This window comes from Chionomys nivalis, chromosome 3, assembly GCF_950005125.1.
Source record: "Chionomys nivalis chromosome 3, mChiNiv1.1, whole genome shotgun sequence".
In the NCBI taxonomy this organism is placed as follows: domain Eukaryota; kingdom Metazoa; phylum Chordata; class Mammalia; order Rodentia; family Cricetidae; genus Chionomys; species Chionomys nivalis.
In genome coordinates, this window is record NC_080088.1 from 3,034,941 (window position 1) to 3,179,119 (window position 144,179).

General features: G+C 47.3%; 1 protein-coding gene across 2 annotated transcripts; it reads left to right on the top strand.

Moving 5' to 3' along the window:
- The first annotated feature begins 19,273 nt into the window (after positions 1-19,273).
- On the top strand, positions 19,274-115,789 carry Erg (ETS transcription factor ERG). Of its 2 annotated transcripts, XM_057765843.1 has the most exons (10): positions 19,274-19,389; positions 67,973-68,190; positions 84,225-84,376; positions 94,035-94,238; positions 94,962-95,042; positions 97,031-97,102; positions 104,896-104,964; positions 105,579-105,635; positions 106,253-106,300; positions 113,916-115,789. In XM_057765843.1, exons 1-10 carry the CDS (start codon positions 19,372-19,374, stop codon positions 114,434-114,436), a joined length of 1,440 nt encoding a protein of 479 aa, XP_057621826.1. In that variant the 5' UTR covers positions 19,274-19,371; the 3' UTR covers positions 114,437-115,789. The 2 variants fall into 2 exon arrangements, with proteins under 2 accessions (XP_057621826.1, XP_057621828.1); XM_057765845.1 differs by lacking the exon at positions 97,031-97,102.
- The last annotated feature ends 28,390 nt before the right edge of the window (positions 115,790-144,179 follow it).

The following is a 144,179-nucleotide window of genomic DNA, read 5'->3' on the forward strand; positions in this document are numbered from 1 at the left end:
GCCAGAAAGACTCATGGTATTGGCAACTGATGAAAGCGATTCAGGCTTGATTTTTGACACCAAGATTCAGTGTGAGTGCAAGTCAAATAGTGTGCTCCATCCTCCTTCCCGGCGGGCAGGGCTTTGTGGCTGGCGCAGGCATGGTCTAGCTCGGGTCAGGTCTCAGGGCTTCCAAAGAGAGCTTTGATGGAGAAATGATGGGGTTTGAATGGCGCCTTCCAGAATACCATTTTTTAGAGGTATGAACTAGAAAAATAAATGAAAGAAAATTGGATTAATTTTTATAATTCTGCCTCTTTGATTCCAAGTTTACAAAAACAAAATGTCTCTTAAAGAAAGCCCTTGACCCCAGACGTGAGGATTCTGTGCCGCAAAGAGCAGGGGCAGCTGGACGTGTGTCTTCAAGGGGGTTAGGGTCCCAAGGAGAGAGGAGGAGGCCTTTGGGCCCTGATGGTGATTGCTGGGCTCTGCAGAACGTCCCTTGTGAATTCCTTTGAAGTTACGTCTTTGAAACCGTACCTCGACCCCTTCTGCTGCTGGCTGTTTTCATGTAGTTGGTCAGACTGAGAGTCGAAATATTTACCCTGTGGATGATGAGAGTCTGCCTGAAAATCACACTGGTAAGTAGGGGGATTATTGGGGTGCAGCTCAGGAAAGCAGAGCAAGCTGACCAGTTGGTGGCTCCCCAATTCCCACTCCCCTCTGTCTCTCATGCTCTGCCTCTGAGCTCGGACTGTGGAAGCCTCAGTTTCTCCATCTGTGCCACGGCGAGAAAGGCACCCCCCTTGGCTCTTGTCATCTGAAGACAACTAAGAACCCCCCTGGTGGAAGGAGTATCAATCGAGGGGTTTTCCTGCGGCCATATCTGTGGTAAATTGTCTTAGCTGTTGGTTGATGTAGAGGGCACAGCCCACTGTGAGCGGTGTTCCCATGGCAGGTGGCCCTGGGTTGTCAAGAATGACAGAGGGTGGGCCAGTAAGCAGCAGTCTTTGTGGTTTTTGTTCCTGATAGAGTTCCTGCTTTGACTTTATTGGTGGACTGTGCCCTGGGAGAGTGAGAGGAAATAAACCCTTTCCCTTCCATGTTGTGTTTGATCAGTGTTTATCTCAGCAACAGAAAACAGATTATGCTATCACCTTGTCATGGAAAGTGACAGGCAGGGGTGTCCATCATTTTGGTATTGCAACAGGACACTGCATGTACCAAGTTCATGCTGGAGAACCGTGCAGTAAAACTACAACAACAAAAATATCAGATGCACACATGCATCTCACTATGTTTCACCTAAGTTTACAGTTATGTGTTGAGCCATGCTCTTGGCTGTCCCGGGTCTCACATGGTTGGGAGTGTCTTGTTCACCAGGCACCTCCTTTGACTCCTGCCCCATGACAAACCTGAACAGCAAATACCAGGGTCACAGCTAGCAACATTCTCCACATGAAATAGAGAGTAGACGTTGTCACACAGCTGTTTTCCTGAGTGGTGTGTGGGGGAGAAAACAGATGTTGTCACACAGCTGTTTTCCTGAGTGGTGGTGGTGGTGGGGCTCCTGTGATGGATGTTCAGGATGTTTCATGGTTTCCATGGCGTGTCTATAGCATCACTGCCTTCTGGGTCCTAGCAACGGGTACGAGAAAAATGCAGTATGTTGCTTATGTCTTGTGGATGACCAACTGTGTGATAGTTCATTTAGGAGCCATGTGCAAGACAGGTGGGAATATAGGTGTTAGTCCACGTTGTTTTTGACATGGTTTCCCTACCACCTCAACTCTGACATTTCCGGGACTCTAGACTATAGGGCTAGGGTGGAAGGGAACCAAGGACTGTGTGATTCTGTGGCATTTATAAAGACGATGTTGGGTGGAAAACTGGCCTCTTCTGGACACAAAGTTGCCTTTAAAATTTTTGACTGTGTGTCTCTGCATGTATGTGTGTATGAGAGCAGGGGGCCCACAGGGGTCAGAGGCAGCCGATCCCACAGAGGCCATAGTTCCAGACAGCTGTGAGCATCTTGACAAGGTCCTGGGGAATGAACTCAGGCCCTCTGAGGGAGCAGTCTGTCATCTCAAGGCTGGCCCTCCAGACCAGTGATTACTTTTATAAACATTTATTTTTCAGAGCCACAAGAGAAATAATTGTCCTGATCTATAAGGAATAGCAGTTTCATGGCCCACAGAAATTGTCTAATGGAGCTTGGGTCTTGTTGTGTTTCTGTCCTCTAGTGTCTGACTAGACGGATGCAGCAGGATCGCTCAGGTTTTAAGTCCCAGAAAACGAACAGGTCAGTCATCGAGCCTGGCGTGAGACATAATGAAATAAACAAGAATGTATTTTTGCCTTTGTCTAGGGTGAAGTTGATATATGAGACAGGACCTGCACTGAACTTTGATAAATAACCAGGAATTATTTTGAGTTCAACTTTCATACTGCATCACGAAGCTATATGTAGATAATTGCTTGCTCAAAAGGAGGTATTTTCATATATCGGCCATGCTGCCAGTTGTTAATTAAAAATAGAGTGTTTTAAACCTGGCCGGTAGAGCGGATATGGCTGAACCCATCTGCAGCGTAAACCCGTTAACTGGTTTGGTTTTTGCACAGCCATTTGTCATACTGTAAATAATAGAACAGGGTGGTGCATAGATTTGAATTTATGATATGTCTGCTTGTGGTACTGATATATCCCATCTTTTCCTGTGTTAGTAAATCAAACGAAACCTCTTATTAATAAATTTATAGATATGATAGGAAAAGGGAAAATGAATATTTTGTAAAAACCATTGCTTCAGACATAAATCTTTTCTTGCATTTGAATAAAGGTACAAATCTTACATCTTTTGATTTTATTAACTGCTTTTTGCCTAAATTTATATTTGAAACAGCCTGTGATTATACCATATCTTCAAAGCAACATTTTTCCTGGCAGCACAATCATTTGCTGGGAACATACAGTGAAAAATTACTGATGCCCTCCTAGGTTCAAATTTAGAGCATCTTCCTGTAATAGAAAATCCTCTACTTGGGAGTGATTATCTGTAGATGCTACCAGTAAGAACAGCTACGACCCCGCACGGTGGGGACTTCAGCTGGCAGGAAGGGTGATTGTGAGTTTACACAGAGATACTCAAAATTTATATTTCATGTTGTTTATTATTATTCGATTATTAGTTTATCTTATGGTGTGTGTGTGTGAGAGAGAGAGAGAGAGAGAGGGAGAGGGAGAGGGAGAGAGAGAATGCAACCACATGTAAGTTATCACATGCATGTGGAGGGCAGAGGGACGGCTGGGAATCTGCTTTCTCCTGCTACCCCAAGACCCAGGAATTGAACTCGGGTAGTCAGACTTACACGGCAAGAATCTTTCCTCACCCAGCCACCTTTCCAGCCTGAGATATCTGAATTTTATGGACGTCATGATTTTATACTCCAAAGGCATGGTGCAGTGGGAAATGCATTAACTGCCCCAGCTTGTTGAACTTATTTCAGTCCCCAGAACCCACGTAAAAAATTAAAAAGCCGGATACAATGGTTCCCATCTGTAATACCAGAATTCCTGCAGTAAGGTGAGAGACAGGCAGAAGAATCATCTGTTAGCACCCAGGGAAGTTAGCCCGAGGCAGCAGGATCAGAAAGAGAGACCCTTCCTCAAAAAGATGGAAAGAAAGAATCGACTCATGAAAGTTGCCCTCTGACCTCCATGTATGTGCCGGCCCACATGCGTGCACACACATGCACATACACGCAAAACATTTTAAAAACCGAAGTTTTTTGTTCATAGATTTATTTCTATTTTTAATCCCGTGAATGTATGTATTGAAGTGGTCATCTGTACACATGGATGCCGCTGCTCTCAGAGGCCAGAGCAGGCCATTGGAGGCCCTGGAGCCGGAGTCAACAGCAACCTGAGCTGCTAGCTCAGGAGTTGGGAGCTGAACGCAGGTCCTTTGCAAGAGTAGTCCATGCTCTGAACTGCTAAGTCATCTCTATAGCGCCAAGAATTTTTTTTTATCACAAACAGTTGACTTTTATTACTTATAATTCTTTTATTTAAAACTATTTAAATTATATTTCCAATGTCTATATTCCAATTTATCATACATCGATTCAGACAACTTTTTATTCTTTGATAAACCCAACTTGGTCACAGAATAGATTTTTCTATCTATGTCTATTTTATTAATATATATTTATTATATATGTATTTATATGTATTATAAATATATTTTTATATAGTGTTGGGTTTGATTTTCTATGACTTTGGGATTTCTATGCCTACGTTCACCTGTGAGGGTGGCCTGTAATTTCTTTTTAACCAAACAGTAACAGTGTTTTGGCTCTGTCTCTATATCAAACTTACTTCCTTTTCAGTTATCTGGAAAAGTTGGATAAGTCTGGTACCAGTTATTCTTCAGCTGGATTTTGGGGTTTTTAGATGAATCAATGAACGCCTTTTCTTTCTTTTTTACTTTCCTTTTTCTGTTGCCATATTCCTTTAGCAGAGCCCAAGATCACTCAGGGTCTTTCGTAGCTACAGGAGCTTGGATTTTATAGACTGAACACTGGCTGCAAAGAAGACTAAGAATACATTGGATTGAAATTAAAATTAGGAAAGATCTGATATTTAAAAAGTGTGTGTCCGTGTGTGTCTGTGTATGTGTGTGTGCAAGAGAGAACGAGAGAGAGAAAGAGAGACTATATGTGGGGGTTAGTGTCTTTTTAATTAAAAGAAATCAATAAATTTTATTTTCTAAGAAATATAGGCCAAGTTGGGAAGGATTGTGAGTTTTCATTGTCCTTTTCCTTTCTCTGTGGGGCAGGGGTGGGTCCAGCTGCATCATGTCCTCTGAGCACACACCACTCCATCCTACCTTTTCTATATTTTTGAAGCAAGCTTGCTTGCGTCAAAGCACAGGCAACGATGACTGCCACAGAACGTTCTCTAGGTGTATTATTGCCCATCTCTTCCTTTGAATCCCTCTGGCCCAGCAGCAAACGTCTGTCTGTAGATGTCAGTGTTTCCTCATTCTGACTTATCTCTCTGGGCAGCCTGACTTTGGGCTCCCTGGGTCCTTTCATGTTGAACTGAATTCTTTACCTAAGGTTTCTGAGTCTGTTTTGTTCGTGAATTTTGTCCTTTCCCGTACAGTCCGAGCAGATCGTCTTTCTTTGATACCCAGCTCAAGTTTCACTTTCCTCATGAATCTTAGCTGCTGCTTTATAATAGTATATTTAATAAGATAGATCTCAATAAACAGTGTCTAGCTCTATTAATATATTCTGTAAAGTCTAAATGATAGCTGATTATTTTTTTTTCGAGACAGGGTTTCTCTGTAGCTTTGGAGCCTATCCTGGAACTAGCTCTTGTAGACCAGATTGACCTCAAACTCACAGAGATCCGCCTGCCTCTGCCTCCCCAGTGCTGGGATTAAAGGCGTGCGCCACCACTGCCCAGCTGTTGATTAAATTTTAATGAATATGTTAATGTACAAAATACAAGAATATACATCCTCACATTGATTAGTAATAGTTTGTATATTTATCTAATTTTCTTAGCATTTTAATATGTTTTCTTAAAATATGAATTATCCCCAGCTTTTCCCAATTTTGTTTACAAAGACTTGTCAGCCATATTCCAACTTTCCTGAAACACTTGACTTAAAAACAGCATTCATCCCATGATCCGGACCTCTGAAACACAGTGCACATTTTTAGGCTGTTTCCCTAGTACGCATGTGAGCACAGGATAAGCTTTAAATCTTCACAGGCTTGTAATGTCCGCTGTGAAGTTTGCTCAGATTGCCCCATTCCTCCCATCTGTTCGTTTCACAGCACTGACTTTGCGACAGGGTCACCAAGTGGTCTTGACTGGCCTAGAACTTGCCACTCTCCTGCCTGAAGAGCAGACAATGCACGTCCTTGCTCTTCAGCCCAGTGGATTTCACTGCTTTTAGCGTTGTGCGGTGTGCTGTTGTGATCAAATCTTGTGATAAGAGCAACATCAGGGACAACGGGTTTATTCCGGATTTAGGTGGAGCTCTTGGTGAGTGCACCAGGTACTGTTTTCTTTTTTTTTTTTTTTTTTGGTTTTTTGAGACAGGGTTTCTCTGTAGCTTTGGAGCCTTTCCTGGAGCTCCCTTTGTAGACCAGGCTGGCCTCCAACTTACAGAGATCTGCCTGCCTCTGCCTCCCAAGTGCTGGGACAGGTACTGTTTTCTATTGTGATAGAAGACCATGGCCCAGGCAGTTTATAGTAGGAAGTATTTATGTGGGCTTATGCTTCCAGACGGATAAGAGTTCATCACTATTATGACAGGTAAATGTGGCAGCAGGCAGGAGTGCTGTGTGTGTGTGTGTGCGTGCACACGCGTGTGCATGCTCACATAAAAGCAAGTATATGTGTGTAGAGAGAATCTTCTCATCCCTTCATACTCCCTCACAATACACAACCCACCCCAACTACACCCCTCCCTTTACCCCACACCCCACAATTCACTCACCTCACAACCCTCTACCTCACACCTCTCTTCCATACACACCCTCATCCATACCCTACACCTTCAGGTCTCCCATATCCCCCCGTGCCTCCCCACTCCCTCACCCCTACACACACACACACCTTGCATCCATCCCCAATATCCTCACAACTATCCCCTCTGCACCCCTACCAACTCTTCACCTCCCAACACACAATAATCATATTGTCTGACGAAATCCAATCACTCTCTGCCTGTGGGTATCAGTCAGATCAATTTTGCTTTCCCCTGCAGAGACACCTGGCAAAACTAAGGGCAGGATTGGTTGTTGTAACTGTGAATAAGGGATGTATGACTGATGTCCTGTAGGGAGAAACCAAGAAGGTACCACATCCGGCTTGCACTGTAGTCCCCACAACAGAGAATGACCCAGTGCCGATGCTGCGTGTGGCGAGATTGGGGAGCCTGTGGTGGTCTGGAGGACAGCTTGGTGTTTGCCTTGGCCACTCTTGCCTGTTTTTACATTGCTGTGCCAACTTGATAACAGGTTACCTTTCACTGTGACTGGAAAGAATTACAGCCAGTTTTGATCAGTAGAATTAGTTGTTCTGCAAGACACAGGAAACCTCAGCTTTTACCTCTCTACCGACACTTGATCAGATGAACAAGGATAACACTGCTGCTGGGTCTACCTGTTAGCTCCACACACACCCCCAGTTAGGATAACATAGTTATGTCTTACTTATCACACACACATGCACACACACATACACTCACACACACACACATGTGAGTGCACACACATGTGCACTGACACACGCACATGTACACACTCACACACCCACACACACACTCATACACCCACATGCACACACATGTGCACACACATACACAGAACACACACACATCTAGTTTCAGGGTAGGAATAGGAAGCCCCGTGTGTAGGTTGCCTGTGTAATTGCTGTGTCCATGGGCATTAAAGCCTAGTCAGGAACCTGAAAATTGCTTCAGCTGGTGAGGGTGCATTCTGTGCAAGCTTGGCAACCTGAGTTCAACCCCCTGGATTCATACCAAAGTAGAAAGAAAGAACCATGTCCACAAAGTTGTCTTCTGACCCCACACGCATGCATACAATAGTAATAAAACTTTAAAAAGAAAAAGCCCAGTGTTTATCTGTGTATCTGTCTATATTTTACATGCGTCTAAAGTAAAATATATCTGGTATGTAAAGATATTTTCCATTAGACTTTATTTTAGCATATAGAAGTGATAATGATGGGATGTTAAAAATCAGGCCCTAATTGATTTTTTCTTTAGGGCAATCTTGAGCCACTTCTAATGTATTTGTTCATCTCTTTCACTTGTGTTTATTCCAGTAAAATTCAGGGAAATGATTGCGTATTAAGTGGTTTTATTGCCAGAGAACATTCCTGGGGTCATTAAAACCTTAGGGGAGACCTCCGGTGTTTTCTTACATTCACCCACAGTCTGACGATCCAAGGAACTCCGTCTGGGGCGAGGTCATGACAGGGGCGTCTGATTTTCAGTACAACTTCTTCCAAATCGTGGTTCATTAAAGGTGATAATCAACGGTACGCCGTCATAATCAGATGCTGGGGGCATAGCTTCCTGGAAAGGGCCTTTATTGGCGCTCCTATCAGGCCGAATCTATCTCTCTGCAATGAGAGGGAAACCGAGTCCGATGTGGGCTGTCAATTCTTGTTTGCATTTGTAAGTGAGAAAAAAAATAGATGGTTTAAAGCTGACAGTTTTGAGTTATTAAGAATGGCCGGATTAGCGCTGAGCCTCCCTGAGTCGCTCCAAGGTAGCGGCTGGTGCCGCACATCTGGTTTCGGTTTGCAGTGACAACAAAGGAGTGCTGTGTATGTATGGCCTTGTTGTTAATAGTCTTTCTGTCCTTTTAAGGACAAAGGACTCCCTACTCCAAAGGTATAGAAATACTTTTAACTCCAATTTACAGATTAGGCAAAACCTTCTAGGTTAAGGGTCACTAAAGGCTGTTGAAAATTTTCTTTGTGAGCCTCCCCGATTTCTGGCTATTAAAGAAAATAGTAAAATGGCAAGAGTTCCCCTGTGCATGCATTCTATAAAAGAGAGAGGTGCGTGAGGCTCTGTAATGCACTCCAGTCCCGTGAAAGCCGTGTTGAGTCCCATGGAACCAAATACTTCAAACCCTGGCAAGGCCAGGAAGGTGAGACTCGGGTACCCTACCTGACTCTCTGGAACCCGAGCCGAGGTTAGCACTTGTTTGAGTATCACTGAGCTGGGCTCTCGAGGTAGCATGCATCCATAGACAGGGCTACGTAGGAGCCCGAGGCAGGATGATCACTTGAGTTCAAGAATTTGAGGCCAGCTGGACAAACTTGCTCAAGAGAAGCAAAGGACAATTTATCTTCTTCCAAGAAACCTCCAGATTGGGGAGAGTCTTTGTCACAATCGATGCGTGTCTTCTGTTTTCTTTGAAGAAGGAACATACAAGCTTGAGGTTTGACAAAACAGGACCCGTTGTGGGTACTTGAACACAGTCTTTGCTCACAATAAAGCTAGGTCCACCACTAGATTTCCCCAGATGCTTCTCAGTACAGTTCAGATGCGAATGGAGCCCCCACAACACCCTGCAAACCTTTGAGATCAAGTGAGGAAGAGAGTCCCATGTGTTTTAGAGCACCCAATGTCCTTTCTCCACATTGGAGTTTTCTGTATAATAACTCTAATGGATCATCACACCTTCTCAGACTGCTCTCTTAACACCCTGCCTCTGTGGGTATCACGGGAAGGGGCGTGACGGTTGGACCCTGAGAAGTCGGGCTTCGTGTGATAGAGAATTGGAAGCTCCCAGAGTCCATAAAAAATTCTTCCTTCCAAATGCTTTACTTAGAACAGTTGCTCAGAAAGACCCCCCTCAGAGTGACCCAGCATCCGGAGATCTGCAATTGAGTGGTCCAGATGAAAAAGAGGATTGTGTTGGGGGGTGATGGAGCAGAGGGCTTCTCTTTCTCTGTGTGTGTGTGGGGGTGTGTGGGGAGGGTGACGGGAAGAGCATGGATGTGTTACCACTAAATTCCAGATGTCCTCTTATTTTTCAGGGAAAGTCTTAGCATAGGGTATGCTCAGATGGAAGCCAGTCATGTGGTGAAGATGCTGGGCAAGTTCCGTACAGAAGTGAGGGAGGGGTGGCCGCAGTGTCTGAAGGGTGAACCATGTCTGCCTTGTCAAGCCTTCCTCTGACCAGGGTGCTTCACCCTGGGGCCATGCTCCCATAAAACCCTTGTTCTTGAGCAGCCTGTCCTGACTAGACAGATGCTGGCTACCACATTGCCCTTCCCTGATGCTCCTGAGATCTGGGTGCGTGTTTGACTCCATCATGCATCCATTCATGCAATACATGCTGTTTGAGCTATCGAGGTGTGGCCTTGAGACTCTGTGGGGGCTGGCAGGGATGCACAGTGGCAGACTCCTGCTGTGAAAATACCTGCAGGCATATCCATTGATATGCAGGAGAAAACTGGCATACATGAATTGAATAATACTTTGGAGTCACGGAACATATAGGGCTGAGTCCCAGCCTCTGGGATGAGGACATTGTCTACGGCTCTTGTTCTGTGGACAGACTTGAAGGTCCATCTCTGTAGCATGGCTGTACAGCCCTCGTTTGTGGAGCTGAGAGGTAGCTCTGGACTCTTTTCTCAGCCTCTGCCTCAGCTGCGGGAATCCCAAGCTGGAGGTGCTGCGTCTTGCTGACTGTGGTTCTTGATGGTACCGTGACACTCAGCGGCAGTGCCCAGGTCTCATCCGCTCTGTGATGCTGTTCACACCCACAAGCCATGTCTGCTTCCCTGGAGCAACAACAGACATGGGAAGGAACCCCTGCCTGAGCTACCCCACTCTGAGCAGTGAAAGCAGCCTTGGGGTGCTGGCTGGTGGGGTGGAGAACACATGGTAAGAGCTGCACCTGGGCCCGTTCCACAGAGTCTGTCCACAACGCTCTGCCTACAACCTAGACCCAGACAAATAGCCCTCACCCACTGACCTCACCAGCCCTCGGCATATAAGCCAGAGTAGAAACAGAAACAGGAATAATCCAGTTATTTTAAGTACAAAGACAGGGGAAGCCAAGAGGTCACTCTGTGTTTGGAGGGCACTGCCGAGGACTTCATGACACCTTTAGTATTTTCGTGACCTCAGAGTCAGTGGGATTGTGTATTACCATCATTTTCAGGGAAACTACCATATTTAGTTGTTCAGAATGCTTTTTGTTTGTTTTGAAATTTGAAACAGGGTATCGTGGAGTCCAGGCTGGCCTCAAACTCACTATATAGCTGAGACTGACCTTAAGCTCATAATTCTCCTCTCCCTCTCTTGAGTTCTGGGGTTATAGGTGTAAACCACCATGTCTGGATTGTGCTTAGTTTTAAAACTTCTTTCAGTCTCTAATCACACACACACACACACACACAATTGCACTTTTATAGAATGTGTGTTGTAAACCTGACCTATGTCACAGTGCCATTTTTCAGACTCGATGTAACAAACCGCATCTCCCTTTTACATTGAGTATATTATGATATAATTCTTATTGGTTCACATTTTCAGCTGTGCAAAGACCTGCTTGAGACCAGAGATAAGATGAGCGTCTCCTGCAGACACTCTAATACGCTGCAGGTTCAGTCCAGCTCCAACTAACCAAGGCCACATCTACCTTGTGAAGTAGACTCATCCAGGCTCAGACTTCCCTCAGGGCCCGGGGTCCAGTCCATTGCAGGCAGGTGGACATGTGTTCCTTCTGTTCATATTTATTTCCTCTTGTTCTATAAATAATGTGCAATTCAGGATTTTTCCTTCTTAAACTTTATGAATGTTGGGTTTTCTTGTTGGTGAATAAAACCAAGACATCTTTGTGGGATAATAACAACAATTCCAGGAATTTCAAGGCAAGCCTGAGGCATACTGGTTTGCTCTTTTCTGGCCTTTTAGAGGGACATGTAGTGCCCTCTAGTGTCAAAGATTCCAGCAGTTCAAAGGGACACCTACTCCAAGGCTGGAGCTGACAAAGCAGCGCCTCTCTGAGCCTCGCTGGGGCGGTAAGAGGTGGCTGTTTCCTGCAGCTTTCCAGACAGAGCTATTTTCGTAACTATACATGAAGGCTAGGATATCACCTACGGGGACATGCAATGTGGGAAAATTATGGCTTTTCTCTTAGATTCTCATTTCTGGTATATCAGAAAGGGTCTGGGAAGATGATGGCTCATGGGAACCTGAGTTCCAGTCCACAGCAGTGACATTAAAAGCCAGGAGTGTCCATACCATGGGTGGTGAGGTGGGAGGGGATTGGAGGACCCCTGGGGTTCAGGTACTCAGTCTAGGTTAATCTCCAAGCCCCAGTTTCACTGAGAGACTCTGTCACAGAAACATCGTCACCTGGGTCAGCTGGAAGAGAAATGGCCAGGTAAATTAAAAAGTGCACCTTGCAGCTTGGCCTTTGTGTGGTGGGAGACGAGATCACATGGGAGGGTACAGCACAGGGAGTTAAGGAGCAGCCTGGGATGTGGAGCAGGAACTGCCCCCCCTAACCAACCCTGACTGTTGAGTGCCCTTGACTTCAAACCTGGCCGCTGCTTCCCTTAAGTTTGTGGTCGCTTGGTGAGAAAATGTAAACAAATTCCATAGTTTTCCTGTGCCGGCTTCATTTATGATTCCATTTGTGATGGAAATACATTAGTAGACAATGAGCCATCTTGGGTGACATCAGAGTAGAGCCGGGAGAGTAAAGCCGGGACGTCTCAGTCTTTAGAAAACACTCCAGAGGAGCAACTTTTGCACACAGATGTCTCTTCAAACCTCTATATTGTGAAGGCCGTTGGCTGCCATTCTTTAAGACACCGTCTCTACTTTTTGCTATAAAAATAATTTAATTTTAAAATTGTATTTGTGGAGTGTTTCGGGGCGTGTTGTTCATGTACCTGAAGAGGTGAAGGGACACCCTTGTGAGCTGGATTCTTTCTTCCCACCTTTACTCAGGTTCCAGGGACTCAGCCTGCCCGGCTTGCTTAGCAGGTGCCTTTACCCACAGAGCCATTTCCTTGGCCCCAAAAGAAACAGTCTACAAATGTAGGTCAATAAATGATGATGTGTGGTAAGGGAGACAAATACGCCTTTAATGACCATCCAAGATTCTGAATGTGATAAAAATCAAAGTTATCTCGGTGACCCAAGATAATGTCACAGCTCAGGGTACCAACAAGGACAGTGCCGTGATGGGAGACATTCTGACAAGGACAGAGCTGCCCCATGGTCCCCACCAGTATGATGTACAATTCGCTAGCGTGTCCTTGGGGCAGACCAAGCTCCCAGGTAACTGTTAGCATGACAGTGTCTCCAAATAAGATATGTGCTCATAAGTACCCAGTCACATGTCAAAGAGCCTTGAGGTTCATTGTGTATAGAGACACGGTAATGCAATTAGGAAATTTATGCTTTCGGCTAAACCATTTGTGTCAGAATAATTACACCTCTTTCTTTTTTAAAAAAATCATGAATAGTATGTGAACAGATTTAGAGTCCACGAGGATGGCACTAACATTCCAGGCCTCCAGGGATGAGGACAAGCAAGGTTTGCACAAACTTGAGAACAGGCTGGATGCAGAGGAAGTCAAGCTTCTTGGAATTGTTGCTTCATTTGAGCCCGCAGAGCCGGACCAATGCCCGCCTCACGGTGAAGGAAATTGCAGCATGGGTGTTGAAAGTTGAGGATTTAGTGTGTGATGACAATGCTCTTGCTTTAATTGAGTTAGAATTTACCTAGAGGCTGAAGACTGTATTAACTCAGAGAAAATGTTAAGCAGTAGTTACTTACATGTTAATTTAATTGTTTCTTAATGAGGGTATGGTGACTACAAACATAGACACATTCATAGGCACTCCATCACACACACACATGTACATACCCATGCACACATATACACACAGGCATATATGTGTATACACATATGCACAGACACATACATAGATATCCACACTCATACACACATAGATGTATATGTACACATGCACACAGACAAACACTCATGTGCACACACACATACATACACACACACAGATACATACACACACATGCTCAGACATACACCTACACATTCGCACATATACTCACACAAAACTTTGCCCCAACAGGGTAAAACCTAGGCACGCTGCACACTGTAGAGAGCGACTTCGGCCAGTGGTGACTGGGACGGCACCTCGACACCCTGCCCTGTTCTCAGGCAAATCCTCTCACTGACGTAGATGGGAAAGTTCCACAGCAGAGTGGAGTTTTCCATTGTGGGGACAGCTCCAGATGGCCGATCCTTATCTCCAGTCTCAGGCATGTCCCTGGCAAAGGTTCTTGAGACATCCTTCTTGCAGGGATCTTGAGAATGATCCAAACAGTTTGCATTTTAAGATTTGTGTGTCATCAGATCAACAATATATAGCATTTGTTTTGGCCTTAAAAAGTTGGGTGAGCTTGAGGCCTTGCCCTTGCCCTTGCAGGTGTGTGTGTGTGTCTGTGTGTGTGTGTGTGTCTGTCTGTGTGTGTGTGTGTGTGATTTGACTAGCTTGACATGGGCTTCCTGAATGCTAAGCTCAGTGGTGGGTCAGAGTCCTGTCATCCTGGCTTTGTCGGTGCCCACTGAAGTTTCTGGTGTGAGACTGGTGAGTCATTGATGCCAGCAGGATGAACTCTTGATCGATGGGCACCATAACACATAAAAGTCTTCTGGACTTTTGTACAAAAATTTAATTTTTTAAAAGAATGATTTTTTGTGTGTAGACATTTAAAAAGAAACGAAAGAGAGAGAGATGCATACAGGTGTCCAAGGAGGCCAGAAGAGGGTATCAGACCCTTGGAGCTGGAGTTACAGACAGTTGTGAGCAGCCTGACATGGGGAACCAAGTGCAGGTCCTCTGTGAGAGCAGCAAGTGCTCTCAGCTACTGAGCCGTCTCCCCAGCCCCAGCAGAATTAGACATTTTGATACAGATGCACGAAGGTTCTGACACCCAGAATCTGTGTTGTGCATGTGCAGGATGTGCTTGCATTCCTCGGGGATTTGAGCAGCAGTAAGTTATGTATGACTCATTCGCCTTTAATATAAAAGTTTAGTAGTGCCGACTACAAGAATCCTGAACATATAAATGAGACAAAGAAGACGGGGAAAGGAGTCAAAGAAAGATCCTCTGCCCTGGCCTTGTAACGCAGACCTTGCCACTGCTGCTAGTTATGTCTTCCCTTTTAGAACAGAATGCATCTGTGAAAATTTCACATGCTGATTTTTGATTTACCCGGCAGCAGTTTTCCATATCACATTCATCCATATCATATTCATCCTCTACCTGGTTTTCCTAGAGTATCTGTGTGTGTGCTTATGCACATGTGTGGAGGTCCCTCTTCTCTTGTCCTGTACGTTATCCCCTGAGACAGGGTCTCTCATTGAACCTGAGATGCACAGCAGATACTCAGGCTCGACTGACAGGTGGTCGTGGCCATGCCCGGCCTCTTATGTGGGTGGGTATTGGGGATCCAAACCCAGGACCTCGTGTTTGAGCAGTGTGTGGTGTTACCCACCAAACCATCCCCCAACCCATTCCTGCCATATTTTTGATGATGGTGGGTATTCCATTTTATAGATGCCTGTAACAGGAATAATTAACACAGAGGCCATGATTCTGCTGCCATGCCCCCGTTACAAGGTAGTCCATTCTTCTTTTGCTGCAGCCGTGATTGATTTGCAGAGCCTTGCTGTCCTCCACCAAGGCACTTTAGGATGAGCGGACCCACATACCACACATATGAGGAAACAAGGGTGAGACCCTCACAGAATCACAGAATCAGAGGCTTGCCTCGGGGATAAATCAACAATGGATTTCATTTGTGGTTATGGTACCTTTGTGCAGTTTTGTTTACAACATTTCCTTTTTGCTTCTGAGTAAACTGCAGACAGACTCATCAAAGGGAACTGACTTTGTGCATGATGGGCTCATGGTCGTTCTTAAACAAACCACCCTAATCATCTATAGTTGTTGCTGTCCGTGATCACCATGGGCCAGTGGGTCCCATAGAGTGTTCCTGTGTTTTAACAAGGGAGAAAAGTGACCTAACCCTGCCAGACATACGATGGAATGACCCCCAGCAGCTGCCAGATTGCTCTTTAACTGGAACTGTCTGGTGATGGCGTCCCCCTCAAAGTAACATTTCGGGGGGGGAAAGAGCCAGTTCTGCAACTGCTAAGAGGCTGGGAGCCAAGGTCGCATGAAAACCCAGACTTAGGGTCAGGGAAATATGAAGTGAGCGTCCCCCACTTCAGGTAACTCCGGGGATAAGGTTTAGGAAGTGGCATCAGGGTGTTCTAATTCATAGGCACTGCTTGTGCCACCGGTAGTCAAGTTTATGGGCAAAGGTCTTGTGATCGATATTCTGGGATGACCCGGACTGAGGATTGTTTTGCTCCTCTTGGCATCAGGAATGACTCTCTTTGAAAGTAAAAATCTGCTAAGCATTTTGTCATTTGAAACGAGGGACATTTAACAGAGGGGGTTGCCATTTTAAAATGTGGCGATCCCCAAATTATTATGCCATCTGATCACTGTTTAGACTTTTGTTGAGGTTCCAAATTAGGCACTGTGAGAGGTATGAGCAGAATCTTCAGAAATTATGTCAAATAATAATAGTGTCTGGTTTGTCTTTATAATTTTCCAAGCAAAGAATTCAGGCTCTAATAAAGGAGTATTTTATCAAATAAAGGATCTGTGTGTTGTGCATAAATGACGGAGGGCTGGGCAAATGGAGGGGCGTATGGAAGACTGGGGTGGTGAGGGGGTCTCTCTGCACTGTAGTTTTCCTGTAAGGTTGAAATTATTTCAAAATCAAAGATAAAATTTTTCCTCTTGACAGTTGATTTGGGTCAGATAAGCACCATGGTGTCTTAGGCAGGTCGTGGGGGTCGTTAGACCTTGGGAAGGAGCTTGCTGCCCCTGCCACAGGACACAGTTGTGTGCTGTGTTAACCCTGGTGAGTGCAGGAGGCAAGACCATCTATAGTTGTTTTATCGCAAAGAAGTCAGTCCTGTAATAACCCAGCTCAGTAAATCCACACAGGGACCTTCCCTCAACATTTTGAAAAGACAGCTGCTTCATGGGAGAGAAGAAAGGCCCCCGGGCACTAGGAGCACCCGGATGTTGCTTGTTACTTTGTTTCTTTTTCTCAGTGCTCGTGGGAAGCTGCCAGGATGAAACAGCTCAGAACTTGGAGAATTTTAGGGGAAACACAGTTTTAATCAGTCTGCCATCTTATGCATTGTTCAGAGATAAAAAGAGCCGGAAATCGACATTCCCTCAAAATGTAGGTGCTGAGAACCTGTGAGCCAGGAGACTTTTACTGGAATTAGTGTTCATACACATTTTTCTTTCTTGCTTTTAACTTCCCTCCTCATGGTCGCTACGTCCTTTCCCCGTTCCTGCTCCTTCCCTCTTCTGCCCTGTTCTCTTTTCCTTCCTTCTCCCTGTCTTTTTGCACCCACTGGGGTTTGAACCCAGGGTCTCTACACCTGCTGGGCAAGTGTTGGACCACAGGGTCCCATCCCCTCTTCCATCTCCTAATCTTTTCTTTCTCCTTCTTTTTGTATCCTTTTTAAAAATATGTGTAGCCCAGGCTGGCCTCAAACTGGTGATCTTCCTGCCTCTGCCTCCTTCAGCAAATCCTACTGGCGAAACCCGCTTCTTTTTATGATTTAACACACAGGGATGGAGTCGTACAAGGAGGCAAAACAGAGAAAGGGAGTAGTGTCGAATCCCGGCAGCGCTGGCTCAAAGTCTGAATGAATTCAGTTCCCCACCTGTCTGTCCCAGTAACCAAGAATTGCTTGTGACTCAGGCTCTGGTCCTTTGTTTCCTTGGTTCCCCTTGAGACCGTACTCTTTACTGGTCAAACTATCATGTGACTCAATTCAAAGCAAACTTTTTTTTCGTCCACAGAACAAGTAATTTCCTGAAAATGAGTAATTAAAGGCCTGAAATCCTCTAAGGAATGTTCAGGCCTGTGTCAGCTCTGCTTCCTTTGGGGAAAGAGAACTGTGGCCTTGAACCTGCAGCTTGGGTTTGTGCACTTCATGAGGACCCGTGGCCTCCTCTCTGGGTAACTCAGTTCTATTGGCATCCATGGTTGGCAGCATGGATGTCCATCAGTGGGGCATATGTTCTAGAATGTAGACTCTAGATGTTTGGGGGAGGGATGTATGCATAAGCATATGTAGTGTGTATGCCTGTATGTGTATGCCTGTATAAAGAGTGTGTACGCATATATAAAGAGTGCGTACGCCCATATAAAGGGCACGTGCGCCTTTATAAAGGGCGTGTATGCCTGTATAGAGTGTGTACACCTGTATAAAGAGTGTGTACACCTGTATAGAGTGTGTACGCCTGTATAAAGAGAGTGTACACCTGTATAAAGAGAATGTACACTTATAGAAAGAGTGTGTACGCCTGTATAAAGAGTGTGTATGCCTGTATAGAGTGTGTGCACCTGTATAAAGAGTGTGTACGCCTGTGTAGAGTGTGTACGCCTGTATAGAGTGTGTGCGCCTGTATAAAGAGTGTGTACGCCTGTATAAAGAGTGTGTACGCCTGTATAGAGTGTGTGGCCTGTATAAAGAGTGTGTACGCCTGTATAAAGAGTGTGTACGCCTGTATAGAGTGTGTGCGCCTGTATAAAGAGTGTGTACGCCTGTATAAAGAGAATGTATGCCTGTATAAAGAGTGTGTACGCCTGTATAAAGAGAGTGTACGCCTGTATAAAGAGTGTATACGCCTGTATAAAGAGAGTGTACGCCTGCATAAAGAGTGTGTACGCCTGTATATAGGCACACAGTTTGCTCAGGCTAGTGTGCATGTGGAGGCCAACAGTCAACCCTGGATCTTACTCCTCAGATGCTGGTCTGGAACCAGCTGATTGGCATAGGCTGGCCGGCCAGTGCACTCCAGGGCTCCCTTGTCTCTGACTCCCCGTGAAGGTCTGTGACCCTACACCAGCTTTTTCTCTCTGGGTTCTGGGGACTGAGCTGAGGTTCTCATGTTTACACTGGGAACAGTTTACTGGCTGAGCCATTTCCCCAGCCCCTTAAATAAGTGCTTGAAAATAAGATTTTGATATTTGTATTTTTTTCTTTAGTTTTCTTGGTTACCTTGATTCCAGTGTCTGTATTTTCGATTTATTTCTTGGGGAGCAAATAATAATGGTTTCTTGTGTTTGGAAAGAGAATTTGTGAAGCAGTTCTGGAACATTCATTGGAGACACTGAATAAATGGAGGCTCTTTGCTCACTGGCCACAAATTGCTTATTAAATATGACCATGTAGTTGCATGAATAGTCCTGGTTAGCTGGCTGGTGGCGTCCTGGGGAGGAGGGGGCTTACAGTACTGGCACCCAGGCTGTGAGGTGCCTTCCACCTCCCCCTGTGCAGCCATGCAAAGCCCTGCCACATCTGCATCCTGCTTTGGTCTGGTGCAGCCTGTCACCCAGAGTCACACAGGTCACACCTGCTGTGACAGTCCCAGCCCTAGCCAATTGATGCCTTTTTTTTAATTAAAAAAAATTCTCCTGGCTGCATATCATCAAGAAAAACAACATTGTTTTCAGGGTCTCTTATCTCTCCACTCCCAAATATCCTGTTTCTTTGGGCTGGGCAGCCAGGACCAATAGAAACCTCTTCCTGCCATTGGTTGACTTCATTTCCCAGACTTAGCACAATCTCATCCGCTCTAAACAACCTCATCAAAACTACTTTCTGGTCAGAGAGAAGCAATAATTATTATTAACATTTATTAACGATCAATAAACTTGATTGCAATATGGCCAGCACGATTAAGGTAAGGAGAGGGTTCCTCTACATTTGACAAAACCTTGCTCTTCTTGCGCTTGGCTTCCTTTATCAAGGCAGATAAGTTAGGGTTGGGCAACACCCCCCCTACCACAATAGAGGACAACGAGATTTCCTTTGCGCTGCCTAGTAAATTTCCTTTTTCCTACTCCGACCATCCGCAAGGCTTAAAAACTTCAAACTCAGAAAAAAAATTGGGGTTTCTAAATTCTCTGTTGAGCGCCATGGATTACTCTGGTTGGAGGCGTTTGGAGCACTCTTGAATTTTCAGATTATTTACCTGTTCCTAACGGTGTCTGGATGTGGGTCTGATGCGAAGCAACCGTCACGGAGGCTGGAGGGCAGGGTCACAGCGATGGGCTTTGTCCATGGCGAATGTTCGGATGCACTTCTGGGACTCCTCACCAACAGGCATGCCGGCACGTCCCCACGGAAGTGGGGAGATCCTCGGTGGCTGTTGGTAGCAGGATGGACAGAGGTTGACTTGAATTGTGGGACGCCTCCATGCTGAGAGGACTGAGCCGTCTCAAATGGTGGTAATTGGGTGTGCTGGTTTACGTGTCTATCACAAATAAAACACCTGCCCCTCTATGCGCTGCAAGCTTTCTTCCTAGTCGTGTGGTGTGTGGTGACCGGGAAGCGGTGGTCTGTGGGTCTCTCCTCTGTTGTGTTTGTTTCTGTGTGTTTTCTTGTAAATGTTTTTGGGAGGAAACTGGTAGGGTTTAACACGGAGACAAATCCGCACAGGCGGTGAATTAAGTACGGGCTGGTTGACACAGAAGTCGGTGGAGGCAGTGGGAGTCTGAGATGGCGGGTTTATTAAGCAACCGACGTTCCTGGCCGCCGGGCATTGATGACATTTGTAGCAATGAGGAAAACTAGCAGCCTACATAGACAAAGAAAGTGAGCCAAAGAGTGTGTTGTTTGTTATGTCTATAGCTTGGTGTCACAGAGATGGGACAAGACTTGTCTGTTCACTACTGCTTCGCATGAAAACTCATGAAAATCGGGGTTGCCCACAGCCGAGATGAGGCGTTAGAAAACTTCTTTGGTTAATATCTATTGCGTTATGTATCAAGTAAACTGTGTTTCAGAGTTCTATCTAATTTTCAGTCTCAGGATGTATTCTATCACGTAGTAAGTAATGTACCAAAGTCTTAGAGCTTCACCTTCTCTGGCTTCAAGGATTAGGGCCAGCTGCAATATTGTGACCTAGAGGGAATTTTAACAGTGGGCTAAGTGAGTAGAAATGACTGGATTTTGATAACCCCAAATTCTGCCCTTTTGGTTTGTGCTTTAGACTCTTAATTCTATCCCTATTTCATAGCAATTAAATCAAATATTTTTTTGTAAATCTTAGATAGTTTGATCAGACACTTATGTGGGTTCCTCCCCACTTCCCAAGCCAATGCTTTAAAGCACAGACAGAGCAGGCCGTGTAGGAGGCGAAGTACATTTCGACAAACACTCCAGTGTGTTATGCTGTTTCCTTTAAGATCCCTGTTTATGAAGAAGAAGTTGCTTCTGAAGTTTGAAGGCATTTTTGACTCTTGAATACATTCGGAGACAATCGCTTGCTGCTGTGTAGGACTCTGGGCCTGGTTGAATTCTGTGCTGTATGACATTGTATATCTCTCCGTGATAGAAACGGCTTCCAGGGATTCTTTAAGGCCCCTGTTAGAGCAGTCTCCCCTGCGAGGTAACTTTGGTGAAGATCAGCTTCTTTGAGGTTCTCTGGGTATAGTGAGGTGATTCCATGGCTTTGTTTATGGAGTGGGGAAAGAGGCCTTGCATCCATTGACTGCAGCTTTAATACCGCTAGCACAAGCCTCAGATTAGCAGAGGGAAATATCCTCTCTGAAGTTGAGACAGTCCCCACAGGGGCATTTTCCCATTGCAAATTCACTTGGAGTGTTAGGTGTTTTGGTAAACAGATCAATGAGCCCTTTCATTTGCAGGCACCGTGTTTGTGGTTCCTTTCCTTCTGCCATGCTGGAGCCTGGGAGCACTATGCTGGTAGTCTTACCAGGCTCTAGAACACGGCATTTCAGTGGGGGAAAGGTGAAGGTATTTTAGATTTCTCTCTGCACATTCATGGGCTTCAGGATCAGGCCAAGGGCCCTAATAAAAACATGTTGGCAAACGAGCCACCGTCTCTGTGTGCAAGCATCTGGAAGATGGCTCTGAGGGCTTCTTACAATACTGAGGGATGACTGACCCCGGAGGCCGCTGTTCCTCATGTAACCCTGTGCACGTCAGTTAGGGGTCTAATTCAGCCCTCCAGAGATTATTCTGACCTTATTTGCAATACCCATTGTCATTTGCGTAGCTTAAAGAAGCCTATAGTGTCCTGCATTTAAAAACACTGTGTGTGTGGGGGGGGGCAGACTGAATAGGGTTCTGATAGAAAAACATTCTAATTCTGAACAATTGGAGACTGTAAGTCCCTAGGTTGAAAGCCTTAAGTCTAGAGTTGAATCTTTTAAATGTGTGTAGGTACATGTATGTCTTTGCATGTGTGTCTGTGTGTCTTTGCGTGTGTGTATGTGTCTTTGTGTGTGTCTGTGTGTATGCATGTGTGTGTTTTTGTGTGTATGTACATGCGTGCATGTGTGTATGTGTGTGCACATGGAAGGAGCATGTTCAAATGGCATCTCGAGTGGAAGTAGCTCAGGAGTCAGACAGGATGTGGAAATTTCCTAAGGAGGCCCAGGGCGCTCAGGCTCTGGGTAGTCGGAAAGTTCCTAAGGAGGCGCAGGGCGCTCAGAAACTGGGGATGACAGGGAACAGCAATCTCTGCATGGGCTTTAATGGTTGCTGCCAGGCAGCTTAGCTACAGCTGTGTTCCCGGCTGGTGTCAGGGGAATAGGCATGGCCTCCCTCCTCCCTGCTTAGTCCAGGATTTTGCGACAGTGGAAGGAACTCCAGGTGCCAGGTGTTATTGTTCTGCATAACTGCCACATCCCAGAGCGGCTCCCACACCCCACCCCACCCCGCTTCTGCTCTGGCCTAGGTGCCTTGAAAAGACAGCAGCATCTCCAAGATACTTACTGTGTGCACTCGGGAGTATTCTCAGATTCTCTGTGGTATAGCACATACGTGAAAGCTGTGTGTGTGTGTGTCTGCGTGTGTATGTCTGTCTGTGATGTCTGTGTGTGTGTGTCTGCGTGTGTATGTCTGTCTGTGATGTCTGTGTGTGTCTGTGTGTTTGTGTGTCTGTGTGTTTGTGTGTCTGTGTGTGTATGTCTGTGTCCATCCATCACCCCGAATGGTGGCCCTGTATTCTCCTCTCTCATTGAACACACAGCAGCTCTCCCTGCAGGACTCCCCCTGTCTGTGAATGTTCCAGAACAAAATGATTCTCTCATCATCTCTGTCTCCTTTAAACTCATTGTTATTATTTTTTTTTTTTTTGCTGAAAAAAAGACCGTGATTTTTAAAAACATATTCCCAAGCACACTCGTACACACTCAATGATTCTTAGAAAAGCGTACACACAAAATAAAGTAAATCTTGAAAAGCAAAAAGTGTTACTCGTGCCGAGCGGCTGAGTTCCTTCAGCTGAGAGGCACTGATTGAGCCGCCGGTGCTCGCGGGGCATACAGCCTCAAGAGAGAAAATTTGCAGAGGTGGTTTTGACACGGTGTGCTTTCACACCGCCACGGTGGGCCTTGTCCAGTTGCTCTAGAGACTTCTGCTTCCATGGCTGAAGGACGCTGCTTCCTGCCCTGCCCTGGGGACACTATCAGATCACCCCAGAGGCCAGCTCCTACGTCCTGTGGCCACAGACATACTTGCATTTGGGGGCTTGGGCGTGTGATGCCAGCTCTCACTGTCATAGTGGTGACCCTTCCTCATGCCGGCGTGAGCCGGCACTCAGGAAACGGCAGACGCCACGGGACTCAGGTTATCGTCCCCTTTCAGGACGAACTGCCATGCTTTCTGATGCGCCTTTTCCTCTGTGTTTCACACAAGCCAGCTTCAGGAGTAAAGCTCACAGCCACGGGTGCTGCCTGGGTGGTTTCACAGACACAGGGCAAGCAGCAGGGTCTCTTCCAGCTTCTATCGTAGCCCCGAGCCTGTGACAGAGCATACGGGGCTAGGGAGACGGTGGGAGCGCAGATGGCATCCAGCTGCAGCAGGAAAGGTGGAGGAAGCCGGTGGCTCAGGTGGCGGTGATCATCTTGCTGCTTTCACCTGTGCTGCATCCCAGGACTACGTGTCTGGGGATAGCGGGAGGCCTGATCGTGTCTTGTTTCTGTCTGTCAGCACAAAAAGAAGGATGCTGGGATCCTTCACTATCCAATTTTCTCCATGAGCTTTTAGGGGGAAACGTAATTTTACTTTGTACAATTTATGGTTGTAGTGTGCAAGACGTTTTCACTGTAAGGAAAGGTGCAAAGAGATTGCTTTTTGCTCTTGATAATTTATACACAGTTCACCACCATGTCACTACATGCTTCTAATAAGCATGGTTTTTATGCTTTTTAAAATATAAAATAAATATTATCATTTTACAACCAATGTCCTGCTTTGGGGAATGGCCTTCCTTCAAAGTTTCATACATGCACGGCTGGGCACGCTCTCTCTGATGTCTAGAAAAAAGCATTTTGTGAGTGTTGTTGCTTGGAAAAGAAACTTTTGGGCCAGCAGCTGTGCACATCTTTAATATCTTTGTGAAATTAAAGTACTGTGCTGATTTCACAGACATTGCCAGCTTACTCCTAAAGGGATTGATTCACGACCACTCGGATATTCTGATCTAATGTTTGTCAATTGGTCGGGGAAGAATGGAAGCTCTCTTTTTCTCATTTTGATTTGGATTTGTGATAGTTTTTAGCATATTGTTCCTTTCTGTATGAACCTGTCTCATGTCCACTGCGACCTGTGTTTTCTCCTTGTCCACACTTCTGTTTCCCGTTTGATCCAGCGTGTTTTCCCAGTGCTTCCCCATTGCGCTTGGTTGAGGCTGGTGCTGGGCTCAGCCTTCCTTCTACAGTCCCGCACTGTTTCTGTTCCTTCTGTTTCTGGCCCCTTCTCCCTACTGCTTGCCTTTGTTCATTTGTGTGTATTCTCATGAAGTCCCAGGACCTTGTTCTTGGTATTAACACACACACGTCTTCAGCCGGCATTGTCAGTAGTACTGAAACAAGTATTCAAACAATATGTGTTAACTACAATTCACTGTGATTACTAGGGGGAAGAGAGACAGTCATGTAGTAACTGTAAGATCATTTTTCTTTTTAGTGATCTCTGTCCTACTGAGATGAGATGAATTAAGTGGACTTTGTGTCTAAAGGCACATAAAATGCTTCACGTTTGTGATCGAGACTGACACCGTCCCCAGAGCTGCCTGGCAGGCCTTGTGCTAAATAAACAGGTCCATCGCCTCAGAGTGCTGGTTCACAGATAAGGGTGGAAACATTGTGAAGGATGCGGACCAGTCAGTCTCCTTTCTCGGTGTCCCCAGTGGTCTCCTTATGACAGCTGCTTCCTGCACCCCCAGCACTAGGTTTCTCTGCAGAGAAGAATGCCGTCTTGAACGATCTCAAACGCGTTAAGACACTGACTGGGTAACGAGTATTCTTGTAACTATCTACTCCGTCATCTGGTCCTTAAGTGAAAAACAAGACCCCTCAAGCAGCCGCCCTGCCACACGGGACAGCTGTACCATAAACCGCTGGAGCCCTTGAGAGTGACGCGTTGCCTCTTCTGCATCTGCGTGGTGACAGGGATGGTTCTTGGTTGCTGTTTTACTTTCTGAGTCTGAGATGGTCTCACTCTGTAGCCTAGGCTAGCTCAGACCTCATGGCAACCTTCTGCTTCAGCCTCTGCACTGTCAGGATTACAAGTGCGAACCACCATGCCTGGCTTAAAGGAATATATGCCAAATGTGATGTTTTATTTTCTGAGGTCCCGGGGATGGAACCCAGGGCTTTGTTTGTGCGAGGCCTGCACGCCACCACTCAGCTCCGCTCTGTCTTAAGAATTCTTTCCTTATTTGGCAGTATCCAAGGGGCAGAGGTTCCTGATTCCAGGTCTGCTGGTGACTGGCTTACATGTCCTCAGCCCAAGTGTCAACTTCCGTGCTGTGCCTTGGGCGTCAGTCATGAGCAGCCAGGTCAGTGTTTTCCGCTAGGCCCCGCAGCGTCTTTCGGCAGGGTGTTCGTGGAACTCAGCCCCAGGAGGGAGGAACAGGTGCCTTGCTGCCGCGTGCAGATAAGTGCCGAGGGTTTCAGAGAAGGAGTGCCAAAGCCAAGTGAAATTATTTATGTTTTAAAGTGCCACATCGGAATCCAACCATAACATCAACAGGGCTGTTACTTCAAACGCTGGGTAAAAACAATGCGTGCTTAGTTCTGGAAACTGTGATGGGAACATCCAGCAGAGATGCTCCAGGTTGTGTGTGTGTGAGTGTGTGTGTACGTGTGTGAGTCTACGTGCAGCCATGTGCGTGTATGTGTGGCAACCAGAGTCAGTGCTAGCTGTCCTCCTTAGATATACCACATCAGCTACACTGACTGGCCAGTGAACCCCCAGGGCCTGTGTTCCCCACTCCAATGCTGGGTCCAGCAGTCATACGAGTGCTGAGGATTTGAACTTGGGTCCTCATGCTTAAATAGCGGGTACTGTGTGCACTGAGCTATCTGTCACCCCGGCCCTAAACGATCTTATGTTTAAAACATCCATGTCTATGATTTACCATGACTTTTGCTGTCACGGAATTACAGATAACACACGAAGCCCTTTCCTGTTCCTTTCCCCTATCTAATTAGTACCATCATGGGTTCAGCTCTGAAGGGAGCCCTTCACACCTCCGCATAAATCCCCAAATCAGTTGATTCAAATATCCTCAGTCTTTTTGGCATCCCATTGGGCATTTCTAAACGATGTTTTTTCTTTGATAGTCTCCTATATTTATACAATGTATATTGAGCATATTCCTCCATCTCAGCCTCCCTCCACCTGCTCCCTGCAGCTCCCTCACCCATCTCCCTCCCAGCTCCGTGCCCTCTTGGTTATTTTGTCAATAACCTCAAGTCCAGGTAATACAGTCCATGTGCATGAGCTGTGGCCATACTTGATAGTGCATTCGTGTGAGCTTCCTCTCAGAAGAAGAAGAAACGACTGAAACAAAACTTCAGAATTTGTCAACATGGTGAGTTCATGTCTCAATTTGAGGCAGGTTTCTTAAGACATTGCTTTAAGCACATGTGGTCTCACGTTGCATGGCTCTCTCCTTGGGAGGCATGGCAGCCAGCAATAACATGAAGGCTGCCCAGGACACCACAGCCGGCAATTGACTGCCAGAGAGACACTAGATACTCTGTTTGCGCCAGCGTTGTGATAGAGCCTGTGGAAAAGCATTGGTTTTGTCATTCCTGCAGGAGATGGCAGGCACAGACTCAGTCCTAGAAGAGCCACACAGAGGAGACGCCCTGGAGGGGGTAGTCAGAGCTTTAGCAGGAAGCTGGCCTCCCTGGCCTTTGTTCTTTAGGGGTGGGAGGAGTGAAGACGGCTGTGGAGCTATCCTCTCTGGGGTTTGGTGGCTCTTTAGATATCAGGACTCAGAAGGTGGCTCAGAGCAGGGCCTCCTGAGACCTGGGGAGGGGGATATCTATGCGCTAGATAGAGCGCTCCCAGCAGGGATGTTAATCCTGTTGTTCCTTCTGCTCCCTGGTCTACGACAAGTCAGACATAGCCTGACCCACCTGCCGTTCTTCACCTGGTGAACCCATCATTCCCACTTGTGTTACCGTAAGGTAGACGGGGTGTAAGGCGCTTAGAACTCTGCGTAGCACGTGGGGGCTTCACCCATTGCCATCCACCCAGCCCGGTTCCCATCCGAGGTGAGCAACAACAAATGGATAAGATTGCCCACCAGTGAATTCAGCTTGCTTGACCCTTTTCTCCAAGCAGCTATTTTCTCTGTGTTATGAAATAAAAGCTGGGGACAGAAATGCCAGTTCCCAGTTCCGAGCACTGTCTGCTGGAGGAGACATGCTCCGCTGCTCGGGAGATGCCTGATGGTGCACTTTCTGCTTTCCCAGCTTCCTTCAGGGCAGGCCCCTCTTTCTCCCTCTCTCTCCCTGATCCACACCCCGACCCTCTTCCTTTCCTCCTTCTCCCTCCATCTCTTCCTCCCCCTCTGTGCCTTGTTCTTCTCTTTCTCTCCCTAGAACTTTCCAGCATGAATGGCTTTGACTTCTATGACGCCTCTTCCACTGTGTGGATGCTTAGAGCTAAAACATAGTCACAGTCCCAGAAAATTAAAAACATTGTTTAAGGTCGAATACAAGTGACTTTCAGGGTTACCTGACTCTGGGAATTATTCTTTCCACCAACGTGAATTAACAGACAGTTTTGGAGGCTTGGCCTCTTTTCAGGCAAGCAGGATGAACTGTGAAGCTTCTAAAAGAGAAGTAAAATCCACTTTGCTGCTTCATAGCCCTGAGACGATGCTGCCTGTCTGACACTAACCCTGCCTCTGCCCCTTTGACTGGCTTGCTATTGAAGTGTAAGCCTATGGCAACCCGTTTGTTGTTGTTGTTTTGTTTTTAAGATGGTGGTTATGAGAAAAGAACACATATATTTTTTAAGCCTTGTTCTCTGGTGATGGAAAACATCTTTTTTTAGACCTTGTGTTTACTGCTTTGGTAAACACTAAAATGCTGCTACAGCAATTACCTTGAGGATAAATGGTTTGTAGACAGATACTTCCTACACTGGCTTCCTGCCCCGATAGCCAGGCCAGCCAGAGGCGCAGGCGCAGGAAGGGCTCCTCATGGATGCTTCCTGCTCGCGAGCTGCTCCTTCCTCCGTGGGACGGAGGCCTCCGGGTTTCCAAGGGAGGATCCTGTGTTTTGTAGCACGTGAAGCTACCATACCTTGATGCCTTTCGTGTCTGTCTCTTTATCTTGGTGTTATCTCATGACAGACAGATTGTGCCGTGTCCTGGGTGGGGGTGGGCAGGTCTCTGCAGGGTTTCTGAGTCACAGAAAGAGATTTATGATCCTAGCCGTCCTTCCCGAGTTCGGATGAAAGACATCTTCTAGCGTTGTTCCGTCGAAAGACATTGCAGAGCTTTTTCTCTTTAGTCAGGACGAAATCACAAGATTTGGATCCAGAAATTTTCAGTTCACAGTTTGTTCTGTGCTGCGTTTACACTTGCTGTTAAATTCCAGGGGACACATTGTTTAGGTCCTTTGAAGCAAAGCAAATAAAACCACAAAGCACCAACCCTGAACAATAGAGGGCCATCCATTACCCATCTACAGGATATGTCCTTAGCCACCAGTCCTTTTGTAGGGAGAAAATATATCAAGTCAACAAACAATAAACTAAACAAAATAAATAGTGCCCGAGAGCCCTCAGCTCTAGCCCTGGCAAAGCCCCAAAGAATGGTGTGTACAGGCTCAAAACAGGGAAACCTGCTGCTCCCACCAAGCCTCCTGCAGAGGTCAGAAATAATCATGCCCTGAGCAGCCCCTTGCTGCTGCTCCTCCCAGTGTTGGGCCTTAGACCAGGCAAACATCTCCTGCAAGCTTTGCCATGCAGTGTGAAGGACACCAGTGCATAGGGTCCATAAGAGATGACTGCCCCATGGAAGCAGAGACTAGAGTTGCCTGGGAAAGCTGTTAGGTATGGGTGGACCACCAGCCCAGTGTTGCAAGTGGGCGCTTGCTAACCTGTTGGTATCCCCTAGTGATTTCTATTTACACAGCCTCTCGGTATACTTATGTATTTTGTGTTTGAAGTGAAAAAGAACTGGAATGAAATGGCCCCAAGAGTTCCCCCCCCCACCCGCTGCACAGCCCCTCTTTAAGCCTGTGTGCTAATCTTGTTGGAGACCTCGAAGTCTAGAATCTCAACATCCCGTGTGAGTGGAGACAGTCCCGTCTTCGGCACTGTGCTGCAGGAATGTGTGTACGTGGCTTTGTTGCCTGGTAGTGAAACCCCACAGGCTCTCTCCCAGCATGGTTCCCTACAGATGCCTCCTCTGCAAGTTTACAAAGCAGCCTCACTGACCTCAGGGTCTGGGAAGTTTGTAGGGGGCCATGAATTGTGGCTGTGTGATTCTGGGGTGAATGGAGAGTCTTACCTGTTGGGCTCCCTTCGGAAGACTACCCACACTACTGAAGATAGTTTGGGAGGCTCAAAAGATCTGTTGAATAATATCAGTGAAATGACAACAGCGAAAAAAAAATTCTTTTTTTCATTTCAAAACAACTATATAGAGGCTTAGAAAATTAAAATTCAGAGCAGAAAATTTAAGACACTTTATATCACTCCATCAAGAGTCTACTGGTGCTTGATTCTTTTCTAATGTTATAGGGTTTTTGTTCTCCATATTGCAGATACAACATTTGAGAAATGAAAATCATTTTTAAAAGAGTGATTTACTACTCACTTCCTTTTTCATAGACTCCTTTAGAAATATAAGCCTGTGTTTTATTTTTCTTTTGTCTTCTTTTTTTTTTCCAGGGCTAGGGATTGAACCCACAATTTAGAGCATGGGAGGCAAGTTCTCTATCTATTGAGCTCCACCCACTCCCTGAGGCTTGATTCCCTCATGTGTTTCTACAGAGCAGTGACACCTGCCTTGCCGTCCTGTGACTGCTTTCAAAGCTTGCTGTGTTTGTGAGCTCTGAACAACAGGGTGCCTAGGTGTGCAAGGGTGAGCTCTTTGGGTACTGATCCTAGTCTCTGTGTTTTACAACATTACAAATTGTGTGTGTGTGTGTGTTTGTGTGTGTGTGTATGCGTGTGTGTGTGTGCGCGCGTGTGCATCTGCAGAGGCCAAAGGATATCAATCCCCTGGAGCTGGAGCTCCAGGCAGTCACAAACCACCTGCTGTCAGAATTAGAACTGGTCGTGGGTCCTCTGTGGGAGCCGTGTGTGCCCTGCCACCCACAAACCGCCTTTTGAGGCAGGGTCTCGCTGTGTATCTCAGGCTAGCCTTGCATTTGTGATCCTTCCGTTTTTCCAGACCATTTGGACTATGCCCCGTCATACACAGCTTTGCTACTATGATGTAAGCTTACTTGCTATGTGCTTTTCTGAATACATAAATGATCTTTCCAGGTTGTAATTAATTCTCATGTTTGTGTTTGAACCCAGTGGCCGACTCTGGACGTTTAGAGTTTTGTGTAAAGGGCCAAATCATGAGAGGAGAGAGATGTAGCCATGTGACCGTCTGGTGACTCTAGCAAGGGCTCACCTTTGAGCGAGAGGTTGGACTCAGCTCCATTTTTATGATCCCAGGAAAACACAGTCAAAGGAAAATCAAGATGGGCATGGGAAAGGCATGTACCCTTCCCCAGCCTTAGTCCCTGGGTGTTCTCTGTCGGGCAGAGGAGAGGTGGTGCCGTTCTACAAGGAGAGACAGCCAGTGTCTGGAGCAGCCCTAGAGCTGAAAACGATGCTGCTTCCTCAGTTCCCAGTGTTGGGACCTTCTTGAGAGGAAGTGAGCAGGCACCTACTAAATTCTCACAGCTGGGCAGCTTCTGTGATTAAAACTATGAGAGAGGGGCCTTCTGGTTCCTGACTATAATCACGGCTTTTTAGGAGACCGAGGCAAGAGGATCGCAGGGTCGAAGACCTGCCTGGGCCACAGTGTGAGTTCAGGACAGCCCGGGCAACTCTGACCCTGTGCCGAAATAATTACAAAATAGGAGGGCTGGGGATGTGTCTTAATGGAGCACTTGCCTCACGTGTCTTAAAGTCAGTCCTCCAGTCAGTCAGGAGTCTGTCTCTTTCACACACGCGCTCACCCATGCACACACGCACGCACACACACAAATCTGTGTCACACCAGGCGTGATAAGAAGCCCTCAGGAGAGGACTCAGTGCTCTGAGCCTTCACGATTATGTCACTTCACTGTGCTGATTCCTGGGGAAGGGCGCACCCCAGGTGTCCATGAGGTGAGCGGATGGCTGCTCCAGTGGTGAGCGTGTGAGCCTGCGGGCCGGCAAGGTCGGCCAGTGGTGACAACACAACCGTAAAGAATCCATTCTTTTTCCATGTTGTGGGAAGTCAAGACGATTTTAGTTCCTTTCTAAGTGGATATGCATCTTTAATGTGTTTTTGTCCTTCCAAAAAATTCACGCTTTTCTTCAAAAATGGCTTAGGTGATGACTTGCCATTCACCTTGACTTTTGATTGTATTTAAGGTGTAGGACGTGAGTCTTCATATACATGTAGATGTTGATAAGTGAGTGTACTGAAGCGAGTTAGTGTATCTCCTATCTCCTGTGTGTATCCAGTGTGTATGACAAGGGGCCATGAGTACCCCAGATTTACTGTGAGCGACGTCCCAAAGCCAAGCACCGTATAGCGAGGGCGTCTCTGTGTAGTGTGATGCCCTCTGGACTTGGTCATCCTGCATTCTAGGCACTTTCTGCCCTTTGGCCTTCATCTCGCCATCTGCCTCCGCTCCTGTGGCCCGTGTTTTATTTTCGCTTTGATTTCTGTGTTTAACTGTTGTCGACTCTGCCATAAGCAAGATCATGCGGTAATTTTCCTTCTGTACCTAACCTGTTTTGCTTAGCGTATCGTCCTCTAGATTCCTCCACATTTGGACAAATGGTAGAAAATCACCCCCTCCTTTTGATAAGCATTTCATGTAGCTCAGGCTAGCCTGGAATTACCTATGAGGCTAGTGATGACATCGAACTTGTGAGCCTCCTCCTTTCACCTCAAGTGCTGACACAGCGTGTGTGTGTGTGTGTGTGTGTGTGTGATGCCATGTGTGGTTTACAAAACATTGAGCATTGAACCCAAGGCTTCATGGATGCCAGGCAAGCATTCTGTGGACTGCACCACATCCCCAGCCCAGAATCTAACTTTTCAAAGATGAATATTATCTATACACAGCACAGACTCTCCCATCTCTTACCCCCTGAGGTTGTTTCGATGTCACACTTGAGTGAACACTGTTGCAGTGACTGGAGGCTTGTGGGTATCCGTACTGGGTGTGGACTGAATTCTCTTGGGTGCCTATGCAGGGACTGGTGGAGCATATGGTAGTCATCTTTAATGCACCTGAGAACCCCACAACCAGCATTCCCACCCTCACTGTGTCTTGTCTTTGCTCAGAACCAGTGTGAAATGACACATCATTGTAGCTGTGGTTTTTATTCCCACAAACGTTAGTTAGACTAAAATCTTTCTCTTTACCTGTTGGCCATTTTTAGGTCCCTTTGGGGAAAGGAAAATACCTTTCCAAGGTTCTGTGTGCATGTTTTTGCTGTCATGCTAATCACAGGACCATGAAGACCCCGGTTGGGCTGAGTGTACACAGTCTCCTCTGGGCTGTGAATTGGAGATTCCTGTGAATTGGAGAAGCAGAAAGGCAGCTCTGAGCGGCTCTGGGCAGCACCTCCTTCCAGGACACTTGCCTTGTAGCCTTTGCTTCCAGTGAGTGAAGACTCCTCCCACTGTCCATCTGTCCCTCTGCCATAGCCCTTTAGCCTTGCTGGACCTGAATTAATGAGACGTTTTACCCAGTGTGCCGTGATGGAAACTGCTCACATCTTCTGTGACTGTAGTCACGCCTTCAGAATTCCAACAACTCTGTAATTTAATCTTAGTCTCGTGCTGGTCTCCGTTCACTGCAAACATCTTCCCACTGTAGTTTTTATACTATGTGATATGATCTACTAAGATGTCATCTAGTAAGTTTCTACTGTTAGTAGATATGGTTCTGTGTTCAACTACAGAATAAGCTGCTGTTTAATCCAGGTTAATTTCAATAGCAGGGAATAACTGGTTTATTAAATCTCAAGTTTAATAAACTGGATTAGTTACCGAAATGTCAAAATGTACAACTGTATTACTTAATTTGGTAAGTTTTGTGGCTTCAATTGTTATGTAGAAACGGTGGAAGCAGGGTCTTCGGGAGGTCGTTTGGCTGTTAAGAGCCATGGCTGCTTTTCCAGAGAACCCGAGTTCAATTCTCGGCACAGCATCGGGTAGCTCCAGCTCGAGGGGACATAACACTGAAACGCCTTCTTCTGGTCTTCCGTGGTCACCTGCACATGTGTTACATACATCCATACTGATCCGACACAGACACACATATGCATGTAAAAAAATGATTAAAAAAAAATGAATGAAGAAAATGGTGAAACAGTGATCGTCCATGAGACTTGAGGTAGTCTGTGATCCTGGCTGGATGGTTTTGCTTATACAACAGTACTTATTCACGTGTAATTTTCAGAGAAAAATACAGACAGGTGCCAAGGACTCTTTCCCTAGGTTTCCTGAAAGGTGAGAGTTTTAAAATTTATTTGATAATTTCATGCTTATCTGATGACTCTGACTGCATCCTCCCATTTTCTTTCCATAGTCTTTTCTAGCTCCCACCGAACCCTTCTTTCCCACAAGTCTCCCCTGCCCACTTCCTTGTTCGTCTTAGAAGCCATGCACTCGGTCAGTGTCGCCTGTATGAGCAGGGCGGGGCTCATCTACTTGTATTGGGGAATCGCTGCCCGGTGGCTGCCCCGTTGAGGCAATGGTTCTATTTAAGGTTTATTTTACTTTTATGAGCGTCCTTCGGTTGATCGTTTAGGAATTTATCTCCTCATGGTCTCCTTACACATGTAAACGTTTTCTGAAGGAACGCATGTTTGAAGAAGTGATCCAACATACATGAAGCCTCTCCTTCGAGCGAAACTAGCTAAATAAAGCAAGTTCTAGTTTGTAGGATTCAAAGGAAAGGAAATGACTTTTACTTGGGAATCAAAATGCTGGACGAAACTTGACTGGCCACCAAGAGCCCATTGTGTCCTGAGCTAATTGTGTTTTGGATCTGTACACTCATTGTTCTGGGGTAATTAAGAGAGAAGCAGGATTTTGGTGGAGGAACAGGCCTGCATGGGATAATCATGGAGTAATCTGCTTGCAATTACTGCTTGGAAAACATACTAAGGAAATTATATTTTAACTTCCTTTTGTCATTTCATTTTAACTTTTAACATAGTTTTTTTTATTAATTAATTTATTTATTTTACACCCCAACCACAGCCTCCCCTCCATCCTCTCCTCCCATTCTCTCTCTCCCCTCCCCCCACCCGCCCCTACTTCATTAGAAAGAGGCGGGCCTCCCATGGGCTTTAGCACAGCGTGGCATATCAAGTAGCCATAAGGCCAAGCACCTCCCCCTGTATTCAGCCCGGGCAAGGCAGTCCAGCATGAAGAATGGGTTCCCAAGAGCCAGTCACAGCACCAGGGACAGCCCTGCTCCCACTGCTGGGAGTTCCACAGGGGGACCAAGCTACACAACTGTCGCATATATGAGAGGATCTAGGTCAGTCTCTTGTTGTTGGTTCAGACTCTGTGAGTTCCCACGACTCAGTCTGGTGGTTTCTGTGGGTTTTCCTGAGATGTTCCTGACCCCCTCCCCCCGCCATTTCCCACAGTCCCTCCTCCCTCTCTCAGCAGGATTCCCTGAGCATGGCCAATCCCTGGCCTTGGGTCTCTGAATCTGCCTCCATCAGTCACTGGATGAAGGCCTTCCAATGACAACTGGGATAGTGACCAATCTGACCCCAGGGGACGGCCAGCTCGGGCTGTACATGCACTGTCGCCGCCGGGAGTCTTAACTGGGGTCATCCTTGTAGACTCGTGGAAGCTTCCCTTGTATCAGGCGCTACCCGACTGCGTAAAGCCCCCCTTTCCACTCATCTCTCAGCACCGTCCCCCTCAGTTAACCCCCAGTCTGATCCCTCATTTCCCATGCCCACCTGCCCCAGTCCAACCAAGAGATCTCTATTTCCCTTTCCCAGGAGATCTATGTGTCCCCCGCCCTTGGCCTCCCTTGTTCCCTAGCACTCTGTCTGTGGGTTGTACCACGGTTATCCTTTACTTTATAGATAACGTCCAAATATGAATGAGTGCATACCATGTATGTCTTCCTGTGCTACCTCACTCGGGTTGGTTTTCTTTCTAGCTCCATCCGTTTGCCTTTCCGGATGTCATTATTTTTAACAGCTGAGTTGTACTCCATTGTGTAAGTGTGCCATATTTTATTTATCCATTCTTCAGCTGAGAGGCATCTAGGGTATTTCCAGGTTCTGGTTATTACAAATAAAGCTGCTATGAACACAGTTGAGCAAGAGTCCTTGTGTTACGATTGAGAGGATCCTTTGGGTATATGCCCAAGAGTGGTTATTACCGAGTCTTGAGATAGATTGATTTCCAATTTTCTGAGAAACCGCCATATTGATTCCCAAAGCGGCTGTGCAAGTTTTTATTCCCACCAGCAATGGAGGAGTGTTCTCCCTACTCCACATCCTCTCCAGTATAAGCTGTCATTTCTGTTTTTGAGTGTAGCCATTCTGACAGGTGTAAGATGGAATCACAGAGCTGTTTTGATTTGCGTTTCCCTGATGCCTAAGGGTGATGAACATTTCTTTAATCATTTCTCTGCCATTTGAGATTCTTCTGTTGAGAATTCTCTGTTTATATTTATACCCCATTTTTAAGTTGGATTATTGAGTTTTTTGGTGTCTAGTTTCTTTAGTTTTTTTGTATATTTTAGAGACCAGCCCTCTGTCAGATGTGGGTTGATGAAGATCTTTTCCCATTCTGTAGACTGTTGTTTGCGTCCTATTGACAGTTTCCTTTGCCTTACAGAAGCTTTTCAGTTTCATGAGGTCCCATTCATTAATTGTCGATCCCAGTGGCTGTGCTGCCGGTGTTCTGGTCAGGAAGTCGTCTCCTGTACCAATGCGTTCAAGGCCGTTCCCCACTTTCTCTTCCATCAGGTTTAGTATAACTGGATTTATGTAGAGGTCTTTGATCCACTTGGACTTGAATATTGTGTAAGGTGACAGATATGGATCAATTTGTATTCTTCTACATACCAACATCCAGTTATGACAGCATCATTTGTTGAAGATGCTTTCTTTTCTTTGTTGTCAAAGATCAAGAATCCATAGGTGTATGAATTTATGTCTAGTTCTTCGATTCGATTCCATTGATCCACCTGTCTGTTTTTATGCCAATACCATGTTGTTTTTATTACTATAGCTCTGCAGTAGAGCTTGAAATCAGGGATGGTGATGCCTCTGGCAATTCTTTTTTATACATGATAGCTTTTACTATCTTGTTTTTTTGTTTTGTTTTGTTTTTCCATATGAAGTTGAATATTGTTCTTTCAAGGTCTGTAAAGAATTGTTAGAATTTTGATGGGGACTGCATCAAATCTTTTGATTGCTTTTGATAAGATGGCCATTTTTACTATGTTAATCCTACCAATCCATGAGCATGGGAGATCTTAACATAGTTTAAAAAGAAATGGAGGTTTCAGGAATCTAAAGATGCTTGTACCAGTTTCTCCCTGTGATGCCCACTGGCACATGAACTGGATGCATCTCCCACTAGTACAGGGCGAGGCTCTCCTAAGCAGAGAACTGAAGCCATAGTCAGGCCAGGAATTGACATGAAAAAGTGTACACAGAAAAATATACATTCTCCTGAGAAATCATGGCTCCCTGGTTGCTGTAACTGGGGAGGAACTCAACTCTTGGCATAAACCCAGCACTGAAGGAAGTTTGACTAAGACTATAAGGCAGATGTCAGGTCATGTGACGCCCAAAACTGGAAAAGGGCTTTGTTATTATTACAAACAGTAGCCATATTAGGATATCAGTCTTCCAGGGCAACTGTGACAAATCCCCGCCCCCACTCCCACTGACCTTCAGACATAACACTTCTGTCCTTCCAGGTAGGGAAGACAGATGTCGTGATGGCACTGGCAGGACGGGCTCCTCACAGAGGCTCTGAGGGGAACAGACCCCATGCCTCTTCTCTGGCTTCAGCTGCCTGCTTAGGATACTCATGCCCCCATCATTCTGATAACCGACTCTGTCTGTGGTACTGTTCCGCCTCTAGTAAGGATGCTCCCACGGAATCTAGAACGAAGTTTACATTAGTGTGACCTCATTGCAGCTACTCGTTACATCGACAAGACCCCACTTTGAGATCACAAGTGGGCATAGATTTGTAGGAACACCTACAGATGTAGGATTTGTTCAACACCATGAATAAGAAGGAGGTGATGGAGGTCATGGAGGCCCAGCTGCACACAGTCTGCTTTGGAAGAGGCTCAGGTCATTGAGGTCCCTGTCAGGTATAGCAAGAACGCCAGGACCTCATACCCGTCACTTCTGTGTGAGCAGCATTCTAGAAGGTAGGAATGTGATTCATTTTATTAGGAAGGAAAATGAAACTTGATAGTATGCCTGGCCACCACTGCAGCATTAAATCTTGTGTGATACTTAAAACGAAATCACTGTAGGGCGAAGCGTTTGCCCGGCAGCTGTTTCAGTTTCACAAGATACCCGGTGGGATGCTGCGGTTTCTCTTATCACTTGACTTAGCAATGACAGGAGAAGTGTAAGGCAGACCCGAGGCTCTGCAGATGCACCCGGGCTTTGCTGCTTTAGCTGTCAGTCATCCTTCTTCTCTGCCCCGCCCACCACGGGAGATGAGTCATAGGTGCTAGTCATCTCCTATGAAAATGTGATTGTTTGTGACTTTCTTCACAAAACGACTTCGTGTTTAATGTCCTCAGCCCAAACCCTGAACTCATAAAGACGGGCACACATGCAAATGACTAGGCGTTATCTCTTCATTCTTGCTTCTGCATCTTTGATATGTGCTTTGATACCACACATACGGAGATTCAAGTCTAGAAATACGAGCTGCCCGTGATATTTAGGTGCTATGTTTTTGGAAGTAGCTTAGTTTCTGGGTTCAAAACCTCACCTTGCTATGAATGATGAGGACTCTGTAAGATTAAGAAACAGGTTGTGGGCCAGGCGGTGGCCGCGCACGCCTTTAATCTCAGGAAGCAGAGACAGGTGGATCTCTGTGAGTTCAAGCCTGGTCTACAGAGCGAGTTTCAGGACAACCAAGGCTACACAGAGAAAGGTCGGGGGCTTGTGTTACATGTACCGTTTTATCTGTATGCTCTTGCTTAGTTCACATGCCTGAGAGCAGAGATGAGAACGTTCCCATCTCATGGGCTGCTGTCAATCCAGCTGTGTCACCAAGGGACACAACACAGAGCGACGGGCGGGGAGGGATCATACAATGGAATCCTTCTTACACTGTGACTTAGTGGCAGTTGAGTCTCTGGGATGTGGGATTAAGATCTTTCAAAGCTTCCGTAAGGATGGATTCTTCTTTTCAAAAGGCAGCTAGGTATGTTTAAGCACATAATTACGAGTTTGCAGAGCCAGCCTGTTTCCAGAGTGCCTTCTCCCAGTCTGCCTCAATACTTCTCTCTGTGGCACTCCCCTGTGCCATGCCACATCCTAGTTCTGGGCTGGCCTGTATCCGAAACACGGGTGAAATAACCATGGGCATGTGTTTGGCGGTGTGCAAGCATGTCCATGTCCACAAGGCCTGGGGGCCAGGGCTTGCCCACTGGGTTCGGAGTGGAGTTAAGAGCTAATGTGCTGTTTAAGAGCCATGTTAGGACAGTATGATGTCTAGATTAAAACCCTAGGGGTAGTACATTTATTACATGCTAAATGAACCCTTTCAGATTTCCTTTATTTTGAAATTAAGATATAAGTTGTGGTCCTGCTCAGACGTGGTGACAGGGATCATCACCCTCCATATGGTTTTGCATATGTATTTCTATATATCTTGTCCATTTTAATTGTCTAAATCCCGGATGCCGCAGGTACCCTATGTCCATTTGTGGCCATCATGAGCGTTATCCACGCTACCTGTTTACCTGTGTATCATCTGTGTGTATGCACAGGCGTGACCCAGAGGCTCCGTATATGCAAGTACTAAAGAAAGGCTGCTGCCTGGGTGATAAGATAAACACCCACAGCCCCTGCTCTGGGCTCCCAGAGGTTATTTTTAGCTGCCTACTTTTCCAGTAGATGCTCTAACCTTTTGGTGCTTTCCAGGGGCACCCTTGGTGAGCTCCATCCTTACAGTGTGCGCTGATAAAGATGAGCTCACAGGTTTGCTGTTTGTGACACCAGCAACTTCTCAGAGATGAAAAGGAACAGAGCTCTGTCTTCTGGGACCACTGGCTACACGGTTCATGCAAACTTCTGTGGCCACAGGCAGGAATGTAGAGCGAGGTCATTGCATAAGTGTCTAAGTGTCTACTGATCTGCAGAGGGAAGGAGAACGCCTCTGAGTGCCTTCCAGTGGTAGACACGGTCCTCAAGCAGCCGTGCCATGTTCTCCCAAAGCAGGGGCTTTTACTTTAAAACACCTCAGTGGGGTTTTATGCTCATGACCTCGGCTTACTGAACCTGAGGGCAGAGGTCATCAGGGCTCCACTGTTGTCTACCTTTTTTTTTTTTCCTGAACGTGGTCGTTGGTGCACATCTGTGAAGGGGCCGTTGACGTGAAATTCAAATCTGGTTGTTTAGTCTACACGGAGTGGGGAAGGGTTCTGTCTCTTTAATATTTATAGCGGTTGGGCAGAACTTGCCGGGTGAAGGTTAATTGCGCTCCAGTTTAAGCATCTCTCTGCCCAGATGGGTTATCAGGGCTGAACACTCGTTACAAGATTAATCTCATTTCCGACAAGACTTCCCTTTCCTTCAACTGATTTCTGCCCGGCCATTGGAGCTGTCATCAACCGTTAAAAGGAGGGTGGATCGCTCAGGGACAGAAACGCTGGTGTGCACAGAAACAATGCAGAGTGATGTCCTATCTCAGGGACATCTTTAGGAGGACACATTTCAGCCCTGCTGCGAAAGGCCAAGGCTCGTAAACAGAGGGACAATTGGAACACTTGAACCAACGTGTCGGTGACAAACTTCTGCGGGGATGGCAGCCCCTTCCCGTGCTGGGGGCTCCTGTCCTGAGACATGGGACCGCATGTTGGCTGTTGTTGGTTTGAAGGTTTTCACACAGTCATGTTGTGTCAGTTTCGTTTCTGAGGACCCCACCTGGGCAGGGAGAGGCTTACACATCATCCTGTGTGCCTGGCTGTGAATGGGAGATGGGGCTCAGAGGAAGTAGCCTTCAGGGACCATGGCTCCAGGCAACCCTCTGTGGGCTGTGCACACGGTGAATTCCTGTGAATACCCAGGTTTGTGTTTAATCTCAGAGACTTCAGTACAGGGCGATGACGTGTTGGCCTAAGAACAGGCTGAGTTCTCTTTACTTGAGAATGAATCACCTCATTTCTTTAGGTTGTTTCAAGAAGTTCTTCCAGGAACATGGCAGTCAGTTCCAGGGTACGATGTGTGGGAATCGACTCATTGACTTAGTCAACAGTGGTATTCCATATTTCCACCAGCTGAGGCCATACAGGTGGATACCAGGCCCCCAGTCCCGTGGAGATGGAGAAGGGGGTGTTGCACACAGAACCCAGATGTATCAAGAGGCAATACACCAGGTGGCCAGAGGCTTTGGGACAGAGCCGTAGGATGGGGCTTAGGTGCCCCATCTATGGTGCAGTCAAGGTGGCCAGGGTTGGTAGGCAGAGAAGCAAAGGAAACATGAGAACAAGGCTTGCCCATGGAGCACCGAGTGCCAAAGCCCTAAGGCAGGGACAACCTTGGGGTCTAAGGACAGCGTTCCTCTTCTTCACCTGGTTCACAGAGGAAACCGAAAGGCTGAGCACCCCGATAAAAGCCCCCCCCCCGCTTGGGCTGTGGTCACATACGATGTTAAACACCAGAACCCTCTCCATACTGGGGAACACACCATAGGTGTGGGGAACCATCTGACAGGAGGTGCCTTTGGCAGGAGGCTGAAGAGAAGAATGTAGAGGAAATTTAAGTCATTTGGGTTACACTCTATGTCCCGGATCTACTTGAGTCTGGTCTGGCTGGTTTTCGAGGTCTCTGGCTTCCTGTGCTGTGATGTGGCTTTGCAGCTCTCTCGGTGGTGAGTCTCTCAGTGATTCCCCTCAGTTGCTCTGGACCCAGGCAGCTGTGCTGGAATGTAGGCCTTGCTGAAGTCAGCTCCAGGCATCTAAATTTGTGGGGCCTCCGTTCCTTCGTCTTTAAAATTGGTGTTGATGTGGCTCCTACTTTAAAACATTGCCGTGTGCGTGTGCGTTCATCCCTACAGGCACTTGTCAGGGGCCTGCCATGTTGTACTCATGTTATTGCAGTGAGCTGCTAACTTTTACAAAGGCCCCATGCGATCTTCATGTTTCCTTGATAGATCTATCCATTTTTTTTCTGAACAAAATGTGTTGGATTCTTATTTGGCCAAGAGACATTTTCAGTGACATGATCAGGGAAATAATGTGTGTGTGTCTCACAAGTATTATGTGGTCTGAGGAGATGGTGTGTTTTTGTGTATGTATATGTGTGCATGCAACGTGTATATATGTACGGATATGTGTGCGTGGTGCATGTATATGTGTGTGTGTGCACACGCACGTGCACACACATACATGAAGTCCAGAAAGGTATACCAAGGGTCCTACTATATCATTCTATGCTTTATTCGCTTGAGAAAGGCTAAGTAAGCCCCAAACTGGGCTGGCAGCCGGAAAGGCCCTGTGTGAAACAGCCATGCCCAGCTCTTTGTGTGGGTGCTGGGAACCAAACTCGGGTTCCCACACTTGGCAAGCAAGTACTTTTTCCCATAGAGCCATCTCCCCAGCCCTGCTCAAGGAGATGTTTAAGTCCAGCAATGGCTTGTGATATTCAGAGGAAGAAGCAGGAGGGTGGGGAAAGGGTGGAGGACTGAATCATTGTGCTGCCCGGCGCTGGGATGACCGGTCCGTCTAGGGATGCACTGATATGCCGCTACTCAAGGGCTGTAGACTTGCGGCGCACGGAAACCTGCTGTCGCCAGTCACCGGGAAGAACGGCATCGGGGCGCTTGGATCTCCTTGCCCTCTCTTACTTCTTGGCTTCTCTGTTGGGAAAACCTCCATTTCCCTCCTGATAGTTCTTCTAGGGGATGCGCAAGCTGGAAGTGCTTTGAAGAGGGTGAGTGCAGAGAGCCCACAGGAAGTTCTCAGACGCGGTCATCTTTGTTGATGGAGTCACGTCCCAGTGCGTCTCACCCTTACAGTTACCCCGTGGGTGACTCACGAGTCAGCCAGAATTGCCACTCCCAGACTGCACTGCGATTTCTGGGAAGTAAAGGTTTCCTACGTGATAGATGTCCTTGTGAGTAAACTTTGAACCAGTCTCTCCATCACCATCCATGCAGGCTGAGAAAAAAATCAGTTGGCACATTAATTTCAACTTCCTCTCTCTCTCTCTCTCTCTCTCTCTCTCTCTCTCTCTCTCACACACACACACACACACGCACATGATACGTGCACATATGTATATATAAAACTCTATAACTATATTTATACATATATAGATATCTTATTTATAGATATATATCCATATCATATTTATAACTACATTATATATAGATACGTATGATACATATTCTTATTTAAGTTCTAACATCTGATAGAGGAGAACATGATGAACTTTAAGATGATTGCTAAATTACATAATTACATATAACTGTTTCCCAAGACTGTAGCACCCCTAAGCAGTGTCTTTGAAAAACATTTTTTCTTCTCCCCACATGTGTAACGGTTCCAGATTTGAGTCAGTTTCTCACATCCACACAGGATTAGGCTGGAGTCAGCACCACCCCACCGCTATCTGCTACGTAAATAAGGATGGTGTCTTCGACACAGAGAACAGCTGTCGAGGAGACATGCATGGCTGATCACAGTGATACAGAGAAAACAGGAACGGTGGTTAGGAAAGAAGACAAAGGGCTGCCAGTGAAGAACACACCCCCAGGGGGCTGGATGCCATCGCATGCCACCTGCCGGACTTCTGTGACTCGGCCCGGCACGGTGACCTTACTGCAACTGTAAGGCCCTGAGGACTTTGGACGGCTGGTGGCAGACATCCCCTTCTTACTGGGTTCAGAAAGCTGAGGTCAGCCTGCAGCTTCCTGGAGTTGCCAGGCCCCGGGGTTCAAGGTGACCTGGGAGAGCATTGTGCAGAAATGGCTGTCCTCCCTACTCTGGGGACATGAACTACTTTGAACCTACTGTCATGTGTCATGGTGGCAGAGGACATCCACAGATATGGCTATTTCCAACCAGACTTTGTTTCCACAGACAAGGGCTGCGTTGGGCTTGGGAGCTAAGTCTCCTGAGTCTTGGTTAATAATTCTGAACCTGTACCGTTTTTTGGTCTTGCTCCTGGGACCCTGGTTTTGTTAAAATCCTAACACATATAGAGCTAGGCTAGGTGTAGAAAAACTCTCTGTGAAAACTATACTATTCTTCTTATAATTTTGAAATGATTTCCCCCAAATAGCTTGGAAAACGGAGAAAGTGGAGACCATTGTGTGACTGTGTAACTTTGGATGGTGTCTCTGTACCCCTACTATGTGCTCGTGTGTCTGTGTAGCTTTGGATGGCTTCCGTGTACCCCTACTATGTGCTTGTGTGTCTGTGTAGTTTTGGATGGCTTCCATGTACCCCTACTATGTGCTCGTGTGTCTGTGTAGTTTTGGATGGCTTCTGTGTACCCCTACTATGTGCTTGTGTGTCTGTGTAGTTTCGGATGGCTTCTGTGTATCCCTACTATGTGCTTGTGTGTCTGTGTAGTTTTGGGTGGCTTCTGTGTACCCCTACTATGTGCTCGTGTGTCTGTGTAGTTTTGGATGGCTTCTGTGTACCCCTACTATGTGTTTGTACCATGTACCTTCCTGCCCTTGATGCCTTGACCCTTGATGGTAGTCAAATGTGGCCTTACATGTATGTTCCATTAAGACTGCCCAGCCCATGCATATGGTTTCTGCTCATCCTACCATATGAATGGTAGAGAGATAACAGGATATAATTCCTTAGAATGAAGCTCTCCAAACTTCAGAATAGACCCTTAAAGGGCCTAACAGGTGTTAGCTCAACAGTGTCTCATATCTGGACTCTAATTCTCTTCCCCTCTCTTTTTGACATGGTTGCCTGTAAGAATGGCTGAACAGTGTCCACTGGCACCCAGGGCATGTTCCCCACTTGCAGGCACAAGGACATGAGTTCAACCCCAGGGTTTGTGATCCAAGTTCTGAGCTGGTAGTTAAGGGAGGATCTGTGGGGTCAGCTGAACTAGCCTACCTGGGGAGTTCCAGGTTAGTGAAAGATGCCGTCTCAAAAAACAAACAGAAGGTGGGCAGCTCCTGAGGGATGGGGATGCCTCCCAAAGCAAAGCTCTGCCCTACACACACACACTCACACTCACACCACTCACTCACACACACACTCACACACACTCACACACACTCACACACTCTCTCACACACGTTCACACACTCACACACACTCACACACATTCACTCACACAACTCACACACACTCTCACACACATCACACACACAACACATACTCACACACATTCACTCACACACACACTCACTCACACACTCACACACACACACACACACTCACACTCAGAAAAGCACAAATGAATGTGCTCCTTGGCTTCCATTCCAAAGCCCTTCTCCTGAAGTGGAGACTGACTCTCTGCTCAGGCTGAAGAGCACAAAGATGGGATTGGAGCTTGTGAATCTGGAAACTCATCCTTCAGAAGCACAGGGATTGCAACCACTCTGAGCTGTGGAAACTTCTTTCCAAGCTCAATTCTAGGTCTCTGTTCAATATACAAGGCAAGCAGCCTGACAGAGCAGGGAAGGGCCTCCGAGGGCGAACCAGGGCCTGGAAAATCCTGGCTGGAGAAGCCTGGGCAGGGCTAAGGTTCCAGGCACAGGCCACTGCACATGGTCCATGGGCGAACACGTGTGGATCCGTGGGCGGACACACATGCGGATCCATCTGCCGGGGTTGGAGTTCACAGAGGCCACGCAGCTGGAAGCTCAAAGCTCATTCTGCAGGTCTCTGGCGAATCCAAGCTTGCACTACAAAATTAGTACACCAGAAGTGAAGTTGAGTTCCCTGAATGGAGGCTGATGTTTCCCTTCAGGAAGAGGAGGGTTCCTGGGGCCTGAGCTGCCCTTTCCCCTAGGCCTATAAGAACATTCTCAGTAGCAAGGGCCAGGATCCTGGCTGCATAGCTGTGACAGTGGCCACTTTCTGAAGAGATGACAGGCTTGGTCCAGTTTCCCACTGCCGTCCTTTCTCTGGTCCAGACGTCATGTTTCCTTGTCGTGGCTTCTGGTCTCTGTGATGTCTCCTGTGGGCTTTCACATCTCTGCACAGAGCAAGAGATGCCTAGGAAGAGTGTCTCTGAGGAGGTGTGTCCACCCAGTGTCTTGTCAGAGGGTCCAGGCGCCAGTCTGGGATTGGCGGGTGTGTTGACCTAGAGGACTTGGTTGAGGCTCCGTGGGCCAATTTCTCTGTCACAAAACTGCTGCTTTGCTCTCTCTACATTGGTTAGTAAGTGACTAACCACACATCAGAGAAAGGTTTAAATTCTAACTTTTGTAAGGAAGCTATGAAAGGATTTGTAGACAGACCGGTGGTTTGTGTCTTCGATGTGGCCCAGCTACCTCGGCACTGCTCAATAGACCTTCCATCCTTGCATGCGGTGGCAGCAGTACTTTCCCTCATTCTTCTGCACTTGCTATTTTGAATATTTTTCCTAAAGAAGAGCTTTCTCTGGGCCAAATGTGAGGACCTTAGTTCACGCCCCTAGGACCTAAGAAGCCAGAAGTGGTGTGCAAACCCATTTTCCCTATACTAGGGAGATGAGTACAAGAAGATTCCCAGGGCCGGGTGGTGCGGCTGGTCACTCTATCCAGTGAGTTAAGATTCCCAGGGCCGGGTGGTACGGCTGGTCACTCTATCCAGTGAGTTTAGATTCCCGGGGCCTGGTGGTGCGGCTGGTCACTCTATCCAGTCAGTGAGTTTAGATTCCCAGGGTCGGGTGGTGCGGCTGGTCACTCTATCCAGTCAGTGAGTTTAGGTCCCAGGAGAATCTGTTAGAAAAACAAAACAAAGATGTGATCGAGGAAGACACACAAAGTGAGCTTCTGAATTTCATAGACATACATGAACACACCCTACACACACACACACACACACATACACAAAACAATCCCTTCAAAAATGTGACTACTCTCTTATATACACACACATGGACTTCTTCACATAAACACAAACACACACATATGGATACTTCCTACATACACGTGAACACTCCTATCTATACAGACATGAACCACCCCCTCATAAACACACACACACACACACACGCACACATGCACGCACACGGAAGTGTCTCTTACGCTGACTGATTTATTTAATTCTGTTGTGAAGTTGATCACTATAGGCATTTGCATGTATTTATTTTATTCTTTGTATCATAACCTGGAACTGTCTTGGTTTATTTTATTGCTCAGCATTAGCCTAGAGGAATTCCTGTGTCATTTTCGCATGTCCGTAAGATGTGGGTTTACTTGTCTTTGGTTACTTTCTGAGTAGCTGTGATTCTCTGCTTATGGTGGAACACTCTACTGATAACTATGGAATGATTTGCAAATGCCAGCTGAGCATAAGCTGCCTCCACCCGACCCCTGCACAGTGTGACTTAGCAGCACCCTGCGAAGGGACCACTGTTTGTTCTTGTTATCCCGGTCGGGACTCACAGCTGCTGCCCTGTGTCTTGAGAGAGGTAACCATTCATGATGCTTGGCTGAAAGACGTTAAAACTTTGCAGTTCCAAGCATGGTTTCCACAGACTGTATAGGACTGTCATAAAGTAAAAAGAGCATGGTATCGTGGTAATGGGAGACCCCACCCCCGATACTTTACTGTATAGTGCTTTGCATTATGGGAAGGTGCTATTCTTGTTTAGCAGTAGGAAGGTATGGTGTGCAGCTTCTGGGGTGAGCTAGTTGTAGAGGGAGTTGAGGTCAGCACTGGAGCCAAGAAGAGGCTACAGAAGACCTTACCAAAGACAGTTTGTACAAGACCCACAGACAAGTGTGATATGCCTGCTAGGCTCAGGCAAGTGTAGACATGGCTGCCATACTCAGGCAAGTGTGAATATGGCTTCCAGACTTAGGCAAGTGTGAACACAGGCTTTCAGACTTAGGCAAGTGTGAACACAGGCTTCCAGGCTCAGGCAAGTGTGAACACAGGCTTCCAGACTCAGGCAAGTGTGAACACAGGCTGCCAGAACAAGGCAAGTGTGAACATGGCTTCCAGATTCAGGCAAGTGTGAACATAGGTTGCCAGACTCAGGCAAGTGTGAACATGGCTGCCAGACTCAGGCAAGTGTGAACTTGGCTGCCTGACTCAGGTAAGTGTGAACTTGGCTGCCAGAACAAGACAAGTGTGGACATGGCTGCCAGACTCAAGCAAGTGTGAACATGGTTGCCAGATGCAGGTCCTTCACAGAAACAGGAAAGTTGGACAAGACGTCCCCTGAATGCACAGGAGGTGAACCGAGAGTGTGCAGGCCAGAGGTCAGAGCATATGGTTGGTCCTCGTGCAGTTCCTTCCAAAAGGTCATGGTCACCATGCCAACTCCACTCTTCCCTCCTGCGGCTGCGGTTTGGGAATGGCTTTCTGTAAGCTGCTCAGTTTCCTTTTCTTTCCCTCTCGACTCTCAGGGTTCCCACATCCTAGAACTGGGATCACCCTACACAATGGTGATTCCAGCCATGGTCCCCAGTGCTGGCATGCTCTCTGAGGGCCCAACCTGCCTTATTGCTGTTATGATGTGTTCCTGTGGGAGAAGTAGAGCATTTAATGCATCACAGATATGAGACACCAGCAAACCCTGAAGACATAGCCTTCAGCTTTGTATGGTGACCATAAGACATCCTGTATGCTGCGTATGGGGGCTTAGGAGCTCAGTTCGGATAACAGTTACACAGCATTTATTAAGTGTAGGGTTTTACCTATAGTCCAGGCTATGAGTTTGTACAATAGTTGTGGAACATCCATTCTCCAGACTGCTGGAAGGTAATATTTTACATGTTACCTTAAGGCTGCGTATGTCATCCATCCATCCATCCCTCTATTCCTCCATCCCTTCATCTGATTGCCCCTTCTGCAGATGGGTGAGGTCTGAGGTGTAGTCACACCTTGAAAATCTGAAGGCAGATCAGCTTTCTAGCCAACTCCTGTATTGCAGTGAGATGCTGTTCGTGGTTCCATGTGTGATTAGAAGAGGAATTGCTTCTATCGCTAACAAAAAGGTGGTTAAGTGGATCCTGTTTAGTCTTTCCTTTTAAACATTCTCAGACTTTTGATTTTAATGGTCAAGTTCAGATAGGAGGAAATTAAGCTCATAAAATTAAGCCATGGGAGAAAACTTGTTTTCTTACTTAGAGCAAGTCAATGAAAGTGCGGCCACTGAGTCATTATATTGTCTGTTTGTGGTTAGGTTTGGTGCCAGTAGGAGTGAGGGGCGGGTATACATGGGAAAGTAGAAAAGGAAGCTTGCATGCTTAAATGCCACTAGAATCTAAAGATTTGGGCTTCCCAATCATTTCTGCACACAGTTGTTTTCTGATGATTGAGATGGGCACCTGTCTTCTCCACAGGAAGGATGGAGACTGTCATGAGGACAGAGACCTACCTGGAGGGTGTTCTTTCACCCCATAGCTCTACACCCCACCTGTTTGGGAGAGAAGGCATCAGTCATGCGGAATGCCCCCCTTGGCCCATGCTCAGGCAGTCTGAAAGAAGGTCAAAAGCTGGCCTTTGTCGTTACTCTTCAGGAGCTCACCTAAGAGCTGCATGGCAGCCAAGATCCTGGGACTCTGTCTTTGCCTACAAGAGAACCCCATGATGCCTGTCTTTTATGTGTGAGTTCTGGGTAATCAAACCCAGGTTCTCCTGCTTGTACAATGCACATCTGAGCATGCCCAAGCCTAGAAGGCTTTGCTTTTTTTTTTTCCTTTTTTTTCTTTTTGGTTTCTCGAGACAGGGTTTCTCTGTATTTTGGAACCTGTCCTGGAACTAGCCCTTGTAGACCAGGCTGGCCTCAAACTCACAGAGATCCTCCTGCCTCTGCCTCCTGAGTGCTGGGATTAAAGGTGTGTGCCACTACCACCCAACAAAGTCCTTACTTTTTAAGAGCTTCTTTGGATTTCCTTATTTTAATATATAAACCAAGCAATTGGAGTGTTTATCCCTTTTATCACAGGCTCCTGTCATCTCATTTAGCCTGCTTGTGAGTGAATATGTTTAATACCATATCTACCGTGTATGTGTCCTTCATCACAGCCTCTCTGGTAGACTAAGCGGTAATATAATATATAAACCATGGAGACAATGCCATGGTGCCTACCTAGGGAAGAGAGACTCAGGCAACTCAGCTTCAGATTCTACAGGAAGACAGAGAACACTCAGTTACCTGGGCCCTCTCCAGAGCGGCTCTCTTCCGGCTCATGGGCAGTCCTACGAAAAATGTGCAGGACTTCTTCCATTTTAGCCATTTTTGGTTTGTTTCTCACTTAGAGTCATAATGTGAATTATTTTTTTATGTTGTTCCTATATAGCTATCTTCATAAACTCTTGAAAAAGGAAATAAAATTTGTTGAGCAGTAGAAAGTGGCCCTGGTCAGACACTAAAACCGTGGGAGTGTGTAACACCCTGCACAAATAAGAGGCATTGCAATGCAAATAACACAAATGACTAGGCAAATTCCTTAGGAAAAGGGTATAGAAAACCAACAAGTGTGAGTACTCCGTGTGTGAAGATTGTACTGGAGACAGATGGGGCTGTGCGTGTAAGCACACGCTGTGAGCAGTGCACAGGAGGGAATGAGGATGTCATTTTTCATTCTCCACCACCAGCTCATTACCGGCGGCCGACAGCCCTTACAATCTGGACTTTATGATCCGAGTGACAGTAAGTCTTGCTTAAGAGCCGTCTGCATGGTCACATCTATTACATAGCACTTTGTTTGAAAATAAAAGTGAAAAGTAACTTAGGATGTCACAAAATATGGTTGTTATGAGTTAGTATCGCCTTTGGAGAAAGAAGGGGGATAAAATAAAACAGTTAGTATAGTAGTCAAGGGGAAAAGCAAAGCTCAGTGAATTATGTCCAGATTTACATATTTATTTCATATCAGATCAGGCTGTTCTCAGCATGAGCGCCTTGCTCATGTGCTTGAGGATTATGAGTGTTTGTGACTGTGTGTCTATCAAACCTCCATGCAAGGAGCTGAAAGTTCTTAAGGTGCCTTACACAGGGCAGGGACCATTGACACTTGCTTGTCTGCCTCCCTAGTGTGCGTCACCACATCCTACATTTTTTCATGGGTGCTGGGTATTGAACTCAGGCCCTGACGCTTGTACAGCAAGCACTTTACTCCCGGGCTCTCTCCCCCAGCTTGTGGAATTCAGTGATGTAGTCACTGGCTCACTTTAACCATCAGCTTCTAGACGTTAATCGTAGAGTAAAATGAGAGAAGTTGGGGTAGCACTGTGAATGTTTCACACACAACTGCGTCCATCCCTTTGTTATATCGATAGTTGGGACATGGCAGACTTAGCTGCAGACACAAGTAGCCCTCACATACCAGTGGAGTAAAACAGCAAAGAGGCTATTTTCTCAAACACTTCAGATCAACTGCAGGGAGAGGGTGACACCAAAAATCACACTCTCAATTCTTACGAACTGCTGCCCATTTCCTAATAGCTCACTTAGGTCCGGTAGCCAGCTCTTGTGTTGTTTGCCACAGTCGACACGGTGGTTGGTTCTGATTGTCTTGAGAATTGTCTAGGGCATTAGTGCAGCACACCTTGGGGCATGTCTACAGGTCACTGAGTTGACTGGCAGCATTAATCAGGAGTCTCCCATGTGCCAGGCAGTTCTTGAGTATGTAGTTGAGGAGGGTAAGACTGTAGATATAGGTATGATATAGATATAGGGCATAGATATAGGTAAGACACGCTATAGGGCTTCCATTTCCAAATTAGCCTTCCTCTTGTGGTTATTGGAGATTATCTTTATTACTCCAGTCAAGCAACTGTCAGAGCATTAATCTTCAGCCACCTACGCAAGGTGTGTAGCTCTTCCGAGAACCTGTCGGGCCACCCAGGCCAGATGAAGAAATTAGATTTTGTTTTGGGAGAGGGTGACATTGTAGATTCATCATTCCTGGTGAGGAGTCCTGCTTTCCAGGTTGTTCAGGAGCTTACAGGCTGTCGCTGCTTGAAGCTTTCTCCTCGTATTACTGTATGTTTTGGACGACAAAGGGGTAGGCCACAGTCTAATGAAATAGCTTGGTAGCATGAATCAGTGAAGTCAATGCATGGCTTGTTGGTTTATATGAATCTGTGCCTTGCTCTCTGTGCCACTGCACCCAGCTGTTACATGCAGCTCTTTTTTTCTTAAACATCAGTTCTGGGGCAAGAACTTAAGTGCTTACAAGGTACTTCACCAACTGAATTTTCCTCCCAGTTTCTGGCCTGTGGTCTTCTTGACACAGTCGCCTCATACTGTACCCCGACACTCGTACATTGGTGAGGTGGTGGAGAAGATGGTGGAGGGTAGGTAACCCAATCATTTCCCGTAGATTCTGTGGCTTTGGAGGGCTATTAGAGAGTGTTATATTTTAAGTCATGAAGCTACAGATTTAGTGAACACACCAAGAGCTATCCCTGGGCTTCCCATTTCCTAACACTCAACTACTGAGGTCTGCTCAGAAGACCTTGTCTTGCTGTAGACCGTGGATCACCTTAGGTAGTGTGGACTGTCTCAGCCATGACTAATGCTCTAAACTGTGGGTCTCAAACATTTGGTCTTAGGATCCTTTTATGCTCCTAAAAGTCAGAGGTATAAAGCATAGTTCAGTGTGTCAGTTATGACTATGAACACTCATGGAATTAGAGAGGGAGGGGGCCAGGACACTTACAAGTGAGAGTGATAAGCGTACATTAGCACACACAGTATACTTACAAAAATTGCTTTATTTAATAAATGTTTAGAGAGAAAAGTGTATTAGTTATCTGTTTGACAAACCTCTTCAATGCTCAACCGAAAGTGACAGTGGGTTCCCGTGTGCCCACAGGGTTTCCCCTGGTCCGTTTTACTCTGAAGCAGTTTGCAGCCTCTGGAAAACATCCTTGAGCAGCTGTGAGAAGATGGGCACAGGAAAGGCAAGCAGGTGTCAGGAGACAGTGTGGGGTTTCACAGTCCCTGGAGGGCCCTGGGAATCCCAGGGTGCACCTGGACCATGCTTGGATGGCTGTAATGTCGTGCCTACTTTTGTGCTGTATAGAGGACCTCCGATGTGAACCAGGGGGTACATTCTCTGTCTTCCTCAAGCCATTGGCTGTCGTGGTTAAGCTGTGTTTCCACGGCCATATGTCCTCACCCTCAATATCTCAGGATGTGACCTTTGTGGGAAAGTCATGATAGAGGTCATCAAATTCAAATGAGCTCTTCTTTTGTGTGGCTTTTCTAAACAGGGTTTCTTTGTAGCTTTGGAGCCTGTCTTAGAACTAGCTCTTGTAGATCAGGCTGCCCTCAAACTCACAGAGATCCACCTGCCTCTGTCTTCCAAGTGTTGGGATTACCGGTGTGCGCCACCACTGCCCAACTCAAATGAGCTCTTTAGGGTGGTCTCTATTCCACTGTGAATGGGGTTCTCATGAAAAGGCCATTTAGACTCAGAGCCAGGCATGTGCAGGGGGGAGAACCATGAAGACATAGGAAGAAGATGGCCCCAGGACCCCAGTGGTTCATTTCCAAGCCAAGAAGAGAGGCATCAAGAGGTGCCAATTTGGCTAACACTTTGGCCTTAAATTTGAGCTTCCAGAGCTCTGAGACAAGGGATGTCCCTCCAGTCACTCAGCCAGTGACTCTGTTTGTAGACACCTCAGATATGCCCAGACTGCCCAGAATTGACACTGGGTTTAGAGGAGGCTGTGAGACCTAGTCTGCCAACTCGAAGAAAATCTTGAGGGCAGAAGAGACGCTCCCCTTCCTGAATGAGGAACAACTGATCTCCACGGGCGTTCTAAGAACTAGAATTCTCAACAGGCTGGCACAGCTGCGAACGGTCCTAAAAGCCCTTTCCTCAAGCACACTGATTCTTTTGTTTAAACAGGAAATAGCTGGCAATTTACATGGCTGCTCAAGCCCAGAAACCCGCATCCGTGTGTGTGCGCATGAGGACGGAGAGGATTTACAGGTCTGACATTTTTCCAGGACCTGTTCTTCCACCACACGGTCCCACGGTTGGCAGTAACGTGAGTCAGGGCGTTCTCCGGTGTGGTCCCTCCTTTCTGTTTCACAGCTCAGGTCCCCTGTCTGCCTTTCTTAAGACACAGGTGAGGGTAGTCTCCGCACAGTGATTTCCATATATGCCAAGTGTTTAAGAAACAGTCGCAGGCTTTCAGGATAAAAGTTCCCGAAGGTCCTATGTGGAGGGGCAGATGGAGGTTCCGGAAACATGTGGGGTGGGCTGTCAGTGACGTTTTATTAGGCACGGCTTTTGGTGTGCATATGGCGGGCAAGCCACGCACGCATGTTCTGATTTTTATCTTGTTTGAAAATAATAAAACTTAAAAGATAGAGTTTTCTGTGTGGAGTCCTTATGAGGTGAAAAATATGAATCCATCTCAAAGGAGATAGTCTCTGGCTTTTGGCCAAGGCAGCTATAGGGTCTTTTCTGCTTCTCCCTCTCTGACACCGGACCTTTGCCTCAGCCTGGAGGACACCACTTCTGCTCCTTCACTGACTTAATCCTCCTCCTTTACATACACATGCTGACCTCCCTGCAGGAAAGTGACCCAGGAGGTGCTGACGGAAGCTGAAGTAGAGAGAAGCAGGAGAGAAAGAGGAGGGTAGGGAGTGAGAGACAAGGTAATCAGAGAGACAGTGTGGAAGCCTTAGAGTCAGAAGCGGGGAGTAGCCAGACAAGCTCACTGCTCTTGAGTGGCTAATGAGGGAGTAACGGGGAATGCAGAGCCAAGGCTCGCTGCTCATCTTGGTGGGACAGGGGCAGAACCACACTGTAGGTTAGGGGAGAGCAGGAGCTGAAGAGTCATTGAAGTTATAAACTATTAAGTACAGTCATTCCTGGTTATCTGAAGGCATGTCCCTGTGAGGCCAGCTACCGTCTATCCCTTGACACTCAGACCCATACCCTCACAGTCTTCGGCTTGAAAGCAGACTAGGAATGTGGAGACATTGGCTTGAGTGGTGAAGAAGTGAGCATTGTTAGATCATAGATAAATATTGCATATTTTCATTAAATAAATGCAGCTCGGGTAAATACTGCAGAAGAGCAGTGTGGGTACGAGGACACGGGTACAATGTCACATTAGATAATTAAACTCCGGGGCCTATGGCAGTCGGCAGCACTGCAGCCACCGCCTGAAGGGACCTTGTGAGGGGGTCAAGGGTCAGTGTTGATGCCGGTTCAATCTCCTTGTTTTCTTCAGGTCAGAAGCTCAGTTCTTATATCTGACGGTGGCCTGAATGGTTCCCTGATTTCCCAGGGGGCAGTATTTGCACATTTAAGATTTTCCCCAGTCATTCTGTAGTGAGTCTGTGTTCATAGGTAAGTAGAGATGGGTCAAGCTGGCTGTACTGAACAAGGGGAAATGTGAATTATCTTCCCTTTTAAGGAAGCTGCTCTTGGATGCAACCCCCTGGCAATGCATGAGGTTGGTTGTGAGTGTTGAATGGATGGCCACTTTGAGAGGCCTCTACTCAGAACAGAAGTAGCCTCTGAGGTTGTAGGCACCCACCCCCCACCTCACCCAACACTTACCTCCACCAGCACTCAGCTGTGAGGCTCACAGTCTGCATGGGACTTCCCAACAGCTGTGCACCCTAAAACTACCTGTTCCCCAGAAAAAGGTGACGAGGTAAAGATAGCTGTGACTCTGTGGTGACTCTTCCTCCTGCAGAAAGTGACGAGGTGCCCAGTAAAGGCACAGACCAGAGACTCCTATGGAGGCTGCACGGAGAGGCCACGCCTCCTAGCTAGTATGGAGCTCAGCATGATTTGGATGCTAACGAATTTTCAGATATTTCAAGAGCATTTGGAACTTTCAAAGGAAATGTACTTACAGAGAGACTGCGGCCAGACTCCAGGGAGACCCCCTGTTGAGTGTGATGGATGTGTGAGTGGTTAGGATTTATAACCCAAATGTATGGGGGGGGGGGCTGATGTCAGTGCTCCCAGAGTTATAAAAGCCCAGTCTTGCTGGCAGCCCCGTTGTTGGGGGCATTAAAAATATAACATCCCAACGGGGTGCACGGAGCTACGTCATGGGAAAAACACAAGCCCAGCCTGGAGCCTGCACAAAGGCCTTGACACCCTGGCTGCCTAGTCCCCTTCCTCTGCAGCAACCAGGGAAGATTTATGTGCTGGAAAATCTGCAAAGTACAGGCTTAGCCTGCTGGCCCCAGAGAAGGAGGTGTCGCCATTCACCCAGAGGAAACACCAGCTTGGCAGGGGCTAGACCCTCACAGTGAGGCTCAATGCTGCTTCCATGGTGGGTATCGGTCTAAAGAAATAAAAGGTTCACTTTTGTGTCTACCTTATGCTGTGTGTGGTCTGTGCCTCTAATTATTGGAAGAAAGTAATAAAGAGAAAGGGAATTGGAACCCCATGAAAACAGTAACGACTATACCTGTAGGCTCTTCTGCTAGCACCCCAGTTTCTAAATGATTTTTCACTAGAACCGTGTTTGTTATGAATGATGACTTTTACATATAAAACAGCTTGTGTTCCCTCACAGCGGATAGGGGCTCAGCCACACTTGGAAATACAGAGCCAGCTCTAGGAACAAACCTAACTTATTTCTGCAATTAAAAAAAATACATTGTGTGTATTTGTATAGTTTGCGTGTGTGTATATGTGTAGTGTGTGTGTGTGTGTGTGTGTTTATGGGAATGCTGCCCTGTTCATACATGTGTGGAGTTCAGAGATCAGTACTGGAATCTTCCTCAGGTAGTCTCCACGGCTTTTGAGACTGTGTTTCAATGAACCCAAAGGCGCCATGACAGGTTGGCCAGGTGAGCCCCTGGTATCTCTTGCCTTCGTGTGCTAGATGTAGGGCTTTCAAGCATCATTGCCATACTCAGCTTCTGAGTGAGCACTGAGATGGAATTCAGTCCTGATTCCTCTGTAGCAGGTGCTCCACCTACAGAGCTATCACCGCGGTCTGCAATATGGCTTCTTGCTATTGGCATAAAGGTAGCTATAGAGACATAGAAAATTAGAATCTGAAGCAGTACATAAGAACCCTAATTTGCAGAAACTTTTTAACCATTTCATCTGCAATAAATGTGTATCTTACCCCATGTGTGTTCAGACACGGAGAAGGAGACCTTGTCCATCTCATGTGGCAGCAAGAGGGTGCTACTGGTTAATAAAGAGGTTTGGGGGGACATGGGACAGGGCCTGAGCAAACACTGGTGGACCAAGCCCTTGATGAGAAGGCCAGAAGGTTGGAGTCTGGGACTTGAGGGACCCTGAGTCTCTACGTAGTGTCCTGTGCTTGTGACTCTTCCTGTTGTGACTGTCCTAACACCTGCACATCGGTGACCTCCACTTCAGGAAGCTACATCCTTTCTCTAAAACCTCAAGGCTCTCATACAACCTTCCTCCTGTGGAAAATTTTAGATTGGCTGTTTGAAGGCAGGAGATAGATACCCAACGGACGTTAGCTGAGCTAGAGACAGAATCGTGGGAGGAGGCCAGGACATCTGTTGCTTCCATCTCCCTCCTGCCAAGGTTCTCCATTGTGCCAGAATTTTCTCATGAATAAAATTCTTGGAATTCTGTGGAAAACAATGAACCCATGTGTCAGAGATTCGTGAAGGAGACCCGTTCCAGATGTGTAATGTGTTATATTTTTAGCATACGTGGTTTCTGTGGAGGCCAAGCATACGGGACTGCCTGGCTTTTATGGACTCCCTCTGAAGACCAGAAGAATGCTGGCCCATTTCTCCCACCATAGAAGGACTGCTATAACAGAATATGGGAGCAGAAGACCCCACCTGCTGGCCTGCGGGTGTTTTCATACCCTCTCAACCTCACTTATCCAACTACGCAAGCCTCAAAGATCAGAAGAGTGGGATGGGGTCATGGTGCCATTGGGTCATGGTGGGATGGGGTCGTGGTGGGATCATTAGTCACATATCTCAGGAGTTGAAGAGTTTCAACTGCATGCCACGTGCCAATGTAGATGTGTTGGCTTCTTTTTTTCTTTGTTGGAATTGGGGATGGAATCCTCCTCAGGGCTGTACCACTGAGCCATACTCCCTGGCCTTTGACTTGTTTCAGAGAAGACCAGACACATGCAAGAAACTCACCAGGCTTGCTCCCTTCTGGACGAAGCTTCTATTGAGTCCATATCAGTGAGGAGTTATGATTGAGAACCCGTAAGAGAATGGGACTAGGGGCTACAAAAGCTAAACCACATGGGGCTCAGTGTGCTCTCATAGAGGCTGGGGAGCCTGTATTCCTCCTGTCCTCGTTAGACAGATGGATGATTTAAAATTCAGTACTTCCCGAGAAGTGACTAATGCATGCAGGGGGCTATGTAACCTTCCCGGCATCCAGCTTATTAGAATAATATGTCTAGAGATTCTGCCTCCAGCTCTTGAGAACTTTGATCCAGTAATGTCAGCTTTCTCAAACCTGATCATAATTTGCATATATTCAGACTCGTAAAACTTTTACACACAGTAGCTTGTTTGGCCTGCCAAGAACTGGGTGGCTGTGACCTGCATCACCTTTGCAGTTGAAGAACCGAGACTCAGAGAAGACAGCACTGGGCTGGGTGAATTTGAGTGTGCTACTAACTCCCGGGAGGATGCCTTGTAACGATCTGAGAGGCTGTGTTCCCAGGTTGTGTTTTGAACCAACTCCCAGCAAGCTCGATCACAGAGATTTTTGAGGGAGGGATTTGAGATTTGAGAATTGACAGAAAGTGGGGGCATACCTAGCTGTAAACTGGGGTGTCCCTCCCCAACCCAGGAGCAGGACTTCTTTGTTCTGTAATGCGACCTCCTCTTTTCCGCTGCTTCTCCAGATATCGCCTAAGTTTAGCTGTTAGGACCTAAAAGCAAAAGAAACCAAGCAGCAGGGCTAGCAGCGTGACTCCATTGCTGGAGTGCTTGCCTGGCATGCAGGAAACGTCCGGGAGGGTTGGTTTACATACAGGGTGTGGTCCTCTAGAGTTATACATGCTTCAGGAGATGGTCTTACACCCCAACGCTGCAAGCTTTAAAAACAGAGCAATTCATTTTGGGAAGGAGAAATAATAAGGAGATGGGGGAGAGACTGGAGGGGTGGATTTGATCAAAATGCATTAGAAGCATGTGTGAGTTTCTTGAGTAGTTCATGAGGAATGGTCATGGTGACACATGCCTGTAATTCTATCACGTAAGATGCAGAGGCAGGGGCATCAGGAGTTGATGGTCATCCTTCCTCTGCCATATACTGCAAAACTATATGAGATCCAGTCTCCAAACAAAATAAAAACCAAGCAAACACCATCCTCTCATCTAAAGGGAACTGCTAGAAACCAGACAAAAGTAGAGACTTCTACATGGTTATTCTGTGTGATCTGTTGGCAGGGATCAGAGAAGCAAAGCACCAAGTGTGGGGTGGGAGAGTCCAGACAGCCTGTGGGCAGACAGAGCTGAAGCAGCAGCCGGGTTCTTCACACTCATGGGCGGGAGTGGGGAGGACTGATTAATATCAAACACACCCGTGGTTAAAGAGAGGGTGGCTTATTCATTTTACTGTTTTGTTTTTTACCTTTCAACTTTTCATATCCGTATGTACTGTATATGTAGGTACCCCAAGCCGTTCCTTTACTTACCCTCCCGTTAGGTCCCTTCATCCCCTGTTCATTTCTGCTTTCATGCCACACACACATGCACGCACGCACACACACACAGTTTTTATCTATGCCTGTAAAACCTAAGACCACAACTGAGAGAAAACATAAGGTATTTGTTTTTCTTGCAGTGACTTCATTCACTTAACGTATCATTATCTATTGGAGCCATTTCCCCACAGACAGCATGGCTTCTTTTTTCTTTATGGAAATGCATTTGTGTACATATTTTGGTTAGCATTTTATTTAACTGATCTGTAAGACTTAGAAATTGTGCTTGATAACTGAGTACCGAGTGACATGTCCGTACAGGTGTGCATTGGATAATCAGGTTAAATGTGTGTGAGCCCTCTAACCTGTCCTTCAAGGGACCAACTGACCTTTGCCAAGTCAGTGTCCCTGGCTCCTCCTACTCCCCATGTATCTAAGGGCACCTGTATGCCACAAGCAAGCAAAGAGAGATGACTTCCACATTATAGTGGTTGGATTTCTTAATTTCTCAGGATCCTCTGGGGTCTCTCCTGTGTTGTGTGGAGGCTTCTCTAAAGTTCCAGTTTTCCACCTGTTCAGGCTTTCTGTTTCCTGATTGGTGCTTTTTCTCTTCCTGGATTTGGAAAAGGTTGTTTTCTCTAAAGCCTGGTTTTCTTCATAGACCACTATGGTTTAGATTTCATAGGCTGAGCCTACATGAGGTTAGAGCAGCATTGCACATTCATGAACCCGTGACAAAATGAGAAGGCAATATCAGTTCCAGAATCTACAATCACTCATCTCATAAGGCACATTCTCCCTTCCTTGGCCATGACAGATGTGTTTGAACCCCACCGAGAGCACTGTGTCGGACTTTAATACTGTGCCCTGACTTTGTTATATGGCTAGTATGGGCACCCACTAGTTGGTAATATCAAAAAGTTTGTTTGGCTGCTAGAAGCACATCTTGGATGGCGATCTTGGTGGCTGAAAACGGTTTCTTTGCTTACTTGTTTAGTTAAGGTCTTTTTATGTAGCCCAGGCGAGAGACTTAAATTCACTGTTCTCCTGCCGCAGATTCCCCATTGCTAGGGGTAGCGGTATAGGACAAGAGACCTAGATCAAACGTGAATTGAAATCCATTGACTTCAAAACAAAACAGAACTGATTGGGGATGTTCTGTTCTAAAGAAGCAGACAGATGAAGTGGAAATACCTTCTAGAATGAGGAAGGAGTCAGTAGTGGTGAAAATGGAAGAATTCAGACTCTCTGTATCAGTGAACTGACATCTTACTTAGTGACCATCTGGGGAGTGTCTGGTCTGTTAATGAAGATAATGCAGCTTTCTATTCCCTTATATTTGTTAATACATGTACCTGTATACATGCATATATGTACATTGCTGTGTAAGCCCTCATGTATGTATATCTGTACATATGTATTATGCATGTATGTGTGTATGTGTGCATGTGTGCATGTTTCTGTAGCAGTCCTGGGTCTCATTTCCTTAGTACTGGGTCAGTATTACAAGCTGTAAATTGTTGGATGCTGGAGCAACGCCATGCAGGAAGAAAACACTCTTTAGATGGACTCGGTTTGCCTACATACATCTTCTCTTTGAAGTTAATCCAAGTATGTATATGTATATTTGGAGGACTAAAATAGCAATATGTTAAATTAAAAAAACGTGAACACAAAGCAAGATGCTGTGCTCAACACATGATTCTTCTCTGAAGAGGCAAGGAGGGAAGAAACAATATCGGGAGGACACAAAGGACCGTGCCCAGCCTCACTGGCATCTTCTGTCATACAGGGGTTCATTTTTATTGTGTGTTTATAATGGCAAGATGCATTATAAATAGCCAGAGGTTCACTCTGTCTGAATTTAAAAATTCAGAAGGGGTATGGGGCTCGACATGGGGAGACAGCCCTTCCCATAGGGTGCTTGCTTGCTTGCATGAGGCACCAAGTTCCATCCCCAGAACCTGTGTAAGTCATGCTAGGCATGATGATGAGAACTTTAACCCCAGTCCTGGGGAGGCAGAGACCAGCACATTCCTGGTGTTGGCTGCATTTTCAGCTTAGTCTAGGTGGCAAGTCCCAGGCCAGTGACCTAGCTCAAAAGGAAAAAAGCCCACCAACATAAGCACGGATGGACCTAAACATGATACCTGAGGTGAACCTCCAACGTGCACACACATACATGTGCATGCACACATGTATACACAGGGACACACACATATACATTGAAATGACATTCCCTACAGAACTAACGTCTGGATGCTGTTGGCCACATTGGGGCTGTGCACAAGTGTGTTGTCTGTTTTGCTTATGTTGCTTCCCCCATAGATATAACAAGGGATTAAATTTTCCAAAAGCATCTACGGTCCATGCTTGGCCATGGAAAGGAGAAGACATAAAACTAGTGCTGTTGGCCCTAATATTTGGGTTTGCAGTATCCCTAGGTGCACTGACAGCCAGTAATGTTCTCCCCTGGCCCTGGCTCCTACATATTTATAAGTGCTCTCCCCATCTGCCTCCATTTTCCGTGTATGATTTGTTCACAGCGGCAGACACATCTGCAGTGGATGCAGCCCGACATGTGCCCCATGTTCCTTGGATCTGAGTATTCAGATCAGCCAAGAGCAGAAAAGGCTTTTTGACCTAAACTATCACTTAGGAAATGAGTAATACATCAGAACCTGTTGCTGTTAATCCCATGCACTTTTGGAAGAGCTTGCAGTGGGGGATTCCTTCCGAGAGACTCTGCTCACTCACTCCCGCTGTGGGATCCTAGGCATGCATCCTCTTCTTCCTCCTTACTCCCCGCTGTCTCCCAGCTTTCCTCTTTCTAGGTGGTTCTGTTTCTTATCTTTGAGACAAGGCTTGAGATGGTGTGATGGTCCATGGGTGATTGCCACCAAGACCAGAAACCTAGGCTTCATCTCAGAGACTCACACGACAGAAAGAGAACCAACTTCCACAAGTTGTACTTTGACTCCGCCCACATGTTCTGTACATAAGAGCACACACATCCATGCACGAGTAGTAAAGAGACTTAAATATTTACAGCAGCGCATTTAAGGACCCTGCCATGCTCACCTCCCTGCTTCTGATGACGGTCAGATTGAGGATAGTGCTCAGCTCTGGGAATAAGTCCACTCGTGTGTGCAGGCCCCTTCTATGCCACCCTCACAGCAAATGCCATCTCTTTCCAAAACCTCATTTCTATCTATGGGCAAGAATGGTGCCTGAGCTTATGGGACTCTTGTAAAAGTTGTGTAATTATGTCCCATGACTCAAAGCTGTCACCTGTGATTAAAGACAATGCTGTTTTGCATCCCATGTGCACAGAAAGAGTGATGGTAGAAGCTTTGGACATGCTGCTGATGCTAACATACAGCTGGCTCTTAGAGCTGGTACTGGAAAATGCTGTAAATTCAAGCCGAGAGCATAAATTCAAGAGCCTATTCCGTGTGTCGTGTTCCGCGATGTAGCTCGATTTTGTTCATTGATGGATCAGGTGTCTGTGAACGTGGTCAAATGATGATCTTTCATTAACAGTGGCAGAAGGCGGCTGCTTAGTTTGTGTGAGAGGAATTTAAGAAATATTCTATACTGGAATATTATGGGATGAGCCTTGGACATCAGGCTGCTATTGGTGAGGATAAGACTGGCTTCCTAGGTTGATGGTTCCCTGTGCTAGGTGGGCTTCATTATCAAATCATGGTTTCCCACAATCCTCAAGGACACTGAAGACTGATTTTGGAATCTGCTTCCCCAGAGGTTGACAGCTGGCTGGCTTCCTAGTTCCCAAAGGCATGGATGGTCATTTTCCCACTCCCCTCAGCCCCCCTGTGACAGAGCTGATTGTTCTGTGAGATTTCTGCCTTTTGGCATGTCATCATTCCCAGATTCTCAAGAAAACCTAAGTGTGGTAGATACTCTGCATGAACTATGGAGTCTTTCCATGGGCCTTGAGGATCGCAAATCAGAAACAAATTCACGCTGAGGCCCTGACTGCCCTTTCAGTGAAATGACTCTAATATTGGGGTTCATGAAATCTGTATGTCTTTGTCTGTCTGTCTGTTTGCTGATTAGTCTCTCTGTCCCTTTCTGTGGTGCATGTGTGTGTGTGTTACATGTGTGTATGTGGTACGTGTGTCTGTGTATATGTGTGTGTGGTGCATTGTGTGTGTGGTACATGTGTGTATGGTGCATGTGTGTAGTACATGTCTATGTGGTGCATGTGTGTGGTGCATCTGTGTGTGGTGATGTGTGTGGTGTGTGTGTTCACGTGTGTGTGTGTATGTGAGTGGTATGTGGAGGTCAGAAATCAGTGTAGAGTCTTCTTTACTTGCGTCACTGGTCAGTGAGCTCCCGGGATGCTCACATGCCCAGAGCTGGGGTGTGAACCATAGCACCCAGCTTTTCATGTGTGTCATGAGGATGCAGACATGGGTCTCGTCCATCCTCATGCAGCTCCTCTCTTCACATCAACCGGAAGCCTTTTTCAGTAAACACGTGAAGGGTAAAGTTTTGACTTCTGTCTTTTTAATGGGAACTATTTTGGAAGATTTTTAGCATCCAGATTCAGTTTCTTGAACTTACTAATTCTGATACTTCAGTATAAAGACATAATTCGGCTGATCTTTCCCTTTTCTGAACTGTTCCTTGATTGTTATCCCAGGATCAGGAGAATAAAGATGACCCTCTTGTTGATACTGTCAGTACTCAAATGAGATAATAAACACTGGTGTGTCAACACAGCCCTGCCTTTCTTTTCCCTGGGGGCAGCTTAGTTAGAATTTATGTGCTTCTTTTAAGGTCATAAAAATGGCCTTGGGAGGCAGCCACTAGCCACATCAGACTACCCCAACTTTCCTGGAGCAACAGAACAAACACCCCCACATGCTGGCACACTGATCTCCAGCACAGGCCTTTTTATAGCAATGCAGAGGTGGGAATATTAAATTATTAGGCCGCATTTCTGCCAGATTTTGACTGGTTTTGAAAGTTGAGTTGAAAGCAACCCTGGCCTCTTTCAAGCCCTGGGACCGTCTAAAGGTCGCAAAGAAATAGCCATATTCGTGATGCCTAAGACCCTGCAGACAGACCTCTGCACAGGTAGCAGGCAGGGCTGTGGACACAGGAGGGCGTCCAGGAAGCAGGAACAGCCAAGGTCAAAAATTCTCCCCAGGCTGGAGGATAGGGACCTTCTGTGCCCTGGGTCCCACCCAGTTCTCCTTCCTGATGTCTTCCCATCAATCTCTGGGCTCTCCTCTGTTTGAAGTGCTTGGACTGCGGGCAGGGAAGCTGCTGGATGCTCAGGGCTTTGTCTTATTCTGACTTGAAAGGGGAATGGTGAGACCTGTGTGTGTAGTTGAACTGGGAACAAAGTAATGTTTGGGTCTGTGACCAGCTTGTCATCTAGCAACTAAGTTCAATGGCTCAGAACATACCCCTTGGCTTTATCTCCCTGTGGTGTGTGTGGGATGTGTATATGTGGTGTGCATGTGGGTGTTTGTGTGTACGATGTGTGTATGTAAGAATGTAGTACTCGGTATGTGTCTGTGTACGGTATGTGTGTGTGTGTGCTGTGTGCATTATTGTATGTGGTGCATGTATGTGCATGTGTATGTGTCATGTGTGTGCATGCGTGTGTTATGGTGTGTGTTGATGTGTGTGCATGCATGTGTGCATATGTGAATGTGTGTGCATACATGTATGTGCATGCATGTGTGTTATGGTGTGGTGTGTGTATGCGTGTGTGTGTGAGAGAGTTTTTTGGGGAGCACTTTTGGACTTCTGTTTAGCATGGAGTCCACATTTTACCAGCTCTGAAGCATTTATTCCAAACCTTCCATCTTTTGAGAATCCTTCCTCTCCCATGAACAAAGCAGCCGAGTGTTTGTATTCTATCCCCATCCCCATTTTTATGCAGCTCTGACTTGCAGAAGAATTCTGGAGAGGAAGAAAGGACGTGTGCCCATCTTATCACTAACATTTTAAGGCTTTCCCCCACTTAAATCCATCTCAATTAGCTTTGATTTCTTTCTTTAGAAGACCATGTGTGAAATTATCCTTTGCCAGATGTGAGAAGCTTCCTTCCCAGGCACACACACTTTTCTGCCTCATTTTAGCTGGGATAGTTTGTTCCTCCACCACCAATCCTGAACCACGTTTATTTTCCCCACGGATTTGTTTACAAGAATATCCTACTTTATCGTGAGAATAAAATTTTAAAGTTACTATTTTTTGTTGCTTTTCAAGATGTCTAATTTTTAAACTGCAACCTTACATTTAGTCAATCCCTTCTGTGTAACCTGTTTTTGCCAGTTTCTGATAATAAATCATATATTTATTCATGTGTCTCCTCATCAAAGAGCCAAAGCTAACATTACACAGTATGTTATTCTCCACAAACCTTGCTTGAATCCTCGTGCCTGACAAGGAGCAGGAGCAGATGCCAGCCCTGTTTTCTGTTCTGAGTGTGTAAACCATCAACATGACCATAGGAAGGGGAACCTGCCCAGAAAAATAAGCTTCAGTAAATCTATTGGACTTTATTGGACTTTGGGGGCACCTATTAGATCCCACAACTCTGAGGTTAAAGTCCTTAACTCATACATCTAATGAGACCAGGAAAGATAATCCAGACTTTGACATTCAGGATGCTGCCGACAGCACCATCTTCTGGGGCTGCAACTTCACAACCTGTGTATGGACTTGAATGCGTCGCTTAGTTAAGATGCCCACCCTGCCTTGTGCCTGCTTCTGGCTCTCTGGCTGACACAATCCATGCTTCAGTTCCTGTTGAAACTCCAGCCGTGCTCTTTCTCTAAGTGTCACAGAGCTGAAACAGGCTGAAGCCAAGGCTGAACTTGTATGTATGTATACACAGATACCTTCAACCCCATTAAGAGGTGGGCAGAGAGTTCCTGTGCCTACTTTTTTTGCATTGGCTCAGCACAGTCAACCAAAGAAGCCTGTGCATGTGGGAAACATGGAGATACTTGGTCCTCAGGGGACGAGATGAGCTGGTGAAATGCCCATGGAAGGAGGAAGAGTGGAGGGGGTGATGTGCTTCATGAAAAGGCGTGGTTCTGATGTGTCTGGGGAGGGAGAGAGGACTTCATCTTCAGCAGGGTGCTGTAGAAAGCCTGCTGCTGATGGTGAGCAGCCTTACTTACTGTAAGGTCTCCCTGGAGAGTGAGAATAGAGTGCCGATTTGAGCGTGTTTACCCATGGAACCTGGAGTCGGCAAACAGTGACACACATTTGCAGCTCCACAAACCCCTGGCTTGCCAGCTCATTCGTGTTAGCTCAGCGCTAACAGTTCTGGGTCATGATGAGAAAGGATTCTGTGACTTTTCCCCCACCTTCTCTCTGGGTCCCAAGTTCGATTTTAAAAATTATCCAGAACTGGGGAGATGTATAAGTGGCCAAAGTGATTTTCATAGAAATATGAAGACCTGGATTTAGGTTCCCAGCATGCAGGTAAAACCCAGGCATGCCAGCATGCACCTGTAATCATGGCATTGAGCGGCGAGACAGGAACACTCATTGTGCTCACTAGGAGATCAGACTAACCAGCTCCAGATTCAGGAGAGTTACCGTCCCCCAAAATGAGACAGAGGACAATTTAGAAATATACCATCCATCAACGTGACCTCTACATGTGTATGCACAGACACAAGTGCACAGGCGCACAGGGCCAGTGGCTGTCTTGTTTGTTGATGACCATGCGGAGCAGAGAAACAGACACAGTCATGAGTTGTCTCAAGGACGGGCTTTTCTCCTGTTCTAGAAAGTTGGATTGTTTCATACGTGCTGCATGTAGTGGCCATACAATGTATCATTCAGTGCATGTAATAGCCATACAATGTATCATTCAAACAGTGCATGTAGTAACCATACAATGTATTGTTCAAGCAGTGCATGTAGTAGCCATACAGTGTATCATTCAAGCAACTGAAACTTCTAAGTAATATCTGCATTTGATGATTTGCTCACAGACTCTAAAGACAACCATAGGCTTACCCCTTGTTTAAGCACACAAAAAAAAATGTCCCCATTGGGACAAGTTTTTATATTCTTCTCAGAAAATAATGAAGCTATGGGAGGACAGAGAGTGAGCAAACACCAGCTACATCTTTACAGATCCTGAGCATTCAAACATCATGGTATTTGGAGGTATCTGGGTAATTCACAGCTTTTTTTATTTTTTGCTTCATTTACCATCCAGATGTTCACCATCATGGAAGCGTTGTTTGAAACCCTATTTAACTAATAATGCAGAGTGGAAAAAGCCGTATCTCTGTGTGGCTGTCCTTTGGTGTCACATCTCCCTTTACTCTTTTGAGGACCTGTTTCTTAGAGTCTCCTGAAACATGGGGTTCCACCAGATGCCTAGGTGTCAGCCCTCACAGTTCTTTTTCTAATCTTTGTGACCATTCTGTCTGCTTGAATTATAGATCGCATTTGTCAAATAATGACAGATGCAATTGGAGGTCTTCTAAGACCTTTGAAATTCAAGTTCCTTGTGTTGCGATTGAAGTTGGTACTGTCTGCCCTGCACAGTCAAGGCTAGGATGCTTTAGAACTGCAGCTAAGCACTTCTAGGCTGGGCCACTTCAACTTTTACAGTGTGCAGTGAAGAAAACAAAGGTATTTTGTTTTGTTTTCTACTTTCTTAAGTAGAAAGTAGGAAGGCAGGCCTTTGAAACTCTGTAAAATATGGTCCCTTGATTGTTGGAAATGGTTCTGTGACACCATGTCCTTTGTGATGCTGTGAATCTCCATTTCTGTTTCTTCGTCATCCAGGAGGCCTTATCAGTTGTGAGTGAAGACCAGTCGCTATTTGAGTGTGCCTACGGAACACCACACCTGGCTAAGACAGAGATGACTGCATCCTCATCCAGTGACTATGGTCAGTCATCCAAGATGAGTCCTCGAGTCCCTCAGCAGGACTGGCTGTCTCAACCCCCAGCCAGGGTCACCATCAAGATGGAGTGCAACCCTAGCCAGGTGAATGGTTCCAGGTAAGCAACGCTGGCTTTGCCTCTTCCAAACCTCCATTCTTCCTCCTGCTGAGATGTGGCGCTTCTTTGCTTGGCTTCAAGGACTCTCAGAGAGTGAGGCCACTAACTGGCAACACAGGGCACTTCTAGAAAAACATTCTCTCTGGTGGTTTGGGCTGAGGACAGAGGCTGCAAAACCGGTAGTGCATTTACCAAGAACTTTCTTTGAAGACGACTGCTCAATTCTGTGTCCCAGGTGTGCGGGCTGAGTGGGAGTGGGGCTTACTCACATATGGAAGAGTTCACTTCTGAGTCCTTGTTGCCTGGAAACGACTGCTCTCTTGTGTTTCTATGGAGACACAGTGTCAGCTAGTGGCCAGGCAGTGTAGCATCTGCCCAAACTACACGGTTTTGCTTGTGGGTCCCCCTTGTATGCACACTCAGACTTAGCCTGCTATCTCCACTGTCCCTGTTCCCTTTTTAATGTACTTTAATGCATGATGCTTTTTTCTCAACGTAAGCTTCTCAAGTCTCACATAGTTGCTGTTTCTTGAGTTTCTTGTGGGAATGCAGCTGACACCTAGAATGTTTTATCAAACCATCCCGAGCAACCCAAAGCATTCCAGTACACACAAGTTTGAAAAGTAGCAGAAGGGATAGGGAGATTGCTCAGGAGATGAAGCATTTGACACATGAGCATGAGGCTTTGAGTTCGAATCCCCTGAACCTACATAAAACTATGGATAGTAGCATATGTCTGGAATAGCACTACCCTAGCAACAAGATGGGAAGCAGAGGCTGCAGATTCTCGGGGAACTCTGGGGGCTGGCTAGCCTGACGTAAACAGTGTCAAACCATGAGAAGATAGATCTCAAAAATAAATAATAAATAAATAAATAAAAGCTGTAAAATGCAGATTGACAGTTACAGTTGTCCCTAGAATTCCTTAATGTGCTGTGGCACCCCCTTTCCTGAGAGAGGGAGAGAAGTGGGGGGAAGACAGAGAGAGGGGGGCGGGCAGGCAGAGAGAGGTGGGTAGCTTTAATTTCCATTATGATATCCTATATATACCTAGGGGAATGAATGTTATGAAAGACCCTCGGGGAGGACCTTCCCTCAGGAGGAGACCCCTGAACCCAAGGAACAGTCCGAGACCACTGGCTGTAAATAGCAAGAGGTTTATTGGGTGTACACAGGTACCTGCAGGCAGCAAAGTCTTTCGGAGGACTTGTGTGCCTCCAGGCTGGGCAGGGGGTCTTTTATATGGAAACGGGCAGGCGGAGCAGGCATATAGAAGCAAAGGCATGGATACAGGAATCCTATTGGTCAATTCGAATGAGGAGATGGGTCAATTTGGGGACAAGTTCCTCGGGGACATGTAGATCTGATAATAGCTGACTTGGCCCTATCTAGGGCACATGTAGTTTTTCCCAGGACTGTTCGTTCTCCTCCTAGGCCTGGTGTCTGACCATAGATATCCTGTTTGACCGCCTAGGAGTGCTGACTTTACCTTGAACTTACATCTATTTGTGTGAAAGCTTTGCAAAATGGCATTACAGCAGCTAAGCTGGGGTCTTTCAGTTAAACCCAGAGACAAAGGCAGGATGATTTCTTTTAAATCCCCTATGATCTCCATTATACACAAGGTCCTAAGAACAGTTCCCATTTCCTTGCGTTTCATGAACACAAAGCCCCTTTATCCCTAGTAAATCACTGACCCTCTAATCAGCGCCAGGGGAATGGCATGTTCCCCTCTGATGGATGAGGAAACCGCCGAGCGGGCTATTGGCTGGCTAGCCCAGACATGCAGCTTAAAAGGACTCAGAATTTGGGTGGAAACCAAAAGTGCTCTGCTCAACACGCTGAACCCTTTTCAGCTATGAGAGGGTCTCTTTGTTACATGTGTGTCTCCATGCTAACTATGTTTAAAGTGTTGTGTTTCATGCGTGCTGGAGACCATTGCATCAGCTGCCAGTGTTGTGTTAACTTGGGCGTCAATCACAGGACTTCCAAGGAGCTGTTAGCTGTATGACTGCTGGGGCAGCACAGGAGGTGGGTGCCGTGGAACTGGCCTGCACTCAGAGAGGGTAGCTGTTTCTGTGTGTCTGCTTTCATCCCCACTTGGTATTTTGTCAGCTTGCTTGCTTTAGGTTTTGTTTGTAGTTTTTTTGAGACAAAGCCCGCTATGTAACCCAAGCTGCCCTTGAACTCAGGATCTTCCTGCTTCTGCCTTGTCAGGACTGAGGGTGTAGGACTGTACTACTACACTGAGAAGTACTGGAGTGGAGGCAGGGCTTAGAGACGTCCATCCTCTACTGAGGGCCTCAGTACTTAGAAGCTGAGAACAGGGCTTGGTTCACCCGCAGACAAGGGGCAACAGGAGGACTCAGTAATTGGCTATGCCGATTCCCTTCAGGTCTGCGGAAGACTTGGCCCCTCTCCTTGTCCCCGGCCCCGTGGCTTCTCCTGACTGTCTCTGATATGGGCTTCCATGGGGTAGGTCTTCCTGCAGTGATAATGCCTTTTGAAGCCAAGTTCAAAAGCTGGAGTCTGACTGTGGCATTTGGCCCGGGACCCGCATGGGCCCTGCTGCTCTAAGTGACTTAACAAGTGGAGTGCATTGTGTAGCCTTGTACTTGTCAGAGCAAGGTGTCTCCATCCTCACAAGGCAGAACTCTTAGCTGTGACTTTCTCCGTATCACTGTCTATCAGTGACGCCAGCAGAGGAGGAAGAGGAAGGAGGGAGAGGAGGAGGGGAGGAGAGGAGGGAGGAAGGGAGGGAGGAGAGGAGAAAGAAGCGAGAGACAGCATGGTGGAATATTGCTAGACCTCAGGCCCCCAAGCTCCTGAAATAAGACACAGGGTCAGGGTGAGCACTGTTGCTGTTCAAATTATTTTTATAAAACATAATGAAGAGACGGCAGGAGCTGCTGCTGCTGCTTCTGCCACTGCCGCCGCCGCCGCTGCTGCTGCCCCTGCACGAGACGGCAGGGAAGTCCTTGAGGGTCTGGCTTGTCCCTGCAGATTCTTGCAGACAGAAGCTAATTTCAAGTAGTCCTGTACACAGGGACCATCGCCTCCCAGCTTCAGGGTTTGGCGGTAATTCTGTCTCCCTCCTTTCTTCCCTCAGACCTCCCTCACAGGAAACACCCTGGGGTTCCCACAATCAGAGGCTGGCAGTGTACAAAACTGAAACCAGCTGCTAGTGCTGTACACAGAGAGCGCCCTGGGGCTCCAGGCTCTCCCAGGTGCCAGCCTCCAACAGCTCCATCTGCAGCCCGGTATCCGCAGCTCACTGCAGGCTGGCTGCACAGGCCAGAGCTAGTGTTCCCTAAGGCATGGCCACACCAACTGCCCTCCACTGCCAGGTGCTGGGCTCTGCCCAGCAGGCTGCTTCCTCGGCTCTCCTCTGTCTTTCATCAATCGAGACAGTGGTACTTACACTTTCAGGTCATGTGTTAATATATGATTTAATGTATCAGTAAAAAAATATGACAACCATAAATCACAAAAACCATGAAATTTGTCTTTCTGAGGCCGACTTAATTCTCTTAATATGATTATCTTCCTTTTCTGTGAACTATACAACTTTGTCCATTTTTATGGCTGAAAATATTCCATATATATATATATATATATATATATATATATATATATATATATTTCCTTGATGGCAATTCTTGCCGGCCTGCTTAAGGTCCCAAAGCTACAGGAACTTCATGAGCTGGGCTCCCATGCTAAGTGCCCTACTCCCAGGCCTGTCCCCAAACTTCTTGGAGCCAGGAACTGATTGATTCCATCAGATGAGGTTGTCCCTGGGGTGATGCTTCTCAAAATGAGGTCCTGAGTCAGGACCTGGGGACAAGAGCTCAGTGTGTATAGATCTCCAGGCTCTGGAATCAGAATAAATGTGGGTTAAATCTGCATGGCAACAAGGAACACTGCCCTCATCCTGGCATTCTGGGAGCTGAGAAGCACCACTCTGGGGTACCACTGAGGGAGGGGAGAGACAACCCAGTATCTGGGTGCAGAGTCAAGGAACTAGGTCAGATCAGCTCAGCAGTTAGAAAGGTTTGTGCTTAGGAGAGCTGTCCTTCCACCCACAAGGGTCAGCATCTCTCTTAGGAAGGCTGTCCTTCCACCCACAAGGGTCAGCATCTCTCTTAGGAGGGCCATCCTCTGTTGAAGGAGCTGCGGGCTGCGTTCCTGCCACCCAACTCCCGGCCGCCTGGCTAGCTTATGCCCCAAAATAACAACACACAACCTGTATTCATATAAACACTGCTTGGCCCATTTCTATTAATGTGGGTAGCACCACAAGGTGGTCACTTATCTTGCCTAACCCATATTTAGTAATCTGTGTAGCACCAGTCTTACCGGGAAAGATTCAGCATGTCTGACCTGGCGGCTTGCTTCATTGTGTCTGCCCCAGAGAGCAGAGCTATGGCGTCTGTCTGAGGCATCTTACCTCACTTCCTCTTCCTCCCAGCATTCTGTTCTGTTTACTCCACCCACCTATGTTCTAACCTATCAGGGCCAAGCAGTTTCTTTATTAATTCACCAGTGACCTTCCTCCATCATTCCTCCCCACACAGGGGTCAGCATCTCTCTTAGGAGGGCTGTCCTTCCACCCATAGGGGCCAGCATCTCTCTTAACTCACCACAAGGATCCTGTGCCTGGTGGGGTGTGGAAGGTAGGCGATGAAGTTCCCTGGGCCTTGGCTCTTGGTGTCACTGTGACCTACCTCACTCCTGCCTGTGGTCAATAGCAAGACATCTTTGACGTATTTTAAAGTAGTTTTTTAAACTTTGACACAGGGACTCATGTATCCAAAGGCTAGCCTTAAATGTACAGCATGGCTAGGGACGACCTTGAACTCTTGATTCCCCTGCCTCCACCTTGGACAACAGGGTCACCTCTTAGAAAGTGGCATTTGGTTAAATACCCAATAGCAAAGGAGAAGATCTCTCAGTTAAAAAGCGGGAGGACATCCTAGGATAAGGGGGTGCCCTGCAAAGGCCCCAGATTATCCTGAACGCACAAGAAGGCTGTCGTGCTGGACATGTGGGGACCAGGAGGAGCAGTAACCGGAGGAGTTTGCAGAGGGTACTGTGAGGGACCCTGGCTTTATCGCAGTCAGGCTGGAAGCTTGCCAGAGAAGGAGCGCTGTGAGTTTATCCAGACTCCACCGCTCTGCCGGCTCCTGGGCTGAGCCTGAGAGTTGGGTGCTCTCGTAGGACACCAGGCTGTGTTGTCCTGGGTCTCTGCGGAGCAGCAGAGTGACAGGGGTAGGGACAGACATGTCAGGATACGCATTCGCAGGGACAGGAGCTAAGCCGTCTGCTACTGGAATGGACAGGGTGAGGAAGAAAGGAAGCAAGGGTAGAGGCTGTCAGTCAAGCACACTGGGCAAACCAGAGGTAGAAAGCAACTTGGGTTCACAACCCGGGCTCCTCTTCAGTGACCTCTTTCTCACTGTGACTGGGCTCCAACAAATACCAAGTAAACATGGCAGGCACTCCTGCCTCCGTTGGCGCTGTAAGTCTTCACCCATTCCATCGATGGGTCCCAGCCCAAGGGACTTTTGCCTACAGGTGGAGGCTGACAATGTCTGAAAGACACTGTGTATGTGGTATGTGTATCTGTGTGTTGTGTGTGTGTGCATTCACACGTGAATGTGTGCATGTGTGTGTGCATATATTGTACACGTATGCACATTCCTCCTCATTCCCTCCGAGCCTCCCCGCTTAGCTGGACATTTCCTTTGCTGGCAGGGATGGCAGGGTCTTCTCCAGGGAATGGTAGCACAGTAGTGTGTGCTCCCTCTTCTCCTCTCTCTGATTTCACGTCTGCGCTTGACCTGATCTGGTCAGAGTTGCTGTTCTACATCTCTTCACCTTTGCGCCAACCCCACTGGGTCTCCCATGGGAACTGCGACACCCTTTCTGATGGCCCTCGGTGATCTTCACTGCACTAGAATGCTAAAGTCCTGTGGTCGGGGCTCGCTCTTCATGCTTTGTCTGCCTCTGTTAGAAATGGCTCTGTGTATCTTTTGCACACGATCCCGTAATGCAGGTCTTCAGGGCCAAGCATTCTCTCTTTGTGCAGTGAACTCGGCTTGAATGTATGAAGAAGTTCACAGGCCTCTTTTCCCACTGGCTTTTTTCAAACCCTCACTTGGGTTTGCTATACATATGCTGTCTTGTACGTGGGGAGCCTTGGCATTATTTGGGGGTCAGTGACATTCCCTGGACTAATTGCATTTGCTCCTTTCTGCCTCGGGGCTCTGACTTGAACTGGCAAGCGAGTTGCCTCCTAATGAAGTTCGGCTGCCCTCCAGGCTGTGGCTGGCACAGCGCTGGGAGACTTTCAAATGAGTGGTTTTTCCTACCAGTAATGGTGAGTGTCTTAGTCAGCTTGGGTTTCTATGACAAAAATACCCAGGACTGCCTGGCTTATAAACAACGCGAGTGTAGAGTGTGTTCCTTGTATGTCCAGAGGGTGAGAAACCTGCACCAGGGCACTGGTGGATTTGGTGTTTGCTGGGCACCTGCTTCCTACTCACTGAGGGAAGCTTCCTGCTGCAGCCTTGCATGACTGAGGAGCAAACTTTTGGTTCTCTCTCTGTCTCTGCCTGCCTCTCTCTGTCTTTTTCTGTTTCTGTCTCTTCTATGTCTCTATGTCTCTGTCTCTCTGTATGTCTATCTGTCTCTGTCTGTCTTTCTATTTCTGTGTCTCTCTGTTCATCTCTCTCTACCTCTGTCTGTCCCTGTCTATCTCTCTATGTGTTCTCTGTCTTTTTGTCTCCCTCTGTCTCTCTTTCTCTGTCTCTCCCTGTCTTTGTCTCTCTCTGAATCTCCATCTTTCTCTCGTCTATCTCATCTGTCTCTTCTATTTGCTGCTCTGTTTCTCTGTTCCTTTCTGTCTATTTCTGTCTCTCTCCTTGTCTATCTCTATCTGTCTCTTTGTTGTTCTCTCTCTCTCTCTCTCTCTCTCTCTCTCTCTCTCTCTCTCTCTCTCTCTCTCTCTCTCCTGCATCTCTATGCATCTCTATGCTGCTTGATTCGAATACCTGTTTGCAGTCTGTGAGCGCCACAGGTCAACATCACATAGCTTACTCAGTTGTTCTTCACTTTACTCTCACCAAGGCTGGGTGTCTCACCGATCCTGGAGCTTTTTAACAAGCTCACCTGGCTATTTAGGCTCTCTGGGGACACCCTGCTCTGCGCCCCACAAGCTCTGGGATTATAGGCAGGTGGCCAAATCCACCTAGCTTTTACATGGCTGCTAGGGCTCTGAACTCTTGCGTGACAAACACTTTATCCAGCGAGCCATCCCCCCAGCCCTGGAGTTTTCACGTATAAAGACACTAATCCCACCCCGAGGGGAGGGCTCCGTCCTTGTGTCCTGGCTTCCTTCCAGAGTTCACACAACTCTGTCAGAATTCAGTGGGAACCCACCTGCACTTGCCACAGAGGGACCTGTGGTTCCTTTTACTTGTGTGGACCCCATGCTGCAAAAGGGAGACGTGGGTACACAGAGGACAAGGTTAGGGAGGGGCACAGAAGTTCTGTCGTTTCCTGTCTCGCTCCCCTTCCTTGCTTCTCCTTAGTGTCCTGCCATTGTTACTCCCTTTGAAGGTCAAGCACACAGACCACTTTGTAAAAGAAGGGACACAAGGCTGTGGTCCTCCCCAGGGTTGCTGATTGGCTGCAGCTCAAGGGGAGAAAGGGCTGACTCTGGCATTTTCTGCATTGAAAGTGAAGTCATCAGTTGACCAGAATTCACATATTTTGAAACACAAAAATCCGAAGCTTGGGGATGCTCACACAGCTCAGTAGAGCTTGCTGTGCGAGCATGAGAACCTGAGCCTGGATCCCTAGCGTCCATAGCACGAGGACCTAAGCCTGGATCCCTAACGTCCATATGAAAGCTGGGCCTGGCAGTGTGGCACATACCTCTAATCTCACCCTTGGTGGGGGCAGAGACAGGTAGATCCTCCCTGGGTATCCTTGGCAATCTATCCTGGACTGGATCGGCAATCTGTCAGTTCTAGTGAGTGACAAGCTGGAAGTAGACTGAGAAGTGACATCCGACATCAACCTCTGGCTTCATCATGCGTGCACATACATATACTACACAGAATCAAACACATACACAGTACATATACCACATACACATACACACATACACCATACATCACACACATGAATATTCACATACACAGACACATGCACGCCACACACACATGAATACACACATAGACACACACCATATACCACACACACACAAGTACACACATAGACACAGACACATGCACACACCACACACACACACACAGAGAAACACGCACACAGAGAGAGAAACATGCACACCATACATCTCTCTCTCACACACACACACACAGACACATATACATACCACACACTCACACACACATGCATACATATAGACATATATGCACTTGAATACACACACAGGCATACACACACTCACACATGAATACACAGACAGATACACACACACACACACACCCTCAAGGCCCCAGAATGATGAGTCAGTGTTTTTTTTCTCTCTGAAAAATATCTTTCAGATAAAGCTAAAGAAACTCACATGTAGCAGAGATGCTGTGTCCAGTCTTCGCTGAGGAACTATAGAAGTCATATTCTGATCCTAAACATCAATCCCTCCACAAAGTTTGAATTTCCCTCTAGTCCTCAAGACCCAAGTGAGGCACTGTCCTGTCCTGCTAATAGCCATTTTTGGCTATAAATAGAAACGTATTTAAATAATTAAACTTCTCCAGGGAAATGTCAGGCCCTATCGCGGAGACAAAGAACTAACTGTTGTCGAGTTAGCATTTAATTAATTTTGCCTTCGATTGCTTCAAAGAAGGGGAGGACCAGGGTTGCTGGGAAGAGGGAGAGATTCCAGGTGTAAGAGAATATTTAGCCAGAGTAAAAATAACCCTCAGCTGTGAAGACAAGCGTGCACGGTTTCAGTTTGAGCCCGAGCTACACATGAGTCACGCTGGGCCCCACCCGCCGCTCGGGCCGTGGGGTCTGAAGCAGCTTTTCCACTGCGTCTGATTCAGAAATAAAACAGACCCACAAATTACCCCGGAGCTGGCCAGACAATCCACTCCTTGTCTGGGGTCCTAAAAATACCTTTTGTGGGGAGTTGCTTTCATTCACGCTGTGAAACCTGGGACGGGTGGTTTGGCTAATTAACGCCGGGCAGAGGCTCTGGGAGTTAGATTGAGTTATACTCTGGTGGGACCCAGGCCTGGAGAACTCATCCCAGCCAGCCCTGCGTCGGGTGGGGGTGGCTCATGGAAATGACTTTCCTCTCTTAGGATACCGTACCTCCATGCATCTTTATTAACGTGCGTGCGTGTGTGTGTGTGTGTGTGTGTGTACCCTTGCCTGTAAGCACACATGGAAGCAAGATGACGACCTAGCCATCATTCCTCAGGCACCACTCCCTTGTTTTGTTACCTGAGACAGGGTCTCTCGCTGGAGTTCACCCAGGAGGCTAGGCTGCCTGACCACTGAGTTCCAGGGATCCCCTGTCTCCAGCTTCCCTAGGCTGGTTTTTCACCTGGTTCTGAGGATCACTATTTTAGTAAAGGCGAGAATTTTACTGACTGCACCATCTCGCCAGCCGTAGCATGTGATCGTCCTGAAATATGAAGTTAAAGTAAGGGGCCTTAGCCACTCCAGTGTCGCCCCTGAGGACAGGGACACTGATGCCTCCCTGCACCCGAGGCAGTGCTTGCTATAGAAGGCTGTAGGCACATTTGTAGGTGTGGGGATGAGGTGATTTGCCCAGGGGGGTGTGCTCTTCTCCCCGTAGGTCAAGGACAGAGGCAGGTTGGATCTCGCTGCTTGGGTTTTTCTCTGGGAAGGAGAATCCTGTCATAGCAGCAAGGACATTTGAAAAGACAGCTAGGAATGTCCCAGTATAGGACAAAAAGTAAGGCCTGAAGAGTCACCTTTCTGTGCAGGGAATGAGAGAGAGCTAGGGGATGGAGAACCAGCCTTTAAGGACAGCCAGGTGTTTGACAGGTTTGGCAGGTAGGTTCTACCGACCCAAAACGAAGGTGCCTGGGTTTCCCAAGTTCCACCTTATCTGACCTTGGGCTTCGTCTAGGGCTGAGTGTCTCCTCTCACTATTCTAAAGGGAGGGTGAACCAAGGTTTGTACCCGGTAACACCCTAGAGAAGTGAGGGCCATCTCAGCCACCAGGGTGGTGACAGGGGACACAGCACGGACAGCAGCCACACTCGTCAGGCTAATGGCCAGGGCTCTGCCATTTACTGTGGCTTATTCCATGATGAAATCTGCCCTGCCGTAAGTAGACACCACGTCAGAAAATAGCCTGCAGACGCCAAGTTTATTTTGTTTTCCAAAGACCGAAAGACCTCATTTTATATTTCTTAGTGGGTTTTTCCAGGATTATTACCCTCTCTTAAAAAATAAAAAAGATACGTATGGAAACAACTGAGAGAGACTTTCTTCTTGGGCCGTACACCACTTCCCAGCAGCCTGTTGTCTGTCCTGGTCCTCGACGGTTCCTTCACCGGTCGACAATCTGAGTCAGGTAGTGCCCATTCAGCTCTCTTGGCCTGGGGCTCTCTGCTCTGGTTTTCTTTCATCCACTATCTCTGAGGAACATGCACCCTGCAGGGCAGCCCCTGAATCTTCCAGGGAAGAACATGTGACCTTCAACTGCAGAGTCAAGTGACCCTTCCAATAAAATTTCAACATCGGATGTATGTCCACACGGGCAGCTTACTACGATGGGGACAGGATCAGCTCTCTTGGAGACTGTGGGATTGTGTTTTTCAACATTTATTTATTTTTTTTATTTACGTGTATGTGTGTCTATACAAGTCTATGCTGTGTGTGTGGGCACCCATGGAGGCCAGAAGAGGGTGTCAGATCCCTTGGGACTGAACTTACATGTAGTTATAATCTGACTGATGTGGGCGTTGAAAACCCAAACTCGGGTCCTCTGGAAGTGCAGCCAGTGTTCCTAACTGCTGTGCCACCTCTCCAGGATCTGTGAGGTGTTTAAAAGAATGCTGTCCTGTTTCTGATCCTGATAAGATTTCTTTTTCTTAAATAAATTAATATCTCAATTGATGACTTTGAAAAGGATTTCCTTTCTTCTGGCCCTTGTTCTTGTGTGTGTGTGTGTCTGTGTGTGTCTGTGTGTGCATGGGCTATGCGAGGGAGTGATTGGATCCCTAGTTAGAATAGCACGCCAGGGCTGCACTGTAGACTTTAAACTACAATAACATGCAGCCCAGGGAGTTCTTGTCTACCTCAAGTTAGGGTGTTTGTCTTTCAAAGCAGAGACTTTTCCCTTCACTCTGATCAGGTGTTCTCTGCGGGTGAAGAAGCATGGTGAGTTCAGGCCACTGCGCCTGACATTCTAGCTTGTCGCTTCTGGGAACCTCTACCCCATCCCCAATCTTATTTTATGTGTATAGGTGTTTTGCTCTGTGTATATGTCTGTGCACTGCTTATATGCTCAGTGTCCAAGGAAGCTAGTGGACATCAGATCTCCCAGGACTGGGGTTACAGATGGCTGTGAGAAGCTATGCATACGTTGGGAATGAAAGCCAGGTCCTACAGAGGAGCAGCCAGTGCTGCTCCTGCCCACTAACCCCCTCTCCACCCCTATCTCTTGTGTGCTCTCTACTCTGTAAGATGTAGGTTACATCTGTTGAGCTGCTGTGAGGACTGGCTGCCATCAGCCAGGCTCCACACGTCAGTGCCAGGTTCCTATGGCAAGCTCTAAGAGCTGACAAGGCAAGGTGATAATGAGAATGGAGCCACTCCACCTACTTAGTGTTTGCTGGAAAGTTGTGCTGGGCACTGGACCATGCAGGAAGGATGACCTTTCCTCTCAGAGTTAGGAGTTTCTTCATTATTGAAAAAAGAATGATGGTCAAAATCACGGCTCATCCCATCTTCTTCCTTTAATACTAAATGTAATAGTGTGAGACATTATATATTTTATCTATTATTCTAAAGTTTTGGAAATGGGTCTGATGGTTTCATTTTGGTCTTTTTTATGATGAAGGATGGAATTAGAGACTCGTTATTAACATGAATTATGCGTGCCATTTATAAAATGAATACAAAGTAGCTTTGCTAAAAGGCGCCCGTGTTGTGTGTGCTTGCTTGTTTAGAGACAGAGTCTCACTACATAGCCCAGGCTGGCCTCAAACTCACTCTGTAGCCCAGGCTGGCCTCAAACTCGTGATCCTTCTGTTTCAACATCTACTATCCCTGGCTTTGACTGTACTTTAAATAGTTATATATAGTTTGGGTGCATACTGGCAAAATGCAACATGACAGCTTATTATATTCTTATTTGGTGAGGGGGTCTGCTTCATTTTATAGAGAAACTCCCAGAATCCATGTATGGAGTTCTTGTCCTCAGACAGGAAAATTAAACTGTCAAGAATTAGAATTAGATGAGGGCTGAGGATGTGGCTCAGTAGGTAAGTTCTTGTCACACGAATGTGAGGATCTGAGTTCATACTCCCAGAACCAGATGGTGTGTGTGTGTGTGTATGTGTGTGTATGTGTATGAGTGTGTGCACACATGAGTGTGTGTTGTTCTACTGTTCTAAAGCCCTGTAGGAAGATCAGGTATGAGATTCCTAAGAAACTTCGGGGCCAGCTAGCATGATCTACACAATGGTAAACACTAGGAGACCTTATCTCAAATAGGGAAGTAGGTGAGGAACAGCACCCACGGTTGTGCTCTGGCCTCTGTAAGCACACAGTGGCACTCAGGTGTCTACACACACACACACACTTACATGGTGATAGACAAAGAGGTGGTTAAACCCCAATGCCACCTCTTTCTGGCCTTCACCATTCTGGTGATTCATTCCTTTGACTGGGAAAGAAAGAACTGTCAGTGCCTGGTATACAGTAGGCACTCAATAAATTGCAGTAGATGGATAAGCAATGGACTTTACAGTCATAATCTAATGTTGCTCTTGTGCCCTGGGTACCACTTAACTGTCAAAAAAATCTCCTTCAAACCCTTAGCTTCTCTCCCAAGCATCTGTGAGACAAACATACCAAACCATCCTATAGCACTAGGTTGACGGATTTTTCCAAAGGATTAGGAAACTCTGTCTCCAGCAAAGATACTGTGTGGTTTGATATTAGGCTGAGTCTCACAGAGATAATCGTTTGCAGCCAGGAAAATATTATAACATCAAGCAGAAATCATGGCTGTGTCGACAGCACTGGAAACACACAGGCCTTGCTCCGTGGGAACGTGGGCAGTTATTGTTTAAATTGCCTTCATGTTGTCACCGCCATGAGAACTTTATAAGCTGACAGGATGTCTTTCCCCGGGTCTTGGTAGGAACTCGGTGTGTAACCCTGGTGTGACCTGCACAGATAGCTTGTTGCTGTCTCCTTGGTGCCAGCACTGAGCTCCTCTGCGGTTCTGGATGCATTGGCATGTGATGCCGAGAAGAAATCGTATTTCAGAGCCCGTGGGTACTGTGTAAGCTCTTTCTGGGCACTGGGTCCTTGGCCAGGCCTTCCTGTTCACAGTTTTGTCAAGGCCTCTGGATGAGAGATGAATTTCACAACTCCGTTTCAGTTCTGTCTTGCTCAGAAAGCAGCCCTGCACACCTGCCTGCCTTAGGTGCTTTTGCCCTTCTCAAACTCAAAGGTCAAGTCCATTGTAAGCCCCAAGTTTGGTGACTTTGCAAGTTACCTCCCAAAGGTGCAGCTAACAAGCATTGGAGGAGACAAAGATCCCATAGAGGCGGAATCAAAGTCTTCAACACTGGATTGAACATCTAAAGTCAGGAGTCCTTGGGGTGCCTAAGATTTCCAGGAATATGGAAAATGGAAACCAAACCACAATGAATTCATGTGCTGGGTAGAGCTTCAGAAATGATTCCTAAATTCTGCTTTTGTTAATGTAACCAGAATGTAGAGATATCATTGCTGAGGTGATCCAGGGTTAGCCATCTGTGGGCTAGCCATCATCTGTGGGCTAGGTAGACATTGTCTGTGTGATAACCATCTGAGAAAACGGCCATATATTTCTTTGTTCCCTGATGGAAGTGGATTTTTTCTTCCTTTTTAGAAAATATTTATTTTGTTTTACATGTATGTGTGCTTTGCATGCATGTATGTATGTGCATGCCTAGTGCCTTTAGCAATCAAAAGAGGGCTTCAGCTCTCCTGAAGCAGGAGTTGCAGATGGTTCTGAGCTACCATGTGGGTGTTGGGAACTGAATTTGGGTTCTCTGCAAGAGCAGCATGTGCCCTTAACTGCTGAACTATCTCTCTAGCCCCTAAAACTGGTTTTCTTACTTGCTGTTTACCTATAAGGCCTGATTCCTATAGCTCTCAAACATCACTTACACACACACACACATGCAAACACACGCATGCACCCACATACACACACACATGGACTCATGCACATACACACACATATGCACGTTTGCGCGCACACACACATATGCACACATGAACTCATACACACACATACACACATGCGCGCCACACGGACACTTTTCTTTTCCTGGAAAGGCATGTTAATCTTTTTGCAAAGACAGTGACTGCCTTACTGGTGGTTCCTGTGGCCTGTCCCCAGGGTCAGTGGGGACAGCTCCTCTCATATGCAGTGTCATGCTCAGGCCACTCTCTGGGTTCTCTCAGGCCACTGGTTTCTACTCTTTAGTGGCCTCCCTCACCCCGGTCCCCCATCTTCTCCAGCTTCCCGACTGTGCCCTGACCCCATCACCATCAGTCCTTAGCCCTCCAGATCCTGTGTTTGCACAGGAATGGGAACCCAAGAGGGGATTTTCCCTGAGGTTTCCAAAGAAGCATCACCCCAGGAAAGCATGGCTGAGCAGCCCGGGCCCCGTGTCTGTCTGCTGCTAGCCCTGTTTGCTGTCACTCTGCGAGAATGAACACCAGCTCGCTGTTCCCTGAGTGTTCCCAGTCAGCTGTCACAGAGGGAGTCTGGACACGACAGTTTCAGGAGTCGGTTAGCAAAATAGAAGCCAGACAGCAGCTTGGCTTCCCACGTATGTGCTCTGTTTCTCTCAAGCGTGGGCCCCGGCATGGTCACAGACGGCTGTGCAGGCTGCTGAAACAACAGGAACTCTTTACTCATGGTTCTGAAGATGGGGCAGCCAAGGTCAGGTGCCAGAGAGCGCCATGTCCACTGACCCAAGGGCCTTCTCTTTGGGTGAGGGCTGGCTGCATCCTCATATGGAGGGAGTGAAACAATGGGGGGTCTCTTTCTCTTTCTTCCTACTTGCTTGTCTCATGCGTGTGTGTATGCGTGTGTGTGTGCATGTGTGTGCAGATATACACATTCATGCGCTTGCCTGTGGAGGCCAGAGTTCAGTGCCTGGTGTGGTTCTCCGTCACTTCCACTTGATTCTCTGAGACAAGGTGTCTTCCTGAAGCATGGATCTCACCAATAGGCTGGACTGGCTGGGCAGCACTGGGACCGTGGGTGCACACACTGCATGCTGGGCTTTTTAGTGGACCCTGGTCCAGCCCTGGTCTTTATGTTTGATAAGCGATTTACCCACTGAGCCAGCTCCCCAGGTCCTCACCGTCCTCTCATCCTTTTGTTGTGGGCTCTACTGTCCTGACCCGAGCTAAATCTGGTTACCCACCTATACCATTCCATGGGGCTTAGAGCTTCAGCGTGTGAATTTGGGGGTACCATAATATTTTGACCTTTTTTGTTTGTTTGTTTGTTTTTTCAAGACAGGGTTTCTCTATAGGTTTGGAGCCTGTCCTCGAACTAGCTCTTGTAGACCAGGCTGGCCTTGAAGTCACAGAGATCCTCCTGCCTCTGCTTCCCAAGTGCTGGGATTAAGGCACATGCCGCCACCACCTGACTTATTCTGACTCGTGTAATGCTTTCATGGTCTTTCCCACATCTCTCCTTGGACCACTCCATGTATCACTAGCCCCGAGCCCTGCCCTCTGGGTACCCTACTGACAGCAGAACCTGTCTTCTTCTCCCACAGGAACTCTCCTGACACATGCAGCGTGACCAAAGGTGGGAAGATGGTGGACAGCCCTGATCCCGTGGGGATGAGCTATAGCAGCTACATGGAGGAGAAGCACATGCCACCCCCCAACATGACCACAAGCGAGCGCAGAGTGATCGTCCCCGCAGGTCAGTCTTGGAGTCTCACTCTGGTTAACAATCCCTCGTCCCAGGAAAGACAGGCCATCCCTAGTCAGGGACAACATGGCCGCCATTCCTGCTTGGGTCTGCTCTCTGCTTCACCCTGTGTCACCCAGCCCCATGTCAGTCTGTCTCATTGTTCTTGATGAGTGCCGTCTACACCAGAGACTGAGAAAGCGGGTAGAGGGGTGACGGTTCCGTGGCTGCGCATGCATAGGAGGAAGTAGAAACCCACGGGGAGCCCACCCCAGCCACCCCTGCCTTTGGCTCCCTCTTGAAACATTTCATCTCTTCACCCGAGGCAAACCAAGTTTTATTCATGTAAGATGGAGGACCAGGCTTATCAGAGGCCTGCCTGAAGCCTCCATTTTATCCTTGTAGAATCATAATGCGTGGTGTCGCTTTGGACTATCTCGTATTTCTGAGGTGTCATCAGGGTGCCTTGATGTTAGTAAAGTCTTTTCGAGGGAGAAGGGACCTGACTTGGGCCTCTCCACAGAGGAACATGAGGTGAGGAATCAGATCGGTCGACTTTCCGTGAGTGTCAGTAGGTCTCCTTCAGAGGCATTTTTTCAGTGATGGCCGGACAGACTAAAAGGTGCTTCTGCAGATGGCATCCGGCTGGCGCAGAGCAGAGGGCTGTTTCTTCATTCTGAAGGACGCTGCTTTCAGCTGTGCCCTCCTCGGGTTGCTTCACACCAATGTAGGCAGTTATTCAGTTAATGGTGTTGGTAAGACAGTGAGCTGTGGATGGTTTTGCAAGTTGTGAATCTTTCAGTTATTGGTCAAGCTCCAGGTATGTGTGTTCACACGTCCACAGATGAACACACACACACACACACACACACACACACTAGCAGCAGCAGAAGCTGTTGTATCCACCTCTTCAGCAGCAATACAGGTTTTCTAGCTGCCTCACTCAGGCACTTTTGGGGTTTGGAGAGCTCTGCACACATTGAAATCTCCAGACCTAAGTGTCTGGTTCCTGGAACTCCTGCTGGTTAAATGTAGTGCCCGGTACCCAAGGAGGTGAGCTGAAACCTTAACTGTTGTCAGGCATTTGCTCTTTCCATCACTACCTGCTGGCATTCATATCAGACAGAGCAGGGTGGGGAGACAGAAAGACAGTCAGACATATACAAAAGCAGGATAGACCCAACTTTAGAGTAAAGGAATGAGGTGTGTGGCCAATGGAGAATTTAACATAAGGGAGACCCACATGTGCTACACATGGTATCCATGTAAACACATGGTACACATATCCGTGTGAGCATGTGGTACAAATGGTATCGTTGTAAACGTGGTACACATGATATCCGTGTGAACATGTGGTAAAAATGGTATTCGTGTAAACATGTGGTACATGTGATAACTGTGTAAACATGTGGTACACATGCTATCCATGTAAACATGAACATGTGCACTCCTCTACTTGTTATGAGACTGCATAACAATTGGTTCATTCTACACTGAGATATCACACTCCTCTAGAAGACACACTAGCTTAGACTCACCCATCTAAACACCTGCACTAGCAAAAATCGTCACACCAAGGCCCACTTATAATAAAGTGCTGAGCAGCTCAGGCGACGTGTTGACTGGAACCCAGAAGGATTGTTCTTTGCCCCTCTAGTCTGGGAAAATTCATTTCCTCAGCTCTATTTGGTGTCAACTCAGATTTCCATTGTGACAGATGGCACGGAGCCCCAAACCAGAGCTGTCTCCTCTCCTTGGTTCCTAACAACAACCCAAATCTAGTAGGTTTAAGTCAGAAGTCTGATTTCCAGGTGTTTCCAAGGCTGTGGCCACAGATCTGTGTGTAGAAACAGTAGGTTCCCAGTGCACACAGAGAGCTGATACTCTGTGTAATGTAAGTATCATGCATCTCACAATCTCCTGCACCAAGGGCCGTGTCCTCTGTGTGATGGGTGTGCCTCTGTGATTCTTTTATGGTTTTTGTATTTTGTTTTCTTGAGACAGGATTTCTCTGTGTATCCCTGGCTGTCCTGGAACTCACTCTGTAGACTAGGCTGGCCTTGAACTCAGAGATCTGTCTGCCTCTGCCTTCCAAGTGCTGGGATTAAAGGTGTGCACCACCACCACCTGGCATACCTCTGTGATTTTTAGAAGCATGTGGAACTGAGGCTGCTATTTCATTATTGGTGGTGCATGCCAGGATGTGTTAATGGTGTGGGTTACTACAGAGCGGGGCATGGTCACAGTCTTCAGGACATTCTTAAAAGTTGCAAAATGCTGAACCAGTGTAATAGGACCTCTGGTTTTAGCGGTTTATACCATTTCTTTTTGTTTCTTCTCTCAAATAGGAGCTAAAATGTTGAACTGTTCAGACCACTCTCTCTCTTTTTTTGCCCACATTTTAGTTTTGTTTTTGAACAATCAGCTCAAAGCCTTTGATATGAGTATCTCAGAGACTGAGTGGCCACACCCATCTCTTCCTTTGCTCTGCATTCTCTAAGCTTTTCCTGTGTTCCATCACCATGGTCAAAGGCGCCTACGAGACTGCACTCTTTCTTCTTCGTCTCCCAACACTCAGGCTGCAAAGCCCCTGCTCGATATCTTTCCAAGCCCATCCATGTTGGATCACCCAGGAAGTGTCCCCTGAGCATCCATTACTCCTGCCAGTCTCTTGGGAGAGGTCAGAGAGCACTCAGCACGACCTACCCAGGCGGGTGACCGGAGAATGTACAGAGCTCAAATTAATGACTCTGATGTGTGTTCTAGAATATCCAAGCAAAGGTAGTTTGTGCAAAAGAGAGGTTGTGAAAGTTTCCTTTATAGCCATCACGGCCCCTTTGCAGCCTCTGCCTTTTCCTCAGCCTCTGTTTCCTCAGCTCCTCCCTCAGTCATACTCTACCTAGGCTCACTGCTGCCTGTACCCTGCATCTTCAGTGCCTGGGCCTGTGCTGTGTGCGCGGCTGTGCTACCCTTCTTCCTTCCTTTGGTAACAAACTCTGCGCATCCTTCAAGACCTCTTCTCAGTGCCCCACACCTATGTGCTTAACTCTCTAGCAATTTATTTTCTTATGACACCTGACCAATCATCATGTTTTTGTTTCAGTCCATATGTTTATATGAGACATGAATATGTTTATATAAATAGATACAATGGATTTAATTCTAAAACATACCTGAGATGCTTTATGAGCTGTAAACTATTGACCACAGGATGTGTGACCCAAAATCAAAATTCAGATTCAGTGCAGTTTGATTACAATACACATGGAAGACTAAAGTGCACGAGGGAAGAATGTAGTCACGCTGGATGGCAGGTTCAGCCAAGACGCTGTAGTTAAGCCCCTAGTGTGGCTTTGAGCTCCTGGTAGTCAAGATAAAAACTGCAATTTGGGGAAAACAATTAAGAAGTTGTTTCATAAGAAAAGTAATGCTCATCTCAGCCCAGACTTCAGAAGGAGTGGTCTTGGAGCCCACAGCCCTGACCGCCTGCTGCTTCAGTTGTGGCTCAGCCTTTCAGCATCCTGGGTCTTCTGACTGTCGTGGAAAGGCTGAGTTAGTTACACTGCAGTCAGCCCGGGGAGGGCAGCAGCAGGTTACTGGACTCTTCTGTGGCTTCGTGCGACAGGGTTTGGAGTTCTCAGAGTGATAAGGGACTGACATGACCCTCCCTAGAATGACGTTGCTGAGCCGCACCAGGAAACAGATAGGTGACGAGGATTAAACCCCGCCCCCCCAGACTCTGATAGCTGGACCTCACATTTTCCTCGCTCCAGCTCTGTTATTTATGAGGCTGTGTGTGACTAGATGCTAAGTTGCGCCAGGCTCCATGGCGTCCTAATCACAGAGCTGCAGGTAGGGACAGTAAAGGCCACATGTTGACTTAACAATAATTGTCACTTATTAAGCAGGAATCAGGGGATCTTGGGAGTTGCGTGGTGATTGGAAACCACAGTTCAATGTCTCCCATGAACCATGAGAAAATAAATACTCAGAGAGATGAAGACACTGTCCCAGAGGCACCCATACAGTTGAGTGGGGCCCGGGTCTGCAGAGAACCCATTGGTAGACTCCTATAGTCAGCACTTCGTCTTTCTCCATCATTGTCACCCTGCCAAGCTCTCCTGGTGGCCTCGCCCATTATGTCATGTTTCTCCCAACTAAACCACCAGACAAATGAGAACTGAAACCACTTTATCTGTGAAGTTATCAGCTTCTGGTGGCTGAGGGAATCGTGGGGGTCATATGTAAGACTGGAATGTTATGAAAGAAAATGGATGGTAGCTGCCACCTACTGTGTACATGGTTGTCATGCTGCCACCTACTGTATACATGATTGTCAGGCTGACACCTGCTGTGTACATGGTTGTCAGGCTGACAACTGCTGTATACATGATTGTCAGGCTGACATCTACTGTATACATGATTGTCAGGCTGACACCTGCTGTGTACATGGTTGTCAGGCTGACAACTGCTGTATACATGATTGTCAGGCTGACACCTACTATATACATGATTGTCAGACTGGCACCTGCTGTGTACATGGTTGTCAACCTGACACCTACTGTATACACATGATTGTCAAGCTAACACCTTCTACATATGTATACACATGTTTGTCAAGCTGATATCTACTGTATATGCATGATTGTCAAGATGACACCTACTGTATACACATGTTTGTCAGCCTGACACCTACTGTATACACCTGATTGTCAAGTGACACCTACTACATTGTATACACGACTGTCAACTTGACACCTGCTGTCTACTCATGATTGATTGTCAAGCACACAGACACAGCATTTCTAGAAATGGTGGAGACCCTGCCAAGGTATGATGGAGGGAATATCCATTGCTCTCACTCTACTGAAGAAACAAAACTTATAACGCCAAGAGAGCTGACCTAGGTGCTCCAGCCAGTGTTGTGAAAAACCAGAATTCTAGCCCGGTGTTGTGTGACTCCCATGTAAACTCTTAATCCCATATGAAACCAACAAGAACACCCAAGAAGAGCTAGGGGATAACATAGTGTAGTTTGTTGAGTGAGTGAGGTTCTGCAATGACCTTTTCCAATAGTTCAAAGTGAAGAAGAGAATCCTTGTGAGAATACACAGAAGGGTACAGAATTACTCTAATGCATTATGTAAATTGAGGGTGGAATTAGATTTCTAAGCAGAAGTGAGTCTATTGATAACTGTCCCTCCCTTCAGGAAAAATGTTTTAAAAATGGCCCTTAAGCAAAAGCTGGATCAATGTAAATCTAAAGAGAGATGGGTACAGAGCAACAAACATGTCTCCGTCCTGGTCTCACCTATGCTGCTGTGGCAAATGTGACTCAAGAGACTCATGATGTAGCATGCTCACATCACGTCCACAGTGAGGAGCAGAGAGAACTGCATGTGTGTAGCATGCTCACATCACATCCACAGTGAGGAGCAGAGAGAACTGCATGCGTGTAGCATGCTCACATCACGTCTACAGTAAGGAGTAGAGAGAACTGCAAGCGTGTAGCATGCTCTTTTGCTTGCTTATCCTCAGCACCCTTCCTCCACTTGTATACAGTTCAGGAACTCTGCCTAGGGAATGATGCTGCTTGCAGGGGGCGGGGACTTCTCAGATAATTCAGCGAAATTAATGCAATTTCTCATCGATAATGACCAGCCCAACATAGACAATCCACCATTGGGAATCTCGTCCCAGGTGATTCTAGGTTGTGTTAATAGTCATCAAAACCTCCTAGGTGGGGCATGGGAACAGGTGGAGTGGCAGTGCTGTCGTGTAGAAGAAGAGATTGAAAATGAAGTTTTGCTTTTGTTGTTTGAGAAAAAAGAGAACTTTGATGATAAAACTTTAAATTTATTTTAAATAATATCAAGAAATAGGAGAAATAGCATGGAAATGGCCAAATGGCAGTAGGAGAAGAGATGAACATAAAAAAAAAAATAGATCACCTTTGGCTTAAAGCAATGGCTCACAGTGGTTAAGAGCACGGGCTGCTCTTGCAGATGACCTAAGTTCTGTTCCCAGCACCACATGACAGCTCACAGTGCCTGTAGCTCTTAACTCCAGGGATCTGATGCCCTCTTCTGGTCTCCACTGGCATTGCACACACATGGTGCATGACGTGGGGAGGGGCACCCATATACATAAAATCATAATGAATAAAATAAATTAAATTAGATCGTAGGAAGGAGGTGAAAACAGAGCCAGCAAAGCAAGAACAACGGGAAGTATGAAATCCAGAGGGTGCAATGAAATAGCTCACCCAAGTAATTATGTATATTGATAAAATATTTCACACACACTGAAATAATTGATAGTAAACAGCTGGAATGAGACATATTAATCAAAAGCTAACAAGAATCTAAAAAAATTAAAATAAACATTGACAAATAAGATTTTAGGCAAAAAGCCCTATTACGGATGACAGAGGTTTATTGTATAATACTGAATTCTAGAAAAAGCGTAATGATGATAAACAAATGTACCTAGTAACATAGCCTCAAAATTAATAAACAACGGTGAGGGAAACAAACAAACCCATTTCAGTGTGTGAGTCTGATTTACCTTTCTCAGTAATTGGTAAGTCAAAGACAGAATTGTGTGTGTGTGTGTGTGTGTGTGTACGTGAGTTCTAGAACTCTGCAGGCAGTGGGTAATGTGTTTTTAGGGACGCAAAGGGACATTCACAGATATCACCTTGGTCTCTGCCATCTCAAAGGCTAACAAGGCAGAGTGTTAAAGATCAGTGTTGTAGCAGACCTTGCTCTCTAGCCAAGCTGAATAGAATTAAAGGCCAAGAGGGTAGATTAACGTAAGCCGCAGGCCGTCAATTATAAATTTGAAAGTTTCAAAAACAGCTTTGAGGAAGTCCTTCACTTGGGGTCAAATTTCGGTTTGTGGTATTGAGCACTTCTGAAATTCCCGCTCTCTGCTGGGCCTGCTTTGTAAACAGGGCTCTGCCCTCGTCCGGGAGGCCAAATGTCGAGTCCCTGGGCTTGTCTTAGATACTGGTTGGCTCACTTGCCCCAGGCCTGTTTTACAGTAGGCCTTCGCATGGCTTGGGGGTGCATTTTATTATATAGTCCACATTTTTCATAGCCAAGAGTTACTTTTCTATTGTGGAGGCATCTCTCTGATATTCTCCATCAATTCAGCTCATGTTGAATCGTACCCTCTAGAAGGGCTTTGGAAATGGAAGTGTTTGCCTGTGCTAGGGCTTATGGATAATGACGGTGTAGTCTGGTATCGACAGCACAGTACCCTTTTCCCTAATTTCAGCCACTATCTATTCATAATTTCCTGACAACCGATGAACTCAACTGGATCAGAATCTTGTTCAATGAAACTAGAAGAGGGTTTTCTTTTTTTTTTTAATTGCATGTTAATTTATTTGTTGTGTAGGCAGATGGGGGCTCTCCATAGATAGTGTGTGAGGTCAGAGGACACTTGGGTGTGTCATTTCTCGCCCATCACCATGTGGGTCCTGAGGATCACACTCAGGTTGTCAGGCTTGGCAGCAAGTGTCTTTACCCACTGACTCATCTCCCCAGACACAGAAAGTCTTTATGACTTTCTCCCGCCCTGCTCACGTGTGTCTCTTCCACACATAGGCATTAAGAACAACATAATTGAAAACTCTATATGGTGGTGTACTTATATGTTTTAAGATCCAGTTGGCTGAAATAGAATTTATAAACGTATGGGCTATTAATCATGTGGTATAAGATACAGAAAAGGCGGGAGGATCTCTGGCCCCTTGCCCTTTTGCTGTTCTTGGAACCATATTGACACAACATGGCTGTTTCCATACAGTTCAGCTTCCCAGGAGGAAGCTGAACACACAGTGTCTTATCTTTGTTGGCTTATGATTTATTCAGCAGAAGCACCTCCAAAAGGCTCTTAAAATAAAAGATAAATCAAGCTTTTCTGTACACAGGAAGAGGCAGCCCTGGAAATTGAATTCATTATTTCATTTTAGCAGAGCTGACTCTGCAAACCCTCTTGTGTGGGTGCTTTTTTCTCTCTGGTTTGCTACTGTTGGCCAAGCGTTTTCACACACATTATCTCATTGACTTTTTGCCTCCCCGCTGCAATAGTTCATTTAATTAGCCACAGGAAAAAAAGAGTAACTCCAGAGGAGGCAATGTTTACACCTGGTAAGAGCCCAAACACGCATGCGCTGACTCCCCAGAGGGCCTTCCATTTTCATCACTGAGTTCTCTGTACTTGCTGTACTTAAAGACGCCTTCGCACGCCTCAGAAATTCCTAATGACTCTAAAATTCCGTAGTGTAAAACTTGACCTTACCAAGATGCTCGGGCTTCTCCTCCATCTGACCTCTGCATCCCTGCCCATTCCTCTTCTCCATCCTCTGTCTGCATCTCCCATCTCCACTCTTCATCCGCCTCCTCCATTTCTACCCCATCTTCACGCCCCATCTGAATTGCTCTTCTTCATCCCCAGTCCCCATTTCTATTCCCTGTCTCTTTGGGAAAACCTACTGACAGCTGAGTCACATTCACAATAAGAGTGCTTTCGGTCACCTATGCCTTATTTCAAATTCCTTGGTTAGTAGTTTGCACTGATATGGTTATTAATTTATTCTTGAGTGTGTGTGTGTGTGTGTGTGTGTGTGTGTATAGTTCTTGGAGTTGAACACAGGTCTTCATTGTTTTTAGATACAGAATTTTATTTTCCTTCCCAGTGACAACCATACATTAGTACCCTAGGATGATGGCGGGACTCCTTAGGAGGGTGTCCACGTGATCCGGGGAGGCAGCAGAATGCCTTCTGTGTAGTTTTCCTTATCCATCCAGCAAACATTGTTAGCTATTTCCTTAGCTTCCCACTGCTCTGTTTAAAAAAACTTTCTATTCATTTTACATACCAACCACAGTTCCCCTTCCCTCCCCTCCTCCTGCTCTACTTCATCCCCTCATCTGCTCCTCCCTAAAGGGTAAGGTCTCCCATGGGGAGTCAACAAAGCCTGGCACATTAAGTTGAGGCAGGACCAAGCCCCTTCCCCCTGCATCAAGAGTGAGCAAGGCATCTCACCAAAGGGAATGGGCTCCAAGAGGGCCCCTCAAACAGACACAACCGTTACTCAAATGTGAGGGTCCAGTTCAGTCCCATGCAGTCCCACGCAGTCCCACGCAGGCTCTCCAGCTATTGGTCTAGAGTCCATGAGCTCCCAGGAGCTGGGGTCTGCTTTCTCTGTGGATTTCCCCATCATGATCTTGACCACCCCCCTTGCTCCTATAATCCCTCCTCCCTCTCTTTGCTTGCAAAACAGATACTATACAGACCGAGCCATCTCCCCAGCCCTATTTACATCCTTTTGTGATCTGTAATTAGCACTCTCTTGATGATGTTTTATAACTCTAATCTTTTATATAAGCACATCAGTAATTTTTCAAGGGATACTTCTTAGTTTTATGCATTTTTAAATTAATAAGTAAAAGTGACAGTAACTGAAATGGAACCCAGATATCTACAGGAGACTGAGCCACAGCAGTGGCTGAGCTAATTCTCTTCACTTGAGGGTGGGGATCTGTGCGTCTAGACCGGTGCCGGAGGGAGGCTGCTCCAGGGCTGTGACTGGCATGCACTCTGCGTGCAGTAGGTTTGCCTGGAGCTGCTGACTGCCCCTGTCCCTGTTCCCTTTCAGACCCTACTCTATGGAGCACAGACCACGTCCGGCAGTGGCTGGAATGGGCAGTGAAAGAATACGGCCTCCTAGACGTGGACGTCTTGTTATTCCAGAATATTGACGGGAAGGAGCTGTGCAAGATGACGAAAGATGATTTCCAGCGGCTCACTCCGAGCTACAATGCCGACATCCTTCTCTCGCATCTCCACTACCTCAGAGAGAGTAAGCTGCCTGCCCTCAGTAGCCGTGCTGTTGCCATGGTTGCAGACCCAACTTCAGGAGGGTCAGACAGGGTGGCCCCCAGCACCCTCTTGCTCTCACTGAGCGTCTGGCCTGAGTAAAGCACACCGTAGAGCTGAGAGCTTCCTGATGTAGACAACAGTGCAGACTCTTCTGGAGACAGGGCAGCAGGCTTCTCCCTCCTCCAAGGAAAGTGGAGTGTGGTGGAGAAGTGGCCACACCCTCCACAGAGTCTATGATGTCCGAAGCTGGAAGGCAACCAAGCCTCCTCCTGGATAGGATTGTGGGTAGTTACCTTGCTTAGAGCTGTGTGAACCCCTCCCACATCCAGCCTGAACACTAAACGGGAGGTTGTTCACTTGAGAAAATAGGTTCCTGTCAGTCAGTATCGGCATATGTCTTAAGGATGCTGCATGCCCTAGTGCCAACAGCTATGAACACGGTCCCAAAGGATCCCAATACAAGTGGGTAGCGTGGCTCCTTGGTGGCTTTGCCTGGCATCTCTTGCCCGTGTCTCCCGTGTGAAGTTGCCCCCTTTCATATTTAATGCATTAACCAGTATCGCAGGGTTTAGATGTTTCCAGCACCCCAAGGTGAGGGTGGGGAGGTATGTTTTCCTTTCTTTCCTCTTTGATTCCATTTATTTTTAAGAAAAGTCATCCTCCCTCTTCTCATCTCAATGTTGCTCTGTGTTTTGTTTTGTAGCTCCCCTTCCACATTTGACTTCTGATGACGTTGATAAGGCTTTACAAAACTCTCCACGGCTAATGCATGCTAGAAACACAGGTAATACATGCTAGAAACACAGGTAATCCTAGCCCTTCCCCACCCCAGGAAAAGCGTAGGGCCCTGTCCACAGGGGCATGCTTTCGAGTGAAATCCACAGGTTAGAGTTAGAAGGCAGACGCACACGTGAAGAGAGGGGGCCGTTGGGTATGTGAACACTTCCGTTTCTTCCACCACAACCCCCTTATCCATGAAAGGATTTTCGATTTTGATTGTTTGTTTGTTTTGCTTTTGGACCAATTGTACAAATCCTCCTACATGTGCCACTGTGAGTCCCAATCCACCAGTCCCATTGCCTATGGAGATGAAAAGCTCCCTGGTATAACCTCCCCCCCAGGTCTGTTAGTCTCTGTTTTCATTCCCAAAGCAGTGTTTTCTATGATTCCTTGGTGTTTCTCAGACAGGTTTGGCCTATTGTACTTGCCTCGATTTAATCTTCTGCACAGATGCGTATGTTTGCAGAGTGCCATGGAAGGAATGTCTCATACATTTTGCAAACCTTTTTCCCAAGGGAAGCCTTGCTACAATATTGGAGAATATAAAACTGGCCCCCGATTCACTGCCTTCCTTTCTGTCTCTGACTACAGGTTCTACCCTTGTGTCTGTTGCATGTTAGAGCTAGCAAGGCTTACAATGGCCCATGTCCTGACTAACCTCCCTTCCTGCTCTCAGTACACTTGGGGTTCTCTGGATAAATGTGTTACTACTCATGTTCCATACACAGATCCAGCTCCCCTCCCGATGGTTTCCGCGGTGAGTGCGTGGCCACTTGCTGATCACCTCCTAGATTAGCCTAGCACCACTCCCTACCATGCCCTACCAGTGCCCAGCTAGGGCTAAAAGCAGTAAGAGCCAAGAAACCTCTGTCTCCTTGTAAGCAAGCAAGCAAGCAAGCAAGCAAGCAAGCAAGCAAGCAAGCAAGCAAGCAGATATTACCACGGGTATATCCCCGACTGAGCAAGGCAACAGCTTACCACATATGCTCCTTCTAGTTTCAAGTGTCCAATCTCATACGCACTGAGCCTCAGTTTGTATTTATGGTAGATAACTGGTTTTCTTAGTCTTCGGCCACCGAAAAGTACTGTGAAGCGCTTTAAGTTGTTTCTCGGTCTGCTTCACACATATCAACCTGCTAATGACCTGTGGCCAAAATTAGCAAAGAATCATCCCCTCGTAGGAAACACCTCTGAGCCACATACAGACTCAAGTCGTGATCATTTAGAAATTCTTTAACAGTGACTAAATAGTCCACAAAACTTCAGAGTTCATTAATTTTATTTTAGCTATACCTAGAGGCAATCCAAAGACAAGGATGATAAATTTCCAAAGGACTTAATGCCTAAGGGGAAATTTCCTCATTTGGGGGAGATGGTTGTTGATTGAAGAAAATAAGGAGAATCATGTATTTGAATAGAAATATTGATTAATTCTGAATACACAACATAGAGTCTTACGCCAAAAAAAAAAAAAAAAAAGTATAATCCTTCCGAAATCTGCTTTCCAAGACCTATTATGATATTTTGTGAGGCCAGGCGGTGGTGGTGCATGCCTTTAATCCCAGCACTTGGGAGACAGAGGCAGATGGCTCTCTGTGAGTTCAAGGCCAGGCTGGTCTACAGAGCAAGTTCCAGGACAGGTTCCAAAGCCACACAGAAACCCTGTCTCGGAAAAAAAATAAAATAAAAAATTAAAATTAAATAAAATTTAATAAAATAAGAAGATTGCTGGTGGGACACAGTGGGGCTCCATCAAGAAGCCCACAAAGAAATACAAAGGAATAATAAACAAAGCGTAATATTTCAAACACGCAGGAGACTCAAGTCCACATTCAGGATCTGAGTCTGACCCGGGAGGCTCCTGTTTGCCAGGAGCTCTACTGATGTTGCAAGTCCTCCCCAAGAGTGCAGGGAAAGGAAGGTTGGCACTGATGCTCAGGTTGACAGTCACCTCGAAGGACCTTCACACGTTGTCTTTCCTTTTGTCTGCAGGGGGTGCAGCTTTTATTTTCCCAAATACTTCAGTATATCCTGAAGCTACGCAAAGAATTACAACTAGGCCAGGTACGCTAACGCCCCCGGGTGATTCCGTCATTGAGAGTCCCAGATGTTCACCTTAGATCCAGGACCTCTGCCGGTGACCCAGGAGCATGTCCTAGATCCAGAGTGCAGTGCATTGCGCCAGCCTTTTCTCTGTCCCTGTTGATGCCTCAGCTGCTGCATTCAGAGACCACAGTAGAGGAGCCAAGCTGTGGAGGCAGAAACAGATAAGGGACTTATGTAATAGCTTTGAATATTTGGGCCAACACCTAAGATAGGAACCCTTGCACTATCAAGTTAAGGGAAGGATTGATGTGCAATCTGCCCCTTGTGAGGAAAGAGCAATCCCAAAATCAGGAGCGACTGATTCTCATCACCCATTTTTTTTCCCCCAGTGGAGAATCATCCAACATTTAATATTAACATCAGAGTCATACTTTATTGTTGTGGGAGCTGCGGGCTGTGTTCCTGCCGCCCCAGCTCCTGGTCGCCTGGCTAGCTTATGCCCCGAAATAACAACACACAAACTGTGTTCTTTTAAACACTGCTTGGACCATTAGCTCTAGCCCTTACTGGCTAATTCTCATATCCCGATCAACCCATCTCTAATAATCTGTGTAGCATCATTCTTACCGGGAAAGATTCAGCATGTCTGACCTGGCGGCTTGCTTCATTGCATCTGCTCTGGAGAGGAGCTGCCCTGCATCTGAGCTCACTTCCTCTTCCTACCAGCATTCTGTTCTGTTTACTCCACCCACCTATGTTCTAACCTATGAGGGCCAAGCAGTTTCTTTATTTTTTAGCCAATGACCTTCCTCCATCACTTTATGGTTTTTATGATTTAATTAAGTAATTAATTTACATACCACTCATGTAAAAACGAACTTTCGTTTAATGTCAATCACAGAGTTAGCCCCTGGAAACAGAAAGCTGAACCAGGCTCCAACACTGTCTGTCTTCAGAATGCTTGCTTGCACATTCCGCTAGGCTTGCAGCTTAGTCAAGTGCCTTGCCTGGGTCTGGCAAGGGGGAATCGAAGTGAGCTGGTAGGAAGGTTTAGCATGACGTTCTAGAAGATAATTCAGTGGTGTTACCTGGAGCCAGAGATGGCCAAAAACTGTCCGGGTTTCAGGTGAACCGCTACAGCGGGCTACTAAGGCACTGCCTAGAATCTGGAGGCCTGGGAGTGGGTGGAAGGAGTTGGGCCCACAGGAACACAACCAGGAAGCCTTCAGGAGACTGGTCAGGGAGAGGACACTGCGAACATCACCCCCTCATAGGGGCCAGGCCTACCCTGTAGGCTAGAATTCCTCATGCCATCCTCAACACAGAGGGGATCCAAGTTCTAGAAAGCCCAGTGAATTTCCCATACTCCTACCCTGGTCCAGCATACATGTCTTCCCCAGCCAGACTGCTTCTCCTTGACTCTTTGCGTGTCCAGCCTGCGTGAGTCTAGCTGGCCTGGTCCCCAGGCTCAGAAGCGCTTTCTTTCAAGGGAGGAAGATAGACCAGGGCTGGGAGCTAGCTGAATGGTAGCAATGGGAACACTTCCTGGAGCTGTTTTGTACCTCCGTCCTTCTCTGTAGCTGCCATGGCAATGTCAGGCTAGTGATTTTCTCTTCTCTGGCCTGGGAGAGAAAGCTTATCTCTCTGTTCCCAGAAACCTCCTGAAAATGCACAGCCAATGTCCCCTGTCATGTGAGAGATCACTAAAGTAATGGATCAGACCCAGTGTCTGTTTGACTCAAACAGCCCCAGAGAATCCTGTCAAGAGCACTGAGAGTGAAGAGCAGATGCGTGCCCTTCCTCCTGCTCCAGGACTTTCTGAACTTGATGCCTACGAGTGAATCTTGTGGTACACCCAAGGGAGGGTAGAAATGTACATGAATAATTCTGGGGCTTTTTCAAAAATGCTTCTACCCATTTAGTTAAAAATAAAGAAAGAAACGCTCCCTGTAGGACATTTGCCCTTTAAGATCCATTAGCCAATTTAAAAGATATGTTTGTTTAAAGCCACCTCAGGAATGCTGCTGGCTGGATTTCAAGGCCAGGCTTTGTGAGCCACTGTGGTAAGCTGGTTGGCGAGACAGGATGGTGTAGGGTGGTGGTGTTACCGTCTAGGTTCATTTTCTGAACCAATTTTTAAAAAAATGAAAAGGTAGGGGTACAACAGACAGAAGCAGCCCGTGGAGAAAGACACACACCCAGCAAGGCACAGAAGGAGGGACCCAGCAGACAGAAGCAGCAGGGTGGGGCAAGGGGGCTGCTTGAGAAAGAAGACCCATGTTCCTGCCCCTCACTTGTCCACATCCACGTCACTTCTCTAATTCAGCACTAGGGACTGAAGCTTGTAGACACCTCAGAGCAAGTCAGGCTTCTAGGTCATTAGTCCTTTAGACTCTCCTCCAATCTTCTCTACTCCAGAGCCATTTCTCCAGATTCCCTGCAAAACCAAACCAAACCCAAAACAGGAAAACCACAAGACTTTTGTGTTCCATGAGATCAAATTAAATGGCATTTTCATCCTTTTGGTGGGATATCTCCACCCACAACCCCTGAATCCCACTACCAAATGCCTCCTCTCCGCCTGATCTCCTTTTCTTCTGAGTCTAGTCACCTACTTCTGAGTTACCACCTCCACTATGCCCTCTCTCCTTCCCTCCCTCCCTTAGTTCCTCTCTTTTTTATGATCAGACTTCTGCAAAGGGTTATTTATTCAAGAGCTGTGTGACCATGCATCGTGACCTGTGGGCTTCATCCTCTCTTCCTCTTTTGTGTCTTAGCCATCTCTTCCGTGCTTGTTACTTTGCTTTCCACAGTTCCACATCGAGACCACAGCTTCTCCCACCCATCTTTGTTGAAGAAGCACCTGGATTGGTCCCCCACTAGGATGCTGGCAACATCCTTAGTTTTGTGGTTGGGTGATCAGTCTTTCGCGATGTCTGCGTTTCTCAGGTTCTGTAGTTACAGTCACCCTAAACCCTTCTCCCCAACTCCTCTATACACAGTTTTCCTCTCTAAATCTACTTCTTTTGAAGCCACAGACCCTTGGGGTCTCAGGTTAAAGTGTCAAAATCAGAGACAGGCACTAGCGACAGAATCTTCGTCAGCAGTGTAATCTTATGATATACTACCTAGCCTGTTCTTTCATGAGTTGGTCATGGGAAATCTGGTCTATTACATGGAAGAGAGCCTGCAGGCTCTTCCTTTCCTCCTCCATCCTCATGATAACTCCATGTATGATACACACAGGGTGTTACCAAAGTCATTTGGAGTGTGTAATCACCACACACAGCGTTGTGTGGACTATGACCTTGAAGCTAGTGCCTTTTGGGGGCTTCCTCAATGGAACCCTGAAATTTGGTGCTGCTGAACATGACCAAGCTAGGTGAGCCCACAGCTGCTGCACCCCTCTGTCATGTGCTTTGTGAACTTCAGGCCTTAGCAGTTGGCTTATTGCCTTCTTTGCTTGTCCCACGTTTCTCTACAGCCGCAGCAACTTGTAAGCATAGTTAAAAGCCCACAGTCGTCATCCACAAACACAGTCTCTGTGTGTCTGAAATAGGGGTAAGGAAGAATTTAGAAAGATCTGGATAAAGAAGACGATGCAGGTTTATTACCCTAAGGCTGAATCTAAAACTCCTATTTTCCCGAGCTGTATAGATCCGTTCTAACAAGTAACTCTGTCTCCCTCATTAGCGTCAAATGCATGAGACAAGGCCCAACCGTTCCTTCCCATGCCCTTCCTTCCTCCAAGGGATCACCAGAGACATCTTGTAGACCTGGTATAGATTCTGCAGAATGAGGGAGACTGTTCCAAGACCCAAGTCTTGGTCCTTTAAAATGCAAAGTGTTCCTGTGGAGGCCACAGGAGCTGGCAAGCCCCCTCCAGTGATCTGAGCCAAGGGAAAAAGCAACTTAGTAGAACTTACCCCTCACTGGGGAGGGAGGCAGGATGCTGGGATGGTTCTCCGATGTCCTAAGAAGAATGTGGTAGAAAAGAACCTCATTCAGAATTAGAAACAGATCCCAGCTTCCCCCAAACACACAAAGTTCCTGTGTGTGAGGGTCTCCACCAGACAAGCGCCCCCTTTGTATCTTCATATTGCTGTTTTCATATGGATCATAGCATACACCATGCTTCCAGAGCAACCCCAGACTTCCCATGGTTCATATGGATCATAGCATACACCATGCTTCCAGAGCGACCCCAGACTGCCCATGGGATTGCTTTAATAAGGTTCAGGCTTTCAGTCATTTTCAATAGCTACCACAGCAGAGTGAATTGTGCCAGAAAGTAACTTCCTATGCACAAATGTGTGAGCCAACTACTTTGAAGAAGACAACTCAAAAGAAAGTGGTATGGGCATTAGACTTCTCATCAAATTTAAATGTAAAGTAATTTAGTTTTTATTAAAACCCCTGTGCTCTTCTAGTAGGCTGAGCAGCAAAGGCTCATGGATAGTGGTCTTCTAAGCAGTCAGGGGTAGAGGTATGAGGTGCTGGCTCTGCCACCATCCTGATTGTTCCCCATCCCCAGAAATTTCCAAGGTCAGCATTTCCCGAGGTCATCTCCCGCAGGAGGAGGCTGAGTGTCACAGCGTGTGACCAGTAGCTGATAAGGAAATATTGGCATAGACTCTCATGAAAGCAAACAAGGCCAGCGTATCTACCATAGCAGTGTGTTTGTGAACGTGGTAATTGCTCGTTCATGCAGACACCTCAAATTCTTGGCTGAAAGTTGAACTCTGCCTGCTGGTTGTTATTTCCGAGGGAGAGGTGGACATGGCTATTCATCTTTCAAAGAATTTTATGAATAAAGAGCTTCCCCATGTGAGTTCTAGTGTGATGGCTGGTGTTTTCCCAACCCTGCCTCACAAGCAGCGCTTTTCTGAGTACACTTGACAAACTCGCTGCTCTCTGGTACCCATCCTACCTGTATTCTTCCAGCTCAGCCCCAGAGGTCCCTCTAGAACCTTCCATGCCAGTCTCTTGTATAGCTGTAGTTACAGCTGCACAGTCGGGCTAACATTCCTGAAGTCATCATCTTTGAGAATAGTGAATTTTATAAGAATTCATATAGTGAGAAATTTCGGGGTGCATGTGCCTGGGCTGGGACCTTAATAGGATTCTGGATGTGCTCTGTAAGTCCAGGGTTAGAGCCTGCATCCCTAATGCTCAGGGGTGTCTTTGGTTGACGATCCATGGGTCACACTTTGAGAAGCAAGGATTTAGGACACACTTCTGTGATACCACCATTTTCACTAGGTGAACAGGCCTTTGTTCGTGTGTCTTTCTGCCTCTGAACTGGGGTGGGGGTACCTCACTTAGCTTTCTTTCTAGGATGATTTCTGTCATAATACTCTGGTTAACCAGCTTTTAAAAAATAAATATTATTATGTTGTATTTATTTTGAGGTGGGTGGGTGGGGTGCGTGCATGGCATGCAGGTAAAAGTCAGGGTACAGTGTAGCTGGGTTGAATCTCTCCTTCACAATTCGGGTTCTGGGGATCCAGGTCAGAAAACAAGGCTTGGAAGTGAGCACCTTTGCCTACCGAGCCCTCTCACTGAATTCAGCCCCCACGTCCCACCTTAATTTTTCATTTTAGGAAGAAAACTGCAACAGGTTGAGAATCTATTTTCAGAATATTTCCAGAGATGTAAGACGAGATGTGGCTATAAATTGATGGCAGCTACAGATTTCATTCCCACAAGTTGTTCCCACTCTAGAGAACGTGCTCCTGAGAGGAGAGTGAGCAGCAGCAGGGTTTCCAGAAGGAAACTGTCTCACTCTACAAAGCCCAGGAGGGTAGAATTTCACAGACCACACCAGTCGCGATGCCGGCAGCCAAACAGGCTGACGGAATTAAGGCTTTCTGTGTCGGGTTTCATGTTGTCCTCTTCGGGGTATGAACAGAGGAAGGGGTGCACACTCTGTAGCATAGTGGGGGTTCTTTGAAAGCTGATCCAGCAGATTGCCAGGTTTAAGTAAGCTTAAATGATTTACTTAAAGAGAGACCCAGAATAATTGCGCCACGCAGTCCTCCAAGTGAGAATTCCATACCATCCCTGTTGTCTGGCAGAAGCAAGATGGCTGGGGTGTGGGGCCATGGCTTTCAGTGGTCTACACTGGCACTTGACATTGAACTGAGACCCACCAACCAAGGAAGTTTTGTTTTTAATTTCATTTACAATTTTGCTTTTGTTCTGAGAGAGGGTCTTACCCGGGAGCCCAGACTGGTCTAGAACTTACAGCAATCCTCCTGCCTGAGCCTCCCAAGTGCCAGAATCATAGACATGAGCCATCACACCCAAATCTAGTTTGGTTTTGGAGGTACCATGCCATGTAACCCAGGTTGGCTTCTAACTTTCTATGTAACTGAGGAAGGCTCTGAGCTGATCCTCTGCTTCCCAAGGGCTGGGCTCACAGGTCTGCCCCACCGCCCCTGGATCACGGTTTTGAAACAGCCCTGCAGTATAACTGCATGCAGAAATGGACGTCCTATGTGCATGGTTAGTAGGAGCGAGCACAGCCATGCTTCTGGGATCTAGTTTTGAAAGGAAACTGCAGTGACTTACGCTTGATGCTCAGTGGCAGATCCTTCACTGAGAACGCGGAACTGTAGTTATTAAATTTGCAAACGCAGTGTGTAATGAAGGCTCATGGCACAAGTAATATTATGTTTAAAGTGTTAACAAAGAATTGGCACTTACTTATGCTCAGGGTTATTGTTAATTATGCTGTAGGACAATCATTTCAGTCCTGAATTTGTTTCATGCAATTCATCTTAGAGAGATATTAAATTCTCTTAGAAAACAAGAAAGAGAGGCCTTTTGCCTAGATAAATAACCCAGCCAGTTAAGACTGACAATATTAATGGGTAAGATTATCAAGGGGAAGTGGAGGGAGCCTGGGGAAGCAGCTCACAGGAGGATAAGAAGGCTGTTCTCGTTTCCAAGAAGAGGACAGAAAACAGAAGCATGAAAGTCGCTGGGCGGATTTGGGGTGATCCCAGGCAAGACCCAATGGATATGTGCCAGTCATGGGATTTGGGGTGATCCCAGACAAGAACCAATGGGCTCCTGCTAGTCGTGGGTTTGGGGTGATCCCAGGCAAGAGTCAATAGGCTCGAGCCAGTCATGGGCTCTGGGTTCTGAAGACCATAGAAGTGTAGATTCCGATGAGTCCTGTAACACGTCAGACTGTGAGAGAAGCAGTCCTATGGTGCTGAGTCTGACCATAGGAAAAGGCTGTAGGCCGTGAGCAGGAGGGGCCTGGGAGATGCTCAGCCGGGAAAGCGCTTGCTATGCAAGCCTGGGGACCTGAGTCTGATTCCAGTTTCTGTGTAGAGAACTGAGATCTGCACCTGGCAACATGTGCTTTTCAGCTTAACTAAAGCAGCAATCCCCAGATGAGCGCCCATGACCCAATGTCAAAAGCTGTTTTTAAAACAAAGTGAATGGCACGTGAGGACAAGTCTAAGGTTGACCTCTCTAGCTCTACATGCATGTGCACCGCATGTATCTCACATGTATCTCTCTCTCTCTCTCTCTCTCACACACACACACACACCAGCAAGCAAAGTCTAGAAGAATCTACCAATGGTAGTTTTCAGCTACATGGAAGTGAGAATTTTAGATAGCAAAATATACAACTATATAAAATACACAAAGTGCAATTTATAGGTAAAACCTACATTTATTTTTATTATGTTTCAATTTTTATTCAGTATTTACTCTAAGAAACAAATCTGTTATAAAAATAGCTATTTTTGTTTGTTTTTCTTTTAGTTCAGACATCTATCTCTTTCTTACAGATTTACCTTATGAGCCTCCTAGGAGAACAGCCTGGACCGGCCATGGCCACCCCGCCCCTCAATCCAAAGGTACAGGCTCACCCCCCTGCCTCAAGCTGCATGTCACAAGGCAGGGGTGACTGTAGCCAGGGTAAATTATAACCTCAGTGGTCTTTCCAACATACGGAGAGTCCTTCCATTGGCAACAAAACACACGCAGTCTCTAAGTGTGATGACTCTTTTGTTTGACATGTAACCTGCTTTCATAACGAAAAGAAGGGAGCTGAACTGTGGCTCTCCCTGTGCACCAGTGTGGGTTTCGAGGGATGCTGGACCACTGATGAACTAGCGGCTGCTTCCCTTTGCCGCGGCTCTGCTTGGCTCCACTTCATCCCTGGCATGTTCCCCGAATCTATTTATATTTACACTGTAGTTAATTTCACTCTCTTTGTAAGCCAGCTCAAGTTTCTTTTCACTATGTTTAGAAGTAATGGCTACAGTAGATTGTTTAAATCGTGTGAAACATTTTAAAATGCTTGTATTTAATTTCATTAGAGGGACAGTTCTTCTGACCACAAATGCTTCTAGTTGTGGAGTGAGATTGCTATGCTGGCACGTAATTGGTCAGAATGTGAAAGCCATCAAAGACGCCAGCCCCATCTGAGTTGTTGCTAATCATCTTTTTTATTCTTGGCTTCTTTCAGCTGCTCAGCCATCTCCTTCCACAGTGCCCAAAACTGAAGACCAGCGTCCTCAGTTAGGTGTGTTCCAGAAACCATCTTGGGAACCCTGAGAAAAGGTTACAGGTTCAGCTGGGAGTCCTAAAATGTGTCCCCTTTAAAATGAACTTCATAACTTCATGTACCTAAAACATGGTCTAGACTATTAGTTCCACAGTTGGAAGGACTTTGCTAAAATCCTGAGATTCTACTAAGACATCTCTGAAACCTGAGAATGGGAGCCAACCGTTCTTGTTGCTGGAGTCTGTGCCCTGGGATCTATGGGTTCTGTTGCTCTGACGTTCCCTGGCGTGTGTCACAGCGCCTGTGCCTGTCAGTCCCAAAGCAGAAGTGAAGTGAAATGCCGACCTCGAACAACCTGGCCCTTGTGGCTCAGGCCCAGCCTTGCCCGACTTCGACCCTGGCATTGTGTGGGCTATAAGTTGGTGATGGGAATCTGGGCTGTCCACAACTATGATGCTTCCAGTAAGAAACTCCCCTGATCTCCGGTGTGACCGCTTATGTCACGTAGGAGGTAGAGGTAGGAATTTGGGGGTAGGGAGAGGTCTCACCTCTGCAAACACAGTCGTCAGCCTGACATGGCATTTTACCAGGCCCCGCCATGTCTCCAGGATCTGACTTGTTTTCTTCTGTTACAGATCCTTACCAGATTCTGGGACCCACCAGTAGCCGCCTCGCGAATCCCGGTGAGTTGTCACTTGCGATCTTCTCCTTTAGGACTGGGACAATGCCTGAAGGAGAACTTGTGCTGGCGACAAACTTCTCCAACAGAGAGAGCTGGTCTTCAAGTCACATCTCCACTGAGCTATTTTATTTGTCTGTGTGAAAAAAAATGGATCAGGTTATGAATTAAGAATTTTTAGCTTCACCAAGGAATTTTATAACCTAGTTGAACTTATAATATTTCTCTATACTTATAATGTTTGCAACAATACAACGCAGCTCGTGGGGATAGCTTAGTAACACCAGTGCGTTGGCGTAGCTCTGGAGTCTGGGAAACTGAGGCTGGTGGCTGGAGCTTTCCACTCAGGGCCTTTCACTCTGGCTTCTGGATGACATCATCTCCCTGCGTTTCTTTCTGTTGTCTTTCCTCTCGATGCCTCTATGTCCATACCGCACCGTGTGTGTGTGTGTGTGTGTGTGTGTGTGTGTGTGTGTGTCCCCGTGTGGCTGTGATCATAGATGTATATGGAAACTAGGGTGTAACCTTGGGTGTTAGAGTGTCAACCCACAGTTAATATCACACCATCTATCTTTTGTTTTTTAAGTCAGGCTCTCTTACCAGCCTGCAGTTCTGCAGGTAGGCTAACTCAACTATTCAGTGAGCCTAGGGATCTATCCATCTCGACCTCATCATGTGCCACAGTGTTTGTCTTTTTAAAATCCGCATGCTGAAGATCAGACTCAGAAATCGCTTCAGTCTGCAGCTTTTCCTTTGTCAAAGGACACCAGTCATTCTGGAGTGAGGGCCTCACCATTCTGGAGTATGGGTCTCTTTAGTGGCCGTAGTCTGTTTGATAACGTCTGTGGAATCCTTGTCTCCAAAACAGGTCACTTTCAGAGCTCTTTAAATTCATATTTCAATATGGGATTTAAGGGGACATAATTCAACCTGTCGCCAACCAGACCCAATAACCGGCATTTTAAATGATAGTCTCACAACCGTCAGATTCCACCTGCGGTCATCGTGAGGCTGTCTCTGAGCTTCCATGCAGGAAGAACAGACTCCTCGTGATCCCTGGCAGAGAACCATCACCTGTCTTCACATTTCGGTGCCAGCGAGCTTGTTCTGTTTGTTTGTATTCAGACCAGACCCAGCTGTGCTGGCAGGAACTCCAGGGTTCTGTGGCATCTGCTTCATATTCTCGGCTGTAAATCCAATGGCAGGATTGTCATAGCCACATCAAGTGCAGGCAGGAATCCGTTTCACAAGCCGTAAGCCAAACAGGGTTGGAAAACACAGTAATTCGGACGCCATCATTGCATACAGCCCCACAAGAGAATCTAAACTCTGAGAATGTGAAATATCATCATCACTGAACAACGGGGTCTGCCGTGAAATTCTGATTAATGTTGATGGATTCAGTAAATATGTCCTAAGCAGCTCTGCAAATAGAGGAGGTTATTTTCGTCATCATTTTACCCAGTACATAAACTGGGTGACCAGCGCCTTGTTTACTTATCAGTTCATCCCTGAGATGTAAAGATACAGTTGGCCTCTGGGCACTGTCAGTTAGTAGAGGTGGGCACAGGCAGATACAGCGCTCTCCAGCCCATGAAATCCCAGCCCACTGTCTATTCTGTGACCAGTCACTTAGATGCCAGGACTTGCAAGCTCTCCCTCCTTGACCTCCTTCCAGCCCTCCGCTTACAACTGTCTCGTAACTATTCTAATGACCAGTGTGAGGCGGAAGGAACACCATTCAGTGGACACAGTGCTTACTGAACAGGTGTGAGGACTGATTTTGGATCCCAGCACTGTGGTGCCTGCACCACCTGGAACCACGATCAGGCAAGGGTCTGGAGATTAAAAAGCACACAGAGCCGTGGGTCACTCTTGAAACAAAAATGCCAGTTTTATTGTGGTCCAGGGCAGCTTATATAGGGCTCTTCTTGACTAATGGTCACACCCATGTTCTCCAGATTTTTCAGCTGCAAGCCCACCAGAAACCACTCCCCTGCCGTCAGGAACTCGTGAGTCTCGTGCCCAGAGCAGCTGCGAGCACAGGAAAGCAAGTTGTTTGCTCCAGCAGGCAAGGGGTCCCAGAGAATTCAGGGTCTGAGGGTCCACAGTCCCCAACACAGCACCACATAAATTCAGATACATATGAATCTTGTACGTTTCTAGTCCTCCTGTTGCAAGAGGGGAAGCTGAGATGGGAGAATTCCCAGGGGCTCCCAGGACAGCTTGGCACACATGGCTGTGAAGAAGAGATGCTGCAAGCAAGGTGGAAGGCAGGACAGACAGACTCCCAAGGTTTCTCTCACTTCCACACATGCATCTGGATGTGTGCTTCCGCACTCACTCCCATGAATGCACGTATACTCACACATGAAGACTTTGCACAGCTGTGTTTGGAGGTGGAGTTAAGTAAGCTTCAGAGAAGCTGGTCTGGCGGCACAGTTCAGGATAGGTCAGACAGTAGACACACCTGGAGGGCCCAGACTCCGCGAATACCAACATGCTGTGAGGTGGGCACCTGGCTCCCACTCCGCATAGTGCCCGCCTCACAGGGACTGACCACACCTGTGGTTCCCCTCCAGCCTTTGTGATCTCCATCCTGTAAGAGCAGTCAGAAGCCTTGAGATGCCAAAGAACTTTCCGTGGGTCACAACCAAATAGGAAGGAGGCTCAGTCTGGAACCTGAGGGTCTCCAAAGTCTGACTTTGTTTTCTTCCCCTAATTCTTCTACCAATACACAGACATACTACTAAGACATAGAAAATGTCTTAGAACGCTTACCTGTATCTGGGCAGCTTCCAGTTCAGTCCTCAATATTGCTTCCCCACCCAAATTTAATCTTAAAAATTAAACAATTCCTATGTAAATCTTGTCATTAAACCCTCAAAACTAATATGCCGTCAGGAAAAGAGAACCAATAATTCAGAAATAAAACACCACCTAACACATTTATAGGAGGTAACAAACACCATTGTATGCTTATCTTAAACACATATGATCTCAGCACTCTAAAAGGATGCCGACTAATGGACTAAATTAAGAAACAAGAACCAACCCTATGTTTTCTTCAAGAAACACGCTTACCTGGTAAAGATGCCCCAGGACTTAATATCAAAGGATGGGAAGCAAACTGCCAAGCACACAGGGAAATGTAAAAGAGCAGGCAGAGGTAGCTGTCCTTGCACCAGACAAAGTGAGCCTCAAACTAAACTAATTAGATGAGAAAAAGAATGAATTGATGAGTAATTCATCAACTGTAAACTTTCGTACACAAAGTATTGGAGTCTCTAATTTCATAAAGCAAGCACTAAAAATCATAAATGACCACACAGGTCCTGACACAATAGCAGTGGGGAACTTGAATACTGTATTCTTAACTTTAGATAGTTCTCCCAAAGTAAAGTAACTTCAGAACTAAAATGTACTATGGATGAACTGGACTTGTGTGTGTGTGTGTGCGTGTGCATGTGTGTGTACACAAAATATTCCTCCCAAAAGAAAGGGAACGCATATATTTTTTTGAGTAGCACGTGGAACTTTCTCAAAATCTTTTTGTCCATTTTCAGTGGAAAGATGTTGCCATGCACTATGATTTTTTTAAAGTGTAAATGTATGTGGCATATAAGTTTATGGGTACCATGTTCATAAAGGCACCCGCAGAGGCCAGAAGGGGGTGTTGGGTCTCTCCAGGAACTGGAGTTACAGGTGGCTGTGAGCCGCCCCAATTCCTTCAGCTGCTGAGTCATCTCTCAAAGCCTTCTCATACACATGAAAGCACAGATGACATCAGTGTGTGCACATCCGCATATATCCATTCCAAATATTCATTTATGTGTGTGTGGAATACCATTTCTCCTGCTGAGAAAGGTGCGCCCTCACATTCCCCCCTCGTGTGTCAGTGATGAGTCACCAGCACTGAGTTCCTGTGATGGAGTCCAAGCTCCTTTCTGTGGAAGAACTCTTTTGGATTCTGTCCAGGCGTTCTGAATTGGTGGGAATGAAGATGCATTCAGCTCCTTGAAGGGACAGCCACTTCAGAAAAGTTTTGTCACTTGTTAGAAAGTGGGAACCTGTGGCTTTCAGGTGAGGCTCAGGGGAGGGCAGCCTAGGAAGGACCAGGGAAGTGTGGACACCTGACTTCAGGTGAGGCTCAGGGGAGGGCAGCCTAGGAAGGACCAGGGAAGTGTAGGCACCTGGCTAGAGAGTCTGGCTCCATGGAGGACAAAGAGCAGCAGCCTGAAGTTTGGCCTCTGCTGACGCTGGGTGTAAAGGTCGGGCCACCTGTGTGCAACCCTGTTTTCTCATGACTGTGCAGGGATTCAACACACTGTCCCATGTGAGCATTTATATAGTTAACTTCAGAATGAAGTCGAGCTCCTAGAACAAACCCAGGCCAAGCTCCAGCCAGTGCGGTGGTCCTGAGGGGTCAGCTGCATTTGGCTGCTTCCTGCCGGACAGTGAGAAGGATGCTGGAGTTACAGACAGGGGCTGCCCCTGGTTGGTACTTAGGTGGGTTCTGGGCATATGAGCTCCACTCCTCTCATTTGCATGGCAACCTCTTGAACACTGAGATGTCTCCCCAACCACAGTCTTATCTTTCCGAATTACTGGTTTGGCCAGTGAGTGGTTTGGCCAATTCACATTTAGACTTCCCTGAACCCTCATTACACTTCCTATCAGAGTCCTTCACTACATCCTGCAATGCACCTCGTCATATCATGACCATTACAGTTCAAGGCTGTAATTGCTATTTAATAACTTCACCTGTGATGGATTTCTCGGCACCCTACCCCCGTCGTCTCCTTGAGAGTTCTTGCTCAGTGGGAACACGTGTGGCCTAAACAACTTAGGGGTTCAGGAACTGCTGCTATTTATAGGGTCACCTAAGTGGTTGTTGACTTTTACAGCCAGTTTCCTTTTCCAGTTTGGAGGCCAGGGGATTTTGCTCCTTGAGCTCTTCTGGGAAGGCTTGGCAGGCTTGTCCTCTTAGTCCTGAGCCCTGTGTCTTAATAGCTAAGGAGTAAAGCGAAGAGCCTAGGGCAACGTGAGCACATCAGTCCTCTGAGCTTCGAGCTTCCAGTCACACATATCAGCTTGCATGAGCTTCCAGCCATGCATGTAGGGCTTGCATGTTTTCTGTCTCTTCAGAAACAAGGGAGACAGACTCTTTTCCCCCGTCTTTCCCTCTTACACAGGCTTATAAGGAAAGTGGGTGAGGGATAAATTCCCAAAGATGATGCCAACGTTTGAACAGAGACCAAGTGTTAATTTGGTCTGTGTATTTATACGAAATCTATAGAGTGGCTCCCTCCCTATGGGAGGAAGTTGACACTAAATATTTATTTTCCGGCAACTGTCCATGTTGAGAGTGAGGCATATGTTAGACTGTTAAACCCCAAGCCCACAGCTTCTCCTATTCCCAGGTCATCTGTGGGATTCTTTTGTCAAGTTTTAATCCTTTAGTTACAATATATATACCCAAACCATATGGTTCTCTTGTTCTGTCTTTTATATTTTTCCATGCATATTAATGAGATGTTGGAGGCAGCGGCCCTTGATTGAGAACAGTTTGTGCGGCTCTGGAGCAGCGCAGGCTATCCTGACAAGCTACAAGCTGTTAATACATCTCAAATGTGTCGCTTGACTGAAAACAACCCTTCCCAAAGTACAGGCCAAAGAGGCTGACCTTTCTCACGATGCTGCTCCCTCGGTGGGTGGATCCACAAGCCTCCATTTCCACGGAGCCTGCTTGGAGACAAGAGCTGGACAGTGTGCAGCAGGGGCTAGTGGGAAGGCTGCAGAGAAAGCGAATTCATAATTGAATTTTACATTCCATCAGTTCCCTGAATGGATGATCGTCCAAGCTGCTCTAATCATCGATCACATCTATTCATATTACTTACCATATCATAAAAGATAATATTTCTGGTAATGAGCCCAAGGCAGTGTGCTGCCCTGAAGGCAGGGAAAACATCTGCCTCCCACTCACTTTTAAAACTAAAATCTTGGCTAGTTAATTGTGTTTCTCCTCGTACCCAACAAAACTTTCACTAAGCAGCGATGGGGCAGAACTGGAGTGTCCTATCGTTCTGTCTGTCTGTCTGGCCTGGGAAGTCTGAGTATTCCTAGGCTTTTATCCAGCAAGGGTAAGTGGGAGAAGTGGGCAGCCAAGGGACAAAGCAGGAGGCGGGCGCACAGGCCCCGCTCAGGACATCCCAGGCCCCTACACGTCCAGAGATCCCCTGGAGCAGAGTAACATGGTGGCTAGAGCAATAGGCTTAGATTTTTCTCTGACTGAAAAGACACAGAGGCTCAGGGAGAGGATTCAGTCAGCCAAGTGCTTGCCCTACAAACCCGAGGAACTGGGTTTGAGCTCCAGAACCTGTAGGGAAGAAAGAAAGGCAACCAAAAAACCAGAAACCTCGGTGTGGTTGTGGACACCGATAATCCCACTGGTGTGGGTTTGCAGGTAGCTGGATCTTTGGGACTCCCTGGCCAGGCGGCCTAGACTACAGGGTAAACTCCTAGCTAACAAGAGAGCCTGTCTTAAAAAAAAAAATGGGACAACACTACCAAAGGCCTTTTTTTTGCTTCTACACACATATACACATATATATAAGCACACACACACATGTACAGTCACATATATCCACACTCACAGACACCCACTCATACACACATGTGCACACGCACAAATGCGCATGTGCACACAGTCTGTTGTCTTTTGGAAGCACCGTGACACAACAGTGTGACACACATGGTTTATAGGTTTCTGCCGTGGTGCACTTGGCCCAGGTGTGACTTGGAACAGAACCAGTTCTTTTTCTTCACTTCCTCATTCTGAGTGGGCTAATTCTGTGCTAGGGACAGTTCTGACAGAACTGGCCAGATGTTGTGTTAGAAATGCCCCTGTTTGCTTCAGTTCTCTGTTTGGTTTTCCATGAATTTGTCGGCGTTCGTTTCCTAAGCCTGACTTTTGTTATTTCGTTTGACCCAGCCAATGTAAATGGTGTTAGGCCGTTATTGCCATCTGTAGCCTTTTCTGCCTCACAAAATGGGAAAAAGTAGCTCATTCACTCCCCCTGAAACGAGCGTGACCGGGCTGCTCTTTGAAAGATGTCCAAAGTGGAAGGAGCCTGAACTTTGTCCTCTGTGCATTCTCCATTTTGTATGGAAAACATGGATCTAAGAGATCAATCTGAGACTGATCAGGGAGGGCCATACAAGGACAAGTTTCTTAGAAGTGGAGATAGAGATGAGGGCACGCCAGGCATCGTTCCTCAGGGCTTCACTCTCAGAAGGAATGCTGAAGAAGCTTCCAGGCTCCTTCAAGCTGAGCCCTCATGTGCCTGCATGCTCCTTAGGGACCATGCAGGATTGGGGTGTCCCGTAGTTCTCCTTCATCAGTGTGACCTGGAATATCTGGGTGTGGACGTGGACCAGCTCCTGTCTAGCCAAGGTTTGCTAGCGGGGGAGATTAGCAGCCAAGAGATAAACACAGTACCAGCCCAGGAGCAGAGATCTGGGGCGGGGGCTGGGGACTGGTCCAGGAAGTCTGCCATTGAGGAGTGATCTCCTGCACTTGGTTCTCACCGGCTTTGTGTCCTCCTCGTCATTAGGTAGTGGCCAGATCCAGCTGTGGCAGTTCCTGCTAGAGCTCCTGTCGGACAGCTCAAATTCCAACTGCATCACCTGGGAAGGTACCAACGGGGAGTTCAAGATGACGGACCCAGACGAGGTGGCGCGGCGCTGGGGGGAGCGGAAGAGCAAGCCCAACATGAACTACGATAAACTCAGCCGCGCCCTCCGCTACTACTACGACAAGAACATCATGACCAAGGTGCATGGGAAGCGCTATGCCTACAAGTTTGACTTCCATGGCATCGCGCAGGCCCTTCAGCCCCACCCTCCAGAGTCTTCTCTGTACAAGTACCCTTCTGACCTCCCATACATGGGCTCCTATCATGCCCACCCCCAGAAGATGAACTTTGTGGCTCCTCACCCTCCTGCCCTCCCAGTCACTTCATCTAGTTTCTTTGCTGCCCCAAACCCATATTGGAATTCACCAACTGGGGGCATCTACCCGAACACTAGGCTCCCCGCCAGCCATATGCCATCTCACCTGGGTACGTACTACTAGAGACCAGATGGAGGCCTTTCCCAACAGCGTACAATCACCTAGCAGTCACCACAAACCCAGAGAACACAAATTGGAAGTGCCTCACGAGGAATGAGAAAGGTTGGCCAGAGCTGGGGAAGGAAGCTGGAAACCAAAGACTCACGGGAGGGTGGGCATCACCCAAGTATTACCGCAGAAATAGAGGAAGCTCAAACTATCATGGACATGGACATATAACCTGTGGTCCACCCTTGTCAGAGACATTGTATTGTAGAAAATCATGGCACGGTAAGGACAACTACCAAAGAAAGTGGCCTTCAGTAGTGGACAAACTGTAGAGTGTGAGACCTTGCTTGTACCAGCCAGGATTCAGTGAAAGCAATAGAGACAACAGTAACACAGTCTTGGCCTAACATACCATTTAGAATGTCATTTCAAGGGGAACTACCTGTGTTTAAAACAGAAACATATCAAAACCAAATAAGAAGACAGGAAAGGTGGCGGCCCCTCCACAAACCACATTGTGGATTTTTTTTTTTGGCTGGCATTTGCTGTTTTGAAATCATATTCTTTCCATTTGATAGGGGGAGTGGCTACCAGCTCTGTTAAACTGTGAAGATGACCCCAAATCTCAGCTCCTTTCAGTATCACGGGAACTGTGAGCCTCATGGTGGATGGGGGATGTGTAGGGCGTGTGAGTATGTGATTTTAGAGGAAAGGCTGAGTGAGGAGGAAAGAGGAGAGGAGAAGGGGATTGTGGAGGAAGAGGAGGAGGAAGAAGAGGAAGAAGAGGGTGAAGAGGAGTAGAAGGCTCAAGCCGTCGAAGCTGAATTTAGGATGTCTTGGGACCAAAGAGCATGAGTTGAGAAGTTTGATGCTGTCATGTTGTGAGAAAGGACACAGTTTGATGGAAGACTGGGAGTGGTAGTATTCAGAACCAAACATTTCTTTGTAACTGGAATTGTCTAATATTCAAAAAAGATTGGGACCTCCGCATGCTGGAGACTTTGTCCTTCATGGGAGCAGCTGAGAGGTGACCTTCGTGGTTGCCACAGTCAGAGACCAAGCAGGCATTATGGGTAGGTGGGCTCCAGTTTTCCTTAACGAGTCGCGAACGCTGTGCGTTTGTCAGAATGAAGTCTACAAACCAATGGGATTTTTTTCTTTTTATATAATAATTATATAACTTATGCATTTATACACTACGAGTTGACCTCGGCCAGCCAAAGACACACCACACACACAAAAGGAGACAATCGATGACATGATGTGGCCTTGAATTCTAACTCTGTAACGCTTAATGTTTACAATATGAAGTTACTAGTTCTTAGATGCAGAATGTATGTAATAAAACGAGCTTGGCCTCTCACGGCGAACCAGAATGGCGGTGGTCTCATTTCGCACTTCCTTACCCATGAACGGTGACCAGCAGAAACTTGAGCTGAATCTTACGAGTCTGTACTATAGACTCCTTGCATCCAAGAACTTAAGCAGATGGGAGTAATGCGGACAGGGTGTTGGACACACAAGCAGCGTGGACCTCTTGACTCCCAAGAGCCCGCTCTTTCTCATTCTCATCAGATTCGACAACAGAGAGAGCAAAGGTTTCCCCTTGGGGCCTCGTGACTGTCCCTTCAGCCTCTTCGGCTGAGGTTGTCACTGAGTAATTCCAGTTCTGCACTGGCCATGGTCACCCAGATTACTGTCGCGATCATACAACTTTTGTTGAGTGATGAACAAGCCATTGTTAAGCCAAATTTTTGTCCTCGTGATTGGTAAATGAGTCATGGACAGCTGCAGTTTCTTGTTGCAAAGTGTCGAGGGAGGGCCCAGCAGATGGCTCGGTGGCTAAAGCATGAGGACCCGAGAGTGAACATGGAAGCTGTGTAAACAGTCAGGTGTGCTGGCCCACCCAGATAATCAAGCTATGGCCGAGTGGCAGCCAGAGATATACAGATCCAGAACGCACTGGCCAGCGAGCCTCACCTGATTTGTGAGCTTCCAGGTCAACAAGAGACCTGGTTTCAAAAAAGCTGTTGAAGGTACTTGAGGACTAAAGGCTGAGATTACTTATACTCTGACGTCTTTGTGCATACATATATGTACATGTATGTGTGCATGCATGTGCACGCACCCCCCACCACACACACATACACACATAAGCCCCAAGACCCAGCTTCCGAGCTTGCCACTTGGCTTCTCATTCCGAAGACTCCCCATCTCAACTTGGGTTCTGACTTAAACGCTCCAGAATCCTCTGAAAACTTCCATTCGGGAATCCTCATCTTGGGGTGACCATCCCCACTCTCCGTAGCACACACTGTGTTTTCTATGATCGATCATCCGTTTCCCAGGACTTGCCTTCTCCGTGTTACAAATGCTGTCCTCCTGGACTGAGGTGTAGCGGTATAGAGTATGTGACCCTGTGACTCAAGCCACCTGCTCGGAACGGCTGGCCAGGCCCCTTCTAAGCCTGAGTCAGTTTTTTGGCTTCATCATAGAAGCCATTTCACGTCTTAGGAGTTTCGGGACTCAGTTCACACTTTGTAATCCCCTTCGATGTGTTTCCGCGCTTGCCAAAGCCCTGCACTGTGGATATTTTGGCAACCATCTATAAACTCAGTAGGATATGATTACCAAAGCTTCAGACGCCCCTCATTACTGGGATTGAGAGGAGTCCAGACGTCAGTCATCCAGAGCAGCTTGGGAGACGCCACACATGGCCCGCATCTCCTTGGGACTAATGACAGCCATGCAACGGCACTGGCGGCTGGGGGGTGACCGCATGGTTCTGGGGGGACGATGAGTGATTTGATCTCACAGTGCAGCTGGGGCACACCTACATTCTTTGTATAATGTCCAAGTTCGTTTGGATAATCACTCAGTTCCCGCTTTCAAGACTGGATTGTGAGTGAAATCGTGAAAGCGAATCATGGCTGTCAGATTCCATCCTAACCGATGTTTTTAGTTAATCCCTCAGGTCCCCCCATCCTCCACCCACCTGGGTTCTTAGCCAGCCCAAGGACTAGCCTGAGCAGCTGGGCCGTTTTGAGACAACCTGGTAGTGCTGGTTTTCTCGCTTAAGTAAAGCTTCGGGCATCTTGAACTAATGGTCAAGGTGAGGTCTAGGTCTGTGCTAATTGGAGTCCAAGGTCTTTTCCTGAGCCCTGAGCATTGACACACCCCACCTCCCCTCATTGTCTCTGCCTCTTGCTCCATGTGTCCCTTGCATGAACCTCTTCTGCTGGCAAGATGTGTCAGTGATCTTTGGGACTTTGTACTGGATACAATCCCCAGATCTCAGTCAGGACTTGACCCTGCTGACTCTATCATGTCACACCACGTCAGCCACGCCACACCAGTCATGCCACGCCAGCCATACCACACCACACCATGCCTCACCACCATCTCTGGTCAGATGTTGCAAATTAGAAGGTTCCAAGTGGCATGCTTTGCCATCTTATGACGGCTGGCTCACCAGCCCTTGGGAGCTAGACCCCAAGCAGCTGCCCTCAGAGACAGGTGCTGTATCTGCAGAGACTGCGGTCTGCCAGCTGGGGAGGTGATGGATACCAGTGAAACACGGGTGTCCTATAGGTCAAACTAACCCCAAAGCTGTGCCAAGAGCAAGGTAAGTTTCATAAATACCGGCTTAGATAAATACCATAGAATATAGCAGCTGACTGGCAGAAGTGGGTAACAGAGATTGGGGTTTTGTCCCATTCTCTGGTTCTTCTGGTCGCCATGTAAGGAGATCATTGCAAGCTGTCACTGTAATAGACAGAGCCGCTTTCCTGGCCACTCCATTGTTCCACATTGGGCTGAAGCCATGAGACCCAGTAAATCCTCCCTGGTGCTGTTTGTGTCAACTGGAGGTGCAGCCTGGTGACAGAACACGGGCTTAGCATGCACGGGGCTCTAGGCTACATTAGAAGTGTGCTACGATACCACCCAAGTCACAGACAACTAGAGGTGGGACCAAAAAGCGGCGTGTGGACCAGGGTCAGGACTATGACAGCAGTGATGCCGACAGGAATTAGAGTCAGCACCGAAGAGCTACAACCCATGGGTCCTAGTTAGTTAGCTTTAAAAATAGGTTTATTTTATGTATATGAGTGTTTGCATGTATGTGTGTGCATCGCGTGTGTGCAATGCCCGTGGAGGCTATGTATGTGTGTGCATCACGTGCGCATTGTCCATGGAGGCTAGAAGAGGGTTTTCCATTCCCTGGACCAGCAGGCAGTCCTTAGCTATCATCTGAGTGCTAGGAGCTGAGCCCCAGCCCTCTGCAAAGCAGCGAGTACTCGGAACCCCTAAGCCATTTCTCCAGCTCCTCTTCGAGTTAGTTTCGACCTCCAACTTGACACAGCTAGAGTCACTGGAGGAAAGAGTCTAAATTGAGGGATTGCTTGTGGGCACATCTATGAGAAGTTGTCTTGACTTGATTGTTAATTGACGTATGCAGGCTCAGACCACTGTGTGTGTCTCATTCCCTGGGCAGGTTGTCCTGGGCTGTGTAAGGAAGGTAGCTAGCATGAGCTGCAAGCAAGCCAGCAAGCAGCCTCTTCCCTGGTTTCTGTTGCACTGGTTATGAATGAGTCCCTGGTTGGAGCTAATGATGCGTTAAGTGATGAGTGATCCTAACTTCAGGTTCCTGCCTTGAGTTCCTGGTCTGACTTTGCTCATTGATGAGAGACCGTGCTCTGGAAGGGTAAGTCAAATAAGACCTTAAGACCTTTACTCCACAAGCTGCATTTTACCAGAGCAAAGGAAGGAACACTAGACACTGTATTGTATTGTTTCTTCCAACTCTTTCTATGAGACTTGCTTTTACATTTATTGTGTTTAATATTTTAGAATTTCATGAGTACTGTGTTTGCTTCATTTCCATTATATTCACCGTCTCAACCACCCCTCATGTCTTTCTCCATTTGCCTCCTCCCGATCTTGCATTCTTTAGTCTCACGCACGCACACACACACACACACGCTCTGCTCAGTCCATTTAGTGTTGTTGTGCACATGTACACACGTTTAAGGCTGGCAGCTCGGAATTAGATAACCTCTTGGGGCTGGTTGCTGGAGAAGACCAATCCCGCTCTCTCAGCAGCCATGAATTGCCTGTAGCTGTCCATCTACAGGGGGGTCTTGTAAGATTTCCCCATTCATACTGGCATGTCAGCTGCTGTGGTCACCATGTGGTTTTTGTTTAGGCTGCCATGTTGTTGAGGACTTCATGGGTGAGCATCCGGGTAGTATTCAGAAGACACTGTCCCACAGCAGACACCCTGGTCATCTGGCTCTCACAGTCTTCCTCTCTTTCTCCGCATTGCCTGCACCTTAGGTGAATGGGTTGTGCTACAGATGCTGTATCAAGGGTTTGTGCGCGTCTCCAAGAGCTTTTCTCTGCAGTTTCGACTATAGTAGATTTCTGTGATGTTATTCTCTGAGGCAACTATTTAAAACTGCTTAAGGCATTTACCTGGATCTCCCAAGGTCAGAGGCAAAACTAACGCACGTTGCTACCCAACTTTCTCACTGATTGGCTTCATACTGGCCTAAAAGCCAACGCCAGGGTCATCCTGCGAATAAGATCACAGGTGTCCACCACTCACTCAGGACTGACACAGCTCATGACAGCTGTGTGCATGGCTGAACCAGAAGGTGTAGATAGTACAGGTTGGGGAACATTCTCAGGTGCATGCTCTTGTGGCTCCTGAGGGCAAACAGACCCCAGGCCTCTTGCCTAGAGAGGAAGACATGAAGAACATCTGTGACTGCTCAGAGTTGCATGGCCCAGGCAAATACAGAAGCAGCGGTTTATGGACTGCTGAGCCCTTTCCTGCTTAGCAGGAAGCCTGCCTCCTGCAGCACCCATGCATGACAGTGTGCTGGGGGTTGTTGGTCACAGCCTGCTCAACATTAGACACGCTTGCCTAAGAGTGTCAGCCTGCCTCGGGGACCCTCAGCCCGTCTCCAGACTAAGCATTTCCCCGCAGTTGGCAGAGGAGGCTGGCTGGGAGCCAAGGCTGTCTCTCCACGTGGGCCTCGGAGGTGGAGGATAAGAGGGAGGAGTGTGGGTTGCAGCTTGTGGAGCCATCTTGTGAAGTGTCTTGACCAGCCAAGCTGTGGGAGGTTGGCGGCTGTGTATGTGAGGGTGTGCCTGTGTGTTGTATGAGCGTGTATGCATGTGTGTGTTGTATGAGTGTGTATGCATGTGTGTGTTGTATAAGTATGTGCTTATGTATGTGTTATATGAGTGTCTGCATGTGTATGTTATAAACCTGTATGTGTTATATGTGCATATGTGTGCACATATGTGCATTGTATGAGTGTGTGCATGTATTTATGTGTTGTATACATGTATGTCTGTATTGCATGAATGTGTCTGTGTGTTTTGTATGAGTGTGTGTGCATGTGTGTGTTGTGTGCATGTGTGTGTGTGTGTTTGTGTGTACTTGTCCAGGTACATGTGGAGGCCAGATACTGATGTCAAGATGTGTGTCTCAATCTCTTCCCCACCTGAACGTTTTGAGACAGGCTACTCACTGAACCTAGAGCTCGCCTTTCTTGGCTAGCTTGGCTAGCCTGCACGGCCCATGATCCTCTCTGTCTCTGTTACCCACCCTGTGAGTTACGGGTACTCTCACCATGGCCATCACTTTTCCAGGGCTGCTGAGAATACGAACTCAGGTCTTGCACACAGTGGGCATTTCAGCCACTGAGTCCTTTCCCTGGCCCCAGTAGAAACAATTTTAAGTAAGTTTTAGTTAATTTCTTTCTTTCTTGGCAGGGATGCTGTGGAAAAGGTTGGAAGAGGGTGGGTGGTAAGGTCTAAGTCTTTTCCCACTACGGATTAAGGGGAAGGAGAAAGTCAATCACTCCTTCTCTGTGGTTCCAGGTTGGTGGATAGGCCATGATTCCATACCATGGTTGCAGGCGGTAACTCCAGACCAGGTTCCAGGCCGTGGTTCTTAGAACACAGCTCTGAGCCATAGCTCCAGGCTGTGTTGCAGGCCACGACTCTCAAGTCAACGTGGCAGGCTATGATTGCAGGCCACGACTCTCAAGTCAGCGTGGCAGGCTATGGTTGTAGGCCACGACTCTCAAATCAACGTGGCAGGCTATGATTGCAGGCCAAGGCTGAAGGACGAGGTTCCCAGGCCATGTGTTAGGTAGGTCGTGGTTGAAGCTGCCGCATCAACATGGGGAGCAGGCTGCTGGTGCTATGGAAAGGACAATGTCCAGCCTACAGAATACATGAGTGCAGGTTCTGGGTCCAGAAAGGAACTTCTTTTGTTGCTGTTGTTATTTCGTTTGTTTGGTTTGGTTTGGTTTGGTTCAGTTTGGCCTTTTGAGAGAGGGTTTCTTTGTGTCTCCTTGGCTGTCTTATAACTCACTCTGCAGACCTTCCTGCCTTGAGCTCACAGAGATCCTCCTGCCTCTGCCTCCTGAGTGCTGGGATTAAAGGGGTGTGCCACCACTGCCTGGCCTCAGAGAGGAACTTCTTCATGACTATCATCTCCTTCCTCTAAACCAATCGCTACTCTTTTTTATGTTAATAGCCGAGAAATGGTAAAAATATACACAAATGAGCCTTTTAATTTAACTTAACTTGAACAATAACACTGAAATATTCTCATTTTTATCTTTGGTACGTGAAGTTGAAGCTCCAAGACAAGGTTAGAAATCAGCTTGTGGCAGTGTCTTTAGACCATCGGTTGTATGACCTGTCCAGGGTGTCATAGCCTGTATCTTGGAATTCTGCTCAGAAGTCTTCCTGGTGGAAAGTTATTGACAGAAAAGAAAACACAGCCCTCCCATTTCCTCAGCCCACCCTTCAGTCTTCGTGCTGGAGAGAAAGCGGCTGCTGGTGCCGGAGACACTTGAAGCTCCTGCTGCAGAGCACATGTGCTGGAAGCTTGGGGCTCCAGCACTCGAGGCCCCTGCTGCAGAGTGCATGTGCAGAAGCTTGGGGCTCCCACAGGGCAGGCAGGTGGCTGGGCTTGTGGCCTGTGACAGGAAAGATGATTCTGCGCTCCGAGGCTGGTGACTTAGTGTCCTCACCAATCTGCTTTCTGCTGTCAGAGATGGAAGCCAGCTCGCACGGGAGATCCTGCCTCTAGAGCAAATATCTCTTTACCCATCGGTATTCAGGAGTCACACAGATAAATAGACAAAACACGATTCTCATTGCTGTGTTTGTCAGACCCAGGGCAGAAGGTGGCTCCCCAAAGACAGAGACCAGAATGCGCATTTTCATGTAGGTCTCACCTTCTCCTGTGGGAGAGAGTGGGGACTGGTGTAGGAGAGAACCGGTGTGGGCGCTACAGGAGCGCTCCTGTGGAAACACGGCTAGCAAGGAACAATAGTGCCCTGTGCAGCAATGGCCTGGGTCTCAGAGACCAGTGTGACAGTTCTCCTCAGTCTGCCTTCGTCCCTTTGATTGCGTAGGTCACAGGGCCATTTCAAAAGAGGGTAAATTAGAGCACGAAGGTAGATGTCTGTAATCCCAGGAAACTGAGAGATAGAGGTGGGAGGATCAGAAGTTCAAGGCTACCCTGGGTGTCTTAGCTTCATTTCCACCGCCGGAATTAAATACTCAGAAGAAAGCGGCTTTGAGGGAAAAGTGGCGTGTTTGAGTCACACTTCCAGGCTACAAACCAGCATTGCAGGGAAACCAGGAAAGGAACTTGAAGCAGCGAACCAAAGCACATCCACAGAGAAATGAACCCGACGCTCGGCTTGCTCTTTCTACTCTTGACGAATTTCAGGACTGAAATCTAGAGAATGGTGCCACCCGCAGCGGGCTGCATCTTCCCACATTAGGACAGTCCTCCACAGACATGTCTACAGACCCATCCGACCCAGGCAGTCCCTCGCTGGCACTCTCTTCCTGGGGCATTTTAGACTGTGTCAAGTTGACAGTCAAAACCAACCACCACAGCTCCACCCCAGTCAGCTCGACTCACAAACACATCGCTTTTAAGGCACAACCTTTCTTTCTCGTTCTCAAGGTCTCCATGATCTCAAAATGGAAAGTATAGTCCAACTTTAAATAATGTCCCATAGTCTTTAAAAGTTCCGATACTTTAAAGTCCAAACATGCAACAGTACAGAGTAAACATTCTTCCAAAAGGGAAGTGTCCTGTTTCAGGAACAGTGAGATTAAAACAAAACCCAAACCCACGGATCTGTGCCCAGCGTTTGGGGCTTGTGATGTCATCCTCTTGGCTGCAAAGGTCTTGTGCTGTCGCACCCCTGCACCCCACACCCCTGTCTCTTGTAACACTCAGCCCTGCCTTTGGCTTTGGCGGCTCCATTCCACCCCTGTAGCAGTTTTCCTTGATGGCTGTCCCATGGTCTTGGCATCTCCAGGATCCTGGGGTCTCTGCTGCACCTGAGGCTTCACTATTACAGGTTCACACAGTGGCCTCTCTGGGCACACAGTGCCCACCCTCAGCTGTTCCGTTCACACAGTGACCTTTCTGGGTACACAGTGCCTACCCTTAGCTGTTCCGTTCACACAGTGGCCTCTCTGAGCACACAGTGCCCACCATCAGCTGTTCCGTTCACATAGTGACCTCTCTGGGCACACAGTGCCCACCCTCAGCTGTTCCGTTCACATAGTGACCTCTCTGGGTACACAGTGCCTACCCTTAGCTGTTCCGTTCACATGGTGACCTCTCTGGGCACACAGTGCCCACCATCAGCTGTTCCGTTCACACAGTGACCTCTCTGGGTACACAGTGCCTACCCTTAGGTGTTCCGTTCACACGGTGGCCTCTCTGAACACACAGTGCCCACCCTCAGCTGTTCCGTTCACACAGTGACCTCTCTGGGTACACAGTGCCCACCCTCAGCTGTTCCGTTCACACAGTGGCCTCTCTGAGCACACAGTGCCCACCATCAGCTGTTCCGTTCACACAGTGACCTCTCTGGGCACACAGTGCCCACCCTCAGCTGTTCCGTTCACACAGTGACCTCTCTGGGCACACAGTGCCCACCCTCAGCTGTTCCGTTCACATAGTGACCTCTCTGGGTACACAGTGCCTACCCTTAGCTGTTCCATTCACATAGTGACCTCTCTGGGTACACAGTGCCTACCCTTAGCTGTTCCGTTCACACGGTGACCTCTCTGGGTACACAGTGCCTACCCTTAGCTGTTCCGTTCACACGGTGACCTCTCTGGGCACACAGTGCCCACCCTCAGCTGTTCCGTTCACACAGTGACCTCTCTGGGTACACAGTGCCTACCCTTAGCTGTTCCATTCACACGGTGGCCTCTCTGGGCACACAGTGCCCACCCTCAGCTGTTCCGTTCACACGGTGGCCTCTCTGGGCACACAGTGCCCACCCTCAGCTGTCCCACATGGCTCCCGGTCTTGCATCTTTGCAGACTGTGCTCAGAACACTGCCAAGTTCTGCTGTACTTCATGCTGTAGCCCAGCCCCCTTGGACCACAACTTCTGTGTGCCGACCCCAAGGAAACACTTCTCCAGGCAGTTGCTTTTAGGAACAGGGGATCCATCAGACTGGCCTTTCCTTACATGAATTCAGATCCCTTCGAGGTGGAACTTCTGATGGGTTGGATCTCACCCCCAGGACAGTCTTCCTGTTACCCTAGGACACTACAGGAGTTTTTACTTCAGCGGTGCTGCTATCACAGCTGCTTTCTCAGCCTGAATGCTCGCTCTTCCTGAGATTTCCTCAAACAAGCCAGTCCATGACCTTCAAACTTAACCCCACAGAAGGTCTCAGGACACAGAACGACGCCGCATTCTTGGCCAAATATCACACCAATGGACTCTACCCCAGTTCACGATAAAGTCAAGATCTTGATCGCTTGTCTCCTCTAAAGCCCCAGGATCCCAGTCTTTTTCAACTCTTATGCAATTGATAACTCAAGCCTAGAGAATGGTGCTACCCGTATCGGCCTGAGCATTCCTGCATCAGCTGACTGAGATGGCTCCGCGGGTGCGCACACGGGCCAGCCTGATCTACAGTCTCTCACTGGCACTCAGCACCCTGTCTCCCAAGCTTCTACCAGAACTACAACTAAATTCTGCTTCCAGCAGGGCAGGAAAGATGGCTCAGAGGTTGAGAGCACTGGCTGTTTTTCCAGAGGTTCTGAGTTCATTCCCAGCAACCCCATGGTGGCTCACAACCATCTGTAATGAGATCTGATGCCCTCTTCAAGCATGCAGGCAAACATTGTATACATAGTAAGTAAGTAAATCTTTAACAAGAAAAACTCTGCCTTTTTCTAGCTTAGTGTATCAAATGCTTCTACAATCCATTCACAAAGCAACAGTAAAAGCCATGATCAGTTTTGTCACAGCAGTGGTCCCATTTCTTAGTTTTGTTTTTTGTTTTTCCCATTTCTGAGATAATATACCTCAACAGAAGCAACTTTAAAGGAAGGGAGGGATTCTTCAGCTCACAATCCCGGTTACAGTTCTCTGTTGTAGGGGCATCAGCAGGAGCTGAAGCGGCTGGACACATTCTATCCAGACATGCCTTGAGGAGCATTCGATGGCCATGTAGAAAAGAAAGAAAATGGTTATTTTAAAGTGCAGCTGAGACTCGGATGGGGTGGAGAGGGGCAAGACTTCCGTCCGTGTGCACAAGCTCCTGTGTGAGCTCCACCAGGGAGAAAGAGAGGGGAGGAACGGGAATATAGGAAAGCAGCGGAGGAGAGGTGAGAGGACGAGGGGTGAGATGTGTGTGTATACATGTGGGACATTTGTGTGTATATTATGCATATACATATACACATGTAGGAGTATATGTGTATATTTATATACACATGTAGGAGTATATGTGTATATATATGTGTGTAACACACGTGTGTATATATACATGTAGGAGCATGTGTGTGCGTATAAATGTGTGTGTTATTGTTTTGTGGTGTGGCAGCAAGAAAGAAAGTTATACCATACAACAGAGCTTACGCGGAAGTTTATTGCGGGGAGAGGGGAAAGGAAGAGAGCTGCCCAAGAGAGGGAGACTTGGAAGGAATCTGGTTTTTATAAGTGGGTATAGCGCATGTGCACGTAGCTCAGTGACATATTCTGTCAGGACCCTTAGGGCTGGCCAGTGTAGGTGCCTGAGTACTAACCGGTCCATGTGCCCAAGGACTGCTCTTAGTGGCTACAATTGAAGACCCTAAGGGCAGGCCAGCGTAATGCCTGAATGCTAAACAATATGTGTACACACACACACACAAACACAAACACACACACACACACTTTTAAAACTTGCTTCCTGTGTAGGATTTACATATGAGCTGCTTTCTTATGTTTTACACGTGCGATGCAAACAAAGGTTAGGCAACATCTCCGCAGAGAAGCAAGCCCAAAGGAGCTCTGGTCAGTGGCACAAGGGGAAGCAAAGCACTCTGGGACCTTCTGCATTTCCTCTTAGGGGCAGAATCTAAGCCAAGAGTTTCCACATTCCTGGAGGCAAGGGCTGGGTGGGTGGTGGGAGGTTTGCTTCCTCCGCCAGTGCCCTCTGGTGGTCATTACTGGGAGTGTCTCTCTCCTGTGGATCCCTGCGATTTCTTTTTTCTTCTTCTTTTTTTTTAACCTTAAGAGATGGATTCTAAGGATCTGGAGAGGGCATCAAGAGAGAGTAGCAGGAGAGGAAGGAAGAAAAAGCTTTTTCTCTCATGTTCAGAATCTAAACGTAAACGTATATTAAACGAATATGATAACAAAGCAGACGAGGGAGGAAGGGACCATGGAGGAGGGGAGAGAATCGGGGGAAGGGTGTCGGGGTGATGGCAATAAAGTACAGTGACACACATGTACAAAAATGGTGTAAAAAGAAACCTGGTGTGTTGTTTGGTAATTACATAAAGAAAGAAAGCAAGATCACTAAAGGGGCACAGCCCGGACCAAACGCAAAGCTTGGCTTTGGGAGCCCAGGCTACACTGAAGACAGAGATGCCTCCTGGGCCTCCAAGGATGTCTTCACAGCCTGCTCTTTCCCCATCTCTCACCTCCATTTCCTCCTCCCTGTGGGCTTCAGGCTTGGGCAGGCTCATTTGATGTAACAGCAGGGTTGTTGCTGAAACTAAACGTCCATGGCGTTTCCCAATCTCAGTGGTGAGCATCTGGGGCTGGGTGCTCTCTGCTGGAAAGGGATACCGGGCTGTGCACTGGCAGGGTGCTCAGATCCACTCCTGGGATCTGTGCCAGCGGCTACTCCTTGTGCCCAGCCATGCGCCTGCTATGTGCCAGCTATGGCTCACTCGGCATAAACCACTTATTCTCTTCCCAAGACGAGGGAGCTTTCTTGTTGCTTCAGAAACTGAGAGGAGCATTTGAGGAAGTGGGGGGCGGGTGTCCTTAGCAGCATGTGAGAGCCCTGTGCCTCCCACCTGGAGGTGAGGTGCCACTTGAAAACATGCTCCTACGTGTCGTTTCTGGGGAGATCAAAGCCACTCTCTCCCCTGTCACTAAAAGAGTCATCCCAGAGGAGTGGTCTGACCTTGGGACTTGGTGGTTGTGGACTCTGTGACTCTGGTGGACCGGTCAAGGCAACCCATTCCCAGGCCCTTCTTATTTTCGTGCATGGGGACTGTCACAGGCTCACATGGAGGCTTTTCAGTTGTCCCTCCCCACCAGCAAGCTGCCAGGGACTTTTGATTCCGGAAGCTTCCTATCACAGTAGAATAAACTCACTCTGCCTCAAAGGCTCTGCCGGATGTGGCCCTGTGGTGCCCTCTCTCCACACACCCCCCCATTCTTCTTTCCGTTCCTCACACTCAAGGTCCACTGTACCTCAAGTTCTTTGCCCAGGCATCATTGCAGCCTGGGTGCTCTTCCTACAGGTCTTACCATGGCTGTGCGCATCCTGGGGTCCCCTTGAGTCCTTCCCTGACTTCATCTCATTAACCTCAGTAGCTGGAGGGTTTCACACGGCCGCCTCTGTTCTCTTCTTCATTGTTTGTGTTCATCCACAGTCTTACGGTTATTGTGACCTAATTGAACACGAATCTCCTGACACGCAGTGAGGACCCTCTGAATCATGGCACCGTTCCTTGCATAGGCCATGGAAGGCCAGACCTGGGCATAGGCAGACATGTGTCCTGGTCTCAAGGGTTGTCTTCACCATCTTTCCCCAACCCTCAGCTCCATTTCCTCTCTGAGAACTTCCATCTTGGTCACGCTTATTTTGCAATGTCAAGATCATTACCCAAGCTCTCACCTTAGGTGGGCTTTCTCAACTTCAGCTTCATTGATATCCTGAGCTGAACAATCTTCCATTGGGGGGCAGTAGGCCCGCACCCCAACTTTAGGATGTCTAGTTCTACCTTAGTTCCCACCTGAGTCCCTGCCAATGGGTACTCCTAGACACGTCAACCAAAAATGTCTGCAGACATTCCTGGATATCTGCTAGGGGCAAATGACCCCAGCTGGCAATCACTGGGCAATAGCATGGTGTCTCAGCTGCTCCAACAAGAATCTGGAAGAATCTACACTCTGAAGATTCTCTGCTCAGGGAATCCGATAGTTCCTCCATTAAACCTTGAACATTTCTCTACAGGTCACAGAAAGTTCTACATCTTCCTTGGAGCTGCATCATATCTCAACGTGAGAATTTGTGCCTATTTTCCTTGATTTTCCTCTGCATTGATAAATGTTTTGGCCACGTCCAATCTATTGATTATGCAAATGATACAGGAAGGAGTAACCAAGGGCACAGGGAGAAGTAATTAGTAGAAGATAGGAGTGCTCGGCAGATCTATATCTCAAAGGAACCATTAACAAATATCTGGAACAGTGGTTTTATGTCCATTGCTTAAAAAGTTACATGGAACTACCCCAGCCACAGTCCTGTCGACTGTTCAGATTTTAGTAGTCTAAGGCAGGGCCCAAGCGACAGCCCTTTTTAAACCTAAGGATGCCGAGTTCCCAAGCTTAATATGAGGATTGGTAGAGACCTTGTTCAATGAAAACCGTGTTTTGGAGACGTTTTGGCAAGCGTAGAGAGCCAAGGTGAGGGCTACTGCCTGTTTCAAGTTTCAAGGGGCATTAGCAAGATGTGTGGTCAAAGGCGGTCTCTTTCTTTTTGCCTTGGGCTATAGGATGGTGTGCAGCCTCCCTTCCTCAGATTACTGACTTCAGCGACCAATTAATAAAAGTTCACGCTTTCCCAAGGCTGACATAAAAAGGGCAGAGTAAGGTGTGAGACGCACGCAGGAGCTGTCAGGAGTCTTCATCGCGCAGGTACGGGCGAGGCCTCAGGCTCCGTGGCCTCCCAGAGGCACCCTGATTGATGGCGGGAGACTTTGCAGCAGGGCCTGACCTCCTCTCTCGCAGAAGCCAGGGCTCAAAGACTTGTGGCTTTAATATTTGTTTCTTCTCTTCCTCCTTTTCCTTTTTCTAAGTCCTCTTCCCTCTTCCGGCTCTGGGGCTGACTTCCCAGCCTCCCTGGGGTGAGCTGCTCTCCGTGGAACCCTAGGGAAGCACAGTAGACAGGGCTTCTGCCTCCCTGCGCGAGGGACCCTGAGCAAGCTCTCTAAACTGTCGTCTTTGCTCCAAGCTGTTCCTGCTAGGATGGTCTTTGGGAGCCCTGCCCCCGCCCCAGGAGAGCTGCTGGGTGTGTGACAGGCCAGGGCCTTCCTTCCCCCCTGATAAGGCCAGCAGCCGGGGCTGGAATGTAAACCACCCCAGCAGCGGAAGAAGCTGGGCCGGTCCCATTGTTTCCTTTCTGGGAGGCCAGAGCGGTACCTTGAAAAGGCAGCAACGGACAAAAGGATGGTGGGCTGTAACATTCCATCCATGGCTGGAAAGTAGCAAGACCCAGAGAGGACTGGTAGCCCCCAGGGGGCTGGCGTAGAACTTGCAGACACATACTTTCCTGGGTGGATGTCCCTGTGAGTGTGTGTGAGTGAGTGTGTGTGTGTGTGTGTGTGAGAGAGAGAGAGAGAGAGAGAGAGAGACAGAGAGACAGAGAGACAGAGAGACAGAGAGACAGAGAGAGACAGAGAAAGACAGAGAGAGACAGAGACAGAGACAGAGCGGTAAATCCTGCAATTCCTTTGAAATCCTATTTCACTTGCTGTCTTGGGGAGGCAGTTGGAGATCACACTCCTTCCTTCCTCATATTTATCTTGCTTTAGACCCCTGCGGAAGAATCAATGCTGGTGTATTGGGGAAATCCTGCTCTACACAGGAGGGAGGTCCTGAAATGGGATAAATCCTGTGGATCCACTAGGTGGCGCCAGAGCTTCACGCTGCTGGTGGAGCGGCTCTAACTCAGCCTTGTGGCTTTAAGGTTTGGCAATTCACACGGTACTTTAGAGGCTGGTTGTAACAGTGTATCAGTATATTGACTGCGCTGTTTCTGTGTTTACAAAGAGAGCCAGCTATGGGGTTGGTGGGACACAACTCATTGGCTCAGATGGAATTATCATGACCTTGAAAAAATTTACAACACAGTTTCTTAAAAATCACTCTTTTTTTTCTTCTTTTTTTTTTTTTATTTTTTTACTTTTTTTTTTTTTTTTTTTTTTTTTTTTTTTTTTTTTTTTTGGTTTTTCGAGACAGGGTTTCTCTGTGGTTTTGGAGCCTGTCCTGGAACTGGCTCTTGTAGACCAGACTGGTCTCGAACTCACAGAGATCCGCCTGCCTCTGCCTCCCAAGTGCTGGGATTAAAGGCGTGCGCCACCACCGCCCGGCTTAAAAATCACTCTGTAACATCATTTCCACTCCCTCAAGTTGGGTATTGTGCCACTGAGGAAGGGAAATCCAGGGACCCGGGCTTTTCGTCTGTGAGAGCAGGGGTTCAGCTGGCCCTGGGGTTTAAGAAGCGTAAAACCAACTTAGCTTCAGAGCCTGGGAGCAAGGGGGTGTGGTGGTGGGTTCTCAAGGCCACCTGTGGGAACAAAGGAGGGGGTCTCAAGGCCACCTGCAGTGGACACCAGGCTCAACAATCCACACTACAGAATCCATATCTACAGACAGATTTCTGCTTCAGGAGCTCTAGTTTCTCCATGTCAAGTGTGCCCTCCCGCCAGGAACACCTCACCCCAGGGCTCCCATCCCCTGTCCTGTCTGTTTCCATTCCCTTGCCCAGTACCAGAAAAAGACAAACTTTATATGACTCCATCAGCTATGCCCACTGCCCCCCCAGGGCAAAGATGTGTTCCAATTTGGGCCTCATAGGTCAGTGTGTGCACGATACTGTCAATCTCTCTCAGAGTCCCCTCCTCTGTCACAGCCCATCAGAGACCCACTGTGTGGGCCTGGCTCGAAGACCATGCTGCCCACTGAGATCTTCCAAGTCCATGTTCAATCTTGGAGCCCAGCTTCCCTTTCCTTCTCTCTCCTCTTTCTCCTCCTCCCTCCCCCTTGCGTTCTTGGTCTGTGAATTTGTGGGGCACCTGACAAGCATCTAAACATGTCTAAGAAAGCTTTCAATTTACCTGAGGAATCCCAGAAGGAGCCAGCTGACAGCCTGTGCTCCTTCCATTTTTTCCCTCACCCTCCCTGCCCCCAGGTCCCAAGCTTCTCCCTTACTCTAAACAAAGATAGTTCAGGGACTGGGGATAGGGCTCAGTCAGTAGATTGTTTATCTAGCTTTTCTGAAGACAGGGTCTGTCCCCAGAACTGCACACACCTGCCATGGAGCACAACTATAATTCTAGCATTCGGGAGGATCAGAAATTAAGATCATCTGGGCTACATGAGACCCTGTCTCAAAACACAAACAGGGCAAAAAAGCACACGAATGAAAACGCAGCACCAAAAGTAAAATCAAATGCGGCAAAAAATTAATCTGTGTGCACTTTGTTATTTCTGCATAGTGACAGACGTCAATACTGCAGTCTTCCAGGAGGTGGAGCCAGTGTTCCCTAAACCCGAGCCAGCTCAGAACTTCCCATAGCCCTCTTGTGTGGGTAGCTTGGTTCTAAACCCAGAAACCCTTCACATCAACTCCAGGCTGCGGGGAAAACTCCCTCTGCTGGCGGAGCTCGACAGTAGCCCGCCAGTACACAGCACACCCAAGCGGTGTTTTAACAGGGAGATCTGGAGCCTGGGGAGCCAGCCTAACTCCTCCCCTCCAGACTATCTGAATAGATGGTTATTTTAATCCGTACTGCACAGGCCAGAAATAAGCTCAGTCGTAGCCAGCTAGGGTGACAGGCCCAGAGCTGGGGTGACAAGCCTGGTGTTTGAAGTCCGGCGTTAACAGCCCCCTTTCCTCAGATGGTGCAAAGCTCCTTATGTCGCTTAGAGTCACTGTGCTCAGTATGTCACCACAGGGGGAAGAGGGGAAATCCCGGGTGCTAATTTGTCTTCTTAGTGTTTGCTTTTCTCCTTAAGGCGGAAGCTGATCCGATTAATTGAGGGCTTCAATTAGTTGCACTTGGCCAACTCAGTGTTTAGTGTGCTCCCTCCCCTTCCCAACCCCCAGTGACTAAACACCTGTGATCTCCCAGAACGGGAGACTTTGCAGGAACTGTGAATAGGCCTGGCGGCTAGGAAGAGGAGGTGTCTCATTCCACGTCTTTAGCCACGCCCTGCAAGTCATCTGCTGGCTAAAACTTCAAGCAACTGAGTGTGAGTGCTTACTCCCCCCCCACATTCTAAAGTTCTACTCTCTCTTCTCTTCCTTGACACTGTGAAGACCAAAGATTCTTAGATTCTAATGTGCCCCGAGGGAAATTGCTTTAAGATTTTATTAAAATATAGCCTAGGTCCCAGGGTCCCGGGGTCCTGGGTGAGCCTGAGATCTCTCTTGTCTAAGGAGTTCTTAGATGCCGCTGCCCTAGCAGTCTAGGCAGCAAGGTGCGTGGTGCTCTCAAAGGAGGAACTGTGCTGTGGGTCCCGCCTTGGTCAGGAGCCTTGGGGGCTGCAGACTGACTGTTAGGAAGCCTAGCTCTGCAGGGGAGCTAGGACTCCATGGTGATGACTAGACCCTGACCTATCTTAGACCACTGCACTAAATCCAGCAGCTTCAAGCTGTGGTTCCTGGGAACCTTTTGAGATCAACGAGCTCCCATCAAGTAAGAGGGGAGGGTAGAGTAGAGACCGTGGGAAGAAAGGGGTGAACACTTGGCATGATTTTATGAGTTCCCTTACTGGGTGCTGGGTATGTCAGCTAATTTCCCATTAGTGTAATAAAATACCTTAGACTGGTAACTTTATAAAGGGAACAGGTTTGTTAGGAAGCTGCAGCCAGTTTTTCTTGGCCCACCAACCCCAAAATAATGACATGGAGACTTATTATTAATTATGAAAACTTGGCCTTTAGCGTAGGTTTGTTCCTAAGTAGTTCTTATAACTTAATTATCCTGCTTCTATTAATCTGTGCTTTACCACGTGACTTTTTACCTCTCTTCCATTTTGTGTGTCCCACTTGCTCCGGGTCTTGTTGGCATCTCCCACTAGGTTCAATTCCAGTTCCTCTCTCTCCCTGGAAGTCCCGCCTCTTCTCTCCTGCTTAGCTATAGGCCATTCAGCTTTTATTAGACTAATCACAGCCACACATCTTCACACAGTGTGCAGATATCCCACAGCAGGAAGCCGTAGGTATATATACATAGTAGCCTGGGCTCAGCTCTGATGAGCGTTCATTCCAACATGGTAGGTAAGTTCTTCACAGGAGCACGTGCAGGAGAGCTTGGTGAGGTGAGGAAGCCAGGGCCACAACAGGGAAGGAAAAGGCTTGGTCTTTTACAGTAGCCCTCTCCTGGCAGCCAATTATGATTCCAGAAAAAACACACCAATCCTTTTCAGTAGCGGAATTCCCAATGATGTAATTGCATCCCACAAGGCCCCGCCCTTTAAAGGTGTCACCATCTCCTAACACCTCTCATTGAGGTCAAGACCCTGACATTTGCACACTTAGAGGACACACTCAAGCCACAACAGTGGGGAAAGGCCTCCGTGTCCCCTCAACTGCATCAGCTGACACTACGGTGTGACATCAGAGTTCATTTTTACAGGGCTGATTGATTTAGGGGCAGCCGTGGACTCATCTGATTTTGGGGTCTGAGTTCTGGACTGCCTGCATGATTTACACTCGCGTTGATGTTTGAGAACCAGGTCCTCAAGTCAGGCTCCGGAGGCTTCTCCTTCAGCTGCACTCATTGGACTGTAGGTGCTCTGAGCTTACCCTGCCCCTCCCTCCCTTGAGAGGTGCTGGCCCCGCACTGTGTCCTGGTCCTACAGCTGCAGGTGTGGGTCATTTCTAAACCCCAGTATCAGATCTGAACCCCCCTGCAGTCACCTTCTCTCTGAGCACTGTCACCCAAACAGTAACTTCTTTTAAAATATTATGATTTTTTTATTTGCAGCTACGTATTACAGGTAGAATACGTCCCCCAGCTTCCCACACACACACACTGTTTCCCCCTCCTCCCTGTAAGAACTCAGAATCCAGCCTCCCAGGCTTCCTCTCACTGATGTTGGCAGTCAGTCCACAGGGACATTCCTGGTGACCCCATCAGCAGGCTTCCTGGTGCCACAACACCTCACCTGAGAATAGGGTCTACATCAAAGGGGTGCTGTTTCCTGTTCCTACCTCCTTCCCTGCCACCAGCCTAGGAACCAGAGAGCCTTGGGGTGGGCTCATGGCTCTTGCTGATAACCTCCACCGCGAAGAACCACCTCCTTCTTCAGAAGGAAAACACTCTCTCTTGTCTCACGTGGCCTTTGAGTGAGACCACCTCTGGTATTGGGGCCTGAACATTCCTTGGAGCCCCTGTCACATGGCTCTCCTGCTGTCTGTCTATCCGTGATGTCAGAATACTTGAACAGCTTCCTTCTTCCTGGTCTATGTCCTTTTGACCCACCTCCCCTGTCCTTTTCTCTTTCTACTTCCTGCTCTGGCTTCTTTCATTGCCCCTCACTTTCACCTCTACCTTGATACAGACACACGTGGTCTTACGTGGCTTTCTAAAGTCTAAGCACCACGGAGAAGATAAAATAGATGAGTCTTTCGGAGAGTGACTTAATTCACTCATTGTGATGATCTCTGGTTTCATCTGTTTTCCTGTATACGGTGTAGCTTTACTCTTCAGCGTGTGAGTCCCGATCCCCTTACCCAGTCCTCTGTTGGTGATACCTAGACCAGCTCCATGACTCAACTGCTACACTTTGGAGCTCTCCTTAATTTGTCACGGATTCTGTCCCATCTGTCAGTCATCTTAATGCTCAGCGGATCGACATCTTAAAGCAGAGTCCTTTGCCTTTTCTGACCTTTCCCACACTTTCTTTGGTTCTCAGAAAAATCTACCCAGAAAATCCAAACACCTATCATCTAAAGAACTGGTGTGACCTTCCGGTAACAACCTTAATGCCAGAGTCACCCAGGAGTCCTCCTGCATCTCCTGGGTGATGCCCTGTGCTGCTCCTCTCTCCAGCTCCTTCATCCTGGGATTTGCCCATCTAGAGTTCCTTCACTCTCTACTTCTTCTTGTTAGAGTCCATCCCATCCTCCGGGACCAACATGGCTACTCACCCTCTCTGCCATGAGAGATCACAAGTCCCCCTCTGATTCCCCATGGCATCATGAATGTCACCTCACAGTTGGAAGGCTCTGAACATTCATGGGTGGGGTCCACTTACATCAGGACCTTCAGGCTCCATCCCAGTGCCAAGTACTTTGCAGGTGAGTGGCTGACCAGTGAGAGGAAGAATGACCACGTGAGAATGGTCCACCTGACCTGGGTTATATCTAGGCCCCAAGAATACCCTTCTTCTGGTTAGCAAAGTTCATAATACAGAAGGTTTTTGTATTGTTTACTCCAAATGCAGATCATGTACTGTGTCCTCAGTTTATCTTTTCTGAAACAGAGAGAGGGTGACCCCAGAAGAAGAAAGAGATTCCATGGTCAATCAACTACAATAATCTGTGACTTGGAATTGGGACTGGGATTCTCAGGTTAGCTGATGGCTGCTACCTACATTTCTCACGGACTATAACTCAAAGCCATATGATGTAGGTGGGTCATCTGTCTATCTGTTGCTTTCATTCGTTAATTAATAAAGAAACTTCCTTGGCCCTTTTGATAGGACAGCAGCTTAGATAGGCGGAGTAGACAGAACAGAATGCTGGGAGAAAGAAGCCGAGTCAGGCAGTCACCATGGCTCTCCTCTCCAAGATGGATGCAGGTTAAGATCCTTCCTAGTAAGCCACCACCTCGTGGTGCTACACAGATTATTAGAAATGGGTTAAAGCAAGATGTGAGAACTAGCCAATAAGAGGCTGGAACTAATGGGCCAGGCAGTGTTTAAAAGAATACAGTTTCCGTGTAATTATTTCGGGTATAAAGCTAGCCAGGCAGCCGGGCGGCAGGAACACAGCCCACCACTCCTACTACAACCATATTTGAGTTTAAGGCCAACACTTTGATGTTGGTTGGAGAGTATTAGGTTGACCTTACAAAGACCCTGCTGGTCAGTCTGCTGAGGGCCACAGAGATAGAGACTGGAGACCCGGGATGTGTCCTTCTCCAAGGAACGTGGGCAGCAGGTCAAATGAAGTGGCTTCTCCTCTTTTGTTCTGGAGTCTGGCCAGGCCCCAGAAATCATGCCTTCCAACCTTCCTCACAGCTAAGCAGCCCATGTTCTGGCTGGGGAATTACTGGACAGTGTTTCTTTGGCCCCAGCCTCTTAGATCCAGCCTGTCCACGCTCCCCAGGTAATTTACAAACCCTGCCCCACTCTGCTTCTGTAACCATAGCCAGCAGCTCATGGGACGGCAGAGTCATTGTTTCCATAGCTGTCCGAGAACAATTTTCCTCCTTAAACCACATCTTTCCAACAATCCCTCAAAAACAACCCAAATGGAGAATGTGTTTTCTTAAAGAAAAAAAAGAAAAAATAACCTCAGTTGAATGTCTTGGCTGATCTGCCGTGTTCTCTTAGATTCCAGGAAACAGAGGTGCCTGTTGAGGCCCCAACTGTGGGTTTTCAGACATGACCCTCCTGCTCTGACAAAAGGTAGTCAGGGGTCAGGGGTCAGCTGCCATCATGGCTTGCTCTTCTTCCTTGTCATGTACAGTGTCTTTTTAGCTTTGCTTCTACTGTTTACTGTTAAGAAAGTGAGATTGTTGCTCCACTGTCTGTGTGTCTACATGTGTATGAGTGTTTGTATGTGTGTGCAGGTGAGCAGTGCGTGGTGCATGTGCATATGGACACCAGAGGTGATGGTCAGGTGCCACCCACCCTGTTTTGTGACACCGGACTCAGCTAAGCCAACTGGCCAGTGAGTCCCCGTGACCTCCCCCTTCTCCACCTCCTCGGTGCTGGGACTGCAAACCCATGACACCATGCCTGACTTTTTACTTGAGTTCCAGTCACCGAATTCAAATCCCCATGCTTCTATGGAGATCAGTTTAGTGACTGAGCCATCTGATTTGATTCTTTACAAATTGATCACACTCGAGTTTCAGTTTTCCTTCCTTTTTGGCCCATAGGGTAAGAGGGTCTGGAAAGCTTAGATGCTTGCTTCTACCTCGTGATAGAACCTTGAGGCATCTTCACAGACACTGTCTATTCCCGAGATGGCCAAGGAGAGGGGAGACCAGTCCGTGGAAGAGCCCTTCCCAAGGAAGTCTTGCTTCCTGACCAGGCATGGCTGTGCCCCCTACGGGCTCATAAAACAGGCTGTGTGTACCCAGAAATCCTGCCCTCGCCCTCAATGAGAAGACACATGCCCTGGGTGACTGTGACTTGTGTCTCCTGATTTGTGATTGTCTTCACGGTTCCACAGCCCTGGGGCCCATTATGTTTAGAGATGGGTTGAATTTCAGAAATCCTCAGCAAAGGGAGTTCTTTAAAAGAGGCACGATATCTTCAACCCTTTTCAGAGAGGTTCTTCAGGGATGATAGTGGGTATGGCCATATTCCCCAGGGAGCCAACTTTGAGGAAGGAAGAGGACCCTGTGCAATGAGATCAGGCCATCTGTTGTCTGCAAAGAGCCTGGCCCTTCCATTTCAGTGACTCTCCAGTCAGGTAAATGTCTTTCTCTACCCTGTGAAGTCCTATTCTCTCCTAGCACACTTCATAGGTGGGACTTCGTTTACCTGCAAGGGAGCTCATGGTGGTCATTGCTGTGGCTGAACAGGAGTGAAGACTTTTGAGATGGTTGGCAAAGATGTTATTTCACAGTTCTCTTCATGGCTCAGGGTCATAGCCTGGCAAGAGAAATCCCAGCATTAACAGAGGAGTGGTATATGGGGACCAACACAGTTCTTACAGGACCAGGGACCCAAGTAAGGACAGGAGCAGCTACCAAGAGAAGCCCTTGTCAAGAGCATCCTAGAGGGGACAGCTGATACCACGGCTTACTGATTGGACATCAGGCTAGCACTCATATGTGCGATTTCTTTTCAGGTAGAGATACTGAGATTTGAAAGTTGAACACAGGCAGTGTGGACCCAAACCTCACAACAGTGGACTTTTGTGTCACAGCAATGGATTCATCCCACAGCAATGAGCACATATCACGATGACACCCCATTCTCCCCAGTAATGGACTCAGGCCCCTCAGAAATTGACCCACCTCTCATATAGTTCTACCTCATAGCACAGACTTACCCCACAGTCATAGACCCAAAGCAACAGGCCAATCCTACACCAATGGACTCAACCCACAATGATGGACTCATGTTTCCTTGTAGGTTTTATGTCTGTTCTGCACTGTGTTGTCATGGCTTTACTGTGTGTCCCCTTCCCTATGTGGCTACAGGCACAAGAGACAGGAACTTGCTCCTGAGCCTGAGAAGCAGAAAGGTTGGTGTCAGCTGGGCGGTGGTGGCGCACACCTTTAATCCCAGCACTCGGGAGGCAGAGGCAGGCAGATCTCTGTGAGTTCGAGACCAGCCTGGTCTACAAGAGCTAGTTCCAGGACAGGCTCTAAAACCACAGAGAAACCCTGTCTAGAAAAGAAAAAAAAAAGGGTTGGTGTCATGCTGGAGACCATGTCCCAGTCCATGGTAAAGCAAGAGAGAAACATGAGAGTGAGTTCCTTAGACCGCTCTTGTTCTGGGTGGAGGCCACTAGAGAGAACACCCTTCACCCTCTGTGTGATGGTTTCAGTGAATACCTGGAGGCCTTTATTGCCTGACTGGATTATTCATGTTGGAAAGTGTAAGATCATTTACTTTCCTCTTGGAGCCAGAGGGGTTAGAGTCCAGTGTCACCACATTGCTCCAGCAAACCTCAAGGGTAGCGGAAAGCCCAGACAGCGGCAGAAGCGAGCCAGGGCTCGCTGGAGTTTATTGATGTGTCACCACCATCACCGACATAATTAAGGTTGTTACTATTTACTTTATTGCATCTCTGGAGAGACAGGCTCCGGTTTCACCAGAAGGAGTGGGAAGTTGGCTCTATTTGAACCAACATGCTCTGCTCCCTTGCATGCCCTCTGCAAAGCTGTCTGTAACTCTCTAACACAGGCTTCAGGTTTCAGATGATCTGAAGACCCTCTCAACTGGACAAAGAGAAAGGCTTGATTTCTACGAGCAAAACAAGGCTCCCACCAGAGCAGCCACTTGGAAGCCACATTGACTCGAGGTTGCTGTTCCTTTGTCCTTTCCTTTTTTAACCTCTTGGCAGGCTCTTAATCTCTCTTGGCATTCAGTCTCTTGCTATGGGACTTGTACCAGTGGATGCCACTCGACCAAAGTAACCTCAGGACAGGGCACAGACTCAGCATAAACATGATCCCTCATGACTCAAGCATCTGGGATAACTAAACAAACACTGGGCCGAAAACCTGGGACTGGCTATTATTGAGTGCTGTCACCTGCTCTTCATCTCCGGGGTGCTTGGGGCTGGCCAGGCTGTGGTGTGATGTCCATGTTCAGAATTCCGTAATGGCCAACATTGTATCAACACTCAATGACCTAACAAACACTCGAGTCACTTACTTGTTCCTGGCTTCAGTTTACTTGATAACAGAAGTGTTCTGCGGAGAAATAATTTTACATCTGGGCATTCATGGGGCTCAGAGTCCCCAAAGGTGACGCTCCTTCAGGCGTTTCATTGAATGGAAGGGTGTTTTGTCACATGAGGTTTTGTCACATGTGGTTATTATAAATTGGGGAAGAATAAACAGATAGACTATTTTAAAGCTCACGTAACTGATTCTATCCAATGAGGGGCTGCACTGAAGTCTTCCCACATCCTGCCTGGTTTGAGAGGGCCCTCATTCTTCTTGTTCGCACTGATACTTTGGAAGTCCTGTGGGGCCAGAGCTTCTTAGCTGCTGCCACACAGAGGCTGGTGACAGTGGATACAGCAAGCATTACAGTAGGCAACCTGGGTGATTTATAGAGATCATTTAATATGAAACCATGACCTGCTTCATGTCAGTCTCTAAGATGCGGGGAAAACGTGAAAGATAAAGAGCTGATTGTAAAGGGAATGTGTTCTCCTGTGGTGGTGGGGCCTGCCGGGTTAAATCTGCCCATGTATTTTCAATAACTAAACAAATACTAGACTGAAAACTTAGAACTGAGTATCTTGGAGGAAAACACAAGTGGATGCAGCCCCTGTGATTAGAGAATTAAGAGTGAGAGGGTGGCTAATGAGTGACATCTTTAGAGATGCCATCTAGAAATAACATTTTATCCTGGGACAGAAGACTCGCCAACATCTGCCTTTGGAGTTACTCCGAGGCTGGCCCATCAGATGGCAAGGACAAGCCCTGGGGAGCAATGCAGTATGTAGGGAAACTTCTGTCCTCCGATGAGCAAATGGGAATAAATGTAGCATGCCTACCAGCAGGGGGCGCTTTCAAATTCCCCTGGACTACATGGCAGTGCTTAGCATGGAGTGTGTGCTCAGCATTGTGGATTCATGTGAGAAATGGAGAACAGAGAAAGCGGAAGAGGATAAGAGCCCTGTCTTCGTGGCATGGTAATGCTACTCTGTAAGGGAATGCTGGCCAGCTCCGCATGAGGAACGATAGCCAATGGATTCGTGCATGTGCTGGGCAAAATATAGAGCTCAATAAATGTTCTCTCAAGTCAACATCCACATTGTGTAGCTCATACTAAGTACCAACCATGATCTGATATCAATGATAAGATCATGGGTAAGGAAAGGGTCTTATTACCTTTTCCTAGCTCAAATGTTGGTCTATGGACCAACTGACTACAGAGATGGCTGTTGCCATTGAGAATATCTTTTTGGAGTCCTACAAAGCTTCTCTTTTTATGGAGAACCTACCAGATCTGAGAATGAGGTTGAGCACTTACACACCTTCAAGGGGTCAGAAACAAAGACAGAGACGCCAACAACGGAAATGTCTTTTTAAGCCTCTGACAGCCCCAGGCTCTTCACTTGGCTGTTCCAGGGACTTGAGATCTGTTGGTCGTTCCTTAGTCACCTCAGGTTCAGGTGAGATCAGCAGTGACTGGCAGAGACTTCCTAGCTCTGCCTGGGGCCTGGCCCACTGGTCTCTGGATGGATTTTGATGGTACGTACAGCACTTTTCCTGAGAGGTAAAGCCTGGTTGTTGGGCAGCTCTCAGGGTGGGCTGCTGGTCCATGGTCACGGACGTTGTCTGTCAATCAAAGGCACGGGGATAAGGTAGGAAAGCCTCCTGCTAGAGCAGCCTCTCTCCACCTGTGTGCTGTCACACCTCTGGCAGACTTCTGGCTCCAAAAATATTTACATTCATAAAAGTAACATCATTATGAAGTAGCAACAAAATAGTTTTATGGTCGGGGGTCACCATAACATGAGGAACTACATCAAAGGGTCACAGCATTAGGAAGGTTTGGGAAAACCCGTGAGAGACCTAAGGGGAAAGAACGGAGACTCTAGGTGGTAAAATCAGAAATTTTGTGTGAAACTAGAACCAGAAGCAAAGCTGTGACCGCCAGGAATAGGATCTTTAGAGAAACAGAGACCAGTTATGGACACCTGGTACGGAAGTCAAGAGTTCTTCATAAAGTCTATGAGCCCACCAGCCCTGCATGTTCTCCTGAGGATGACAGGCAGAAAGCTGGGGTCTGAGCTCCACCTGGACTATCGAGAACATATCGTTGTTGATGTTGAGTGTGGGAGCCATGGTTCTACCCTGCCTCTCCATTTTCTGTCCTCTCTTCTCCTACTCATTAATTTCTTAAGGATATGGGCAGGAGGATATCAATAACTACCAAGAGAGAGAACCTAGTCTCTCCCAGGGGTGAGGCCCCTAGGTGGTTATCCAATACAAAGTGGTCAGATCTGAATGCTAGATGTGTGCAACATCAAATATACTTAGCAAGTATATATTACATGTTTATATATACATGTAATAAGAATAATAGAAAAAGAGGACATTAATTTGAGACAGAGTTGAGAAAGGGAAGGGTTGGAAAGAGGAAAGAAAGAAGTGGTTGTATTTTAATTAAAATTTTAAAATTACAAATAAAAAGACATGGGGAGGTAGAGTACATGAGTCGTGGGGGGGAATGGTGTCCTAGACTCTTCAGATCCTGTGTCTTCCTCTATCATTCAATACTCAACATCTTCAGCTTCTTTGCTGCAAAGGAGCATGACGATATCAACATGGAGGCAGCATCATGTTCCACAGAAGACCTACATCAAAGGAAGGCTTTGTTTTCCTGTAAGGAGCCAGATATTAAACATTTCAGGCTTTGAAAGTCACATACATTCTTTCTTCCTCTTTGGTTTTTCCAACTCTTTAAAATTTTTATAAGAGACAAAATCATGTTTAGGCCCCAGGCCCCAGAGAAACAGGTCATGGAGCAGGTTGGGCTCCTAGGTCATAGCCCTCCCCATCCAGCACTACCACAGTGGTCTAGACAGCCCACATCCCTAGACAGAGCAACCGTGAGGGAGGGAGGAAAGTCCGCAAAGGCCTGGAGTCAGAGTGACAGTCTCTAAGTCCCACAGGAACAGACTCTGCAGCTGATCTTCCTAACTTAGATGATAAAAAGGGACCTGTTCCCCAGGTCAGAGGCAGAGTGCTGTGTGCCTCAAGCAAAAACACCACCTGTGGCTAGTGGCTACAGTGTGTAAGACATCGCCTTTGTGTTTGTGACAGTCTAATGTCATCTCTTTGGGGACCAGGGGGGTAGGTTAAACGGGATCAGTTCTGTGACACCCCCACGTTCTTTGGACTTATGCAGGTCACTGCCCCAGCCTCTTCTCTGCTGCTACAATAGAATGCTCAGGCCAAAAGCAGCATGGAAGAGCAATGGCTTCACTTGGTTTACACTTCTAGGTCCCAGACTGTTGTGGAGAGAGACAGGGCGTGAACCTTGCTGGGTCACTGAAAGGGTCGCACTTAGCTAACTTCTTTTTTTTTTTTTTTATTTTATTTTTTTTTTTTTATTTTTTTTTATTTTTTTTAGCTAACTTCTTTATACAACTCCAGAGCCACCTGTCCAGGGAATGGTGCTGCCCACAATGGGCTGGGACCTCCTACGTCAATGTGCCAATCAAGGGAACACTCTCCCCACCCCAGACATGATCACTGGCTAATCTGATCTGGAAACTCCCTCCATGGAGACTTGCTTCTCAGGGGGGCTCTACACTGTGTCAGTTCGGCAGTTAAAGCTAGTTGGACAGTCTCTATAACCTTTCCCTTTACTCTAAGAATTTATTATTATTGTTGTTATTATTGATATCATTATTATTAGTCACAAGGTAAGGAGTTGGAGGGAAATGTCTAGAAAGCCCGTTGGGCTTTCTCCACTACGGGGGTTGAGGGGAAAGTTGCTGACTTCACAGACACAGGCTTCTAACAATCTCTAAGGTTTCCTACTCTGACTCTACAG

What these genes read in the sequence shown, in the direction of transcription:
- Erg (XM_057765843.1), top strand. An exon ending in AAGAATTACAACTAGGCCAG is followed by an intron (nt 97,103 to 104,895) that starts GTACGCTAACGC and finishes TCTTTCTTACAG; the next exon opens with ATTTACCTTATGAGCCTCCT. An exon ending in TAGCCGCCTCGCGAATCCCG is followed by an intron (nt 106,301 to 113,915) that starts GTGAGTTGTCAC and finishes CCTCGTCATTAG; the next exon opens with GTAGTGGCCAGATCCAGCTG.